General features: G+C 42.1%; 1 protein-coding gene across 3 annotated transcripts; it reads right to left on the reverse strand.

Moving 5' to 3' along the window:
* Positions 1-13841: 13841 nt before the first annotated feature.
* Positions 13842-94409, reverse strand: tsc22d2 (TSC22 domain family 2). Of its 3 annotated transcripts, XM_041180745.1 has the most exons (6): positions 92429-94409; positions 92217-92300; positions 57232-57303; positions 54381-54416; positions 18429-18480; positions 13842-14985 (listed from the first exon to the last, which is right to left on the reverse strand). In XM_041180745.1, exons 1-6 carry the CDS (start codon positions 94327-94329, stop codon positions 14710-14712), a joined length of 2421 nt encoding a protein of 806 aa, XP_041036679.1. In that variant the 5' UTR covers positions 94330-94409; the 3' UTR covers positions 13842-14709. The 3 variants fall into 3 exon arrangements, with proteins under 3 accessions (XP_041036679.1, XP_041036684.1, XP_041036690.1); XM_041180750.1 differs by lacking the exons at positions 54381-54416; positions 92217-92300; XM_041180756.1 differs by lacking the exons at positions 54381-54416; positions 57232-57303; positions 92217-92300.
* Positions 94410-144179: the final 49770 nt, after the last annotated feature.

Below are 144179 nucleotides of genomic sequence, written 5' to 3' on the forward strand. Positions count from 1 at the left end.
AGACTGTGTACATATCCTGCCATCTGGTGGACATTGCTGGTACTGCAACACATGTTGTGTTAGGTTTCAGAGGCTGGGCCCTCAAAAATTTTCCACTGATCTTAAAAGTTGCATTTTGTGGGGACAGTAGGCAGTTGACATCTACTTCTGTTCGCAGTTTGTATGTGGATTTTGTCCCTATTCTCAAGACTATGATTCCAAATATTTCCCCATTTTCATTAACAGCATTAATCTAAAACATTTTCTTTATATTCTTAATTTTGCTTTCTTGAAACTGCAACTTCACTCCAAAAATCTTACATATACACTGTGTGTATATCTGCCAAACTTTAATGAACATATAGAACTTCTAAAGGGAAAAGCAGTTGCCTCATGTCGAGTGGGTCAATAACCAGAGGGCATGGATTTAAAATCATTACCAAAAGATATAAAGGGGAGAAAGAGGAGATTATTTTTTCACTGAGTTGTCAGGTTCTGGAACACCATCTGAAACAGTGGTGGAAGCTGGCTCCATAAATAATTTTAAAAGGAAATTGGACAAGTACGTCAGGATGAGGAACTTAAGAGGGTTATGGATTAAAAAGTGAGGGTATGGGATTAAGCATGACTGCTCTTTGAAAGAGCCAGTATAGGCACAATGGGCCAATTGGCCTCTTCCTGTACTCTGATTCCATGGCTCAGCCAATCTGGTCGGTGGTGGTATTATTGAGTCTTTGGCGGCACACATTGTACTCTAGTTGGGGAGTCAGTAGAGAAAGAAAGAACTTGCATTTATATAGCACCTTTCAGAGCCTCAAGATAACCCCAAGGCTCTTTACGTCCAGTGAAGCATTTTTGAAGTGCAGCCACTGTCGTAATGCAAGAAACTCGACAGCCAATTTGTGCACAGCAAGTTACCACCACCAGCAATGAAAGAAAGCAGGTCATCTCTTTTTGAGGGTTAGACATCGACTGGGAGAACTCCCTATTCCTCTTACATTAGTGTTCCATCTGAGATGGATCAATCATTAATTTTAAATTCAAGGTTGCCAGATTTTTTTGTTAACCAAAGGTACTAAGAGATATATGAGGTAAAAATGGATGGATCAATCATTAATTTTAAATTCAAGGTTGCCAGATATTTTTGCTAACCAAAGGTATTAAGAGGTATATGAGGTAAAAATGAGTAAATGGAGTTAGTTCACGGATCAGCCATGATCTCATTGAACCGCAGAACAGGCTCAAGGGGCTGAATGGCCTCCCATTCCTAGAGTGGGCCCAGAAGCTGAGAAGGCCGGAGTATAAGACAAGAATGGGAATATTGCAGAATGACGGGTACGTATTCCTATCAATATAAATGATTAGATTGTTTCAATCATAAATGTTAACATTAAAAAAACTCGGGACAATAGAAAGTTAGGAGAGGAACTGCACATATGTAACAAACCACCGGATGATCTATGGTGTTGCCAACAGTGAGCAGCAACATATAGTCTCAAGGGAGGGTTTAAATGAGTTTGGCAGAGGGATGGGAATCCAAGTGTAGATTTAGAAGGGAGAGGAGCAAAGCTGAAACTGGAAGGTAGAGGAAACAATGGCTAGAAAATAAGACAACAAAGGAGCTGTTCAGTGATTAATGGTATTATATACTTCAATGCAAGGAGCCTAGAGAATAAGGCAAACAGCTGAGAGCACAGAGAGAGACACATGATAGCGTAGCTATTAATGAAACGCGGTTTGAAGGAGGGCAGGGATGGCAGCTCAACATTCCTGGCTGCAGGGTTTTCAGACAGGGTGGAGAGGGGACTTAAAAAAAAAAGGTTGGTTTGGGGCGGGGTGGGTGCTCGCAATCGGTTCAAGAAACAATCACAATTGTGAGGAGGAATGATATGAGAGAAAGATCTTCAAATGAGGTCACATGGGTTGAACGGAGGAACAAAAAAGGGGCAGTACAGCCAGAGGGAAATGGAGAAGGTGGAGGTGCCACAATGTGGCGGGGGGTGGTGTGCAGTGGCATTTGTAAATATAAATAGCTGATGAGCGTGTCAATAACCAGGGAAGTGCAGAAGCAATAGGGCAGGAACAGTCAGGGATTTTAACTACCCTAATATTAACTGGTATGGAGGTTGCAGGGTTCTTAAAAAAACAGCCAGGAGATTATTTTTAGCTGGTAAGTAGCAAGCCCAAGAGCAATGGCAGTTCTGGATTTAGATTTAAGGTGGGCAGCTGGAAGGGCTATCAGAGGAAGACCATTTTAGTGGCAGGGATCATAAATTTGGTTATTATTAGCATAGTTATGGAAAAAGACAAAAATAGACCAAGAGTAAAAGTTTTAAATTAGGGAGAGGCCTTTTTTTTAACTAAACTGGGATGTGATTTGACAGAAGTGGACTGGAAACAGCTGCTTGAATGTAAATCAGTGTCAGAGCAGTGGGAAGCATTCGGAGGCAGAGAAGGTTCAGAACAAATATATCCCCACAAAGAAAAAAGTGGGACTCTCACATCTCGACAGTCCTGGATGTATAAGAGCATGCAGGGTAGGATAAGGCAAAGAAGAGAAGCATATGTCTGATTCCAAGATCTCAATACTGCAGAAAGCCTAGAGGGGTATAGAAAGTACAGGAGTAAAATTTAAAGGAAAATGAGGATATTAAAAAGAGGGAATGAAAAACAGTCAAGTAAAATCAAGGAAAACCCAAAGGGATGTTATAAATACATAAATAGCAAGAGGACAACTAAAGATTAGGGCCTATTTGAGAGCGAAAAGTTAATGTGTGGGTGGTGGCAGGAAATGAGAGCGGTTCTTAATGAACACTTTGCATCTGTCTTCACAAATGATGGGGATGATGCAGAAGTTGGGAGTTTAAAATATTGGGTTGGAATAAACAGAGGGAGAGGAAATATTAACGGGTTTCCTCCTCCTTCAGATACCACTTCCTTAAGAGGGCGTTAGCGACCATGGACTTCCATTGGTCCATGATTATGCTTGGCAGAGTACTGCAGTGGTTTGCTGTTGCCTTCTGTAGTATGGCCGACCAGGAAACTCTCCTGCTCTTATCACCTGCCATCAGGGGTATTGGAAGGATCTACAGACTGATGATCAAGCTGTTTGACCACATTATGCACTCATCTTCCATGGCCATCAGGTCCTGAAGTGGGACGTGAACCAAGAGCATCTGGCCTAGAGGCAGGGTCTCCACCACTGTGCCACAAGGACGTTGAAGGGGTTTAAGCATCTTTGAAAATAGATAAGTCGCCAGGCCCTGATGAAACAAATCACCAGGTTGTTAAGAAAAGTGAGAGAAGGAAATAGCAGAGGCTCTGATCATCATCTTCCAATCCTCTCTGGCGACAGGCACAGTGCTAGAGGACTGGAGATCAGCTAACACTGTATTGTTGTTCAGAAATGGAGGAAGGGGTAGACTGAGTAATTACAAGCCAGTCAGCAATACTTTGGTGGTGGAAAAATTATTGGAAAAAAATTTTGAGGGACAGTATAAGTTGTCACAAGTTTGACACAGTACATGGATTTTAGCAAGGCTTTTGATAAGGTCCCACATGGTAGATTGTTCAGGTAAGTACAAACCCCTGGAACCCAAGGGCAAGTGACAATTTGGATCCAAAATTAGCTCAATGGGAAGAAGCAATGGGTAAGGGGTTGAAGGGTGTTTTGTGACTGAAAGGCTGTTCACATTGGATTCCACAGGGTTCAGTGCTCGTTGTGAATATATGTAAATATATATCAATGATTTAGACATAAATGTAGGGGATATGATTTAGAAGGTTGCAGATGACACAAAATATTGACTGTGTGGTTGAGAGTGGGGAAGGGAGTTGTTGACAGCAGGAAAACATCAATGGGCTGGTCAGATGGATAGAAAAGTGGCAAACGGAGTTCAGTCTGGAGAAATGTGAGGTGTTGCATTTGGGGAGGACAATCAAAGCAAGGGAATATGATAACAAATGGTATGATACCAACAAGTGTAGAGGAACAGAGGGACCTTGGAGTGCAAGTTCACCGATCCCTGAAGGAGAGGGTATAAGAGCAGGAAGGTTATGCTGGAACTGCATAAAACACGAGCTGGCCACAGCTGGAGTATTGCATGCAGTTGTGGTCACTGCGTTATCGAAAGGATGTGATTGCACTAGAGGGTATAGAAGATGTTCACAAGGATGTTCCCAGGAATGGAGAAGTTTAGCTATGATGAGTGATTGGACAAGCTGGGGTTGTTTTCTTTGGAAGAGAGGAGGCTGAAGGGAGATTTAATTGAAGTGCATAAAAATCATAAGAATGGATAAGGAGGACCTATAAGGGGTGGGGGGGGCGCGGTGGTATATATTTAAAATAATTGGCAGAAGTTTTAGAAGGAAGTTGAGATTCTTTTTTGGCCCAGAGGATGGTGGGGTCCAGAGCTCACTGCCTGAAGGAGTGGGAGGGAAAAAAATTCTCATAACATTTTTTCAAAAAGCACCATCTTGTGGACAGAGCCTGTAATTATAATTACACAGTGGTAGGAGTCATTGACATGACTAACACTGGATGGGGAATTTGGACATATAATAGATGTGCAAGCAAAAACGTGACACAGGAAGTGAAGTTATGATTGTAGACTTAAAATATGCACATATAAGATCTTTATTAAGATTTAGATTGATGATGCACAATATGGATGTCGCAAGGTGATATTCTTCTGTCACTTCGGATGGGACCCTTCACCAACATACAATGGTTATATTTTCTGTTCTTATTTCAGATTTCCAGCATTCATTTTCTTTTCTCTCTCAGCTTCCCTTTGCTTGATTTCCAAGTGAGGGGAAAATCAGAGTTTTGTTACGCTGTAATCACAGTTCTGATCATCTCTCAAACCACACCACGTCCAACAGCATAGTTCTGACTCATCCACTTGGGGCACAAGCAGAGGCAGGAAAAAGGATGTGGGCAGAATGTCTGAGAATTCAGCAAGATAGGCAGCAACAGATAAGTAGCCAAAATTTAAGTGAAAGGCGAAGATCTACATTAAACGATGCAAATAAAAATCAGGTTCTCCAGCCAGTGGTTGGTCCTGAACTGCAGGTGACAAGTTGAAAATCTATCCCATTATATTTGGGATCAAGTGAGGTTAATTATTCCTCTAATATAAAATAAAAACAGGACATGCTGTAAATACTTATCCCCTCTGCTCACCAATACGTAAGGTGATTCACAGAGGTTTTCCAGTAAAATTGTCAACTCAGCAGAGTAATACATACATGACGAACTAGAGAAAATATTACTTCAGCATTGGGATCAGCCATAGTTGGATTGCCTGTTGATATTCATGTAGTAACAGGTGGCGGCCATTTAGCCCCTCAGGCCTGTTCTGCTATTCAATGAGATGATGGCTAACGCAACCTATGCTCACACCTTGAGGGATTAACTTCAAGAGAGGTACCAGAGGCTGGTTGATGCCCAAAGAAAGCCTTCTGGGTGAGGGCAAGAAATGGAAGGACTCCTACAAATTATTATTTTCAAGCAAACATCCAATTCTCTTTTGGAAGTTATTACTGAATCTGTTTCCAACACCCTTTCAGGCAATGCATTTCAGATCATAACACATTGTGGAAAAAAAAATCTCACCTCCCCTCCAGTTCTTTTGCCAATTATCTCAAAAGTGCCCTTTAGTTAATGACCCTCCTCTCAGTGAAAACAGTTTATCCTTAAATACTCTGATCAAAAATTCTCATGAATAGAACACCTCCATTAAATGCCCCCTTCACTTCTTCTGGTCTAAGAATAATTTTTAAAATTTACTCTTTTATGGGATGTGGGTGTCGCTGGCTGGGCCAGCGTTTTTTGCCCATCCTAATTGCCTTTGAGAGGGTGGTGGTGAGCTGCCTTCTTGAACCGCTGCAATCCATGTGGTGTAGGTACACCCACAGTGCTGTTAAGGAGTTCCAAGCTTTTGACCTAGCGACAGTGAAGGGCAGCGATAGATCAGGATGGGGTGGGGCTTGAAGGGGAATTTGGAAGGTGGAGGTGTTCCCATGCATCTGCTGCCCTTGACCTTCAAGCTGGTGGAGGTCACAGGTTTGGACAGATTCTAGTTTCTTTCGTCTTTGCACATAACTGAAGCCCCTCACCCCCAGTATCATTCTAGTAAATCTCCTCTTCCCCATCCACCCATCCCCGAAGGCCTTCCTAAAGTGTGATGTTCAAAATTGGACACAATACTCTGGTGAAGGCCTAACCAGTCATTTATAAAGGTTTACATAACAAACCTGCCTTTGTATTCTATGTCTCTATTTATAAAGCAAAAGTCCCATATGCTTTATCAACAACCTGATCAACTCGCCCTGCCACCTTCAAAGATTTGAGTATATGAAACCCACGCCTCAGGTCTCTCTGCCCCTTCAACCTCCTTAAAATTTGTACCACTTACTTAATACTAATTATCCTCATTGTTCCTTCTAAAATGCATCACTGCACACTTAATTTCAATAGGCCTATTTCTCCGGCGGTTCAAGAAGACAGCTCACCATCACCTTCTCGAGGACAACGACGCTGACCATGTCAGCATTGCTCACACACCATGGACGAATTTTTAAAAAACTGTTCTTTGACCAGATAAGGTCCACCTGATGTCTGCACCTACCCTCCTTGCTACTTTTCAGTGGCAAGATGAGGGATTAGTTCAGGAAGCAGCAGGACTACTTTATGAAATGCAAGCATCCAGTTGGCTCTTCCCTCCTTCAACCGCACCCTGATCCTTCAGAGAGTCTTAATTCTCAAACTGTAGCTGCTTACCTTTGATCAGGAGGGTCCAAGCTACTTGCCCTTGTGAGCCACACAGGTGAATATGCATCGTCACTGGGCTGCACAGAAAATTAATGTTTCCATTAATTTTCAGCCATCTCAAACAATGGACGTTAACATATTTGGGAGCGCCAAAGAGGCTACAGCGCTAAAGGAAAACAGGAGCCCTTTCCACACCTTCAGTCCTACAACATTCAAACAGGACAGCTGGTAAGAAATACAAGCACAGGCAAAATGAACCTACATGGGCTTGGTGGGTCACAGTTCAGGGGTTTGGGCATTTCAGAAGAGATAACACGCCATCTTTCTTGGTTTTTGCCTGGATGGTTTGCACCCATCCTATATCAGGCATCTCACCACCAAGAAATTACTGGTAATATCAAATGCACTTCAGGTCATATTTCAGAATAAGCGAGTGCAGGACTTCTTTACCCTAAAGTGTGATTAGAATGTGGAATTCGCTACCACATGGAGTAGTTGAGGCAAATGGCGTAGATGCCTTTAAGGGGAAGGGAGGTGAGTACATGAGGGAGAAAGAAGTAGGATTGCCTGCTAGGGTTAGATGAAGTACAGTGAGAGGAGGCTTGTGTGCAGCATAAGCACCTGCACAGACCAGGTTGGGCCGGTTAGTCTGTTCCTGTGCTGTAATTTCTGATGAATGTCTAGCTACCTGGAGCAGCTTTGTGAAATTACGTCTGTACTTTCAAGATTTAGTGTTCAACTGCTTTGCAATTGCACGTAATTTCCATTAAATATAAAGGGGCTGTAATAAAACCTTTACTACCTACTGCTTTCCAGGTTTAATACTTGGTTACTTTAGTCTGTGCCTGTGAATATGAATGTTTCACAGCCATTATAAAGGCTCATGAGGCATTTCTTCAGTTGGCAGATGAATAGGTCAGCAGGAAGGATGTAAATTTGTACTTTTCCTGGCTAGATGCTGATCTCTAATCAGGATTGATTTTCTTTTGAATTGAGAAGCCAAACTGAAGGACTAGAACCCATAGTTCAGGGCACAAAAACGTTTGAAAAGCTGGGGAAAAAAGGCCAAGTAAATCAGGAAGTAGTGATTTGGCTAGTCTTAAGGTTGGAGGTGCAAACACTGGGGAGCGGTCAGGAGTGCCAGGATTTTGAGGTCTTGAAAAAGAACAAGCTACAACTGGAGGCTGCATGACAACACGAGGAGAATGTAGGGAGCAGAAAGTATCACATGGAACGTCTGGAGCTGAAAAAGAGGGAAGTTCAGAGCAGCACTGACCACAGTCGCACTAATAAAAGCGATAAAATTGCAAAAGAAACATTTCCTACAATATTTTGTTTTGCCCGACTGAGATAACAGGAGATAATGGGGAGGTGGTGGCATAGTGGTAATGTCACTAGACTAGTAATCCAGTAGTCCAGTTTAATGATCTGGGGACATGGGTTCAAATCCCACCACAGCAGCTGTGGAATTTAAATTCAATTAATAAAAATCAGGAACTAGATAGCTAGTCTCAGTAATGGTGACCATGAAACTATCAATTGTAAAAACCCATCCAATTCACTAATGCCTTTCAGGGAAGGAAATCTGCCATCCTTACCTGGTCTGGTCTACATGTGACCCCAGACACACAGTAACATGGTTGACACAACTACCCTCTGAAATGGCCACTCAGTTCAAGGGCAATTTGGGATGGGCAACAAACGCTGGCCTTTCCAGCGATGCCCACATCCCAAGAAAGAATAAAGGAAAAATAAACAGTAAGCTATGAGGAAAGACTCAAAGAGAAATCAGCCAATTAATTGACTGAGAAAGAAGGTGGCCCAAAATGTGGGGAAGTGTGAAATAATCCATTATGCTGGGAAGTACAGAAAAGCAGAACACTTTTTAAGAGGGGAGAAATATTAATATTCAGAGGGAATGTCCCTGTAGACACCCAAGTTAACATGCAGGTACAGCAAGCAATTAGGAAGGCAAATGATAGGTTAGCTTTCATTGCATGAGGGTTGGACTATTAAAGTAAGGAGTTCTTGCTGCAATTATAAATAGTTTTCGTGAGGCAGCATCTAGAATACTGCATATTTTGGTCTCCTTACTTAAGGAAGGATATACCTGCTTCAGGGATGGGTGCACTAGGTTGATTCGTGGGACGATCTGTGAGGAGAGGTTAAGTACAGTAAACCTATATTCTCTGGAGTTTAGGAAGAGGTGATTCCATTGAAATGTATAAAATTCTTAAGAGGGCTTGAAGGGTAGATTCCAAGAGACTACATGCCCTGGTTAGAGGGGTAAAACCAGGTGTCACAGTCTGAGAATTTAGGGTCAGCCATTCAGAACTGAGACGGGAAGAAATTTCTTCACTCAAAGGGTTGTGTAGCTTTGGAAACATCTGGCCAAGAGGGAATTGAATGCTCAGTCAATCAGCCTTTCTTGGGCACTAAGCAAATCAAGAGATATGAGGATACAGCAGGAAAATGAAGCTGATGTAGATGATCAGCCATGTCCTATTGAACAGTGGAGCAGATGCAAGGGGCCACATGTGCTACGCCTGTTTCTATTTCTTCTGTTGTTAACAGAAGAGGAACCCAAGGAAAAGGAGCAGGATTAAAAGTCTTGAATATACTTTGGCTTTATAGAGTTGAGTGCTCAAACAATGGCCATTAAGTGTTTGGCACAAGAGGAAATCAAGATTCCTGTTGCAAGTTTTAACATAGAAACTTGGAAAATAGGAGGTCATTCAGCACTTTGGGCCTGCTTCGCCATTCAATATGATCATGGCTGAGCTTCTATCTCAACACCATTCTCCTGCAGTCTCCCCATAGCCCTTGATGCCTTTAGAATCCAGGAATATATCTATTTCCTTCTTAAATATATTAACTGACTTGGCCTCCACAGCCTTTTGTGGTACAGAATTCCACAGGTTCACCACCCTTTAGGTGAAGAAGTTTCTCCTCATCTCAGTCCTAAATAGTCTACCCTGTATCCTGAGACTGTGACCCCTTATTCTAGACCACCCCCTCTCCCCCAGCCTGTATCTAGTCTGTCCTTCCCTGTCAGAATTTTATGTATCAATGGGATCCCCTCTTTCTTCTAAACTCCAGTGAATACAGGCCTAGTCAACCCAATCTCTCCTCATACGACAATCCTGCCATCTCAGGGATCAGTCTGGTGAACCTTCACTGCACTTCATCTCTGGCAAGGATATCCTTTCTTAGGTAAGGAGACCAAAACTACACACAATACTCCAGTTGTGGTCGCACCAAGGCCCTGAACAGCTACAGTAAGACATCCTTGCTCCTGTACTCAAGTCCTCTCACAATGAAGACCAACATACCATTTGCCTTAACTGCTTGCAGGTTACATTTGAGAATTAGGAGCAGTATGCCATTCGGCCCCTCAAGCCTGCTCCACCATTCGGTAAGATCATGGCTGATCTGATTGTGGCCTTAACTCCACATACCTGCCCTGCAATATCACTCCATTTAGATACTCTGCTTTTCTATTCTTCCTGCCAAATGGATAAGTTCACATTTTCCCACATTGTACTCCATCTGACAATTTTTTGCCTACTCACTTAACCCATCTAAATCCCTCTGTAGACTCTATGTCCTCTTGACAACTTACTTTCCTATCTTTGTGTCATCAACAAATTTAGCTACCATACCTTCAACCCTTTCATCCAAGTCATTGATATAGATTGTAAATAGTTGAGGCCCCAGCACTGATTTCTGTGGCACTCCAGTAGTTACAGCTCGTCAACCCAAAAGAGACTATTTATCCCTATGTTCTGCTTTCTGTTAGTCAATCGAAGAATGTCAACAGATGGAAGGTGCAGCAAAAGGTTTCCAAGTTCCTTTTATAAGGGGCAAGAAGAGACTAGTCTTTGAAGAATGAATTAAACATTCCTGATGTTATCTGTTGGGAAACATGGAGATCAAGATCTGATTCAGCCATTGCAAAACTGACAGTTGTGAGCACTACGGATTTGCAAGCAAAAAGAAGCTTATGAATGTAGAACTGAATCAGTAAGAGGGAATTAGGACTGGGCTGATGAGTTAAAGGAGATCTGAAGTAATAGCAAGTAGTGGATTAATTTTGTAAAGCAGCAATGGTTAAATTCTCACCTAAGTACTAATTCACGTCTTAACCTCCTTGACAATAATGACACACCTAAAAAAAAAGGATGAAGTGCTTTCAATGGAAAGTATTTCAACCTTGTGCACCTGATTAAAAGGCATCTCTCATTAAAACTCAAGTATATCAATACATCAAATTTCAATTACAAACAGGTCACCTCTGATCACTTCCTTGTATCACTCATCACACACATGCACCTTCCAGCCCCAACCCTACCTCCTTCTGTCTCCATCCCTAGAAAAGACTATCCCCAATTCACTTACAACTGCACTTCCAAAATCCCAAGCGTCTAGCTTTTCCATCCTCCGTTCACCACAACATTTCTGCAGCTACCGATTTGCTCAACTGCACCCTCATCCCCAACTTCTGATGCCCGAGTCCCCAGTAAAATCATTCGTGTCTCTCACCCTGGCTGGTCCCCTGGTACAGCCCCCATCTCCATTCCCTCAAGTCTAAAGAACACAGACTTGAAAGGATGTGGTAGACAACTGGTTCAGCTATCCACCGCCTGATTTGACTGGACCACAAAGTATTACTGGGTTCTGCTCTCATCTGCTAAACCCAATCGACATACCAGGCAAAGCTAACCCCCGGCATTGTTTCTTGACTGCTTAGGCTTCTTCTTAACCCCCTCTCCCCTGTTGCCTCCACCAATAAAAGTGAGAGCTCATGGACTTGTCACTCAGATCAGGACCATGCGATCAGTTGCCTTTGCCAGGTCCCTCTCTTCCATTAGCCCACCTGGCTGAACTTCTTATAATGGTTCCCCAATGCCTGAATCCTGAACTTGCATCTTTCTCTAGTTTCTCTCCTATCTCCCCTTCAAGCCCTCTCTGAACTCATCATACACAACACCCACCTCTTGATCCCTCAATCCTATTCCCACTAAACTGATCATCCAAATTCCTCTTCCTGATTCCCATGTAAACAATTCTCTTGTCAGGTGTTGACCCCTTCTCTTTTATATCTGCCGTCATTACCATTCTCCTGAAAAAAAAAACACCAACCCTTAACCCCACCTCCAAACTCACTCTCTTCTCCAAAGTTCTTGAGCATATCCAACCTATTCGCAGCCTTGATGTCACATCTGACCCCATGATGAACTTCCAACCTCATTCGTGCCATCGCTACACCTGCCTATTTCCATCTCTGTAACATTGCACAATTTCGTCTCTGTCTCAGTTCAGCAAACCGTCTTTCATGCCATGATTACCTTGAAACTTGACTATTCCAATGCACTCCTGGTCTCCCACACTCTAACCTCCGTAAACTAGAGGTCATCCAAAACTCTATGGCCTGCGTGTCCTCTTTCCCCCATCACCCCTGTGCTCGCTGACCTACATTGGCTCCCAGTCAAGCAACATCTTGATTTTAAAATTCTCATCCTGGTTTTCAAATTCCTCCCTAATTCCTCTCCAATGCACCTCTGCCCCTTGTGTATCCCCGATTTTAATCGCTCCACCATTGATGGCCGCACCTTCAGTTGCCTCAGTCCTAGGCTCTGGAATTCCCTCCCCAGAATTACTCGGCCTCTCCCTTGCATTTGTCCTTTAAGACACTCCTTAAAACTTACCTCTTAGATCAAGCTTTTGGTCATCTGGCCCAATATCTGTCTCTTTATATGGTTTGATGTCATACTTTGTTTTATAATGCTCCTGTGAAGCACCTTGCCAAGTTTTATTACATTAAAGGCGTTATATAAATAAAAGCTGTTTACATGTTGTTAAAAAATCTTTAAAGGCTGTTGAGAAAAACAGAAGCAAATAAGGGAAAACAAACAAAATGTCTGAATTGCTGACCAGCAAGCATGTGATTGCAGCAAATCGATCAGCTGCTAGGGTCTTGTGCTCCACACGTCACAGATATCGATAGCAAGCCTTTGTGTACAAAAGAGTTATACAACACAAGATGATTGAACTAAACAGCATCTGGATTAAATTAAACAATATTAGATTTAGATGGGATGTAATGGTTAATTTAAGTTGATACTGCAAGCTTCTTGTTTCTCCCCTGTCCCACCAAGAATAATCATAAATAATTCATCCCGCCTGTATGTGATGGTCTGGTAAGAGATGCTGTCAGTGTGTTGTCTTTTTCCCCACGGTGTTCCACCAAAGACATAGTCAAGCACCATCACGACTCTTATACTTTTCCTGCTCCCCCACAAACCAAAGCCAGTCTATGAGAATCTCCTGTGATCTTGAGGCCATGAATCAGGCACTGCTATTTCACTAGCTGAAAGTCTATTCCTATCACCATCAGTTTCAGCCCCTGCTACAAAAGTTAGACACAATGAGGGAGGAGGTTTATTTTAAACTACTATTGCGGTATCGCATGCTTTAATTCAAGCACTCAGAACAAACAGCACATCTGAATCGGCACGTTGCATTTATTAAATACAATAAAATCTGCAATGTAACAAAACTTTATGCATATGAAATTCAAAACACCATTTAAATGAACAAAAGATGGCTCACTCCATTTTTTTCTGACTAGCACTTAACACTAGCTTGAATCCAACAGCTGTTTTTAATAGTTTTAATTGGACATTGTTCACAGACTAAACTTGTTACAGTAAGAGTGCTCAGTAAAAACATGAGGTAAGAAACTGGTTTGATAAAGGGGTCCATGCAGAACATGCGAAGAGTGTAAAGGAAAAGAAAACTGCTTGTTAAAGCTTGAAAGAAAAAGGTAAACTAAAATAATGCCTACAGAACAGCCATAAAAAATAAATGAATTCAGATACACAGCTTAGCTTCTTTGGTTACAAAGTAGGTTGAACAATTTCACAGCTTTTTATTATGCCACCCACCCCCCCACCCACCCCTCCCCCCTCAACACACTTCTGAAGGAAAAAGTAAAAAAAAGAAAATGTAAAGAAAAATCATGGCAACTCTTTTTTTTTCCCAGATAAAGGAACTCAGTAACAGAAATGAGGACAGTTTCTTTTTCTTCATCAATAAAGCCCAAATATCCTTTCAAGGTGTTAGGTCACAATGTCCGGTGCCTACTTGTACATGTCTGCTATGTTCTTATAATACTTACACTCTATACAAAATTTACATTCAAACCAGGATTTGACTATTGCAGAAGAAAATCCCCATGGTAAAACTGCCATTAGTGTTAGAACTCTTAAGCCAGGATTTTTTTTTTTTTTGAATTTTATTATTGCCTGTATTTTTTTTAAACTAATATATGCAATCCCAACTATCGCTTGCTTTTACCAGTAATCTTATAATCTTTAATTTCAAACTTACAAAAAAAAAGATTCTATGACATTGTTCATTTACATATGAAAATAGCAGCCCTGTAATAAATAAAAACAAACAGTAAATGAAAATTCATGTATGCAAAAAGTTACTAGAATGGTGGCTCTTTTCAGACAGAGCTGCTAACTAGGTCTTAATGTTAGACAGGCGCAACGACCCAGAGATTCCTATTTTCCATATATGTGTGTATGTTTATGTGTAAATATATATATATATTTATATATATATATATATATATATATAAAACCTTGATAAGCCATAAAGATGTAGATACCCACTTGTCCATAAATCTGATGAAAATCAGCTTTCCTCCTACGAGATACAAATCCTTCAACCACTTTTCTTCGTGCAGTCACATACTTGCGGATGCCGACTGCGACATTGCACGTAGAAAGCTCTTGCGGATGATTGTCTAATACTGAGAAGGCCAAAGAGCAAAAAACACATTTAAGCACGGCTATCTGCTGTTCAATGTAGAGTGGTAAGAACACCAGTGGCACACAGATTTTATTTTTTTTGAAGATTTCTTTTCCTATGCAGGCGAGCAATTTTCATGCAGAAGGGACATTAGGCTGCAGTGGAGGCTGTGTCTGTTGTGCGCTGTGTTGAGGTTGTGCTACTGCTGTCGGCTGCTGTGTTTGTGAAGTGCTACTGGGATGGGTCACCTGGGTCTGAAGCTGAGACAGCTGCTCATTGTTCGCTAGTGACTTCAATAGTGAATTTTCTCGTTCTAGTATACAGTTCTTTTCAATCAGCTCTTTGATCTGCTCCTTCAAGACTTCCACTTCTTCTCTTACTGCATACATTAGATGACTTTTCACTAAATCCTGCATTTAAAAAACAAAACAATCAATGACTTGCACTTTCAAACAGATTTCACACTGGTCTGCAATCCTTCAACATGACAGAACCTGCTCTATTTTCTTAGTCTGTTAACAAGAGGAAGTGATGTGAAGCCTGGGATTCTTCTTGTTCAATGTACCTTGTATTGAACAAAGAAATGGGCTCAAAATATATATATTTTTTTAAATAGAAAATAATTAAATAGAATTTTCTTGCTAATAGTTGCTAGACACCTCTGGTAACCTGAGTTAAAGGAGCCGTTCCAGTGTAGAAAACAGGGACATGTTTTCAAACTGGCTGCCAGTCCACAAGGTAATTCTTTGCAGTTTGTAACCTTTTAAACCGCGAGAGCCAGAACTGACGGCTGCTAGTGATTGACATCAGATCAGCATAGCTGGGAGGTTGCTCTATTCAGGTGCCTCACTGTCAGGCAAATGAGTAACTTATGCAGGGACAATTTCCTATTACAAAACATCTTTCAAATGTGCAGCTTAATTCCAAAAATTTGCATATAGTAATAAACGAGATATTTATTCCAAGGCACTTCGAATTAAAAAACTGCAGCTAAATGCACAATTCCATTGGCAATGGCTGCACTTCAAAGCTATTTTACCAGATTTAGAGAGTATATAATAAAAAAGTGATAGTTGGAAATGTAAACTGGTGGGGTAAAGAGGGAATTGAACTGTTTTAGTTCTGAAAACTGGCACTTTAGTGTAGGATACTTGTACCTATTAAAACGTTATGGCAAACAACGTGCAATACATGTTTACGGCACACGGGGGGCCATTCATCATGCCTTGCCGTTCTCTTCGAGCAATCCTAAATTAATCTCACATCCCTGTGGACCTGTATCTTCCCCTGCATCAAATATGCACCCCCTTTTCCTTTAAAAAAGGTGCAATAGCCTCTGCTTCAATTGCTCCACAGGGCAAAGAATTCCATATATCTGTACCTACATTTAACAGAAAAGACGGACTGTTCTTGCTCTCTGAATAAAGAACTGCCCCATATCTGTACACAAAGGCAGCAGACCCAAAGTTGAAGCAACTACAATGTCTGTACCTGGAAGCATTTACAAAGATGTTCAAATTGCAGAGCTTGCAATTTTTTCTTTATTATTAATTCATGGGATGTGGGCTTCACTGGCTAGGTCAATATTTGTTGCCCATCCCTAATTGCTCGAGAAGGTGGTGCTGAGCTGCCTTCTTGAACCGGTACTGTCCATGTGGTGTAGGTGCACCCACAGTGCTGTCAGGGAGGAAGTTCCAAGATTTTGACCCAGCGACAGTGAAGGAACGACGATGTATTTACAAGTCAGGATGGTGAGTGGCTTGGAGGGGGAACTTCCAGGTGGTGGTGTTCCCATCTGTCTGCTGCCCTTGTTCTTCTATATGGTAGTGTTGTGGGTTTGGGAGGTGCTGTCTAAGGAGGCTTGGTGAGTTTCTGCAGTGCATTTTGCAGATGGTATACACTGCTGCTACTATGCATTGGTGGTGGAGGGAGTGAATGTTTGTGGATGGGGTGCCAATCAAGCGGGCTGCTTTGTCCTGGATGGTGTCAAACTTCTTGATTCCTGCTGGAGCTTCATGCATCCAGGCAAGTGGGGAGTATTCCATCACACCTGATTGTGCTTTGTAGATGGTGGACAGGCTTTGGGGAGTCAGGAGGCGAGTTACTCGCCACAAGATTCCTAGCCTCTGACCTGCTTTTGTAGCCACACTATTTATATGGCTAGTCTTGTTCAGTTTCTGGTCAATGGTAACCCCCAGGATATTGATAGTGGGGGATTCAGCAATGGTAATGCCTTTGAATGTAAAGAGGTGATGGTTAGGGTTCTCCCTTGTTGGAGATGATCTTTTCTTGGCACTTGTGTGGCGCAAATATTACTTGCCACTTGTCAGCCAAGCCTGGATATTGTCCAGGTCTTGCTGCAGTTGGACATTGATTGCTTCAGTTTTGAGGAGTTGCGATTGGTACTGAACATTGCGCAATCATCAGTGAACATTCCTACTTCTGACCTTATGATGGAAGGAAAGTCATAGATGAAGCACACTTTCCTATCCAGTCTTGCTTTAATCATAAAATATTTTGAGAAATAATTCAAAAGTTAGTTAAGTGCTTGAGTAAATCTACAATGGAGCTGCTTATGTTTGAAAAGCAGGATATAGTAGAACTCCAGGAAAGAATAAAACACCTTTCAGTGGGCAACTACCCAATTAAAAATCAGGAGTTAAAATCATTCACCACAAGAGCTCGTAATCAATTCATCCACATGGTCGACAAAATGCAGCCCTATAGAGATATGTACTTGACTACACAAGTAATGATTATTTTTTACTAGATTTAGATGGTCAAACTGGTTGAGTTTAGGATGTTGCTAATATTGTATAGAAGAGGGAGACCCAGGCTCTATATCCCTGGCAAATTGACTGTTGATTTTAGTTGGATTGGCAATAAGAGTGCAACAAATGACTGGCTACTAGGTGGGGAAAGAAGAGGGCGACAAAAGGCACTTGGATGAGGTGAAATTTTCTCTCAGAGGGTCACGAATCTTTGGAACTCTCTTCCGGAAAAGATGGTGGAAGCAGAGTCTTTGATTTTTTTTTAAGGCACAGGTGGATAGATTCTTGATAAACAAGGGGATGATAGGTTATTGGGGGTAGGCGGGATGTAGATTTGAGGTTACTATCAGATCAGCCATAACTTATTAAATGGCGGAGCAGGCTCGAGGGGCCGAATGGCCTACTGCTCCTTGTTCATATCTTATACCAGGGTGGAGAACTAAACTGGAGTCCATTTCAGGGCAGGCCCAAGATTTGGAAAGGTTTATTTTTTTTTTTAAATTACTATGTGGAGCAGAGAGCTGACGATAGACAGGGGAGGATTCATGACAACGTGCACTTTGGCAATCAACAAATTGTTTACTGATTTCCAATAATAAATTCCCAGATTTTTTTTCCAGGTGCTGAATCAGAAGGAAAAAATATCCCCATTGTTATTTTTCTGCATGTACATCATATCTACAACACGCACACCGTTATATACACAATGCCATCCCTCAATGCAAAGCATCCCTGGACCCAGTTTTCGACAGGAAAAAAGACTAAAGCTCTAAAATTTAGAATTTTAGTTTGGCTCATCCAAGCTATCACTTTTACTGCAGTTCAGCTAAATATTCTCAAATGCCCTCCATCAAATCTTACACATCATAACTCGCAACAAAACAGCCTTGGATTACCAATTGATATAGCAACTTGACTTGTTCCACCTTTTGACAAGTTAACCTTTCCTTAGCTGTGTAACAGATTGACCATGCACGTCAAATTTGCATACTTGCAAATAAATAATAGAGAATAACTGCGGGAGCTTTGCATCATTAACTTGGAGGAAACAAATTGAATATTAAAGGGATCATTTGACTTACCATTGCCTGTTCTATTTTGTTGTCGATTGCTACCACACTGGCTCCTGAAGCACTGTAACAGAAATAAGGAGCACCATGAATTACCAAGTACAGCATGTTCGGAAGTTTCTGAATGAAGACTCCAAAATCTTTACTGGGTGTAATGTATAAAAACTAGGTGCTAGTAAAACATATCACTTTACATCTCCTCAGACCTCAGTGGCAGCGCATACTGGGATGTAAAGCACAAGGCTGATCGTTCAACTAAAAGTGACGCAACCAGCATAGAACCATAGAAAAGTTACAGCACAGAAGGAGGCCATTCAGCCCATCTTGTCCATGCCAGTCTGAGGACACCCAGGTGCCCTTTCTGATCCCATCTTTCTGCAGCTTACAGCACTTAAGGTGCAGATCCAGGTACTTTTTAAAAGAGTTTAGAGTTTCTGCCTCTATCACCAACTTGGGCAGTGAATTCCAGACACCCACTACCCTCTGCGTAAAAAAGTTCTTCCTCATGTCCCCCCTACACCTTCTGCCACTTATCTTGAATCTATGTCCCCTGGTTCTAGAATTCTCCACCAAGGGAAACAGCATGTGGAGTAAAATAAGCACAACAGGATGAGAAAAATTGAGTTTTAATGCCAGTTTCCCCCAAAATGACAACTCCAGCTTTAATCAAACTCCCCCATATAAATGCAATCGAGTTATTCAATTCCTAAGAATTGACTTTCTTTTTTGTTTTTGTTTTCTTTTTGGGGGATGGAGCATAAAAGGAGGGAAATCTGGCTACAACTAAAAAGCATTGGTGAGACTGCACCTAGAATATTGAGTACAGTTTTGGTCTCCTTAAGCATTGCTGAAAAAAAGGAGACCTTTTTGTCGAAGCTTTTCGTCTTGTACTCATCAGGACAATTTGCAAGAATACCAATGTAAGGGAAAACAACAAATTTATACTGCATGGGAACAGAGTGCTGATTGGTTGGCAAGTGGGCTCTGATTGGTAGAGGTGTTGCCATGAAGAATGCACCAATTGATGCCCTGAGGAATGAACCAGCGAATGGCTGTCACTTATTTTGTTTAGCTGAACCAGGCAGAGTATGTGTACGTGTTCTTTTTGTCTGCAAAGAACAGGGCCCTATGTATTAATATATGTAGCTTCCAGTACACTCAAATGCGCCACACTGTGAGCCCTACTGACAATCTGAAATTGGTTGTCAGCGTAAATCTTATCACACTGAGGATTATTTAGCAAATGTTGTCCAATAGCAAAATCACATCAAATGTTGGACACTGTTTTGAGTTTTGCAAGCATGAGCTGGTTGGGTATGGTCTGCACCTTCCTGTTACGAACAACAGAAAGGGCATGCTGTTTGATATGATCTGCCAGTCTTTGGGACATACGGCCTGCATACCTAGCATCACACTGGCACTGAAATTCATATACCACATTACCCATTTGCGTCGTAGGCAGAACGATCTGAGGTAGACTGTACACTAGTCTTCTCATACAGTATAAATGTGCTGTTCTCCCTTACATTGGTATGCTTGCAAATTGTCCTGATGAGTGCAAGGAAAAAAGCTTCAACAAAAAAATGTCTCATTTTCAGCAACACTCAAGTTCTGTACCACCAATCTCCTTACTTGAGGGATATACTTGCATTGGAAGCATTCAGAGAAGGTTTACTAGGCTGATTCCTAGGATGAATGGGTTGTCCTATGAGGAAAGGTTGAGCAGGTTGGGCCTATACTCATTTGGAGTTAGAAGAGCGAGTGATGATCTATTGAAATAGATTCTGAGGGGGCTTGACAGGATAGATGCTGAAGGGACATTTTCTCTTGTGGGAGAAGCTCAAATTGAGGGCCACAGTTCAAAAATAATGGTGGAGATGAGGAATTTCTTCTCATACAGGGTTGTTAGCCTTTGGAATTCTCTTCAACAGAGCAGTGGCAGCTGTAAGATTGAATGTATTCAAGGCAGAGTTAGACAGATTTTCAATATACAAGGGAGTCAAGGGTTATGGGGAAGAGGCAGGAAAGTGGTGTTAAGGTCACAATCAGATCAGTTATGACCTTATTGAATGACTGAGCGTGCTCAAGGGGCCGAATAGCCTACTCCTGGCTCCTATTTCTTGTAACCTTACATTCCAGATACAAATTTCAACATAATGTTGAGTTGATATTGATGTGCAATACTGTCCAAAACCTGTATAGTCTGTATTTAGAAAGGCACAACAGACATTTTTTTTCTGTGGTGCAGCATTTAAGAAACAATAAACCTATTGTATTTGGTAACACAAACTTTTGCTGATTTGTTTTGAATTCATCAGAATCCAATGGTCTCTGGACTAGGCTAGACACATCTTTCCATACTTAGGTTATTGCACAGAAGACAGTTGCCAGTGATTTAATGGGAGCAACCTGTACTACACAGAGTAAAGCTAGAGCAGAATATCACAACAGAAAGACTGAATTAAATATCAGAGAATATCCTGATATTCATTTGCTTTAAAAAAACTGGGCAAAGTATCCAACAAGTTTGAACTGAAGAGAAAAATAATTGTTTTGTTTGGATCTTAGCACCACCGGCTCCTGACACGGTGCTCTCGTAACCCACGACATTCATGAGCTTATTTACCATACTGAGGAAGCTGATGGCTGGGAACACTATCGTTTTTTGGTTTTAAAAGCTTACTGAGTTGTCACCAGCTGTGCAGTTGCACGAGCAGCCCACCAAACATGGTTAAAGGCATCACTCCAGTGCTAATTTCTTCACCCCCCCACCCAACCACCGACTGAGCCCAAGACATGCAGAAATAGAATACATAGCAACATGTATTTCATGTAATTCACACATTTCAGTACAGCCTGCATATGGTATTCATAATCTTGTACATGAGCATTCTAGTTAAGCAGTACAATCAGAAACTCCCCAGTCTAAATCTAATGTATTGGGTCATCCTTAATACATTTTAAGTCTACTCAAGAGGAAGCTTATTGTTGCAATTATCTCTGGTTTTCTTACATTGCTAGATCATGATGCACCATATACCGTAGAGAAGGGAACTTTGGAAGGCATTAAGAACTTATTAAATGCCCCAGAGGTGTTCATATTACAGTAGACTATTCCAATTAGAAGCTGAAACATATAAGAACTTAAAACTCTTGAATGCACAGTTCGCCTCAATACAACATGTTACCAGTGTGGCTGGATAATATTTGCACTGTTAGCTTTATTTAATGGCTCACCGCCACCTTCCAGGGCAACTGGGGAAGGGCAATAAAAGCTGGCTCAGCCAGCGACACCCACATCCCGTGAAAGAATAAATATAAAAACAATTCTCCACCTCTCCCCGCATCATTCAAAACCTAGAATCAATGAGGACAGGTATAAAGAAAAGCGCAGTTGCTAAGGAATGGTCAAGCATGTCTTTAAAAGCTAGAATATTTTCAAAAAGGAACTTTTAAGATTATTAGTCATAGTGTACCAGATACCCTATGATAAATACCTGCATTTTATACAGAGACCATCACACAATCATCTCAAAAGTGCTTCATATAGTTATTAAGTGCACCGAGCGTCATGCAGGCAAATGCACCAAGCATTCTGTGCAGCATTTACAACTGATCAGCTGATTTGCAAAGAACTAGAAGTTACACAGTGAATAGATTCAACAACAACCTTCAAAAGGGATCAAATAAATAGTTGCAGAGGAAAATCTGCGGGATGTGGGGATAGAATTGGAGAGTGGGACTATCTGGATAGTACTTTCAAAAAGTTGACATAGGCATGATGGACAGAATGGCCTTGTTCTGTGTCCTTGTCATTCTATGATTTTACGACCAGATCTTACTGGTTGAGGGAAATGCTGGCTGGGGCACCGAGCTTCCTTAGATAATGCCATGGGATCTTTCAGCATCCACTTGAACCACAAAGGCAGTTAGGACCAAAGTAATAACATATCTCCAGCAGGAAGCGGGTCAGTTCCTTGATCGAGGAATGAGGAATGGCACAAAGCAGAACAGGGAAGCAAAAAACAAGCTATTGCATATATCATAGGACACCAAAACTATGGCAGCAACATTGAAAATGTTGGCAGTGATTTGCATTATTTTAAATTCAAACATTATATGCACATTAGGATGCTGAAAGTTGTATATTTTTAGAATCTATGAATTCTAATCTTTAAACTAATTTGCAGCTAATTCACCTAGGCTAACAGCTGCAAAACTCATTTCACTTTGCACTGAAAGTGAAATCAGAACTGCAAAGTGTTTTCTATTCATCCTTTACACTAAAAATAAAGCGCATCTGTCAAACAGCAGTTGCAACGTACTGAATTTGGCCGGTTCCTCTGGGCAAACTACTCCAGAGTTCACCAGAAACTCAATTCAATACACTGAACTGATTAAACAGTTATAAGTTTAACGCAGCAAAAGAGGAGCATTGACTGTGTTTGAATAAGAAAGAATGGAATTGATCAAGGAGCACCTGTATGTGCATAGTTCCCATTAATCTGTGCCACTGACACCCAGTGATAACACTTGTGAAAATTGTTTGCATAAAACTTGATCATAAACAGCTTTTTGTTCTTTCATGGGATGTGGGTGTCACTGGTTAGTTGAATATTTGCTGCCCACCCCTAATTGCCCTTGAGAAGGTGGCGGTGAGCTGCCTTCTTGAACCGCTGCAGTCTATGTGGTGTAGGTACACCCACAGTGCTGTTAGGAAGAAACATTCCAGGATTTTGACACAGCGACAATGAAGAAACAGTGATAATAGTTCCAAGTCAGGATGCTGTATGGCTTATAGGGGAACTTGTAGGTGGTGGTGCTCTCATGCATCTGCTGCCCTTGTCCTTCCAGGTGGCAGAGGTTGTGGGTTTGAAAGGTGCTGTTGAAGGGGGAATGAATGTTTAAGGTAGCAGATGGGGTGCCAATCAAGCAGGCTGCTTTGTCCTGGATGGTGTTGAGCGTCTTGAGTGTTGTTGGAGCTGTGCCCATCCAGGCAAGTGAAGAGTATTCCAACACACTCGTGACTTGTGCCTTGTAGACAGTGGACAGGCTTTGGGGAGTCAGGGGGTGAGTTACTCAGCGCAGGATACCCAATCTCTGACCTGCTCTTGTAGTTACAGCCTGGGAAAAGAAAACTGAAATATTTCAAAACAAAATATACCAAAATCATTTTAGATATAACCAGCTACCACAAGCCTGATGCAAGTTGAAGGACAACTCTCATGTGAAATGAAGGTCAGCATTATAAACTCTCTCAGTATTCACTCCTCAAATTGGCTTATGTCCACAAATACATTTCGCTCAGTTCTTTCTCATTTCAACCATCACATTCCTTTGTGTCACTACTACCTTCAGCATTTACCATGTGAATGACAACTCTCCTCTACTGCAATCTTTGCTCCCATTGCTAATTTTAAATCTGCTTTCCCTAGCTCATCTTACTCAGCTGTCTCTGGTTTGAGTCAGCAATAGGAACCTCGTCTGGAGTTGGAAGGACAAGTTGTTATTTAAACAATCGTTTGTATGATGCTCCTGCTGGACCTGGCCATCTTTGACAAAACTGCTTTGCTAGGAGGTAAACCAGCCAGGTAGGAAAAGCCAAGCAAGTCTTTGACCTGCATCTAAACCAACTGCCCTGCACTTCTTTGCCCTACACAAGAAATCACATTTTCCAACCTTGTACGCTAGTATACACAACATGCTACTTTTTTTCTACACTGGCTTGTCGTATTGAAACCAGCTCACAAGGTCGGATTGATAGTGAAGTAAATGTATAATGTAATTAACCTTTTCCTTCTAAGTTTAATGGTAGCAACAAATGGAACTTGTCACTCAATACTGAACACAAATACAACAAACCACTTTAAAACATCACTGGGAAAATTAATTTAAATTTTTTTTGTTCACATTCAAATCCTCTCCAAATCAGACAGAATTAACACAAGACATTACATCTTCTTAACCGTTTTCTATAAATTTTCCTTTGCCTAGTAAAACTTATATGTGCTCAGCTCTTAGAAAATTCCTCCTGAATCCTCCTTCTGTGGTCCAGTTCAAATGACAACAAAAGTGCAGCAAGTACTGAAACCTCGCTAAATTGGACTACTTTGCTAAACCTTAACTTTTTCAATGAAACGCTCCAGCGATCATAAACTGGATTCTCAAAACGTTTACCTAGAGTAATAGATGCTCAAGGGATCTTTATGTACAAGTCACACCAGACACCCCATTTAAAAAACTTACAAAACTTACCTTACAGTCCAATTTCTTATTCTGTGCGAATTACTTCTGTATGGCATTTTTATTGGTATGTGTAATGCTGATGTTCAAACTCCAACACAATATGAGAGAACAGCAAATGCCGTCTGTTAATATATACTACACACATCCTGTCGTTGAAGCCGGAAGCATCACAGTCAAAAATGGCACTGTCATAATCAGCAAGGGGCAAGTAGAGGCAAAGTCAGGCATTATATTTGCATTGGCACTGATGAAGAGGAGACATAAACCACTGTGCAGACTAAACTACCACATTGCAGCTGACAACACCTAGAACAACGTGCGAAAAGTGATACTTATCTACACACAAAAGTAATTTCCGTCACCTTCACAGAAAACAGGTCCAACTGGTTACCATTTAAAATGTTAAAAAAGTGTTTATGGTTATTTTAAGAGCAACTCCTTCTTAAAAAAAAAATCAATGGTTTCACATCCTCTGAAGTTTAATGTTTAAACTTACACCTAACACTTCCAGGTGACTCCAGTACCATAACTGACACGAACTGTTATACAATTATTGCTCAAGTGGTTGTACATGGTTGAAGTTTCCTGCAATGACCTTTATGAAAAGTATTGTTCTCTTTCCCTCCCCTTTTAGCACAGCAGCTTTACATTACTGCTTGCGTTGGACTCATTTGTCAGTAGGATGTTCACAATTATTGTCCACCCCCACCCGCTACAACCCCACCACTAATTATAATGTAATTAGCAAAATAAGTAAAATTGTGCTGCTGACCAAGTTTTAGGCCATAATCAGCCATGTGTAATTAGTACAGATAGATGAGTGCGTGAAATTAAAGTCAAATTTAAATTTTAAAAAAGAAAAAGCACTTGGATTTATATAGTACCTCTTACAGCCTCAAGATGCCCCAATGCCTCCCAGATGGTGAAGTATTTTTTGAAGTGTACCAGGAGCCAGTTTTTCACACAGCAAACTCCCACTAACGGCAATGAGGAAAAAATGACCAGATAGCCTGTAAGTGGTAGTGGATGACGGATAAATGTTGACAGGACAACACAAGAAATCCTTTCTTTGAATAGTCCGGCGACATTGTTTATGCCTGAGAAGCCAGATGAGACCATGTCTCAAAGTAAAAAATGGCACTGCCAACCATTCCTCAGTCCTTCGTGGGTGTGTCAGGCTAGGTACTCAAGTCTCTGGAGGGGGCTGGAGCCCACAACCTTCTGCCTTAGAGAGGAAAGTGCTACCATTGTGTCAAGGCTGCCACCGAGGTGGAAATTCCACAGCTGTACTCTAGCAGTTCAGTATCTTTCATTAACTCTTGTCATCACAGCAAGTAGCTTTCTGTAATATGACAGGATTGTCAACAACCTGTGAAATTTAGTGGAAAAAATAGGAGACTCTTATGTTGTAAGGAAGAGCTTAACTGGAAAATAAAACTATGCATGCACAGACCTCTCAGGAAGAAAAACTTCAGATCTGAGCCAGTACATGAAAAAGTGGTTTCTAAAGAGATTGGCCACTCATATTTTAAAGTACAGTAGTTCCATTTAGGCCATATGGGCTACTACCAATGGGATAACTTATTTTGGGGTGTCCATTCCCACTCTCACTCTCAACCCTTCCCCCAATCCCATGGAGATATCTTGTGCATTGCCTGACAGCCGTTTATCAACTATGGCTCAACTGGTAGCATCTTCACGTCAGAGTCATTTGTTTGTGGGTTCAAGACACACTGTAGCGAATGAAGCACAAAGATCAAGGCCGACACTCCAGTGCAGTGCTGAGGGAGTGCTCAAATTCAGAGGTGCTGTCTTTTGGATGAGGCATTAAATTGAAGCCCTGTCTGCCTTCTCAGTTAGATACAAAAGATCCAATTGCAGTGTTCTGAAGAAGAGCCGGGGACTTATCCCTGGTGTCCTGCCCAATATTAATTTCACAATCAACATCACACAAACAGATGACCTGGCCATCACATTGCTGTTAACTGGAGCTTCCTATGCACAAATTGGCTGTCATGCTTCCTACATCACAACAGTGACATAAGTAATTTGCTGATTGTAAAGCACTCTTGGATGTTTGGCGGCCATGAAAGGCGCTATAAAAGTGCAAGTTTTTCTTTTTCTATTACAATTGGTAAGGGTGACCTGAAACGTGCTGACTAGACCAAAGCAAATTATAATGCTCACCCTGCATTGAATAAAAAGTCTTGACTTTAAGAACAGTTTTCAGCCAATCAGGAACTATAAATATGGTTCTACACCATAACGTTGAGGCTGTAGCAGTGGAGACAGGAAAATAAAAGTGTGAAAGTTAAAACAGATGGGATAAACTCAAAATAAAAGAATAGATCAAAACAAATGGAATATTGCTTTAAAGTAATAATACAACTAAATCCAGCATTTATATTGTCATTAATATAGACAAACTTCCCAAAGCAGCTCACAGATGTGTACGGTTGCAGTCAACCTGAAGGAGGCAACAATCGTCTGGATTTTGCAGCTGTCAGCACTCACCATCATTACTCTGTGAAACTGACAGTAACTTCTGGTTAAATGCAGAAATCTAGAAGTTGCTGTTGATGGTCCTCACAGATGGAAATCAATTTGAAATCACTGATTTGATATGAACTTCGACTTTTTACACGAAGGTTATGCCTTGTCAAATGAGGTGCAACTGGGTTTTTAAATAGTGTACCCAAGACATAATTATGGCTGAATGACCTCTCTAGCACTGAAAAGCTAATTTTATATTTGTGGAACGTCAAATTTTTCTATTCCATCATAAAAATTCCATATATTTTCAAAATAATTGATTTTTAAGTTCAATGATTATATTTCATCTTCTACCTTAACCCCTTGTGTATGTCCCAATCTTTATTTTGCTTCCTGTAAAATTACAAAGGGTGAATGACAAAACATGCTTTTTACTTCTGGCATCTTGTCTGTGAGAATTTTTCAACATGGCTGGTTGCTTAGCATGTTTGATGACATTATTGCTATTAGATTCCAGAAATCCCCTATAGATGGCACCAGAATGAAATTAACATTGAGAAAATTTAAATTCAAGACCACAGGAACTTGACAGGCAGTTTTTCTTTCAGGTCAGTGGTGAGCACCGTCGCTGCTGCTAATCGCAAAATCCAGGCCATTGAGTGATTTGTAAAGATCACTGATAGATATTCAAAAGTCTTCAAATGAAATAGAACTTTTGCATTTATATAGTGCCTCTTACATCCTCAGGATTTCCTAATGTACTAGCAGCTAGTTTCCGATACATGCTCCCACAAACAGCAATGAGAAATTGACTAGATAATCTGTAAGTAGTATTGGAGGGGGGAATAAATAACAGGACAAACACAACAACCCCTGTCTTTGAATAGTGCCATGGCATCGTTTATCCCTGAGAAGCCAAATGAGACCTTGGTTTAATGTCTCAAAATAAAAGGTGGCACCTCCGACACTTACTCAGTAGCCTAGATTATGTACTCATGTCTCTGGAGGAGGCTCGAGCCCATAACCTTCTGACTTTGAGGGGAGAGTGCTACAACTGTGCTAAGGCAGATACAGAGGTGGAATTTCCCCAGCTATACTTTTACAGTTCAATATCTTCCATTAATCCAGGCAGCTTTCTGTAGTATGATAGGATTGTCAACAAACCTGTGAATTTTAGTGGAAAAAATAAGGTGCTCTTTTATGTGGCAAGAAAGGGTTTAACTGGAAAATAAACTATGTTAAAGCAGACTACTCAGAAAAAAAACGTTCAGAGCTGGGCCGAAAAGCTGGGTCAAAGAGGTGACTTCTAAGGACAGTCCTAAAGGATTGGAAGACAGAGAAATTAACGGGTTGAGAGAGTGAATTCTAGAGTGTGGGGCATAAAGGTTGATGGAAATGGCAAATCAACAACTTTATAAGTATCGTAGTGAATGAAGGGGCAAAAGCTAATTAGGAGTTCGAAAGAGTGGCTGAAAATAAAAATAATACACCAAAGTATATTTATACAGAACTTTTAACATAATGAAATGTCCCAAGGAGTTTCCCAGGAGCATTATAAAACAATATGCAATATTGAGTCATATAAAGGGATATTAAGTCAGACGACTAAAAGTTTGGTCAAAGAGGTAGATTTTAAGGAGTGTAATTTGCAGCATTTTATGCAAACTAAAAATGTAAAATGTCTTGCATACTATTAAAAATGATTGACCACAATACTATATTATTGAAGCCTGTATGTACACTGAGAAGGTAACATTTTGTGACTTATTCAATGGAGACCAACTACTGTTATGTGACAATCCTACTGCACCAACCCAGAAATCTCTTACTGATGCTTAATGATGCTTTCAACACACTGCATCTCCACCGTTTTTATTCCTATAACTTCCCAAACCTGAAAGTTACAGAACTCTGTGCTTCCTTGCAGTATCTATCTTATTTCCTCCGCAAACTAGGATTGTATATTTTGGAATTAGAACTTTACGGGATGATTTGTCCGAAGTTTTCAAGATATTAAAAAGGATGCGAAAGGTAAAGAGAGAAACAATTTCCGCTGGTTAGGAAGTCTAGGGCCATGGGATTATAGGTCTGTAACTAATTTATAGGCTTTTAGAAGTAAAGTTAGTTAACACTTTTACATGCAGAGGGTGGTAGAAGTTTGGAATGCTCTTCCGCAAATGGCAATTGATGCAAGGCCATTTGTTTATTTAATCTGACATTACTAGGTTTTTGTTAACCAAAGGTATTAAGGTTTATGGGGCAAAGACAAAACTATGAAATATGCTCATCCCATGCTCTCATTGAATGGCAGAACAGGCTTGAAGGACTAAATAGCCTCCTCCTGTCCCTATACGCACCTCCCATCATTGTATCCATACTCCTTGATTTTTTTTTTAGGAAGTTCCCTGTTCTTAATCATGCAATTACCTGTCATTAACTGTTCTAGTTCACTGGACTTCAACATTTTTTGGGATCGCATGTACACTGGTGATAATACACTGGAGAGCTGGTGGGAAAGTGGAGCTGAGGCAGAAGATGAGCCATCATTATATCGGATAGCAGAGCAGGCTGGTCTACTCCTGCCTGAACTCTCTTGTTCTTACTCTGTCTTCCATTAAGTCTTCAAATACAGTGCGTCTACACTGGATTGCCCATGACCTGACAGTTGAGTGCTTTCAATTAAAAAGTTTGACTACATAGACAGAAAGCTTGTTTGTAATTTACAGCACTGACCATATTATCAAGAGTTAGCATCAAAAATGCTAAACTGCAAGAAGCCTACAGATTTTTTTAACAAGGCCACAAAAAGTTCAACGGTTGGATTTAAGTTGTCCATTGGTTTGCTCGACTAGATTGATTTCTGGGAATGAGAGGGATATCCTATGAGGAAAGATCAAGACAATAATTCCTTGGAATTTAGAAGAATGAGAGGCGGTCTTGTTGAAACATATAAAATTCTTAGAGGGCTTCACAGGGTAGATTCCGAGAGGCTATTCCCCTGCCTGGAGAGTCTAGAACTAGGGATCTTATCTCAGGATAAGAGCTGGACCATTTAGGACTGAGATGAGAAGAAATTTCTTCACTCAGAGGGTTGCGAATCTTTGGATTTCTCTAGCCCAGAGAACTGTGGATGCTCAGTTGCTGTATGAGTTTGATAGACATTTGAGTACTAAGGGAATCGAGGAATATGGGGATAGAGTGAAAAAGCCAAGTTGATGCAGAAGTTCAGCTGTGATCTTATTGAATGGTGAAGCAGCCTCAAAGGGCCATATGGCCTACTTCCATTTCTTATGTTCTTGCGTTCCACTGAAAACAGACTGCAGTGAATAGGTTATGAGGAGCAGTAGCATGCGCACATCCATACTAATGTGTAGCTAGAACTTAAGAAACAGCACTCTCAAATTGATATCTTTTTCTTCAATGCAAAAGGCAGTCCAGTTTAAAATGAAGGCAAAATGCTGCGGATGCTGGATATCTGAAACAAAAATGAAAAATGCTGGAAAAACTCAGCAGGCCTGACAGCATCTGTGGAGAGAAAAACAGAGTAAATGTCTCGAATCCAGGCTCTGAAGAAGAGTCATACGGATTCGAAATGTTAACTCAGTCTTTCTCTCCACAGATGCTATCAGACCTGCTGAGTTTCTCCAGCAGTTTTTGTTTTTGTTTCAGTTTAAAATGACTTTGTTCTTCCAAGCAACTTAAGCGTATCAGACTCATCTTTACGTAAACAGCTCAGTCTTACTCAACAACTGCATTTTCCATGTTGTACACTTGATTTCTGTAAAGTTTACTTCTTCTAAACTGAGGTTTACCCACACCCAGGATTAGCATTTCTTTTGCACCATAAATCTCTCTGAGCTGCACAAGAAGCAACAGTGAATACAGTGTGCCTTAGGGAGTGAAAACAAAAAGACACTGTTTACAATGAACTACAATTAAAAATAAATTCAGTCAGGAACATGTTTTCTATGCACTTGCAAACCATGGACTGGAATTAGTACCATATACATGAACCAGAACCCGCAAGGTTGATGACTATCTGGCTGAAGAGTTACCAAGAATATGCTGAACCAAGTCATTAACTTTAATCAACTTAGATCAATAAGTTAATCACAAAGAAATCAAATAGGGAATTCAGAAGGAACAACTTTATTGAAATAATTGAGACTATGGAACTCACCACAATAAGAGTGGTTGAAGCAGACAGTATAGATGCATTTAAAGGGAGTCTAGACAAAAAAGGAGAAAGGAATAGAAGTTTACCTCGATAAAGTTAGATGAGGAAAGAAGAGGCTCAAATGAAGCATAAAAGCCTGCAAGGACTGTTTGGGCTGAATGCCCTGTTCTGTGCTGTAGATCCTGTGTAATCCCATGTATGTAAATCTACTAGTTTAACAGTATCTGATAAAGTAAAATATTGGGTGTTGCAGCATATTGGCGCTCATAACATGATATGTCACAGCTGGTGGAATTTAGGATCCTGCCAAACGCTAAACCATGAACTCGTGATTGCACCTATGGCATCAGGGGATCTGCCTTCAGGGGAGCTGCCATGCAGAGGCAATGTACTTTCCCATAAGGAGGGAAATGCTCAGCCACACAAACAACTATGTACCTCCTAGGGGTTGGATATGGTCCACCATCACCTCAAATTTAACATTCTTACCCTTACCAAATCCCTCCTCATCTTTATAAACTTCAGCTCAACAAAACTGACAAATCTGTGTTCTTCTAACTCTAGCCTCTTGTGCATTGCCACTTCCTTTGTCTCACCATTGCTGACCATACCTTCAAATGTCTAGGCCCCCAAATTCTGTACTTCCCACCTCAAATATCTTTGGCTTTCCACTTCTTTCTCCTCCTTTTAGACAATGCTTAAAACCTGTTTGACCAGCCATTTGGTCACCTGTCCCAATGTCTCTTTCCTTTGGCTTGGTGTCAATTTTTGTTTGATTACGTTCTACGAAGCATGTTGGGATGTTTTTCTAAGTTAAATGCCAGTTATAAAAATATGTTTTAATTGTACAGAGCATTCCAATAACAACCAATAAACATAAAACCTCCTGATGCATCACAGGAGCATTATAAAACAAAGTATGACACTGAGCTGGGGGTGGGGTGGTGAGGCCATGAAGGGATTTGAAAAGAAGAATGAGCATTTTAAAATCAAGATGTTGCTAGATCAGGAGCCGTTCTTGATCAGCGAGCAAAGGGCAGATAGGTGAACCGGACTTGGTGAGAGTTACGGCATGCGCAGTATCTTCGAGTTTAAAAAGTGTATAACGTGGGACACCAGCCAGGAGTGCATTGGAATAGTCAAGTCCAGAAGTAACAAATGCATCAATGAGAGTTTCAGCAGATGAGCAGAGACAGGGGTGATGTCAGGTAATCCTAGCGATGGCGAATATGGGGTCTGTTGCAAGCTTAATCTTAGACTGTTGCCAGGGTGAGGGATGGAATTGGTAGTTAGGGAATGGAGTTTGAAGCAAGGACTGAAAACAACTTCGCCTTCCCAATATTTAAATGGAGGAAATTTCTGCTCATCTGGTACTAGATGTCGGCTAACAAATCTGATCACATTTAGCAGCAGTTGAGGATTTGAGAGAGGATTTTTTAATTTATTCTTTCACGGGATCTGGGGGTAGCTGGCTAGGCCATCTCTAATTGTCCTGCAGAAGGTATTGGTGAACCACCTTCTTGAACCACTGCAGTCCATATGCTGTAAATGCACCCACAGTGCTGTTACAGAGTGAGTTCCAGGATTTTGACCCGGCGGCAGTGAAGGAACTGCGATATATTTCCAAGTCAGGATGGTGAGTGGCTTGGAGGGGAACTTCCAAGTCATGGTGTTCCCATGCATTTGCTGCCCTTGTCCTTCCAGAGGTAGAGGTTGTGAATTTGGAAGGTGCTGTCAAAAGAGGCTTAGTGAGTTGCTGCAGTTCATCTTGTAGATGGCACATACTGCCACCAGTGTGTATCAACAAGGGAGGAAGTGAATGTTTGTGGATGGGGTGCCAATCAAGAGGGCTGATTTGTCCTGGATGGTGTTGACCCTCTAGAGCTGTTGGAGCCGCACTCATCCAGGCAAGTGGAGAATATCCCATCATACCGTCTTGTGTCTTATAGATGGTGGACAGGTGGTGGTGAGGTAGAGCGGGGTGTCATCAGCATAAATGTGGCAAACTAATGTTGTGCATCCTGTTGATGTGGCCGAGGGGCAACAAGAAGATGAGTAATAGGAGGGGGAGGGGGGGTCAAGGGAAGATCCTTGGCGGACACCAGCGGTAATACTGCAGCAGCAGGAACAGAAGCCATTGCAAATGATACTTTGGCTACGATCAGATCGATAAGAATGGAAGCAGGTGAGAGCAGTCCCACCCAGCTAGAGGACAGTGAAGAAGATGGTGTAGTCAACTGTATCAAAGACAACAGGCAGGTAGAGAACGTTGAAGAGGGATAGTTTACCATTATCACAGTCACATAGGATATAAAGTAACTTGATAAGAAAGATTTCAATACCTCAGCAGGAGCAGAAGCCTGTTTGGAGGGATTCAAACATGGAGTTCTGGCAAACTTGGGCATGGATTTGGGAGGCAACATGTTCATGGACTTTGGAGAAAAAAGGAAGATTGGAGATAGGGCGTTAGTTTAATACGAGATCCAAGGCTAGTTTTTGAGGAGAGGGGTGATGAAGGAGTCCCAAATACTCCATGACCCAAAGATAGACCGAGAGGAGACTGGAGCACACATTTCTTTTAGGGGTAAAATTACCTACTCAATCACTATAAACATAGGTTTATGAGGTGTCAGTAGGACTCAGCAAAAGTTGACAATTAGTTGAATATTTTCTTTTGCAACACCTTGCCTTTCAACCACTCCCTAACGGCAACAACCAACTTTTCCACTTGAGAATAAAAGCAAAATACTGCGGATGCTGGAAATCTGAAATAAGAACAAAGTGCCGGACTTGAAACATTAATTCTGTTTCTCTCTCCACAGGTGCTGCCAGACCTGAGTTTTTCCAGCATTTCGTTTTTACTTCAACCGAGAATCTTGGAAACACCATGACAAGACTGCAGCAACCAAGGAGAAGATCCATCACCAACCTTCTTATGCAACTGTGGTTGGCTATAAATGAGGCCTTGACAGTGCCATCCCTATTCCAAGCCAATTGTGGGTTTTTTGTTTTCAGCTGGGCCACTAATCATCAATAAAACCAAAATTAGGTTATTCATGACACATGCAATAAAGGCCCCAGAACATTATTTTTCAAATTCAAGATTTGAGCAATAATAGCAAGGCCACGTTTGGTTGTCTTGAGATATTAGGCCTTCTCTTTTAATCACTGCAACGGTGCAAGTAGACAGGAAATTCCAGGATACTGATTCAGTGACAATGACAGAATGGTTACATATGCCCAAATCAGGATAGTGGCTGGAACGAAAACAGAAAATGCTGGAAAAACTCAGCAGGTCTAACAGCATCTGAGGAGAGAAAAACAGAGTTAACGTTTCGAGTCCGTGTGACTCTTCTTCAGGGCTAATAGGTGGCTGGATCATGCCTTGCTGTTATTAAGACTCAAATATATGGCACACAAACAAAATACTGATGCTGGAAATTTGAAATAAAAACAGAAAACATTGGAGGTGTCAGTGGATCTGGCACCCTGTGTGGAGAGAAACAAGAGTTCAGGTCAGTGACCTTTCATGAGAACCCCTTTTATAGGAGGGTGATCCTGCTTTCATTGCAGGGTGGCCTTCAGCCACAAGTATCCCGAAATATGACCTATTTTATGGAGCACAAAAAGCTTGAAAACTATTTTCCATGGCGATTTAAAAACCACACTGGTGAATTTTATTCTTCAACAGCTATTTTTGCTATATTTTCAGCTGTACAGCACAATATACCCAACTCCACTGAAATAAAAATCTAAAACGTGTTTAATTTATCAGATTTTAAAGTAACTGGTATGTGCAAATTTGCTGATTTACTGCCTCGGGATCTCAGAATCTTTAGAGCTTCTAGGTTTTAAGCAGCCTTGGTTTTCAATGTCAACCCCAAATAAATCTAAATGCAAATTAAACTATCCACACTTGCATACAGTCCTTCATAAAACCACATTATGAACTCCCAGTTTTCTAGAAAATTGCAGTGTAGTCCTATTTCAGGCTACGAAATGAATCTGATGCCTGTTTTGTAGCATTAGTTGAGAGCAACAATAATCATATTAGGTTAACATTTTAAATCTGTTTCATCTATTTTCTCCAACACTTGTCACCCTCTAGAACTGGGCTGCTTACAGATGCATGTAAGTAAGTGTGGGTATTCTAAAGTCCGTTCGAGGAGGGAATTGACAAATTCATGAAGGGCAAGGGTGTGGGTTAATTAGGTTAGTCCAAAGCTTTTCTTAAAAGTAGCCCAGCAGTTAGCATCACTAGTGGTTGCCACAAGCTTGCACCATTTCGCAGATTGCGGGGGGGGGTGCGGGGGGAGAAGAGAAGAATTACTGGACCAGACAGGCTTTTCCCAAGTTTGCCTCTATGTTTGCACAGAATCCCTTTAAACTTTCATATGTTGAAGATGAAGGCCGATTGTATCAATTGTAATCACAACAAAAAAAGTGGTACAATACCATGTTCTTGTCACAGGCAACAGCAAAACCCTGTAATAAAAAACACAATGCTCATTAATGCTGATTACCCAGGTTTACTGCCCATTGTGTGCTTGAGAGCTTGTTGTGGGGAGCAAGGGACAAAAATGTGAATACAGCCTGTTTGCAGTTATTGCTAGAAAGGTAGTTAGGATCCATGAGGTGAGGACAGTATAGACCAAGACAAAATGAACAGTCAGCTTGTCTGCATGGTTGATCAGCATAATTTATCCCACAGCTGCTGAGGCTGGACAGTGCAGGGTGGACAACATGACCATTGTTGAACAATGACAGTTCAGTAATCTGAAGCTAGGAGCTATATTTAGGCATGTTGCTTCATAATCAGCAAAGCATCACTATCAAATTGTAGTCAGCTGCGCACTTGGATACAGTGTTGTCTAGAATGCCACAGACGACAGAAGATCCGAAGAATCTGCCGAATTTTTGTCCTAACTACTTCTAGGTGGAGGCACTGCTAATAAATATAAATAAGTTAATCAATTAATCGCTAATAAATTATATGCATGCACGAAAAACAAATATAGCATGATTGAAACTAATCTTTGCAATGCAACTTTGCATCATCAGGAACCCTATGCAGCTTGTATTACACGCAGTTTCAGAAAATCAATATGCATGATCAGCCAGCACCACTTATACAGGAAAGGCTTTCTCATCACATGCACACTGCAGTATCTCTTCTGCACTGCAGAATGTGGCAAGCTCAGCACTGTTTGAACCATTTGCTCAGTCTCACCAGGCTGAATTAGGTAATAATAGCCAAAATCTGGAGAATTCCTCTTTCACTTCCCACCCCATCCCTTTCTCTCCTGCTTACACGATTCAGGAGGGGAGGTAGCATTGTGGTTATGTTGCCGGTCTGGTAATCCAGAGGCCAGGACTAATGATCTGGATACATGTTCAAATCTCACTATGACAGCTGGGGAACTTCTATTTGTTTAATTAAATAAAATCTGGAATAGCCTCAGTAATAGTGAGCATGAAACTAGCGGGTGGTTGAAAAAAAAAAATCTGGTCCACTAAAGTCCTTTAGGGAAGGAAATCTATGGACCTTACCTGGTCTGGCCTATGCAACTCCAGACCCACTGTCGTTGAGTCTTAAGTGGCCTCTGAAATGGTCCAACAAGCCATTCAGCTGTATTCAAGTAACAGCTCAGTACCACCTGCTCAAGGTTAACTGAGGATGAGCAGCAACACCCATATCCAGTGATGGGGCGTGGCCAGGGGGGAGAAAAATCAGTCAAATTAGTCAGTGCACGGCCTTCAAAGGCACTCTTGGCAGGATAATGGAGACAAACTTTCCATTTTGAGGAGTGGGGCAAAGTAAGAAAAGGGACAAAAAAGGAAGAAACAAAGCAAGAAGATAAAAGAAAGAACTGACAAGCTCGCACTACCCTTTATGAGCACATACACCATCAGTCAATTCTGGAGTTACAAAGATAGTAAAGAAAAAGACTTAAAGACTCGGGGGTGGCAAAGAGAGAGGTATCAGTTTAATGAGGGAGAGTACTTAGGGCCAATATTTTGCCTTTTTCTAATCCCTTTAGGTTAGAAGTTTAAATTGTTGATTATTTAGCAGTCGATGCTTAAATTGACTGAAAAAAAAACTAAAATCCCGAACAGTTTTTGAACACCATTTACATTTGTAGTAAAAACAAAAGGTCTAATGCTCTTAGCTTATCCTCTTAATTCTGACTGGGCAATTTTACAACTTACGATACTGTGGTGAGTGACTGCTGTAGTGCAAGAAGTGAATTACAAAAATAACTTATTAACCCATATTGTCAATCATACTATCCTATCACTAGCCTCAAAAATATCACACACAAATACTAACTGCAGATCAGAAGGATGCATATTGCACAATGCTGCACTACCAGACACTGATTCCAATGAGTGCTCTTTGTACCATATTAACTTTTCTCTCTTCTGCAATAGACAAACATAAGTTGTGCAAGGAAAGGCGATATTTTTGTGAGATGGTGTGCTAAATCAAACTGTGGCCTCCGAGCACTTCATCGCCCTGACTTGCAAGAGTTCAGCATTCCAGAACACTGCAAATTCCAATGGTACTTAGCCAACGACACTGCATAAGATAACGCACAGATGCTGCCTCACCCGAGTACTTCCAGCATTTTCTGTTTTTACTGCATAGGACAAGATTGGTGAAACATCAGCTGACTCAACAGCAGCAGCATCCTCTAGTGGATGTAGCTTGTAAACCTGGCTCTACACGAACATATGCAACAATTCTGAAGGGTAAAACTTCAACTGATAAATGGATTGTCTATCCTCAAACAAGCGCAGACATTAGCTCTCCTTTGTCACTTGGAAACAATACGGTTTATTCTACATTTAACACAAAAGATGCAGAGACGCCACTGTTGTGTAACTTCTAGAAACAGATTCCCTTCCACAAACAAGAAATAAAAACAAAAAATGCTGGAAATACTCAGATTTTGTCCCACAAAGACTACTTCGTTTCAATTTCTAATTTGTAACGTTAGACTACTATATATATTTGTGTGTGATATATATATATATATAAATATTTATATATCACATTCAAGTCTCTGTAGCAGTCTACCTGTAACAAATGAGCATTTTAAGTGTGCTTGAATGCTAATGAAATCTTATGGAACACTCACAACCACAAAAAAAAAACACAGCACATATGGAATGCACCTTGTCTTTTCCAAACGCTAACTGAGATAATAAATCTTCAATCTTTTCAAGTTTTTTTTAAATAGCCGGATTGGCTAAACAAATCACATCACAGCCGTTCAATTACATCCTGTCAGCATTCTCCAAATATGCACTACCGTGAATAAACATTAAACTAAATGTGGCACAATGTACAAGTTAATAAATAAAGTATTTAAAGGTTTCAGTGTGCCAATAGATGGTTTAGTGGTCAGAAAAGAGCTGAGAGTCGTTTTGTTGTCAAAAGACGATCCCAAACTTGGCATCAATTGTCATAGCAAGCAAAGCCATCTGTGCGATGCGAAGGATGGACCACCAAACGTTGTGGTTTAGGCCTGGTCCTTCTGCGTTCTGCGTCACATAGAGGCAGTGCCACCTGAACTAATGGCCAAAAGCTACGTCATTTAGTAGTGTACATGCTTTTGGCCCATGGGCAGCTTCATGCACTTTTAACAGTCAGCAAAGCAATTTTCCACTTGCTGTTCTGCATGGTCTCTTCCCCAGCCACTTGGGATGGTTAATATCCTTTCAGAAAAGATTGCAAAGAGCCAATGTTCTAATTTAACATAAAAACAAAGTGCTGGAAAAAACACTGGCAGCATCTGGGAAGAGAGAAAAAGAGTTAACATCGAGTTCACTATGACTGTTCTTCAGAACATCAAGTTGTTCCAACATTGCTATGTTGCTTTAGCCCATGATGTGAAGTGAAAAAGTTTCTACAGCAACAAGAAATGCAGAAGGCAGTTCAGCAATCCAAGTGAAGTTTCAAACTCATTTTAATTACAGTTTTAAAAAGGAACAATTGCAGGGATAGGTCCCTTGACCCATCAAGCCTATGTCACTTCTGATAGCAATGGTAACTCCAACTGTTTAAATAACAGATGTCATTACATTACATCATGCAGCAGGGTTAGGTTTGTGCTCATCTACAAAGGCCAATCCCACAGTAAGAAAAGTTTCAAAGACCAGATTCCATTAAAAACAAAAGGGGGGTTGGGGGGGGGGGGGGCGGTGGTGGAGGGAGGAAGAAGAAAACCTTGTCTTCCAATTGCATTTTCCAATGATGTGACAATTCTCAGCAGCTGCATCGTAACCAAATACAACAGCTCAGAAAGAACTTTGAAGGATTTTCACCAATACATTTTTTGAATTCCAGCACTGAATTTTTTTTCCCCAAAGTTGACTTACAGACCAAATAATGTGACAAATGTACTTCTATAAAAGCACAATCTTATACTAACATACCAACAAGAGTTGGCTCAGTGATAGAGCTTTCGCCTCAAAATTAGATGGTTGTGGGTTGAAGTCTAGAGACTTCAGTATAAGATCTTGACTGACACACCACTGTATCACAGAATCACAGTGCAGAAGAGGCCCTTCGGCCCATCAAGTCTGCACCAACACGTGAGAAACACCTGACCTACCTACCTAATCCCATTTACCAGCACTTGGCCCATAGCCTTGAATGTTATGACGTGCCAAATGCTCATCCAGGTGCTTTTTAAAGGATGTGAGGCAACCCGCCTCCACCACCCTCCCAGACAGTGCATTCCAGACTGTCACCACCTCCTGGGTAAAAACGTTTTTCCTCACATCCCCCCTAAACCTCCTGCCCCTCACCTTGAACATATGCCCCCTTGTGACTGACCCTTTAACCAAGGGGAACAGCTGCTCCCTATCCACCCTGTCCATGCCCCACAATCAAGTAATCCCTCAGTCTTTTCTGCTCCAGCGAAAACAACCCAAGTCTATCCAACCTCTCTTCATAACTTAAATGTTTCATCCCAGGCAACATCCTGGTGAATCTCCTCTGCACCCCCTCTCGAGCAATCACATCCTTCCTATAATGTGGCGACCAGAAATGCACACAGTACCCAGGCTGTGGCCTCACTAAGGTTCTATACAACTCCAACGTGACCACACTACTTTTGTAATCTATGCCTCGATTGATAAAGGCAAGTGTCCCATAAGCCTTTTTCACCACCCCACTAACATGCCCCTCCGCTTTCAGAGATCTACGGACACACATGCCAAGGTGCCTTCGTTCCTCAGAACTTCCTGGTGCCATGCCGTTCACTGAATACTTCCTTGTCAAATGACTCCTTCCAAAGTGTATCACCTCACACTTTTCAGGGTTAAATTCCATCTGCCACTTATCTGCCCATTTGACCATCCTGTCTATATCTTCCTGTAGCCCAAGACAGTAGTGTTCTCTGAGGTAGTGTTAGAGGGGGCTGTCCTTCATAAAAGATTTTAAACTCTCAGAAGGATGTAAAAAGGTCCCATTGGCATTATTTAAAAGAAGAGTAGAAGAGTTCTCCCTGGGCTCCAGACCACCATCTCTCAAGCAACATCACTAAAACAGATTATCTGGTCATATCACATTGTTGTTTGAGAGGTCTTGCAGCATGCAAGTTGACTGCAGCATTTACATTTCAAAAAGTACCTAATTGGATGTAAAGCACATTGAGATGTCCTGAGGTTATGAAAGGCCCTATATAAATGCAAGCCTTTCCTTCTTTTAAAAAAAGATAGAATTCTGTTTAACGCAAAGTACAAACTGATTCCAATTTCTACAAATTGGTTGCTTGTTACACTGAAACCTTTACCCTTGTCAGCAATGCAACAAGTCCAGAATGTTAAACTAGTAACAATTCTAGTTTTTTTTAAAAAAAATTAGTAACATTTCTAAATTAAAAACACCAAAATACTTCCCAGTTTTGCAACTGAACTGTGGTGGTTTATCATTTCTGGCCAGATTTATCTACGTAGCCCAAACTCGTATTTTGTTGATATCGCTTCGTTAGTTTCATTTTTCTTTCTCTACTAGAAAGTAAAAGCAACTTTTTGACTTTAAAAGCATGTGGGACATGCCAGAACAATATATCAGTTAATTTTCAGAGGAGACAGGAAAGCTGCATAAGCGCACATGCAATTCTACAAGTAAAATGTCATTACAAGTTCAATTTTGACCAAAGTTAGTTTCCTTCAGGCTGAGCAATAATACGCACAAACATATTTTAGATATGGAACTTCAGGGGGAAAAAAGGTGGGGCCCACGTGCGAGCATCTGGACACACGCCAATTTGGAATGGTTCTGGGAGAATGAATCTATGAAGGAAAAGAACAAAGAACAAAGAAAAGTACAGCACAGGAACAGGCCCTTCAGCCCTCCAAGCCTGCACCGATCATATTGCCCCTCAACTAAAACATTTTGCACTTCCAGGGTCCGTATCCCTCTATTCCCATCCTATCCACGTATTTGTCAAGCTGCCTGTTAAACACCACTATCGTACCTGCTTCCATCACCTCCTCTGGCAACGAATTCCAGACACTCACTACCCTCTGCATAAAAAACTTGCCCTGCACATCTCCTCTATAGTTTTCTCCTCTCACCTTAAATCTATGTCCCCTAATAATTGACTCTTCCACCCTGGGAAAAAGCTTCTGACTATCTACTCTGTCCATGCCACTCATAATTTTGTAAACTTCTATCAAGCGGCCCCTCAATCTCCGTCGCTCTACTGAGAACAATCTGAGTTTCTCCAACCTCTCCTCATAGCTAATAACCTCCAGACCAGGCAGCATCCTGGTAAACCAGTTCTAAAAAGACATATAAACTGACTAGTTTGAGCTATAGCTGCCAGCCTTGCCTCAGTGGCAGCATTTGCACTGCCAAGACAGAAGGTTGAGAGTTTAAACTCCATTCCAAAGACCTGAGCACATAACCTAGGGCAACAACCCCAACGCTGCACTAAGAGCATGCTACACTGTTGGAAGTGCTGTCTTTCAGACAGACATTAAAACAAGGAAACGTCTGCCCTCTCAACTGGATATAAAAGATCCATGGCATTATTCAAAGGAGAACAGGGGAGGCCTCCTGGTCAATAATTATCTCTCAATCAACTATCAATAAAACAGGTCTAACAGCATCTGTGGAGAGAAAGACAGAGTTAATGTTTTGAGTCCAGTTCTGAATAAGAGTCATATGGATTCGAAACGTTAACTCTGTCTTTCTCTCCATAGATACTGTCGGACCTGTTGAGCTTTTCCAGCAATTTTTGTTTTTGTTTCAGATTAACAGCAATCGCAATATTTTGCTTTTATCAATAAAACAGATTAATTGGTTATCACACTGCTATTTGTGGGGCCTTGTCATGTGCAAATTAGCTGCCCTGTTTCTTAAAATACAACAATGACCACAGTTTGAAAGTATTTCATTCATTGTGCTGTGAAATCTTGGAAATAGTTTGATAAATGAATGTACTGTACTTGTGATAATTCAGGTCTACAATCAAGCAACTAAATCGCTTTCCTTAATCTCTATGAAATTTGCACATTTATCACTTTGAGAATGTACTTTCCCAGATTCATTGACTCAATGATCAGTGTGAATGTATGATTCAAAGCCAACCATGACACCTTACAGGAAAAGGAGGGGTTAGAATGAGCCTATGTGCAATGAGTCAGCTCATAAACACTTGGGAAACCAACCTCCCTGCCTCCGAGTCCTTTAGGAGGCACAGTCATACATAGGAGAGAGAGAGATTAGTTTACCTCCTTTGTAGTAACAACCGGCCACAATACTTCCTTTTAATTTGCCATTTAAGGATATAATCCCGTTTGTTGGACAGTACCCAACAGAATCACTATTCCCGGAGGTGCATGGACTGACGTAAAATGCCTGCAAGAGGGCCCAAAATTGGTCCCCGCCTGACAATTCAGACAAGTTGTGTCAGAAGCTTGGAAACAACCTGTTGGCATCTTTGCCAGCAAGAGTTTCACGTCAAAAAGAACACTTGTACACAAATTGGCTGCCATGCTTCCTACATTATAACAGTGACTAAAATACTTAATTGGTAGTAAAGTGTTTTTGGACATCCTGAGGTCATGACAAGCATTGTTGCATAAATGAAAGTCTTTCTTTCTTTATCAATATCAACAAGTTTTGTGTATGATCTAAAATGCAAAAAGGAAAAAAAGACTAAGCATGTAACATTAAACATTCAAACCATACCTCATCTAATTATTCATCGAGGGAAAGCAGCTTTTACCTCTTAATTTTCTTTGGGACTTAATTATTAAAAAAAGTTTTAAACAATTTTTTTTTAATTCATTCATGTATGTGGGCTTTGCTGGCTGGGCCAGCATTTATTCCCCATCCCTAGTTGCCCTTGAGAAGGTGCTGTCTAAGGAGCCGTGGTGAATTTCTGAGGTGCATCTTGTAAATGGTACACACTGCTGCCACTGTGCGTCAGTGGTGGAGGGAGTGAATGTTTGTAGATGTGGTGCCAATCAAGTGGATTGCTTTGTCCCGGCAGTGTCCAGCTTCTTCAGTGTTGTAGGGGCTGCACTCATCCAGGCAAGTGGGGAGTATTCCATCACACTCCTGACTTGTGCCTTGTAGATGGTGGACAAGCTTTGGGGAGTCAAGTGGTGAGTTACTTGTTGCAGGGTTCCTTGCCTCTGACCTGCTCTTGTAGCCACAGTATTTATATGACTAGCCCAATTCTGTTTCTGGTCAATGGTAACTCCCAGGATGTTGACAGTGTGGGAGTGTAGAGGGGGGGGGGGGGTTCAGTGATCATGAAATCCACACATCTTGTGTAAATACATCTGGAAGTTAATCTTATTTTACTGTAATGGAGACTCCAAAAATATTACTTTAAACTATTGTCTGCAGAGAGACAAGAATCCAGAATCTAGAAAAAACACATTATCATATTGCTATTGAACATCAAGAGGCGATGGTTAGATTCTCTCTAGTTGGAGATGATCATTGCCTGGCACTTGTGTGGCACAAATGTTACTTGACATTTGTCAGCCCAAGCCTGGATATTGTCCAGGTCTTGCTGCATTTGGACATGGACTGTTTGGAAGCTTATAAACAGAAGAACCAGTCTTTTTATCATGTTGTATGCCAACCATGGAAAATCTTCACCTGGATTGGATATAAGTCAAGTCCAGAAATGCATTGAAGCAGTAGTGAGTGATACTTGCAGGCAAGTCAATTCACCAGAATCACTATAAAAAGAGACTGTTACTAGGAGTAGCCAAATAATGACAAGACAGATGCCCATGACAAAAGATCTCAATTATTTCAACACCATTTCAAATCAGATCAGTAAACTTTTGGTCTTCTCAGCAGCTGCTTTACAGAAAAGCGTTAATGCAACTAATTGAAAGCAAGTCAGCAAGTTAACTAAAATATACTGTCCAATTTAAAGAAAAATGATTCCTGATGCTGCATTTACCTTTAGCAGGCATGAGGGTGAATGAAGACAAAAGAGGTCTGAATTTTTTTTACAACAAGGAATCACGTACATATTATAGTGCAAAGAAGCAAAGTCACTGCAGCATGGGTACCAGAAAATTATAGCATCTTTTATGACCTGCAATGGAGTGCAAGTGTTTCTAGGCTGCTTCAAATGGGTGGAATTATTCAAATTCAGGTGGGTAGAAACATCAGTTTTCCCTTCGTTTACCTTTTGTTACCATCAAAACCATGGACCAACGCATTTGTATGAAATCACCAAGTCACCCCAGAATTTAGCATTCAATTTAGTTAGTGCATGCGACACAGGATGAAATCCATACTAATAAGGGAACATGACCTTGCTGGATTATGTACTTGTGAAGCAAAGCATAGGGCTATGGAGAGAGGGAGGCTGATGTCAGGACAACATTACAAAGGGCGGAATTCCATCATCGAAAAGCCGGAATTCTGCCATAGGACAAAAATTTTTATTCCTCCTTTAGGCACTGTACAAGAGGATGGGATAATGGTGAAAACATAAAGGTATAAACCATTGTCCTTGCATCCACTGCATTAGTCTGAGCCAACACCTATCCAGCAAAATCTCTATTTCTCTTCCTTAGCTTTATATCTTCAACCATATGGGTCCCATGCCATGAAATTTCTCTCCTAAAACCCTTCTACATCTTTACGTCTATATTCCTTTAAGACCCTTTTAAAGCCCATCTTTTTAACCAAGCGTTTTGATTGGGTGTGCATTTTAAACATTAGAGACACTATAAAAATGCATGTTATTGTAGCAAACAGAATTTGCAACAGGGGAGACACGCCTGGTAACAGTTTTATTGTCCTCACATAGTTCTATGTGCGAGAGGCATTATAGAGGATGGTCCAACTGCAGAATTCTCCTTTCCCTAATTGGCAATAACTTCATCAGGAATTCGTACAGCAGTCTAATCTCCAGTGTGCTGAGGTAGTTACAACTAGCGCCCTGGATTATTGTGTGGGTGGGGAAATGGGATATGCAGGGAAGTGGGGGTGGGAGAAGGAAAGGAAGAGGAGTCAGAACAAAGACAATTAGCTGCAATTCCCATTGCTAATTACTATAGATCAAGCTCTGCTGGAAATGTACATCCTTGAACATCAAGTTCAGTTTCCCCTCAGCCACCAAATAGCCTCTCGACACTTCACCAGTTTAAGTTTCACACACAAATTATAGCTACTTAGGCAAATTCAAAGGCTCCAGTGAAATCATGTCCAAGCAAAGTCGGTAACTTCAAGTGAATGGCATGGCAGTGAGCCGAACAACACAGTATAGAGAGAAAGTAGCAAAGACTTATGTAGGAATGCACATGTGGCACAGATGTGGGTTGGGGCGGAAGGAGGAATGAAAAATAGGTCAATGTAGGCCCAGAATAGAATTGGAAATGCAGCAAGTCCTTTCGTGCACCGAACAGGTTATTTGCTGCGAACAGGTGCTTAGAAGTGCATTTAAGTTGGAGGGAGTGTAACTGAGCATAACATAGTCAGGGTAAAATTAAACAGGGTGACATAACTAAGTTTTCATACAAATGAGAGAGAAACTTAAAGAAAGGTGGCGATGTAGGAAATTACAGATTGTTTAGAGCGGTCAATAGGTTATTTCATGAGAATATGCGAAGGTATAAAATTAGGTAGGAAATCAGGTATAGCTAGCTGCATGCTATTCCAATCCAAGTTTTGAAATGATTGATATGCAAATTTCTGCCACTTCAAAAAAAAACTCATTTTCTGGTTCCCTAGTTACAAAGTAACCTCAGGATGTGCCCAGAATGAATAGGCCTCCAAAAGACCTCCGATTGCAAATGAATACATCAAGACATTGTGGCCTTAAATGTACAGGTGGCCAAATCTCTCCCAGTTCCACCTTAGTGACCGGATATGCTGTATGCTCTACAGTGCAATGCTCTCAAAGTTATAAAGACACTGAATCTACTATTTTTAATACAAATACTTAAACATAATTAAGTTTTTTAAAATTTACTCAAAGCTGAACCACCTCTCCACTCCCACATTGTTAGACACATTCACTCTGAAGATGACTATACTAGAAATTTCGGTTTCTCATCTTACCATGTCCTGTCTTGCAGCACTTTAAATCTGTTCCTCCCACCACCAAACCGCCTCTGCAGAGAAAGAGCTACATCTAACTGCTGTGCTAACTTATCAATAATTCTGCCTTCACTACTCTCTTTCTCCTCAGCCTTACATTCTGCAACTTTTTCCATTAAACCAGTTATGTATCTTGAGTAAATCAACTATACCAGTTTGGAGGCAACACACAGACAGTTTCAGTTAAAAAGTGTCCTTTCATTTAATTAACCTCAATTCAGATAATAGGATGGCAATAACTGTGATTTAACTGAATAAAGAGGCCGAGCAATAGAGTTGGACATATCGAAACAAGGGGATTAGAAACAATGCTGCATTACTCATTGCTTGAAACATGTGAGTCTTTGGCAAAGAATGCTCCTATCCATTTCTATTCTGTAACACCAGGATGACTCACTGATTTCAATTTGTTTGTTCTCATAATATTACACTTTAAATGAGCACAAAACCACATGTTTATTGTTTAAGGGAAATGAAAAGACATACACTATGAATTAAAAAAAAGATGAAGGCCAGTGATCTCTCCATATTCAGGCTATTTGAAAGAAAGGGTCACAAATACACAATTAACATAACAGAATTGTAATTATTTAAAATTAGGGCGTGCAAAGACAATCCATAAAGAAATGCAAACAAGCGGCCTACTACAGATTTCAATACAGACTTGTGAAACAGGATTCAGCAAAATTCATCTTTCTGTATTAAAGCAACTTAATAAGGGCTTGAGCGCTTTTTAAATTAATACAATGCCTTAGCAACAGGGCAAGAGATGTCTGCATAATTTACTGGAATGTCAGTAACTTACTATTTTCTGTCCTTGAAGCAGAAGCAGCTTGGGTCAGCAATGGCCACCTAAACAAATTAATAAAATCCCCTTTCCATAATAAAAGTTGCCTCTCTCATCACTTTCCAGGGCAGCTAGTTCTGCTGACCTACATTTCCCTTGGCCAAACTGCAGTGCTGCTTTGAAGTGCCTACATTTATTAGTAAAGAAAATGTAAATATTGCCAGAACAACGGTTTCAACTGAAAAGGAAATTTGAAGACAATTGTTAAAATGTAGCTTGGGATCATATTGGAAGTGAATGCCATAGAGAGGCATTAAAACACTCTTTGTCGATACATCGTCGGAACTTTGCCAACACTTTTTTAAAATCCTACTTAATGCCCAGTTATGATCGTAAGGGTCTCCCATTTCAATTCTCATCTTTCCCCACCCCCTCAGCAAGTTTCTCCCATGTGAGTTACCTCAGATTTTTCCAGAATAAGAGAGTTAGGGATAATAATCAGCAATGTTAAAAAAAGTGAAGCCTCATCAATGAAGCTCTTATTCAAATATTAAGCAAAATCTGGTTGAACTCCCTCTCGAGCAGGAAAGGGCACTATTTAAGATATCAAAAACGATGCTGGAGTTTAGTGTTGGTCCATTCTTTTTTAATACAAGTCCTATTTGGTAATAAGTATGTAATTGGCAGAGCTCACTCATGTGAACAAATAGAATTACTCGAGCTATTGCAGTTCCCAACAATTCTTTTCAAATTTCAATCATATGCTTATATTAAGTGATGCAATAAATTGGAACTCAGTGCAGACAAAAATTTTAAAAACTAAGTTTAAAAAACACCCACATGCTGATGGAATAAATTACAGCCCAACACCTCACCCCATACATAAAGCAGGTTTTGCTGCACTGTTCTAGCCCTCTACACACCTGCAAATGGAGGCAAGGTGGAAGTGAGAATGCTCAATGCACCCAATGAAACTGTTGTTGATGTGGGCAGGAGCTGAGATGCACACTTCTGAAAACTTCTAGCATCATTGTCTTTGCAGCAGAGACATCACTGTTGCATAGCCAAGTAGCTGCAAAGTTGGACTGTGTTCCTCCAACCCTGGCCACTCGTGTACACCCAACTTCCTTTGTCCCATCACTGGCACTTCTGCCCCAAGCTCCAGGATCCTCTCTGTAAACCTCACCATCTCAGTCTTCTTCATTAGGCCTGCTTTAATTCCCACCTCACTGACCAAATGAACATTGCAAAACAAATAACTATGGTGATGGGTATGGCTGTAAGCTAATATGGAAAGAAAAGGTTCAGGTAAGGGGAAATAATTCTGAATTCAAAAATCAAGGCCATACAGCAGAGTTGCAGTTTAGGTAATATTAAGCAGGCTGTCAGAAAGAGACATAATAGAGCATTAATGGCTAGTGCCACATTTGGGTAAAATAGAAAAAGGTTAAAATTAAAAGCACTATATATGGATGTACAAAGCAGACTGACCAAGATTAAGAACCAGATATTCCAGGGTATATAATTTCTAGAAGATAAGCAAAATGGAAAAGCAGGTGAGGTAGCCCTGATAATAAAAGGATTAGATAGAGGCAGTAGGGAGAAAGGACCTTAACGCAGAAACTCAGGATATAGAATCAGTATGGGTGGAGCTAAGAAATAACAAAGAACAGAAAACACTGGAGAGAGTAATTTATAAGCCACATAACAGAAATCAAAGTGTTGGATTTAGTATAAATCAGATAATTTGAGGAGCATATAGCAAAAGCAATGCAACAATCTTCAATCTTCATAGAAACTGCACAAACCAAAATGACAAAAGTGCCTTGGAGGATGAGTTCATGGAATGCATTCCAAACAGATTTCTAGAACAATGTGTCGAGGAACCAAATAAGGAACAACTATTTCAGATCGAATATTAAGCAATGAAACAGTACATTGATTTAATTATCAATTAAACTCAATAAATAATCTTATAGTGAAGGATTCTCTGGGGAAGAGTGACATAATATTAACTTCATATTAAATTTGAAAGTGAAATCTGAATTTAGGATCTTAGATTTAAACAAAACCAATTCCAGAGGCATGAGGCATGAGTTAGCTAAAGTAGATTAAGAAATTAGATTAAAAGATACAACACTAGATAGTTAATGGCAAACATTTAAAAACTGAAGTGGAAAATTGGTACAGTCATGGATAACTAGAGAAGTTAAGGATAGTAATAGAAATTTGAAAATTAAAAGGACTTACAATATTGCCAAAGATAGCAAGCCTGGGGATTGGGAGAGCTTTAAAAATCAAAGGATGGCCAAAACATTGATAAAAGAATAAAGGGAGAAAACAGAATGAGAGCAAACTAACAATATAAAAACAGACTGCAAGAGCTTTTACATGTAAAAAAGCTAGAGATCAGCCAAAGTAAATGTGGGTTCCTTAGAAGCAGAGACAGGAGGGATTACACTAGGTAATAAGGAAATAGAAAGAGATGGAAAAAATGTATTTTTCATTTATCTTCTGATACCAGAAATCAAGGGTCTAGTGAGGTTGAAGAACAAAGTAATTAATATTAGCAAAGAAAAAATACTGGAGAAAGTAATAAAACCAATAACAAACAATCCTCTGGATCTGGTGGCTTATACTCCAAAGTTCTAAAAGAAGTGGTTACATAAATAGTATATTAGTAATGTTTTGGCTTTGATCTTCCAAAATTTCCTAGATTCTAAGATGGTTCCAATGGATTAGAAGACAGCAGATGTAGCCCCACTGTTCAAGAAAGGAGGCAGAGAGAAAACCAGCAACTATAGGCCAATTAACCTGGCATCAGTAGTAGAGAAAATGTGGCAACAGGGTGCTTGGAAAATCATCAGAATCAACATAGCTTTATGAAAGGGAATACGAGTTTGACAAATCTATAGTTTTATTTTACTGGGTGTAACTAGCAGACTAGTGTGGGAAATCAGTGGATATAGTATATTTGGATTTTCAGAAGGCATTCTATAAGGCATCACATAAGATATAGAAGATTAGGGCTAATGGCATTGGGGATAATATATTAGCTTAGATTGATTAACAAACACAAAACAATTATGTAGAAGTTCATGCAATAACCTTAAGACCTTACTGAATGGCAAAGCAGGTTCAAGGGACCATATGGCCTACACTTGCTCCCGATTCTTGTGTTATGTCCAAATGTTTGGCCACTAGTCCTAATGTCTCCTTCTTTGGCTTGGTGAATATTTGTCCAATTACACTTCTGTGAAAAGCCTTGTGACGTTTTACTAAATTAAGGATGCTATATAAATGCCAGCCGTGGTTGTTGGCTCCCTTTGCTCATCTGGGTTCCTATCAATCAGAACCTGAACTCAGAAACAGATGTTCAATCCAACAAAATGGATAGCACGTTTCCCCTTCTGTTAGCAGTAGACATCTCTACTCATACAGTGAGGAATTTCAGAGTAATTGTAGGGTACGAAAGCTTTGAAATAATTTGAGAAAACTTTCACATATCCTGCAATGACTTCAACTTTTTGGAACACTGAACCAGCTCACAGTGGTTACCAATTCTCAAATGACATTCCTATTTCCCACTACTCTAAACTGAAAAGGATATCTGGCAGGCAATGACGTAGCTTTTCCACCTCAATGTAAAATAAACTGCAGTTCTGAAATCTGTACAAAATATTCCTAAGAATGAAAACTTAAGCAGGCTCCTGCAGGAATGCCTGTTTCAACTGGGAAGCCCATCACTCAGGGCAAATACTTTAGCCAAATTAGTGAGTTCCATAAGATTGCAAGATAACTAATTTCTTTCCCCCACCACTAATGTGGTCAGTGAGTAACAGTTTGAGAATGCAACAGTAAGCAGTGAAATATGGAATTAACTGCCTTACTTTGCCTCTGCATGACAAGTAGCAGGAATGTTGCGCATCATTGCAAACATTTTATAGAGTTCTTCTGTTTGGGTTATTAACCCTTTGGGAACAACTGACAGCTTTTTTATATCATTTCCATTTTTAATTTAAGCATATAAAATTGTGTGGGAGGGAAGGGGAGGAGAAAAACAGATGTTTAGATATAAACTACTTTGTTTACAGTAGACGTAATGAGAAATATGAAGGGCCATATTGTTTGACTTATGTGAATTATATTAATAACTTTCTTATTCAGCATCTTTACAAAGCTAGATGGGAGGCACAGTAAGATTCTCAATGGCCTTAATGAACAGCAATTTCAATGCTTACTCATACATTCACTGCTGCTAATTGAACTGATAGGAGTATGGGGGGGTGGGGAGGACTGGGGGTAAAAGCATTTTAAATTACCGCAATATTGCAAAATTTGCTCAGGGCACTTTACACTGTTTGCCCAAGTATTTGATGACCACCACAGGTTTTTAATCACATAAGTCAGCAGAAACCTACTTTAGAAGGCACATCTAAAGTGTGGTTCATTCATAAGTTAGGAGGAAAGATTTGAAAAACGAAAACACCACAGTTTAGAGAGAGTGGGATAAAGAGATGAGAACATTGAGTTATATAAATGATTTAAAAGCATAGGTATGGTTAATGATATTACTTTATAGAAAGCCAAATAAAACAAGGCAAACTGTATTTCTGGAAAGTAAATCTTTGGAACAAAATGCTAGCTCAAAAGGTGATAAATACTTGGGATGCTCTAATATGTAATGTAGGGGAAATCAAAAACCAATAGTGAAGTTCAAGATGCAAGGCTGGGTGAGCAAAATCACTAAAGGCATAAGCTCAGTACCCTGAATGGCCCTTTCTCATGTATGTGTGACTTTATACTGACAGCAAATCTTTTACATTTAAAGCAACCAAGTATTTGATTACCAGGCTGCAAAAGCCCTAATAAGTTGTGATGCATGGTTAGTAACAATGATCATTGCACCATTCTGCTGAGCAGCGAAAAGGAAATCTAAATTTCAATACAGACAGGGAAAGTATTTTGGAAGCATTAACTGAAAATGTTACCAATCCAATTCAATGGAATTACCATTGCTGAATCCCCCACTATCATCATCCTGGGGTTACCATTGACCAGAAACTAAACTGGACTAGCTATATAAATACTGTGGCTACAAGAGCAGGTCAAAGGCTAGGAATCCTGTGACCTCCTGACTCCTCAAAGCCTGTCCACCATCTATAAAGGCACAGGTCAGGAGTGTGATGGAATACTCTCCACTTGCCTGCATGAGTGCAGCTCCAACAACAGTCAAAAAGCTTGACACCATCCAGGACAAAACAGCCCGCTTGACTGGCACCTCATCTACAAACCTTCACGCCCTCTACGCACGGTGGCAGCAGTGTGTACCATTTACAAGATACACTGCAGGAACTCACCAAGGCTCCTTAGACAACACCTTCCAAACCCACAACCAGTACCATCTAGAAGGGCAAGGGCAACAGATGGATGGGAACACCATCACCTGGAAGTTCCCCTCCAAGCCACTCACCATCCTGACTTGGAAATATATTGTTGTTCCTTCACTGTCGCTGGGTCAAAATCCAAGAAATCCCTCCCTAACAGCGCTGTGGGTGTACCTACGCCACATGGACTGCAGCGGCTCCAGAAGATAGCTCACCACCACCTTCTCAAGGGCAATTAGGGATGGACAATAAATGCTGGCCTAACCAGTGACACCCACATTCCGTGAATAAATATATTTTTAAAAATTGCAGCTTGCAACTTTTTTTCTTACTGAGGAGTCATTGTCTTGGTATTTAGTACACAGGAGCTTGGAAACATGTGTGCCTACACGTCGCGACAGTGCCACATAAACCACAGTGTACTAAAAGTTTTTTTTAAATGTTAATGATTTACAATTAATCACCATTTAATTTAGTTACACCCCGTCCACCTTAAAAGTTAAAAATTGGCAGAAGTTCTACAAACTGAAGAAAGGTTACATAGATCAAACTTTGGTTAGACCACATGTGGAGTACCATGTACAGTTCTGGTCACCATATTTTAAAAATATTATAAAGGCACTGGACAGGGTACCAAATAGATTTACAAGGATGATATCGGAATTGGCAGGTTACGCCTATCAGGAAGGGAAGAACAGGCAAGGGTTGCCTTTCTGTGGAAAAAGATTGGTATGTGATCCAATATAGGTTGAAAAAGGTTTTGATGTAGTAGACACAGTATGTTTCAACGTGGAGAAGAGCAAGACCAGAGGCCATCGATATAAGATAGTCATCAAGAAATTAAATAGGGAATTTAGAAGAAACTTCTTTATGCACAGTAGTGAGAATGTGGAACTTTCTACCATACGATTGGTTGAGGCAAATTGCATAGATGCACTTATGGGGAAGCTAAATAAATGTAAGGGGCAGAAGGGAATAAAGGATTATGCTGACAGATTCAAATCAGAAGGGTCGAATGGAACGTGAATCCTGGCATGGGCTGAATGGCCTGTTTTTGAACTGTATGTTCTATGAATTACATCCTTATGAAGCATGGAAAATCATTCAAATTATTTAGATTATTTAGAAGAGTGGTACAAATATCAAAACTTTACTGAAAATTATTGATTTAAACATCTGATTTAAAAGCTTTTAAGAACGTTAGCAAATAAGGATACTGTAGCCACTGAAGGAAAAGCAAATATTGCACATTTGAAGAAACAGGTCTTACAAGTAAGAGTTGTAGTGAAAGGCTCCACGTGGCTGGCTGCACACACAAGGAAATAATGGTTAAATGTAATTAAAGTTTCTTTCAGTTACTTCCTTCTCAAAACATAAAAGGTCAACTACCAGAGTGGACTCCACCTGTATTTTGAGTTGGTATTTTAATTACAACACAATTTACATCTTCAATGTTGTTAGATGCACCCAAAGAGAGAATGGTTTCAAAGTGAGCACAACTTTTAGAAGTTATCAAATTAACTGAAAACCAGGCACCCATGAATCATATGTTGCACCATCCACAATTTTTTATTTTGTCCTTTGTTAGTAACTTATCATTTTAGGAATTTAAGATTCCCTCCTTTTTGTTCATTCTTGGTACCCCTTTTCTTTCCAACAGCACAGTGAGATCAGCAAAATTAAGAGATAAAGCAAGAGTGATGGTGACTAAATTCAGGTTTAATGATCGGACCCCAGTAAAGTTTAGTTGCCCTGGTCTTCTAGAATCAGACACTAGGTGGTTTGCGCATGGCAAAAAATCTCAAATGTTCTGAAAAACTTACAGTCAAATGGGTTATATTGGCATCTAATCACATACAGTACAATTAACAGAACTGCTGAAATTGCAATGAAAAAACTACTGTAAGCGGTGATCTTAAATTAGCTGGGAAGATACTGTATTCCCATATAACCAAGTAGTAATACAGCTGTTATGGTTCAATTCAAATCATCAATTAATCAACAGAACATTCATTCACCTAGGTCAACTTCTAAAGGCATATCTATTGAATAATGGAAGATAGAAATAAACAGGCAAAATATAAAACTCATGATTTGAAAATTATTGAAGAGGCAACATTGATGTTTAAAAGCAGCAATGGAGACCATGCTTCTATAAAATGACTCTTAGCAAAGGGATTTTAAAGCTGATTACAATCACCCCATCCCAGACTGCTAAATTTAATGAATCTTTTAAAGTATATAATAAACATTTTCCCCTTTTCAACAGGGGTATGCTTTCCTACGTTCAAAGATGTTATATAAACGGGAATTGATGTTTTGTCAGTTAAATAGAATGATAACTGAATATAGTATTTATGAGCTAACAGTTATTATGTTCTACAACTCCTGTCTGAAATTAGGTAATTATGTTTTTCCCTTTCCCACGCCTCAAGTGGTTACCCTAATTGTAACTCAAACTTGCTGAGTTCTTGTTTCTGAACACCATCATGGAACTTGGTAATATTCGTCAATCACACACTTAACTGTTGTACCCATTCTTGCGATCTGACTTTTTCTGGCCTCTGTGTTTGTATACAAATCAAAAAGGAAGATGAAAATTATTCACTCCTGAAGTAAATCTTGAAAAATAACAATCAGGACAGTTTCATTTACTGTAATTGCATTCAGAAAACAGGATGCAGCTACCCATTTACAAATCAAAGTTAAATCTAGGGGGGGAAAAATGACGACTGTAAATACACAAGTGGAATGCACATAATCTGCTTAAAAGGACACAGTCAAATAGCTCAAGCAGAACAACTTTTTTCAAAGAAGTGACCTTTAAAAAAGATTTAACAAATGGTGCTGACTTTAGAAACCAAGATAAAACATTGCGGTGTTGTAGCAGGCTTCTAGTGGCAGTTCAAGTATATGCAGTATTCTGTGCCCCACACAAGCATTACCAGGCAGTGAAGAAAGCAACATTTGCAGAGGCACACTCAAAGTTACTTCTTATGGTGTAGCTTAGAGGCTGAACAAGTACTGAACAAAGCAAGAGAAGGAAGCTACAATGGAAGAATTAGTAATGCAACTTGTCAATGGCCGTCTCAAACATCTGATTAGCTCATGTGAAAATAACACTCGTTAAGAATGTTTCTCGCCAATCTTTTTTTTAAAAAAAACAAGATGACAAATTCGTAACTTTTGGGATTGAGGAGAGTAAAAAAGCCCAAAATGCTGGCATTACTCCAACTGCAGGATCAGTGCTAACAAAGCTACAACACAGAGCAGCAACACCAGGTATCCTAGCATTGCTTCATCATATAGCATGTAAGAAAACATCTATTATAATCAGCAGATATCTGCATTCTCTCTAGACTGGGCAACCAAAAAACCCTACTATCTGGACTGTATTTTTGCTCATGTCATTGCCTTTGAAGTTCAAGAGTAATATTAAAGTTCTTATATGGACACATATGGTCCTTGTGCACGTATGGCAGGTTTCTGCAGTCTGCCAATATACCAATGCAGTGAACCATAGAATAATGATACGAGTTTCTGGTCAATTTTTCACATGGAAGCATTTTTTAATGGGTCCTTAAAGGGATAAAACCTTCCTTATGGGGAAGGGAGAAAAAAATATAGCATGCTCAAACACTTTCAAATGCTCAACTTCTTGATGTGGAAACTGAACTTGACATAAGTGAGAAAACAGAAACCACAGCTGTACCTCGTGCCATAGAGAGTGATCCACCATTATTTTTGATATCAATATTGATTTTAAAGAGTGCCCCGATGGCAAAACTTCATTATATTTGTAACCTCTAAGGAGCAGAGAACTTAGAGAGCAAGAGCATGTTTTCTCTTTTTTCCTCCCATCCAAATTATTTTTTGTTTCATCCAGAGGCAAATAACCTTGCCTGAACAGCTTACTAAATAAGACAATGGTTAGGATTAACTTCTGATGGTATTTTGAGGGCCCTTGCTGTATACCAGGGCCCTGTAGGTATTTGAAATGACTGCATGTGTGGGTCAAACTGCACTTATTTTTGCAACTAAGTAGTTGACGAGAAACCAGAACAGTGCAAAGCAAATACATGCATACTACTGCCTGTATGCATTTTCACGTACAGTCATACCTATCGTAGAGGTTCTTTGCATCCCGAGACTTGTTTACAGGGAAAGCTCGGTAGAAAGCAGCAGATGGATTCCTGTATGTTTCAAGAATCAAAGATGGAGACAAAAGAATAGTAAATAAAACAAAAATAATCAGAATATAGATCAGATAAATCTTATCCAGAATTAAACTGAATAGCATATTTGACAGAGCAGAAAGCATTACTAGGAGTTGACAGCACAAATGGTCGGGGTAAGAGGGTGGGAGCAGTGAGAAGTTATCATTAAAATTCTAGATCCAGACTGTTACCCAAACATTAAATTATTTTAGTAATAGGACATCAGAACATTGTGCCATACAAGTGTTTCAATAGTTATTCATGTGTCACGAATGTCAGTAGCAATCTATTTCACATTTGAGTATGATTCTTAATTCATAGCATCAAAATTCTAAGTGCAGCTAATAAGTACATAAACAACCATTGATGTTATGTTGCCTGAGAGAATATAAGATGCAACCTTTCAGCAAGTGCTAGAGCCAAGTTCTAACTGAAGATTTTCAGCTGGCATGATTGAACGACATCTTTTAGTATAACATACAATGCTTATCCAGGCATTTCCTTTCCATGCCCCGCCACACACAAGCAGAGTACTTCTTACAATCATATGCCCCACTAGTTTTCAAAACTTTACAGGGTGGTCTCCAAACAAAAGCTGGAAGCAAACTTGTGTGAACTAACGCAAATGAAATCACATACAATAGTAACCACCCTTGCGCACCAAACCACCAGAATTATGGATATCAACATTCATGTTCATTTCAAGACAATTTTTGCTGTGGACTTTTCCTAAGCTGCATTCGCTGTTGATGCATCTGCCAAGAAGAGAATAAATTGGCTCTGCAGTAAAGGACTGACTTCAACAGTTACATCCATTTCTCCTCACCCTGCTTGCCTAGCCAGAACATGGTAAAAATGCCACACAAGAGTTCGCAAAGTTAAGAGCACTTCAGTTAGAAACATCTCTTAATGGTTCTCATTCTGCAAATCATGCCATACAACTGGGGTAGGCACTTTGGCCACCAACAAGGAAATGGTGGCCAAGACACATCAGAAAATGCACTGTTAAGTGTTTGAAAATGGGAAGTCATTGTTGACATTAGGGTCGCTTTGGCTCTGCACGAAACTACAGCACTTCTGCCTTTTGGAACTAGTTCATACACCAAGTTATCTTCAGTCCAGCCTACTGAAATGTGTAATAGCCCAGTATCATTTTAACATTAAAATAGTTAGGATTGCATGAATCACAAATGAAGCAATTGTTCAAACTCAAATATGTGCCAAGTCTCTCATACACAGTTTAGAATAATTTACTAATGTTATTGCCAAGCTAATATGCTGTAGTGCAGACTTATTGTGGTAGGCTTGGGGAGTTCTACAAGTTCTATACATAAAGGCTAGACGTTATCTCAAAAGTCTTTGAACAGGTTTAAACTACTATGGTAAATGGCATCCATGAATGATTAAGGTTATATTATAAGATGAGAATTGCTATGAGGACAAGTAAAGGAAACCTGCTGTTATCGACGTATAGCTACCATTACTTTCTGCATTTGATACTTCCTATAACTTTCAAAACTTAAGCTGGAATATCAGCTCAAAACTTAAAACCATAACACATACTGCCCAAAACACAATTTGAAGAAAAAGACCAAAATATTGCTCACATGAACGCAATAGGGTCTTGACCTGATTGTGCATGATGAGTCACTCACCTAAATTATGAAATCTATCAGGAAGGAAAGGCAGTCAATTCAAGCGCTTTCAACTTGGCAAATGGATTGGTTATTTTGGACAACTTCAGTACCTTGTAGACTTGGTCAAACATCCTTACTCTACAAAAAGGTTTTAAAAACTAGAATTTTTAGTTTTAATCAGTATAGCAATATCATTACCATATACAATGGCATTGATTATCATGGGATGGTTAACATATGGATGATTTTTTGAACTCTTCTTTCACAATAGAACACTAGATTTTAATAATAAATTAGATGTACACCATTACAGCCAAAGAGAGTATTTAATGCATAAAAACGTGGCTCCAAATTACATCTCTTCAATAAACAAGTCATTTACCATTTGAAAGTCACAGATACTGATACATTACAGATTAGGCTGAGAAACATCACAAACATATTGAAGCATTGAAAAAACACAAAATAAACATGCTATGAGGTCCCTTAACTCAACTGTGAAGAAACGGAAATGAAAACTGCATTGATAAAGGCCAATCTTCTAAAACTCAGTTCAAATTAGTAATTTAATTGAAAGATTATTTTTCAGTCAAATATTTTGGTTACCAGGGCGTTGTCGATTGTTTTTCTTAAAACACACTGATTGCTTACTCAAACCAGATGCTGCACGCATTGATACAGAATCATTCAAATCACATACATCAGTTCCCTTCCAGAAAGAACGCTTCAGGACAAAAATTGGAAAACTCGGAATAAGTATTCAGGAGCTGAGGTTTGGCTAAGACAGCAAATAGAAAGCATGGAATAATTTACATCATGGTCGGTTCACTTATCTTGGGAGGTGAAGGTAGACACACTTCGTTCTCCATTTTTTGCCCAGTAATTTCAAAGTATGCTTTGGGCAGGATGCACTGCCAAACAGCTCTTATCTCCTCCTCACCCTTCCCAAGGCCACTGTTGCATGGTGTTAAGTCAAACGACATCTGATCAAACTGAATTCACAGATTTTCACTCACAATTTAGGTACTGAACATCATGTTTCTATTCCATAGACTTACTCATAGTCTACTCCCAAGTCAAAGTTAGTATTGTGGAAGAAACACATTTTGTTGAAGCTTTTATTCTTGCACTCATCAGGACAATCGCAAGAATATGAATGTCAGGGGAAGCAACAAATTTATACTGTATGAGAAGAGAATGCTGATTGATTGGCAAGTGGACTCTGATTGGTAGAGACGTTGCCATGGAGAATGCACCAGTTAATGGTGACTGACATGATGCCAAGCATCATTTGAAATTTTACACCAGGCAGCTTTACTCTCATTGGTCAAAGCATTACCCTGAGGAATGAACCAGCAAATAGTTCATTTATTTTGATTAGCTGAAACAGGCACAATGTGTGTACATGTTCGTTTTGTTTGCAAAGAACAGGGCCCTGTGTATTAATATAAGTAGCTTCCAGTACATGCAAACGCGCTACACTGCGAGCCTGACTGACGATCTTAAATTGGTTGTGAATGTAATTTTTTGCACACTGGACAACATTTGCTAAATAATCCTCAAATCACGGAATAACATCTAATGTTGGACACTGTTTTGAGTCTTGCAAGCACAGGCTGGTTGGGTACGGTAAGATTGTGTGTGTCTTAGGCAGCCCATACAAACGCAGACACAGTGAGCCATGAGGATGAACCCTGTCATATATATCAAGTGGCAGCACATCGCTCTGACATAAGTCCAGCAAGTGTTTTTTTTTTAAGCTCACTTTTGAGCAAGGCACCCTATTTTATCTATGAGCAGTTCTGCACAGCACGAATTGGCCAAATGGTTGACTGAGTTGTTACAATCAGTTTTGAACAAGTTTTCCAGATGCACAATGAAGGGTTCCTTCACATTTACGAAGACCATTCAGGACTTGTATATTGATAGCAATGCTGTGTCCACGTGCTCATTTGACAATGCTAGCCTATTCACCATTGTTCCACTTAAGGAAATAATAGCTATTTGCATTGCAGTGCTATATCATGGTGATCTAGACCTGCCACCATTGTGTGAATCAGTATTCATTGAGCTTTTAAACTCGCGCAATTGAGTTCAGTTTTAATGACACCATGTATGTGCAAATAGATGATGTTGCCATGGGATCCTCTCTAGGCCCAGGTCTCGCATCTTTGTTGGGTTCCATGAGAAACGTGTCTTCGATGGAATGACACCTAACCACCTACCACTTGCATATTTCCATTATGTGGATAATACATTTGCTATATTTAAATCTGCAGCAGAATGTAATAATTTTCTTGCTTATCTTAAAGGGTTCCATCCTGCACTCAAATTCACCTTTGAAATGGAGCACTCAAATGAACTCCCCTTCCTTGACGTACTAATTGAGACAGCTGACAGGGGGTTCGCTGCCATGGTCTACTGCAAGCCTATCTTCACTGGTCAATACACGTGTTGGGATTCTCACAGTTCCACTCGCTAAGATTGGCCCTATCGGCAACCTCATAAATAGGGCCCGAGCCATTTGCTCACCATGCAAGCTTGATGCTGAAATAGTGCGCATCAAAGACATCCTGTGGGATAATGGCCATCCCGATCAGATCATTTTGCATGGTATATTGCGCAAAATCGTGAACAGGCCTAAGGCCATCACTTTCGACCCTGAAAAGAGCCCAGTCTACTTCACATTATCCTGGAAGGGCAAGGTATCACAAAAATTTGAGGAACAGGTGAAGCTAGCTGTTTCACGCTGCTACCATGCAGTAGCAACACGAGTGGTATTCACCGCTAACAGGATTTTGCAATCACGCCAAAAAGACATTCTGCTTATCACATAAATCAGTATTGTAGGATATGAATTTCAATGCCATTGTGATGCTAGGTATGTAGGCTGTATGTCCCAAAGGCTGGCACATCGTATCAAACAGCATGTCCCTTCTGCTGTTCGCAACGGGCAAGGTACAGACTGTACTCAACCAGCCCGCATGTGCAAACAGTGTCCACATTAGATGTGATACCGTGATTGGACAACATTTGCTAAATAAGAATTACGCTGACAATCAATTTAAGATTGTCAGTCAGGCTCACAGTGTGATGCATTTGCATGTACTGGAAGGAACATCTATTAATACACAGCTTTCTTTGCAGACAGAAAGAACATATACACACACTACAAAAACAGAATTACCTGGAAAAACTCAGCAGGTCTGGCAGCATTGGCGGAGAAGAAAAGAGTTGACGTTTCGAGTCCTCATGACCCTTCAACAGAACTGATCTTTATTTACAAGGAGAGGGAAATATAAGCTGGTTTAAGGTATATGTGTGTGTGTGTGTGTGTGTGTGTGTGTGTGGGGTGGGGGGGAGAAGTGGAGGGGGGAGTGGTGTTAGGATAGGAGCAGATCAGCAAAAGATGTCACAGACAAAAGAACAAAAGAACACAGAGGTGTTGGTGTTCTCCGCCAATGCTGCCAGACCTGCTGCGTTTTTCCAGGTAATTCTGTTTTTGTTTTGGATTTCCAGCATCCGCAGTTTTTTGTTTTTATATACACACACTACGCCTGTTTCAGCTAAATAAAGTAAGTGATAACCATTTGCTGGTTCATTCCTAAAGGCAATGCCTTGACCAGAGTCAAGCTGCCTGGTATAAAATTTCAAATGATGCTTGGCAGCTAACTGTCAGTCACCATTAACTGGTGCATTCTCCATGGCAATGCCTCTGCCAAAGTCTACTTGCCAACCAATCAGCATTCTCTCCTCATACAGTACAAAGTTGTTGCTTCTCCTGACATTCATATTCTTGCGATTGCCCTGATGAGTGCAAAACGAAAAGCTTTGGCAAAATTGTCTTTTATCTGCAATACTTAAATTCAAAGTTGCTTAATTCCAAATGATTTGATAAATCAATTTCCTTAAGCACTTTCACTTGGCTATTTAACATTGCTTAGCTCAAAATTATTGGAAATAATTCAAATTCGTTTAGTACTAAAAGCTGTGTTATCAGGAGTAAATGATTGAAAAGGAGCTGCTCTTCACTATAACTAACAGAGATCAGCAAAACATCTGTGCTCAAATTAGCATCTTTAACCAATTCCATCTTCACATCCACCCCTCCCCATGCCATTCCATCCTTCCCATGCCACAAGTCCAATGACATCTGCTCCCTCCTACTCCTCCCATGCCATCCCATTCCATCCTTCCTGCAAAACATTTACGGTCAAATTAGTATAAACCAATTCCATCATCTCATCTACCCCTCCCATGCCATCCCCTCCCTCCCTTGAGATTAGCCTTATGGTGCCCAGATTATTCTAACTGCCCTTTCAAAAAGCAGTAATTAAAGTTGTTCTTTTACTGCTACTCATTCAGGCTGGATTCCAAAGGAATATCCTGGAGCCACGTCCCAGTGTTTTTCATTGTAATGGCAGAATTGTGTGGTCTCAAAGAATGGGTTGACAATTCTGCAGCCTCAATATGGGTGGCAGATTTTGTGACATGAGTATCAGGAGCTGGCATACAAGATGGTCACCCAGAAGTGGACCTAAAGAACGAGCAGTTAAAAGTACCTGAAGATCACCTCATGTGCTAATTTCAAAGTGCTGTGTATTTCAATAGGAACTGGAGAAGATTCTCAAATTCAGAATGGAAAATTTTACTGACAACTCCAAATTCACTTTGAAGAAAAAATATTTCACCTTTCTAGCACACTAACAATTAATTCCCATCATCAGAGTCACAAGTTATATTCAGATATCATCTTTTGATAAGCAGGCTGCTGAGCTGTGCAATCATAAAGTAGGTCACCAGGACAATCCTAGGTACTCACCGGCAACCAATATATTTCTACACAATTACATCAGTAACTATCACAAAGGACATCTATCTTTTGTTGATTCATTCATGAAAGACAAAAACCAGTTCTTATGTAGCTCCCAGTAGGCAATAAATACAGATTTTCTTCATCCCACCGATCAAATGGAAAATTGACAAGAAAGGAAAATTGTTGTGATAACTACCAACCAGACCACCCTGCTGCATTCCTCGGGTCCCAATTGTTTATGGCTATCGCCAGTGAAAAGTAATAGCTATACAGGGTTATAATAAAACCTGATCTAAGCTATTCAACCCATGATAACTTCTAAAATTGCCAAGTTTACTGCCTTTGTGGCATTCTGAATCAACTGCAAAAAGGAAAAGCTACTGTGCTGGGGAGACACCAAAGGAGAACATTTATTTCTAGCACCATTTTATTACGCTTATTAACTACAGCAAATTAACTCAAAAGCTTTACACCCTTCCCCAACAACACACAATTCTACTACTGAGGCAAAGTTTGGAATCAAAGCAGATAATTCCAACAATTGCTCATTGCCCTGTAAACAGGTTTCAGGTCAGAAATAGCTACCTTATTAGCTTCAGTGGCCTTCATCACTCCCTTAAGGTTCAAGTGTTACACTGTCTGATATCTGCTTGCACAATAATGTAACATGGGGGGGGTGGGGGGAAGGTGGGTTGCAAAGGGGAACAGCAGCACCCCTTTGTGATTGGATATTAGTGTTATTTGCACATCTATTTCTTCAATCTGAGGACAGACCTAGTGAACACTTGGTGAGATAAGACAAAAAATGATAAACTGCTTATGTGAGGTGGGCGAATAGAGGTTATGATGTAACGCATGCATTTTTCAACCATACACTTATACATGTAATAAGACAAAAATAATGAACACACCGTACCTCACAATCATAGAATAGTTACAGCACAGGTGGCCACTAGTTGGCTCTTCGTGTCCAGACTGTCTCTAGCTTCAAGAGCAGCCCAGCCAATCAAACACCCCTGCCCTTTCCCAGCAGCCCTGCAAACCTTTTCTCTTCAGACAATTATCCAATTTCCTTTTCGAAACTAGGATTGAATCTGCCTCCACCACACGGTCAGGAAGTGCTTTCCAGATTCTAACCACTCACTGCAGTCGTATTGCTTCTTTTGCTAATCCCTCAAATCAGTGTCCTGTGTTCTCAACCAAAGGGAACAGTTTCTCACTATCTACTCTGACGGGACCTCTCATGATTTTGAATACCTTTATCGAATTTCCTCTCTACCTTCTCTTCTCTAAGGCAAACAACCCCAGTTTTGCCAATCTTTGCACGCAATCTTTCCATGTAACTGAAGTACCTCATCCTTGGATCCATTCCCTCAAAAACTTTTCTGCACCCTCTGTAATGCCTTCTTATCCTTCCTAAGGCGTGATACCCAGAATTGAACATGATAGTCCAGTTGAGGCTGAACCAGTGTTTTATAAAGGTCCACCAGAACTTCCCTTTTGTGCTCTATGCCTCTATTTATTAAGTCCAGGATCCTGTGATCCTTATTAACTATTTTCCCAAACTGCCCTGCCACCTTCAATGATTTGTGTACGGATACCCTCAGGTCCCTCTGTTCCGACACCGCTTTTAGAATTGTACCCTTTATTTTATATCACCTCTCTTTGTTCTTCCTACCAAAATTAATCATTTCACACTTCTCTGTTCGGCTACATTAAATTTTAACTGCTACCTATTGACCCATTCCACTAGCCTAAGTCCTACTGAATTCTATCACTATCCTCGCAGTTCACAATACTTCCAAATTTGTTATCACCAAATTTAGGAATTGTGCCCTGCACACACACCCAGGTCATTAATATAGATCAAGAAAATCAGAGGCCCAAATACCCCCACCTGGACAACCCTGCTGTATATCTTCCTCCAGTCCACACCACTTAAAATCAGGTTTTCCAGTGTTCCCTTCAATACTCCATCTTTCTCACAGCCTTTTTCTACTTAACAAGCATGCCATTTCCAAAAGTCAAACTGCTGTCTATTTCTAACTCTTCATGCCCAGAAAGACATCAAAAACCTTCCAACAGAATGGACGTAAATAGTTTATAAATTAAGGAACAAGAAAAGCTCAGATAGCAGCCTCAGGTATGCTAAGAGCAATCCAATTTTCCTGGCAAATTCCTACCTAGTTGCTGGTAAACTAATATCGTAACCATAGCAGTGACTTTAGGCAAAGCCTGGAAAGAGAAGACATTTCCAGCATATGTTTTGGACATGAGAGGCTGAAGAACTGTGTCACATCAGACTTTAATTTTGAATGGGAGGTGGGGGCAGGGCTTTAAAAAGAGCTAGAATCTACATCTTTTTCCTATTAATTTTTCACCTCTTTAGTAATATGCCCCATCAAATCCCTACCCCTTAATCATTATTACCTCAATACCTTCCAATTCTCCTGGCACCATTCGGGCTTGAATACCCTTGGATGGCCATAGTTGTGTCTACTCCCATCGCTGCTTCCTTGCCGGGAGCAAGCCCAACTGCTCCATCTGTCTCATTCCCAACCTTCCCACCCAGTACAGCTACTGGGGGCAAACCTAGTCATTGTCCTTCCAATCCCACTCACTACCTACCATTACTGCCTTGGGCTCTGCCTTTAATTGTCCTTCTTGCCATTTCCTTCCAGAACACCCATCCGCTCACAAACAAAGCCCATGCCAAGTACAACCTTACTGGCCAACAGCATTAACATGCTAGCTTTGACCAATATTTAGCTCATGTGTGGCAACATCTCCCCCCAGAAACTGCTGTGGTGGATGTGGCGATCTTTAAGAGGAAATCCTCCCCTGGTCTCTCCCTACTCCTTTGGTAGCATATTCTCCACTCAATACATCACCTTGTTCTACGCCTCTTGCATGTCCTTTAAAATCTTCATTCTCCACCACCAAATGCAGATTTTCAGCCTGCTTTCCTCCTTCAGCTTCTGCACTAATTATTCCTCAGCATGGTGATCTCAAGCTGCTTAAAAACACATTGTGACCCCTCCTCTGATTTCCCAAATCTCTGCTTCCATATAAAACTCTCCTACCCATTTTCAAGGCCTTCCCCTTGACCTTGCCGCCTTGTCATCTCTCTACTCTAAGGCCTCAATCTTATAAAATGTTATCTAGAGCCACTTCCTTACCACCCACATTTCCTGCAAATGAAACATCTGACTTTCATTCCAACAATTCATTCTACATGCAGCATGGACAAGATAAAGAACCCAACATATGCAGGAACCTAGGTGAAGCTGCATTCCAATGCAACACAATAGTAAGCATTAAAATACTGACTGTAATTTTACTTCAACTTTAGTGAAACGATGACCTCAATCTACAAGTTTCAAATTTAATTTATTTCTAAATGTATTTCAAAATGTGACCACAATCTCATTTCAAGGTTTTTTGATGCCATTTTTCTTCACAGAAAGGATCTTGGAATTCAATCATGCTTAAATGCTGTTTTCAGACAAAGTGTTACACAGGTTTAAAAAACTGAAGGAAGTGAATATGCTTTAAAACCAGACAGACTAGTTTGTGGAGTGTTATAGCCCACAGTTTGTCCCAAGCTATCAAGATGAGTCCATTCAATTCATTTTGAGAACAGGGGATGTTGCCTTTGTCCTCCGACTTTGGGCTGTAGGGACTAGATTGCCATTTCAATTTTACAATCCAGTTGGACTATCTAGCAGGAAGGGAATAGCTTCACAGTCCTTCCTTTTGATGGAAACCCTAAAAAAAGAGCACAAAGGGATAGAGGTGCCATTGGGTTTTAGACAACAGACTGAGATGCAGCCCTGAGGTCTAGGGTTCAAAGCTGAAGTGCAGGTAGTCAGTTTTTGTAATTAAGAAAAGCTGTTCCCATTAGCTGATGGTACAAGGACAAGGGGACACAGATTTAAGGTTTTAGTGAGTCTACAAGGAGGCAACCTGATCGAAACATAAAAGATTCTTAGGGGGCTTGACAGGGTAGATGCTGAGAGGTTGTTTCCCCTTGAGGGAGAGTCTAGGACCAGAGGGCATAATCTCAGAGTAAGGGGTCCCCCCTTTAAGACAGAGACGAGGAGGAATTTCTTCTCTCGGAGGGTAGTGAATCTGTGGAACTTTTTACCACAGAGGGCTGTAGAGGCTGGGTCGTTAAGTATGTACAAGGCTGAGATAGACAGGTTTTTAATCAGTAAGGAAATCATGGGTTATGGGGGAAAAGCATGAAATTGGAGTTGAGGATTATCAGATCAGCCATGATCTCACTGAATGGCAGAGGAGACTCGATGGGCCAAATGGCCTACTTCTGTTCCTACATCTTATGGTCTTATGGATTGTCTACAAGGGTAGTGGAAACAGAGACAATGATTTCAAAGGAAATTGGATGGGCATTTGAGGGACGTAAACTTGCAGGGTTACAACAATAGAGCAGGGGAATGGGACAGACAGGATTGCTCAACAGAGAGTCACCATAGACCTAATAGGCTGAATGGCCTACGGTGCTTCTAAATAAAGTTTGCCTTGAACATTGCTTTATGTTTACTTGCTGGTTGTGAAATAAGTAACTTAACAATCACATTTCAGTCTAAGTTCAGAACGATTGGAAAAACATATGCAGAGGACATATAGGAAAGAAACATCTATATCGAATCATATGGGGATCCTATTGTTACACCTCTGCATTACACTGTTCTTTAGATACTGGCCGGTATGGATATACCTGAAACAAAATCCTCAGACAACTTATAGGAGCGTCCAGCACCACTGTTATCGGACAGAATATCCAAAGCTGACCTAAAATTGTTTTGTCTGATGATTGTTAAAAAGTTCTAAAATGCTACCCCATTATAACCATCCCATTTCCTCATTACAACTTTCATTATGGTCAGGAGCATTTTCCTCATGTAGCTTGGTCGGAAATGTTCTACTCTGCGTGTTCAAACTGTGAAGCTTTAGCAAGCAGAAGTCAAAACTGAACTGGGAAAAATTCTACTCGAAGTCTATATATGGTCATTTTGGTTGATATAATGCACCAAACAAAAAAAAGAGCTGCACGGATTGAATAGCAGACAGGAAACTACAGGCACCTTGTAATTTATCAGTCAAAAAACGTGGCCGTCAGTTCTCAACATAAAGGTAATAAAACCAATGAACCCTCTTCCCCAGGAAATCATTCAAAAATGAGCAAGTGCTGTCATTTCCTCTCATCAACTGAATTACTTTTCATAATTGCTATATATAAAATGAAGTACTTTAATTAAGCGATTCAAAAGACAAAAAATAAAAATGGCAAACTTTAGAAATGTGAAATGCAAACACAAAATGCTGAAAACCCTCAAGCAGCTCAGGCAGTGCCTAAAGAGCCAATAGATTAGCTCATATGTCAGGTCTATAATCCTATTTGAAACATTTTGATTCAGTTTTTCAAAGCACTGAATTTTAGTCTGAACTATCTTTCTTATTCTGTGCATAATTTTTCTTTTAAAAATAGAAGTGATTGCACAATAAACCAGTGACCTAAGTTTGTCAGTGAAGAACACAAGGGCCCATATTTTGTAGCTGTAATGATAGCAAAATTGTCAATATTTGCCATCATTACTTTATGAAACTAACAGCAACTTCTGGCATCCACAGATGAGCAATTAATGTGGAAATCCAGATGTTAATTCCATATCTATATCCCAATCTTTTTGTAAAATTTTAAAAACGCTAGATAAATCCTGCTGATCACTTCCTGGTTTGCTGAGAATTCTTCAATGTGATTGGATGCTTAGCCTGCTTGATGACATCACTGTTGTTGGACGCACAGACCCCTTATAACCAGTGCCAACATGAAATTAACATCGAGAAAAGTGAAATCCACACAACAGAACTCGCTAAATATTTGAGGTCAGTGGCAAGCTATTATTCCATCGCTCATCACGAAACTTGGGGCAAGATGTACACTAGGCCTACAGACCAGGCTTAAGTTATTTTACTTTGTCATGCCACAGATAACACTTGCAATGAGTATGCTCAAATGTCAATTGAAACCATCCAGTTACCTAATGTAAAATCTTTGAAAAGCATGTATGCCAGGTTCACATAGAATCAAATGGTTGGGATATGTAAGAAATACAAGTTAAGCATAGAAGTTAGTCAACTGCAGCACGTAATGCTGCCGTTATTAGGAATACCTTACAGGTAATTAGCTCGGGATTTTGGCACAAATGACAATTATGCCAATTTCACAATTTTTTGAAAAAAGCCAAGTGCCAAAACTAATAATCCAAAAAGGATTTTATACACACACTATTCCTCAATGTATGATCTGTACAACCTGGTTTAAGATACTGTACACTACACAATTTCTTCAGGATTTACTTGGTTTTGTATAATGGATTCAAGAATCAGAGAAAATAACAGGTACGTTTACATAGTTGCAAACTTGACCTTATCAAGAGCTGCAGATGTCAAACTGCAACTGACACTCAGCTTTATAAATGCGATCTGAATGTCAAAAATAGAAAGATTTTTACAGTTCAAGAAACTATTAAAAGAGCAAGTCGTTTTCTATGCACTACAGCCTGCGACAATCTTAACATGTTGATAAAATTCACATATTATTAAAATTTCCACATTGGGTTACTGCCTTGTATTCCACACCAATTTAATGGTTGATGCAGATTGACCGTGTTCTCTTTGTGAGCTGCAAGCATCTTCTCATGGTCCTCAACAATATCCTTTGTAACATAAATTCTAAACAATTTCACAAACCCACATGGCAAATTGGGTATGAATGAAAGTGATGCCTCTTTAATGAATAACTCACACAAAGCTTCATTCTGAATTGATATCCTCTTTGGAATATAATCACAAGGGGATCGGTTAGCTCAGTTGGTTAGAGGGCTAGAGTGTGGCACAGGATGATGCCAACAGCACAAGTTCAATTCCTGTAGTGGCTATGGTAGTTCATGGCTCATACATGATGTGGAGTGGTGTCCCTCAAGCTATATAACCAATTGTCTCTCTCTAATGGAGAGTTGTGCCCATGGTTTTTTGTGGATTATGGCTAAGTACCAGGATTGCACTTCTTAATGGTATATTTATTTTTCCAATAGAATTATATCAGGGCTTTAAGCGTTAAATTATGAGGACAGGCTGCAGAAACTTGATTTGTAGCCCCTGAAGTTTGGAAAGTGGAGGGGTGCGGACTGTGAGAAATGGAGGTTATTTTTTTAAATATATTTGGGGAATATTGTGTGTATGTGAGTGTGTGTAAATGATTTAAATGAAATAAGCTGGACCAAGGTTACTAGGAGACGGGTTGTCTGAGCGGTTTAAAACATGAAAGGATAGAGGTGTTAGGTTTGAGGTACAAGTAAATAGGTTAGATCTAACATTTACATTTTTAGATAAGTTGAGAGTTTGTTTGAATATCAAAGGGAAGTCAAAGGCAACAAGAAATACATTTGCATCTTGCAGGAGTTCCACAGGTAAACAGAACAGGGTATATTACATTTTACTGACCCGAAAACAGAGGAGAAAATAGAAACATGAAAGATATGTTTGGAAGGATTCGAGTTTCAAAGAGGTATGAAAACAATGGAATCTGAGATGGGGTAGGGGGAAGGTATTTTAGAATTACTGTGAAAGGCTTAAGGTAGCTGTTGAACTGTTAACTGAAGCTTTAGGCTGGGAGAAGATGCTGTTTGATTCAGTCAAGCCAGAGAAATCTTGGGCTGCAACAAGCAGTTTTGCTCTGAAGCCTTGGATTTCCACAGCAGAGGGAAAGAGAGTTAGAAGTTGTGTGGTATGCCTTTATTAAATCTACAGCAATTTGCCTTGGGTAATATTACTGGATTTTTATTGTTAAACATCTATAAGGGAGTGTTGCCTGGAAGGTATTTACTTGGGGGTCTGGCCAAGTGGGGAGTCTTTTGGTGGGAATGTTTTGTAAGACTAATTTTTAATTGTGTAACTGTAATCTTATGTGCTTTTTCTTTTATTCTTGTTAATAAAACTTTTACTTTAAACTTTTAAAATCCCAGAAGTGTTACTGGGCTTCTTGCTGCTGAGATCAGTGCACTTTCTTCTCATTTTCAGAATATGATAAAAAGGTATGGCCTGTAAGCCAAGCTTCCCTCTGGGACTTGGTTTCTGCAGAAATTAATATCGGCTGTGATCGTAACAGGGTGAAGGGTGATCGAGTGAAAACACTTAAAAAGATCAAGGGATTCGTTAGGGGCGACATGGAGAAACTACAGTAAAATCCCAATGAGTCAAATCCCAGGGGATCTGCTCACAAATTAGTGTTAACTGGAGCTTTGTGATAGCCGAGGAGGCCCCATTCACAATTGAATGCATCTCTATTTAGCTCTATGTGAAACAGTAAATGTGTGAAAAAGTCTTTGTTCAATTTGTTCACACTTTATAAAGGCCTGACCTTGTAAGAGGCCGGAACTTTGCACTGAAAAAAGGTCAGGGAATAGCTGTGGAAAAACTAATCTTTTTCTGCTCTGAAACGTGCGAGATATATTCTACCATGTCATCAATGCAGTCAAACAACTCTTTTCTTCTCCGCCGATGCTGCCAGACCTGCTGAGTTTTTCCAGGTAATTCTGTTTTTGTTATGGTTTCATGCTGCAGTGCAAAATCCTGGAGCATGGCTCCATGGTTTTTCACTTGCTGTATCAACTTCACCTTCTCTCTGATCTACAACACTTAACTTTCTCTCAGATTTAGCCTTACTCGCAGGCGTCGCATGTCCTTTCACAGGGAGACTGCGATGTCAAATGATGGCTTGTTAGGTGCTCCATGATTTTACTCCTGTGTGGTCTAGTTAGTGTGGCCCTCTGATTGGTCGACGTGGTCATAAGACAAGCATAGACAAATTCGGCTGATCTGGAGTTACCAATGCAGCATTTTGGCATATCACAGGCATCGTTCCATGGGTTTTGCTATTCTGCTGGTGGGCATGGTTGACAACTTCAACATAACTGGAATTTTGTGTCATCTGAGTTTGACTAATGGTGATTTTACTGCATTTCCTCTGGTGGGTGAACCCAGAACATGGGGGTACAATCTTAGCTTTTAAAGGACTGAAACACATTATTTTCTCACACAAAAGATAGCAGAAATCAGCTCTCCCTTCAGAGGCTGGGTCACCAGAAATGTTAGATTGAGATCAATAGATTTTTGTTAGACAAGGGCTTCAAGGTATATGTAGCAACACTAGGCAAATGAAGTAGAGATACTGATCATCCACCCATCCATGACCTGATTAAATAGCAAAATAGGCTCGAGGGGCTGAATAGCCTAATCCTGTTCCTATGTAATGAGAACCATTTGTTTCTTCCTTCAAAGGATATTCAATGTTCATAATTTGTAAACAAAGTTTTTAAGTATTTCTTTGCCTAGAACCAGATCTTTCAATAGGGAATGAATCATGCCTTCAGCATACCAAGGATTCATTGAGGAAAACATTCAATAAATCTAAATATGACTTCAAATGTAATAGCTAGAACTGCTGCTCAGTTATTTTAAAAGACTTAAATATTTTAAAAATAGATTGGTTCCACATATACACATTTAACTGTACAGAAAACATTTCACCTAAGTAAAGTAAAGATAAACTTAAATCCTACAATCTTTAGTAGGAATAAAAGAAACATATAATTAGTGGATTAGAATTTTAGAAGTATTACAGGTCAGTAACACAAGTGAGGGATCAAAATAAGGTTAGAAACCACAAGGCTGCACAAGTGGTATCTAAAAACATAATTTGGACTCAAAAGTTAACTCTTTTTTAGAAAAAGTAAAACTCAATGGTGAACTTAATTACATTTGGCTCCCATCCGCTCCAGAAGCACCAAATGGACTAGCATATATTTCTGCTAATATGTGGAAGGGGAAGGGGAAGAGAAAGAGAGAGATAACTGGCCTTCTACCCACTAATTACTAGGAAGAACATGTATTCTGTAAGCAGAAAACTCCCAGCAGAAAAGATCTTTATGTTCACATTATGTACTACTGTTGAGTAAAACGTTTCATATTCTTGGATTTGCTATGGTCAAGTATTAAACGTCAACCCTACAGCAACAAACCCTCTCAACAGAATACAAAAATGAAATCCATATATACCAAACTTGTCTGGAGTCATCATTTCACAGCTTTGGCAATAAATAATCCCTGTAGGTCTGCATGCAGTGCACAATTGTACAAGATACCAAGCATTTTTATGCTGTGACCTAATGCTGTAACGTGGATGCAGCAACTGATGTGTGCATCCAGATTAGAGGATGTAAAACCCCCAACTCGGAGGAAGATCTGCTTTACACTAGGGCAGAGTCAAAACTTATGGGTTAGACCGCTTTACAATTGTGAAAGGCCCACAAATTTAAGATAGATTTAACAGCTTCTCACCATAAATCAGGACATTAGATAAGGTCAAGGCTCACTCACTCTTCAAGCACATTATTCCTTCTGTGCAGCAAGTCAAATTTTAGGAACATGGCCTCAGGAGAATGGGCTGAGCTCAAAATTAATTTACAGAATAGTTACTCTGTAAGATTAAATGATGCATTTCAACAGCAAATGTAAGCTTGACATCACTTACTCTTTTAGCAATGTGAGCAACCAGTACAGTTATCCCACACCATTTAAGCCCCTGTCCATCAATAAAAAGTGCCAACTTGTGCGCTGAATCAGATGTAGAAATCAGGCTCACCCCCCCCCGGCCCCCCACTAGCCACTGATTTATTTTGCTAGAAGAAGCCAACTAGCTGTCAGCTTTTATTTTTGCCAAATTTGACTCTCACCACCTGAAGGCGTTAACTCCTCACTATAACTTGGTTGCAGTGGTACCCTCTGGTACCTCACTCAAGCCATATCAGCCATATGAGAGGCTGAACACCAGGGTGCCAGCAGCCTGATGACACCATGGGCATACCCAACCTGTCCTCAGCATGCATGTTCACACAAATCTAGAAGGGATGGGGATGAAATGGATAACAAATCAGGAGCGGAAACTGTGGCTATTTTTCGTCCTCAGCCATAGGGAGCTAAATCCAATCGCAACATCTTTCCATAGTTTCATACAGCACAGAAAGCAGTTACTCGGCCCATCGTATCTGTGCCGGCTCCTAGGTAAAACTAGCCAATTAGTGCCACCACTTCATCATACTAAAAATAATGCAAAGATAAAGCACTGTATGATTATCCCTTGTAGGTAACCGACAGCTTTATTTTTGCTCTAGTTTGGGTATAATTCGGGACAAAGAAATAGAAATACAATCACTTTAAAATACAGAGCCTTCAAAATGAAGCCATTTGCTTTGTTATTCAGAGTCCAACTGAGTTTTATCTCAACTTACCTTGCTTTCTGAACCAATTGTCTCAGTCTCTCACCTGAAAGAGGTGACTTCTGCAAGGACAGTTCTACGGGGGTGTGTGTGTGTGTGTGACTGAGAGAGAAAGAGATGGGGAGAGGTGCACCATGGATGAGACCAACACATCTACTTACAACTGGACTCTCTGAATAGCAAGTACCAGCTGGAAATCCGGTCAACTTGTCAACTAAGGGTGAGCAGGGGATGACTGAGGCATCCTGTCATTACCCTGACTGAGATCAGCCAATACAGGATAAACAAAGTAGCCTCGCTTAGTTCACAAGGATCTTTACAGTGCAGGAGGAGGACGTTTGGCCCATCGAGTCTGCATTGGCTCGCTGAAAGAGCAATCTACCTAATCCCACTCCCTCAATGTATCTCCACAACCTTGCACATTCTTTCTCAGTTACTTACTAGCTTTACTATCTGATCAACCAAGGGAAGCTTATGTGAAATATTCAAGGTATGCCAAACTCAATTTAACATCTGATATCAAGATTAAGAAAGGAAAGCTCACCATGTGGCATTTCATGAGTGCCTGTGTGTAGGAAATCTACACACAGTTGTAGAATCCAGGCAGTGTTATTTAGGCATAAAAAGCACAAAATCCAATTTTAAAAAAAAAATTGCAAGAAAAGACAACAAAACCATTTGGTAGCACAGAACTTGAGAGTTGCTGAAAAAAGAGACACGTCTAAGCTTTTTGTTTGGCACTCATCAGGACACTCTCAAGAATGTCAATGTAAGGAGAAGACGACAATTTATACTGTACGTGAAGAGAGTGCTGATTGGTTGGCAAGTGTTGCTGCCATGGAGAAGGCACCACTGCAGGATAATGGCTACCCTGATCAGATCACTTCACGCTGTATATCACGCAAGCTCATGAATGGGCCTAAGACTATCATTTTTGGCCATGAAAAGTGCCCAGTCTACCTCAGATTACTCTGGAAGGGCAAGGTACCTCAAAAACTTGTGCAACAGGTGAAGCTAGCTGTTTCATGCTGCTACTATGCAGTAGCAACACGCGTGGTATTTGCCACTAACAGAATACTGCTGTCAAGCCTAAAAGACGTTGGGCCTATCACACAAATGAGTAAGGGTATATGAATTTCAGTGCCAGTGTGATGCTTGGTTATGTAGGCTATACGTCCCAAAGGCTGACGGATCGTATCAAATAGCATGTCCCAGCCGCTGTTTGCAATGGACAGGGTACAGACCGTACACAACCAGCCCGTTTCAAAATTCAAAACACAGTGTCCAATGTTAGATGTGATTCTATGATTGGAAATTTGCTTAATAATCCTCAGTGCTATGAATTACGCTGACAATCAACTTAAGATCGTTAGTTGGGCTCGCAGTGTGGCGCATTTGCGTGTACTGGAAGCTACATATATTAATACAGAGAGCCCTGTGCTTTGCAGATAGAAAGAACGTGTACATACATTGCGCCTCTGACAGCTAAACAAAATAAGTGACAGCCATTTGCTGACTCATTGCTCAGATAAATGCCTTGGCCAATCAGGGTCAAGCCACCTGATTTAAATTTCAAACAATGCTTGGCAGTTAACTGTCAGTCACCATCAGTGGTGCACTCCACAGGGCAACGCTACTTGCCAATCAATCATCACTCTTCATATATAAAAACAAAAAAACTGCGGATGCTGGAAATCCAAAACAAAAACAGAATTACCTGGAAAAACTCAGCAGGTCTGGCAGCATCGGCGGAGAAGAAAAGAGTTGACGTTTCGAGTCCTCATGACCCTTCGACAGAACTTGAGTTCGAGTCCAAGAAAGCATTCAACTCTTTCTTGGACTCAAACTCAAGTTCTGTCGAAGGGTCATGAGGACTCGAAACGTCAACTCTTTTCTTCTCCGCCGATGCTGCCAGACCTGCTGAGTTTTTCCAGGTAATTCTATCACTCTTCATATACCGTATAAATTGTTGCTTTCCCCTTATATTGGTGTTCTTGCGAGTGTCCTAATGAGTGTAGGATGAAAAGCTTAGACATGTCTCCTTTTATCAGCAATACAAAACCCTTTCTTTTCTTTCCCCACCAACCCTTGCTTTGCCCCTCTAACTCCACTTTCAACCCTACAGATATGCCAAAAATGCTCACTGAGTAGGTTCTTAGTCAGAGTTCAGAGGGGGGAGGAAGTACCGGAGGAAATTTCTAGTGTGGTGAAGCCCAATGAGTAATTCAAATTCTGCCTATGTACTTAAAATATAAACACAGTGCTTTGATTGCTGGGAGGCCCAGGGAAATGAAAGTTTTCCTGGGTCAGACATTATTGTAGATTTTCAGTTCATGCAGTATGAAACACCAAACTATTTGCATCAAATTGACTTTATTACTGTAATTAACCCTAAGCAGCAATATATTTAAAAGCTACATTAATTCTGCTCATCCCATTAACTATTTCCCTCATACCTTCATGTCTTTTAAGTTTCAATTTTATTTCTTATACCCAACTTCCTTTTTCTATCCTATATATTTCTCATAGGTTCTTTTGTTTCTCCCAAGTTTATGATCTATAAATCAGTAAGACATTTTTTGTCTCCATCCGCATCAATAAGAGTCTTCAAAAGTTTTAGATTTGTCCAAAAGGTTTCTTATAATGTACGCTATTGCTTACTTTGCAGCGACATAAAGCTTTAGTGTTGGAATTACTGTATAGAACAGAGGAACAAGAGAAAATGAAATAGAACTTTCTATCCATTCCATCTAGCAATGGAACTTTTTTAAAAATTCATTCACGGGATGTGGGCTTCGCTGTCTGGTCCAGCATTTATTGCCCATCCCTAGTTGCCATTGAGAAGGTGGTGGTGAGCTGCCTTTTTGAACCGCTGCAATCCCTATGTGGTGTAGGGAGGGAGTTACAGAAATGTTGACCCAGTGACAGTGAAGGAACGACGATATATTTCCAAGTCAGGACTGTGAGTGACTTGGGGTGGTGGGGGGAGAGACTTCCAGGTGGTGGTGTTCCCAATTATTTGCTGTCCTGTCCTTCTAGATGGTACTGGTTGTGAGTTTGGAAGGTGCTATCCAAGAAGCCTTGGTGAATTCCTGCAGTGCATCTTGTAAATGATACACACTGCTGCTACTGTGTGTCGGTGATGGAGGGTGTGAATGTTTGTGGATGTGGTGCCAATCAAGGGGGCTGCTTTGTCCTGGATAGTGTCAAACTTCTTGAGTGTTATGGGAGCTGCACTCAACCAGGCAAGTTGGGGGTATTCCATCACACTCCTGACTTGTGCCTTGTAGATGGTGGACAGGGTCCTGGTATTGACCCCATAACATTGACACTGGAATGGCTCTCTTCTACACCCGACTCCCAAAATTACAACAATGTCCTAGCCAAAATGTACGTCACAGTTCAAAAACCTCACTGAATTTTAGTTTGGCTTTTGTAGAACATGTTATTGCTATTCTGGTACATTAAAGTTCATAGCTCTGAAGAAGAGTCATACGGATTCGAAACGTTAGCTCTGTCTTTCTCTCCACAGATGATGTAGACCTGCTGAGTTTTTCTAGCATTTTCTGTTTTTGTTTCACATTAAAGTTTAATGTTTATTTGGTAAATGACAACAGCATATCCCCTCCCATTATTTTCCAAAAGAACACAAAACATCCCGGTTAAAATCCAATTTATAAAAGGAATTGGGCAAACAGAGCAACTTTAAAAGGAAATAAAAGACTTGAATTTGCATAGCGCCTTTCATAGCCAAAGTGTTTTACAGCCAATTAAGTACTTTAATTGGCGTGTTGTCACTATTGTAATATAGGATATGCAGCAGCCAGTTTGCACACAGCTAGCTTCCATAAACAGCAAAAGGATAATGGCCAGATAATCTGTTTTTGTGATTCTGATTGAGAGATAAACATTAGTCAGGACACCAGTGATAACTTCCCCTCCTCCACTTCAAAATAGTTCCATGGAATCATTTACATCCACCTGAGGGGGCCTTGCCTTAAAGTCTCATCCGAAAGACACCATCTCTGACAGTGCAGCACTCCCTCAGTACGACGCTGGAGTGTCAGCCTTGATTTTTGATCCTGGAGTGGAACTTGAACCCACAACTTTCTGATTCAGAGGCACATGAAGATTAGTTTAAATACAGAGAGCAATACATATTTCAATGTAAAATGCACAAAGGATATTCTTAAAAGAAAATAGTTAGTTTTCCCAATGTTCAGTTGGAGGAGCTTTTAGCTCATTCATAACTTAATGTCCGACAGATAGGGAAAAGCATGCAAGTGTCTGAAGGTGGTGATGGAGAGCGAGAGGTGGTTGTCAACAGCATGTAATAGAAACACATATCTATTGAGTAATGTCACCAAGTATTAGCAGCATGTAGACAAGAAAGACTGGGGTGGGGTAAAGACAAGAACAAATCCCTGAGGAACTTGAGTGGGTGGTACGGGCCTGATGTGAAAAGTTATGTTTATGCATTGGCTACATACAGGCAGGTGTGAGCAGTTCCACAGAGCTGGACAAAGGAAGAGCAAAAATGGAGGAAGAATGGAAAATCAACTGGATCAAATTCTACAGTGGAGTCAAAAAGGACAAGAGATAATGCAGTGCAGCTACAGTTACAATTATGTTCTTGAGATTTTGGATGTCATTTATGACTTTGGTCAAGGCAATCTTAGTGTTATAAGAAAGGTGGAAGACAGACCAAAGTGATTCAAACAGAAATTAAAACATTAAACAGAGCTCCTGTCTACCCATTCAAGTGGATGTAATGGCACTTATTTAGAAGTTAAAGCTAAACATTTATTCAAGAGCGAGGAGTTCTCTCGAAGCTAACATTATCCTCTCAATAAACAACATGAAAATAGATTGGTCATTTATCTCAATGTAAAGCAATTCACTGTATGCAAAGTGACTTGAGAAATTTGAGCAATGTGAGAAGCCATTATATAAATGCAAGGGCTTCTTTTAAAATTTCTACAGCATTCCACCTAGAGAAGTTGGTGCACTAATTAAACTCGAACTACTCAGCTAAATCAAACTGAGAAAGCACAGTTACACAAAAGGATGTAAAGATGTCCTAGGCCCAACCATCTTCAGCTGCTTCATCCATGGCCTTCCTTCTATCATAAGGTCAGAAGTGCAGAGGTTTGCTGATGATTGCACAGTGTTCAGCACCATTTGCGACTCCTCAGATACTGAAGCAGCAAGACATGGACAATATCCAGGTTTAGGCTGACAAGTAGCATTCGCACCACACAAGTGGCGATGACCATCTCCAACAAGAGAGAACCTCACCATTGCCTCTTGACATTCAATGGCATTACCATCATTGATTTCCCCGCTATCAAATTCCTGGGGGGTTACCATTGACCAGATACTGAACTGGACTAGCTATATAAATACTGTGGCTACAAGAGCAGGTCAGAGGCTAGGAGTCCTCTGCAGCAAGTAACCCACCTCCCGACTCCCCAAAGCTCGTCCACCATCTACAAGGCACAAGTCAGGAGTGTGATGGAATACTCTCCACTTGTCTCCATAGGTATAGTTCCAAAAATACTTGAGAAACTCAACACCATCCAGGACAAAGCAGCCCACTTGATTGGCATCCCATCCACAAAAATATACTCCCTCCACCACTGATGCACAGCGGCAGCAGTGTGTACTATCTACAAGGTTCACTGCAGGAACTCACCAAAGGCTCCTTAGACAGCACCTTCAAAACTGGCGACCACTACTATCTAGAAGGACAAGGGCAGCAGACACATGGGAACACCATCACCTGGAACTTCCCCTCTAAGCCACACACCACCCTGACTTGGAAATATATTACCGTTCCTTCATTGTCGCTGGGTCAAAATCCTGGAACTTCCTCTCTAGCAGTACTGTGGCTGTACTTACACCACATGGGCTGCAATGGTTCAAGAAGGCAGCTCACCACCACCTGCTCAAGGGCAATTAAGGATGGGCAATAATAAATGCTAGCCTAGCCAGCGATGCCCACATCCCATGAATGAATAAAAAAAACAAGTCCACTTTAAATCACCATTAATAACTGACTTGAGAAACAAACCGCTCACGGATCTAAAGATTCAGAGAAAAACAAATGTACAGATTCGGTAGGAAATATCTGGGTTAAAAACAAAATATACCGAACCTGTTAGATACCACATAACAAAATTTTTCTATTAATAGAAATAAACTGTGTTTTAATACAATGGGGTTCAAACAATGACACAGAAGGATAAAGTGCATATTTGTGCCCAACATTCCTACCAGTTTGAATTCATGGTCTTAGCTACAGCATCTGAGTAGGTCCATCGAAAGATCAAAAAACTGAACAGCAACCTCTCAGGGCCTGTTTTCTGCATCTCTAAAGGGCCTCCGATCTTTGTGTGTTATTTTATTTCCCCTTGTGGGAGTAAAACAAGGTGGTGCAGGGAAGAGAGAAAGAAATGCACCAGACTATGGAGGTTTCCTGTATAATTAATCAAGCTTTTGTTGAATATATTTTCAATTAAAGTGGAATACATCATCTTTTGTCAAATATTGGTGACTTAATTTGGGAGTGGGGTGGAACAAAGATTTGCTGTGACGCATTGTGAAATAAGGGTGAATCAATGTCCAGAGGTAGTCATCAATCCAGACTTACATACATCAATTCAACTAGATACATCAATCCTGATTTTTCGCACTGCTGGGCTCAAATTGCACTTCATTCAATGCAACCAAAACATTTAAATGGGTGATGGAAACAAAGGTAATGTTAAAATATGTTCCTTTTTTATGCAAATGTTTGATATGTCATTGGTGGCAAGAATACTCTTTAAGAATCATCCCTGTACTGGAATACACATGTGCAAGATTGGGAAAAAAAAACCATGAGTCCCTTTAGTAAAACAGTGTACAACCAATATCAAAAACTAAATCGAGTCCTATTTTAAAAAGAAGGCTACCAGCTTTAAACAACAACAAAAGTACAGCCAAAAACAGAGTTTGAGCTGCATTGCAGATGAAACTGGGAGGCTGAGGACAGCAAGTACTGCAGAGCATGAGAAAACCTTGAATCAACTGATTAATCTCCCACTCAGACATTATCACAAAGTTCCACAAGATAACAATGGATAAGAGAGGCTTTAGAAAATCCTAGTCCCTCAAATCATTGCATCCAAATTGACTTCGTTACCTAAAATTGAGTCAATTCCAAGCGTGAATTACCCTTTTCAAGAACAACACCACCAGCCGGAAATCTGCCTTTAATCTCAAACGTGCCTTTAAAAACTAGCCACCCACTTTCATATATTAAACATGCAAAGCTTTTGCCATATTTTTTATAAAATCATATGACTAGGAATCATGTGCAGGGTTCTCCTCTGTACAACCTCTAGGCCTGAAATGCTTTGCTTGGATCTTGTTGGCCAATGCTGGGCCCTGCCCTCAGGTATGATATTATCAAATAACTACAGTTGCAGCACAATATCCATTTAAAAATATTTTTTGAAAAATCATATTGCAATGATACATCTTGCCAACTACTCAACCCTACCATGGCTCCGGTGCCCAGCGGGTTATACAAACATCTCTCAAGCTCTTTTATATTTTTCAATTTAACCCAAGTGGGAAATAAAGAACATTTAACAATTTGTTTTTACCTTTGGAAACTAGGAGCATTTGCAATTGTTAAGACATCTAGCATCTGCAAACCCACAATTCCAGTAAAGCAACTTCATCTCAAACTAAGCTATTTTACTCTTTCCACAGCAACCATCAAAAAGCTGTATCAAGTAATAATTACTAAATGAGAAAGGAAAATAAGAGCCTGTTAAAATCTAGTCAACTGACAACATGCTTACATTCAATTGAGGGTGAAAAAAAAACTCAAATATACTTCAAAATCAAACCTTCTGACAAATGCTGCAGTTCATTTGATTTAAATTCTGCACTTTGATTCTTCTAAATTGTATATTGATGGATGATCCAATTCCCAGCAACATTTCACTCATAAAAGTCTTTAATACAGAAGATAAAAGTTTAAAAAAAATCAAACAATTGTCAGATTGATTCTTCTATACATAGATGGTTAGGATACCACAGTGAAGAATCACAAAAATATTTATAGATCTTGAAGAAAATACCCACAGGAAAAAAAAGGCAGTCAGTCCGTAAACATGTCAATGATTTTAAAAGTTCAATAAAACAAACTGCATAGTTGTTCAATCGGATATTTCCTTTCAACTTGAAGAAATCCAAACTCATAAGCTCATTCAAACTGCTCTCACACAATGAAACCTTGCTGTTTTCCTAGGATCTGGGCAATTCTGAAAATAAATACTTCCAAGAAGCCAACTTAGAAGCAAATGCATTTTTCTTACACAACTTGATACAAAAATTGTCCTGCAGATAATTCTGCACTATACTTTCCATGCACTCATTTTGCAGAGCTCAGAAGTGACAGTGGTCAACCAGACTCAAACTAATTATTTAAGTGCAACTGGTCATCTAGACAATTGAATGTTTCGATGTTAGCCCATGGGACTGTACATATGATAAGCTGCCTCAATAGACATCTTTTATTTTGAACGTCTATTGCATTGGCAGCCCAATAATGATGCTAAATTCTAAGGTTGCGATTCTGTTGAAATGCTCCATCAAATGTGGCTTCATTAAATACCCTGATGGCTGAATGGGTAAGTGAACAAGACACTATGGTACACTACCAAGTTACAAAGATCAGGGAAGTACTAGGTTCAATCACTATCCTATAAGGACCAAGCTGACTACACCTGATCTCAATCTCTGGGCGAAGGGACAATTGCTTAGGACTTATTGAGCCCTAAATTACAAAAAATACTGTATTATGCAGGATCAATGTTTCAAACAAAACTTGAAGCAAAATGGAGGCACTCCATTCTGCTAGAAGGTCAGTTTCAGGTTTTCCTGACACAGAAGATTTCTTTAGCGGCAAATATCAAAACTTGCAGCTAGATACAATCTTGGAAGTTGCATGAAGCAAGCATCCCCAAGAACTGATCTGATGAAAGGTCATGGACCTGAAAGATGAGCTATTTCTTTCTCCACAGATGCTACCTGACCTGCTGAGTATTTCCAGCATTTTCTGGTTTTAATCAGATGCCCATCATCTGCAGTACTTTGCTTCTGTATTGGTGTTTGATTCACTGCCAATTCTCTTCCAGGAATGCCCAACTTGAAGAAGTTCTGCCTTTCTCCCTGACAGGATTTACATTTGTCTCTTCTACCTTATTCACTTATATTGCTGTCTATTTCCTTTCTTGTGTTTGACCAGCTTATCTATCAAAGATTCCTTTCACGGCCACATCTCCTCCCTTATTAACTGTCTCTGTTCTGAAGAAAGGTCACAGACTTGAAATATTAACTCTGTTTTTCTCTCCACAGATGCTGCCAGACCTGCTGAGTATTTCCAGCATACTTATACGCTGGAACTGCTGTTTTTAATGAACAAACCAAAATAGATCAATTGGCAACCAAAACAACTTTTGGCAATTGTCTTTAGCTAAAAGCTTAAGGGTTTCATTCAGTACAGTTAGTTTAAAACACACTCAATTCATTTACCAAAGGCAGGAACAAAATAATTTACATTAAGATTGCTTTAATGTCTTATACACTGCAGGAGTTAATGCAGAAGTTTAATTTATCTTCTTCCACATACAAAATCAGTATGACTGGTGCAACCTGTCTGAAAGCTGATCATGCTGGCCAGATTCAGGTGTAAGCAGCATTGTACAAACATGAGCGTTGTACAATCTTATCCTTTTTTATAAAAGGAGAATGAAGTGCTCCCAAATATAATGGGTTTGGTGAACCCAATAAGGGTGCAATGTGGGAGTGCTTTTTAAAGCATTGTTCCAAGTTTAGACCATCTCAATCCCAAAATATGCAATTAAGTTGTGAATAATTTGTGAATTTAGAACAGAAAAGTTGATGCCAATGTTTCAGATTGTTCCACTGTCCCCAACTCCCCCATGTACAGTGCAGCCATAATTTATTTAAGCCAGTTTCTGTTACCAATCAGTTCTGGAAAGGAGCAGTTTTCAATGGTTATTGTCAAGGTTTAAAAGATCAGCAAAATCCCTGCTCTGCCATGGAGGTAATGGAAGCAATCCGCTGACATCCTGTCTAGCACTGGTACGTCCTCATTCATATATGTTTGGATGCAGCACAGTCAGCTTAAATAGTACATTTTACTCCAGCAGTGATTCTCTAAAAATACACAAAATCCTTTGCTGCAGTTATTCTTAACTTGCCCACACCACCCCTCCCCTCACTGACCTACAATGGCATAAAGTTTCTGCACTGAATTTGAACTCTTTGCCTTCAAATCTCTCAATGGATTTGAACCACCCCATCTCTGGAACCCTCCTACAGTCTTAAAGCCTATCCCATGCCCTTCTGTGCCAATTCTAGCTTTTTGTGCATTCCATCTTCACTTCATCCAACCATTAGTGGAAGAGCTCTCATCCCTACTGTCTGGAATCCCCTCCCGAAAGCCACCTGCCTCTCTCCAAATCTTAAAATCCTACTTAAAGCCAACTTTTGAATCACCTCGCCTAAGCAACCTTTTGCAGCTTGACATTGTTCTTTTGTATATTTAATGATTTTATTTTCTGCAGCCATGTGTGCCAGATGCCTCCTAGACAGAGGGATGAAATACACCTGGGTGAAATCTCCAGAGCCCCAAAAAGTGCTTTACAAGCAAAGCATAAAATTTGTTATCTCCCCTTCACAGGCTCTCAGTTCGCCAAAAGGGCTCCAATACCCATTTAATCTGATGAGCAACCAAACAGCTGCAAGACTTGGGGAAAAAAGCCATGTTGGCATCATAGGAGATACATCCAAACTGCCCATGCTCAATGCCACAGGAGATCTACTAGTACACATTGGGACAGAACAAAATTCGACTGCTTTAAATCAAAACCGCAGTCCTACAAGAATAGCTCTGTTCCCATGCCGTTCTCTCTAAAAGCAGCTTTATATTCAGTCACTTGGTAGTACAGAACTTGAATATTGCTGAAAAGAGAGACATGTTTCCAAAAGCTTTCATCTTAAACTCAGCAGGACAAATGCAAGAATGTCAAAATATCAAACAATCACAACTTATAACATAGGAGAAAAGGGGACTGACGATTGGCGAGTCAACTGGGATTGGCCTCAAACAACATAGTCCTCTAGGTATTCGTAATATGCAGAGTACACACCGTCCTCAACCAGCCGTACAAAACATCTGTTAGACGTGATTTTACAACTGGACAGTACTTGTTGAAAAATCCCAAGTGTGCTAATAGCTACACTAACAACTATTGTGAGGTAACCAGTTGAGCTTATAATGTGGTTCATTTATGCTTGCTAGAAGCTGCATACATTTCATATGTAGGGACCCATTCTCTGCAAACAAAAGGAATATGTTCAAACCTTGCATGCCATTTTTGAATTCTCCAGAAGCATGGGAAGCCTATAGCTCCCTGCTGCTGGCTGCATGACAACGCCTCGGCCAGAGTCAGCTTGACAGCATTTTTCACCTGTAATATAAATTGTTGTGTTCATTTGAAATATGACTTTCTTGTATTTGTCCTGACGAGTGCAAAGTGAAGAGCTTTAGCAACATGTCTCTCTTCTCAGCTTTATATTCCTTTCAAAGTCAGTTTTTTTGGTACACTTGGAAGCATTGTGAGACTTTTGAAGAAAGGTATCATTTCTTAACAGAGAACTGATGTGATCAGGGGAGTTAAAAAAAGGAACTGCAAACAAGTGAACTTTTTTTTTTAAGTGTGCTCAGCAGTCACACCATAGACTGATACATAGGGCAATTATATGTCATGCCATTTTTTTAGTGCAAAAATACATTTTCTGTATTAACTGACAATATGAAGTAGGCAGAAAAACACTTCTATTGATCAAAGTGATACCCGTCAACATACATTTCTAAAAATCCAATGCCATTATTATCTGTAAAGAACAATCTATCGTTCTTGGCTTGAGATGTAATGGAGGGACACAATATTAGTCAATTCTAAGAGAAAATAATACATTCTGAAGAAACAATTAATTGGTCAATTCATTGATGAAATTTAGCTACACAAATTATAAAGATTTCTATATCCTTCACAGAATGTTGTACATACACATTTCACAGGATATGCTCCACATTTTTCTTGATTTTGCTATCCAAGATCTAGTCAAACACTGAAGGCAGCTCGACCTGCAGAACCAGACAACACTTAAGTTGCCTAAAGTATCAAGTTGAACTGAGCCAATCAATTATGAAACTGTTGTCTGGAAACTTTCAACGCTGAAATAAAATAGACTGGCTGTTTGACAAGGGTGGATCAGACTCATGTATGATGCTACTTGTAGAACAGCCAACCAACATCCACCAGCTAGGAGAGATATCTCTGGACTAATACTACAACAGCACGAGTTTGGACCTTGGGGGTGGATTGTTGGCAGGGGAAGCAGAGGAGAAAACTGGGCAACAGGGCAGGGGGGGTGCAGACAGACTGAGAAAGGAGTGATTCCAAGATTTCCATATAAAATTGCCAGCATATTGACCAAAAGCTGTTTAAAAGTGAGATATATTGTCAAAGCTTTTGGTCTTCCACTCACCAGAGCAAACGCAAGAATCCTAAATGTCCCAATGAGTTGCAAGACGAAAAGCTTCGGCGGCAAGTCTCTCTTCAAGTTCTGTACTACCAAGTAACTGACCATAAGGTATGATCAAACAAGACACAACCAAAAGCAGCACGTACAACCATGAGACTTCCGTTGCAATAGGCGGAGAAAAAGGAAGGCACAAAGTGAAATGGACAAAACTTCCTGGGGCACCCAAGCTTAACTGCAGATTATTTGCAGAGGAGTTACACACTATTGTTTACATTCCTTCTGAAGACTCCTAACTACCAGATATCAGGTTACAACACTAGCAACTCATCTACTCATAAAAAAGAATTATAAACATCCTCTTCGCTATTAGAGATGGTCAGCAACTATATTGGCAATGTATTCTGCGCTTTATTAGTGGCAATAAATACAAGCTACTCCCCTCAATTACATTTAACTGAAGGATATGCATAGGGCACAGGGCTCCAGTGCTCCGTTTGCTGCAGTGCAGGGTTCACAATTGCAATCATTCACTGTGCTTCTGGAATGCAGCCCAGAGAGTTCACAGGGGTTAGCTATCTCTGGAAAATTATCTGTACTATGTCTTCATTCCCATATGGCTAGCTGCTGCTATCAGTTGGCACTTAAAAGAAGAGTCCAAACATTCACAATTGAAATACACAGTTCACATGCAGTGAAATGCAGTACACATAACTGGACATCTACATAGAATTATGACCTTTTAATGCAATGAATTATATTTGACTACAAATTTTGAAAGCTTCCCTTTAAAATTAGCATATCTTCCATTCCCCCCACCCAAAAAAGTAACAGTGACATTCTACACAAACCTCACCCCCCACCTCCCATCCACCCACTTAAAGCATAGCCAATACCTAACTTCCCCATAATTTCGACTCTATTGTACACAGGTTATGTAGTTGGCCCTACTTCAGAAACAGGAGGGTTGAGAAATATTTAGCCAAGACATGGTGTTACTTCCTGCCTTGGAGACTAGCACAACACAATCTCTGTTCTTCACAAAACAGAAACATAGCATCTTATCCAAAAATGCTGTCCCACAACAGCATAGCAAAGCAATCCCACAATCAGTAAATTACATATGAGCTCAAGTTCCTCTCTCCCCTCCATCACCTACCTCACACATAAAAATAATCTATGGTAACACACTAAGAGATCTAAAAATACCCTTTTACCACTATCATTCATCCAAATTCAGTTGCATTACACAAGTCTATTACTAATCAACCCAAAGGTCTGTAGATTGTTTCAATAAATTGGACATTTGTAGATTTGATGTAGCTTGAGCATTAAACTACTTAACTATATGAAGCTATACAGTCAGGTAAGTTATTTAAAACAATCTAGCATATACATCCAAAGTCTCCACTTTACCTAGAGATATCAGATGAAGGGGTCAAAAATTCCACTGGTCAAAGTTCTGGAACATGCTTGGTATCTAATTTCAAAGTATCCCACCGATCTGTGAAAGTTCTCGAATATTGGGCTCATCTATTATTTAATAGACTAGGCCCATGTTTCCTAGCCTTAAGAAGAGTTACAGGTGATCTCATTGAGAACGTATGAAATTCTTTTGGCTTGACAAGGTAGATGTCAAGAGGATGTTTCCCAGGACTGGGGAGCCCAGAACTAGGTGTCAGAGTCTCAGAATAAGCCACTTAGGACTAAGATAAGCAGATATTTCTTCACTCAAAGGGCTGTGAACCTTTGGAATTTTCTACAACAGAAAGCTGCAAATAACAGTCGTTGAGTATATTCAAGTCAGAGATCCACAGATTTTTAGGTACTAAGAGTTTCAAGGGGTATGGGGATCATGCAGGAAGACGTAGCTGAGATAGATCAGCCATGATCTTGTTTAATGGTGGAGTAGGCTCGAGGAGTTGAATGGCTTAACACTATCTCTGATGTTCCTATGTACTGGGGGTTCTTTGAACAACAGAATACAAGTACTGGCACAATTTCTATTGGAATAACTAGCAAAAACTCTACTGCAGCATAAATACCAAACTGGCACAATTGAATTAGGAGTCCTGGGACAACGCTGCAATCAACTCACACCCATGTGAACACAGAACACAATACTGGTCTTGAGGTATATTTTTAAGGAGTCTGAATAATCAACAAGTTAATTGGAGAGCTCTTTTGCAGTTAGCTAGTGGTTTTTCAGCTTTAAAGTAGCAGTTGCACTTAAGTAGCACTAAATTGGTTGAAGATTTAAAATGAAATGGTTACTGAAAGGAGTTAAAAACAGCACAAGTTGCACCCTAATCAGAAAAGATGCTTCAGTTATTTTCTTCCAATACACGTAAGCATACAATTGAGCAAAATTAAGTTGACTGCAACACTGACTGCTTTTTCAATGACAGCAGTATGTGATCATAGACCAATTAACAATTCTTTTCATTTACCATATTCAATACCCGTAACTTATTTTGGCATGCTAGGAGGCTGCTCCAACTAAAATCAGCTGTTCTCTGGTTCACTCTGCTCTGAATCAGATCTAGTACTTGGGATACAATTTTATTCAGTGGAAATAATACTGTTGCTAACCCACGCAGTATGCTGGTTACACTTTGGGGAGACCTGTTAAAATCATGCCACATTTCTCTACACATACACCACCAGTGGTGCAAAAAGTGAATAACTCATTTGAATGCACAAAGAATAACCACAGCTGTTAACCCAACAAACTGGCAGTCCATTAATGGCTAGAAAAAATGAAATATTATACTCTTTGCATACTGTGGTCAAAGAAAACCCCACAGCAACGATAACTCTAAATATGCAAAATTCCATTCAATTCTGATTTTCCACTTATGCTGGTCAAAGTGTCTTCTTGCTAAAAATCTATCTTATTAATTTAATCTTTAAAAGCCACAAATTGTATTTCTGGGCCATAACTAAATTAGGAACGATTACTACCAAGTAGCAATTAATTGAAATATCACCACTTACATACCTTGTTATAATGTACCTTAGAGCACAAATATGGAGCTTATAGGTATATGCCCTTGGGCCTAAAGCTCAAGGAGAACAAAAAACCTTACTTGAAAACACCAACATAGTCTTGTGTAAATTGGTCATATAAAAATCATCTGATCTTCTACACATTGTGAACTTTTATGTAGTAGACAATGAATCAAATGTAAGCAATGAAAAAGGAATACCATTCAACTCCTTATTTCTTGGTATTACAAAGGTTTCTAGAATAATCAATGGTTATATCATGTCAAAAACCACCTAACCATCTGCATTTTTGCCATTCCATAATGAAGGAACCTTTTTAATAAAGTGAGCTTCCCCTCGCAATAAAAAGGAAATTTCTCAAGTCTAATTTTACATGATAGTTATACCAACAAAAACCCTACAGCATTAATCTTAAAATCATAACATTTGGATAATTACTGTGGATTTAGTATTTTCCTGCAGCAAATCTGCAGAGAAAATTAATAGACACTGACATCCAATAAGAGGCCTAAAGGAAAAATTCCAAATATACCAAAATCAATATATTGTGACTCCTCAAGTTCAGCTGAGTATAAAGGAATTAAAATATCAGATTGTGAATTAAATTTCTGGGCTGTTAAATTAGTTGGAAAAAGCACTTCATAGGTGCTGTTAGGGCTGACTTAAAAAAAATGTTTCTAAACTGTTTGGAGATTTGGTAACTGGTTAGTTTGATACTGGGCAGTTCAATTAGCTGGACATATTACTGTATATATACACAACAATTAGGGCTGGGAAAACTTTAACTTAGATTTAATTATGAAATGTAACAATATGAACATAATCTAAAGGAAGCAATAAGATTGAATTTTTGTTGCTCTGCCTTAATTATATTAATACTGGTAATAAAAAAGTTATCATTTTTCTCAAAATCTAAACATAATATATTAATCCACAATGCAAACATATGGATTAATTGTGCATTTTTATTACAATTGATGCTTTTTCCAGTAAAACAAGCTTTTAAAAAGGGAGGTAATGCACCTACTAAATACTCAAATGCAATTTCAAACCATAAATGGAAGATTTCACCATGGCTCTTGTAAAAGGCTACCACCTGCTCATACAGGCCATCTGATGTCAGTCCCAAAAGGTGGGTCATTAGGCAAGGTTCGTTGTCATAATCAATTTCCTGGATGTCTCTTCAATTAACACATACACAAAAGCTGTTAGTTCATTTCAAATTAGTTATCTTTGATCCCTTGTCTTTGCTGTGTCAATAGGGTGGCAGCAAAGAAGTTAGTAAATTTGCTCCAGTCCCCCACCATGGGGGAAAATATTGTTCCCACTTCTGCATGCTATTTAGTGATCCATGCTGGAAAGTACACACAGAGACATGATTAGGCTCAGCTGTGATGGCTCCTAGTGTCCAATAAGCCCACCTACACTTACTGTTCAAGGTCACGTGAACTCCTGCTTAGTAAGGTAACAGAGGGTGCTGGTACCTGTGAAACCACATCCCAGCACAAGCTGCCACTTTTGAGAAAGGAGTAAGAAATGAAAAGTTAGAAATCGCATACCATTTTCAATACCAGATGGCTAGTATATGCACAGAATTTATCAAGGCAAAAGTCTATTTAAACAGTAGGTTAAAAAATACATACCTGTCTTCATCTCCATCGATTTGTATAGGTATAGAGAACACAGAATTTGAGAGGCTGTTCATTGGGCTAGACACTTGCAAATGCAGAGGGTTACCAAGAATTTCTGGAATAAGAGGCTTCATAGAGGGTTTGCCGTCACTGGACTGAGATGTCTGAGGTATAAACTGCTCCGAATTCCGTCTCTCCTCTAGCTGGCCTGTACCTTGCTGTATCTGGAAGAGGCTGGTCTGCGACACGTTTGAAGATAAGTTGACTGAACCTTGCATCAGACTCCCAGTTATCGGTGCCTGGGTACTTAACTGTGATTGAACCATGGTTACTGGAGCACTTGGCATTGTAACAGAAGTGGCAGATGCACTAGGCCCTACCGCAGACACACCAGTTAGAACACTTGAAACACCAGTACTCGGCAGATTTTGGATGCCAGCAGCCACACTGAGAGATCCACTGGGCAACCCAGGCACCTGACTAACCATTCCAGACTGGAGACCAGAAGCTTGGTGCTGTTGGTTTAAATGCTGTTGAACACCTGATGACCCCAAACTTTGTTGCTGCAAAATCAGACCCTGTGTAGGGCCTGGCTGAGTATTCTGTATCCCTTGTCCACCCTGATTGACCAAATCACAGCTCTGGGCTGGCACTTGTGCTCCACTGGCAGAAGGTTGCATCACCATTGAAGGACCATGACTTGTTGCTTGACTGGCAGATAGGCTAGTATTCTGAACTACTTTAACCGGTGAAGGCTGAATAACTCCTGGACCCTGCATGACCGGCAGATGTTGCATATATTCTGTGTGACTGTTTGCAATAGTGGACTGAGATGGCAGTAAATGTGGAATCTGGGTCTGAGAAAACTGAAATTGCTGAGGCTGGGGAGTAGGGATGTTAGCAGTCTGTTGAGAATTGGCCTGGGGCACAGATGCACCGGGTGTATGAATGGCCTTGCCATTGATCTGTAGAAGGCTGAGCTGCCCCAAGCTACTCTGCAAGTTTACCTGCGACTGATGTTGCTGACCAGCTGCCGCCGACGCGGTGTATATCTGATTCGAGGATGCAGCTTGAGACACTGGCAGGCCGCCTGCCGGCTGCTGCCCCTTGGCGAAACTTTGGTGCTGGCTGGTCACGTCGGTCGGGGCCAACTGCGCGATGGTGGCGCCGAGGGCAGCGTCCGCCAGGGACTCGGTGCCATGCACGGGGGGCAGGATGACCGAGCTGTTGGTGGCCCCGAGGCCGCTGTCCCGGTCCCCGCACTGTTGCTGTTGCTGCTGCTCCAGGGTGCTGCTGCTGCTGTGCCGGATGCTGTCGGCGGACCGGGCCAGGATGGTGCCGTCCGAATCGCGGTCGTAAAACTCGGTGCAGGTCCACCGGCCTCTGCGGAAGGGCTCGCCGGAGCCGTGGTCCAGCTTGATGACCCTGAAGCGGGAGGTGCAAGCCACCGCCGGCTGCATGGCGAGCGGGGCGGCGCCCCCGCCCCCGCCGGTGGAAGTGCCGCTGCCAGAGGTGGACGGGGGCGGCGTGGCTCCCGGCGCCGGCCCGCTGTTGCTGCTGCTGCTGGCAGGGGGGGTGGCCGTCCCTCCGCCGGCTGCGGGCAGCCCCCTGCCCCCGAAAGCCTGCCCGACCGCGTCCCGGTCGTGAGGTATGTTGGGCGAGGTGGCCCCGGGGGTGTCCGCCTCGCCCACGTTGTTGAGGGTCTCGTCCGAGGAGCTGCGCTCACACACCTCGGCGCCGTGCTCGTAGTCCGTGGCCCGGGAGGAGACGTCGAAGATCTCCGAGGAGATGTCCTCGGTGCGGGACTCGTCCGGATCATCCAGGCTCTCGGTGTCCTCGGTGATGCTGCTGGCCGCCACCTGAGCCGTGGTCACGCTGGTGATCTGGAAACCGCTCTTCTTTTTAACCGGCATTTTGAACACTTCTCCCTCTGTCTCTGTGTCTCTGTCTGACACACACACACGCCAAAATATGAGAGACTTTTTTTTTAAGTGTCGAGCCTTTTTTCAACCTTCTCGTCTTTTCCTCTTCCCTCCACCGCCACGGGGAAAATAAAAATAATCAAGTCTGTAGTTTGCAATTCAGTTCACAAGTGTGCGTGTGTCTGTCTTTTTTTTAAAAAAAAAACACACCAGCTACAATCCTTTTCCCGTTTTATAATAATTCACAGCAGTTGAGAGAGACCATCTTCTCCTCCTCCTCCTCGTTGCGGTGGAAATATCCAGCCAGAGAGGAAAAAGAATAAAAAGTTATCTTTTGAATTGGGGAAATAAAAGTCAATCTTCAGAGTTTGTAGATTGTTCTGTAAAGGGTTTTTTTTTTCCCTTCTTCCAAACCCCGTCTCTCTTATATACACACCCCCAAAAGAGATGAATTAACACAGTTGGGAACAATGTCTGAAGCAAATCATCTCTGCTGCTCCTCTTGGGTCACAACCGAAACATCCTTGGAAAAGGGAGATATGAAGACGATTTGTTCCTCTTTCTCTCTCTCCCCCCCACCCTCCCCAACACCACCCCCTCCTCCTCCTCTCGCACTTCAATCTTTATCCTGGCGTTACTTTTCCTCCTTCAGCAGGGAACGGTCGCACTTTAGCAACGTGTGGATGACTCCAAGCTCCCTTCTCATTAGTCACCGCGACACACCATCATCTTCTTTCAGTTACAAGCACTGCAGGCAGCTCACTCAGGTCCTCTTTCTCATCAGAAGAAAAAAGGAACCCTCCCTCCCCCCCACCCACAACTCAAAAAAAAAACTCAACTCCCAATTATATCCTTCAGATTCTTTTCTTCTGACTCTTTGCTCACAGGTCGATGAAATGCAGAGAGAGAGAGAGAGTGTGTGTGAGTGAGTGAGAGAGAGAGAGAGAGGGGGGGAGGAGGAGAGAGGAGCTTGGCTCTGGTCGAATGGAGAAAGCAAAGCTAAAGCCCCGGGGTTTTGAAAGCCAGTCCCCGGAATAAGCAGCAGCCGCTCTTGCCTTTTTTTTCCTCCTCTTCCTTCCTGCCTCTCTTCTCGTTCTTGTTTCCCCCCCACCTCCTCCTCCCAGAGAGAGAGAAAATAAAATCAAATTTAAGCAGCAAGGAGGTGGCCGGCTCCCCGGGATTAAAGCAAGGCCGGTGTCGCAGATCCGATGGTGAGTGTCTGATCCCTGAACTATTACCCCACCTTCCTCCCCTTCCCCTGCTGCTGCTGCTGGCTGCTGCTGCTGCTGCTGGCTGTACCTCCTAAGGGGTAGGACAGGGGGAGGGGAGCTTGGGGGGGGGGGGGGGATGAGCCTTCCCCCCCCTCCTCACTGCCCGGGGAGGGAGGGAGAAGAGAAAAGGGAGGGAATGTGCGTTCACTAGCCGGAGCCGCCGAGCTCTGCCATCCGCCTTCTTCCCGTCGGAGGGGCTGGGGCAGGGGAGGGAAGGGGCTGCCTTTGGAGCCGGGGCCTTCAGCACAACAGGCAGGCAGGCAGCGAGCGGGCCTCTTCCCTCCCCCAGCACACAGGGCAGAGAGAAACAGGGAGTCAGTTATTTCTCTTTTATTGCTCTATTTATTATTGGGTCGGGTCACGGTTTTCCCCCCACCCCCCGCCTCGCTCTCTCTCTCGCTCTCTCTCTCTCTCTCTCTCTCACATACTCGGAGCCCCAGCTTCTCTCTCTCTCCCCCTCACTGCACTCAAACCAAGATGGCGGCCGCACGGCACTCTGGGAACGTGCCCACGCACGCACGTCCCGCTGACGTCACCGCGCTCTTTCCTCCTCTCTGCGCCCCCCCCCCCCCCCCCCCCCCCCCCCCCCGGCCTTTCCTCTTTGTCATTGTGTCAACTTTGGGGAAGGCGCAGATTTTGATACATTCATTCCGGCCCATATGGCCCAGTGGGGTTGGGCATTGTGCGTTCGATGCCCATGACAAAGCCAATGACAACTGTCAACATCAAAGCAATCGACAAGGCACAAGCCAGGAGTGTGATGGCATAGGAACATAGAAGCAGGAGTAGGCCATTCAGCCCATCAAGCCTGCACCACTCATTCAAACAGATCATTGCGGATCCTCTACCCCTACGCTGTTTTTCCCCACCAGCCCCATATCCCTTGGTGCCATTGGTATCCAGAAATCTATCGCTATGAAATATGAATACTATCCACTTACCTGGACAAGTGCAGCACCACCTTCTCGGGGACAATTAGGGAATGGGCAATAAATGCTGGCCCAGCCAGTGACTCCTGCATCCCGTGAAGAAAATAAAACAACTCAACAAGAATTGCTCATTGATCAACCACCATGCACACCCATGTGCATTCATCACATTCTTCACAGAATTCACACACATTGTGAAATTTTGCACCTACTCAGAAAAAGAGACTTGCATTTCTATAGCGCCTTTCACAACCACAAAGCACCAGACAGCCAATGAAGTACTTTTGAAGTGTAGTTACTGTTTTACTGTTGGAAATGCAACAACCAATTTGCATGCAGGTGTTTATGTATAGGCAATGTGCATATATACACATACTGATTCATTCATAAATGTAATTATACATAACATCATCCTTATACATAGGTTTCCACACACACACAGGTGCATATATATACATACATCGACACATAGCATATACCTATACCTACACATATACAAGCATCTATATTCATATCCATATATACATATCAATAGGCATTCATATACATGTCTAACCATCTGCACATAGATTGCTATACATAGGATTACATAGGACATAAGGATAGAAACAGGCATTTTGGCCCAACCAATTCATGCTGGCATTTATGCTGGATCCTCCTCCCATCTTTCATCATCCAACTCAATCATCGTAACCTTTGATTTCTTTCTCCTTCATATGGTTGTCTAGCTTTGCCTTAAATGCCTCTATACTATTCACTTCAACCACTCCCTGTGGTAGCAAGATCCATTATCTCACTCTACTTTTTGGATGAGACAGAGGCACTAAATGTATACACAAATATTAGCTACTCAGCACTAAAATTTATTGCAGCTTTTACATTGAAACATTTTTCTGAAGTCCAGTGACAAGCTGTTATTGTAGTTTAAAGGACAGAACTCATACAATGCAGGACTTTCTCTATTATATTGTCTGACAACCTAAATCAGGTGGCCACAACTGTCTAATGCAATGGTAGGTGTTACTGTCACAGAATTGTTACAGCACAGAAGGAAGCCATTCAGCCCATTGTGTCTGCACGTAGTGTCTGAATAAACAATTCGCCTAGTGCCATTCCCAATAGTAATAATAATATTAATAATAATCAAGCTTACACTGACATTCACAGATGTAACTTTCATAGTCCATATACCATTCTGTGTAGATTCATATTCACACAGAAGCTCCTGACAGGGCAGGAATCTTCTATTGCAAAGTTTGACACATGCTGCCCATACTTTTGGTTCCTTTTAATGGATGAAAAATTGTGAGCTCTTTGTACCCAATCCTGCAACCAAAACTTTCATTCTACCAGCTTTTATATCCCAATACTGAAGAGGAAAATCTATGCCTTACATTCATTTTTACACATATATTGATTAATCAGAATATAACCTACTATTTACAAATCCATTCAGACTCTTTCTGATCAGCCCATACTTGTTTATGTTCTCGGCCACCATGTCCCTGATGATAGATTATAATAACTGCCCACAACTGACAGGACTGTAATTTTTGGGGTTCTCCTTCCTTTCCTTCTTAAATAATGGAGTTATTTTTCAATCCAAAGACACGACTCCCAAAACTATAAAGCTTTGGTAAATTATGACTAACGCATTTGTTATTTAATTTAATAATCTGGGATGGAAACCATCAGTTCTTGGGAATTTGTCTGTCTTAAGTCCCATTACTTTCTCCATCACCTTTTGCTGACAGATTGAATCCAATAAATTCCTCCTCTTGAATTATTTTTAAATTTCCTTGTATCTATTTTTGAAAATTTTGTATTCAACAAAGGACATCAATACAGGAAAATCACAGAATTATTCCATTTTTGCTATCCAGTGCCAGCCTCAAGTATTTGAAGACTGCTGACAGCATAGCAAGGTCAAATTAAACCTCTGTCTATATTCCAGCAACCATTTCCTGTAAAGCCAAGTTCAGAAAACTCAACCCTTTATTGTAGTAGTCTGAATGTGTGTACATCCCACATCAATCGTCCTTATGGCCTCTCTGAGTAAGACTGTCAATTTGTGCTACACTTGTGCTGCAGATCCACACCCATTGAGAACTGGGTTGTCAGCGCCAGAGCTTATTTTATATTTTTATCCTGCAGAGAGGAGACTTTCATCCTGTCAGTTTTGCCTGGAATTTGGGACAGGGAAAGACAGTAAAACAGTTCTAAACCACAAAATTTAAAATAAGCAGAATATATTTAGGATACTTAATATAATGTAGTGAGAAAGAAAATAAAAGTTATTAAGTAAAAGTGAAAAAACAAGAATGAGGATTCAGATTATTGCTGAAGGGTAACTCAGAGATCCAAGAACCACAGCTACCATCACAAAATATAATTTTTTTTAACAAGATTTAATTTCAGTTTGTACATTAGATTCCAATTGCTCCTTCAGTTGTCTGAACTTTTCAAACTCTGGAATGCTTTAACTAATTTTACCCTAAGAACTCAGACTTGGAGAAATATGTACATCCATCATCAAAGCTTGGAATTGCAAGTTTAGAAATTCTAAATTGGTTTCAGTGTAGAATTAGTGTAATCCTGGAGGAAGTTGGGCTGGAGGCCAATTCTGCCCATTTCTGGCCCAACTGATAAATTCTGATGAAAGAGGTTGTGGCATCTACCACTCACTACCTTGACCCCTCACTTGGCAAGACTGGTAGCATACCGGGATCCTACAGAAATTCAGCTAGTTCCATGCAGCAGACAGCAAACAACAAGTACAACTGTATGAAGCAGGTGTACTTGCCATACGGGTGCTCTATGTGGACCCCATAATGTTATGTCCAGTTGATAAATGACAATGAAGGTTGATTGCCATTTGAACTGAGGCATAATAATGAGGAACCCATGAGGAGACATTTCAGTATGCCAATTAGCCAGGATTGCAGCAGTGCCACTGGCAGAAGTGTGTAATTGTAACGTGACAAGTTTACATGACAATTTCTATTGTAGAGGGAGGCACAGGAATTTACAATGCAAATTTATAAAAATAAGTGCTGAATTACACCTGCATGCAGGGTTCGATTAATGATTGACCTCTGATTCCTCACCTGAAGCTTAAGCTTGGTTGGCATTACCCTCCACGATTCTACCTGAAATGAAAGAAAATTTTGGTTTGAGAGTGGTGACTTTCAAAACAGTCAAAAGATTTTGTGGGTCGGGGGGGGCGGGGGGCGGGTGGTGGGGCGGGGGGTTGGGGGGGGTACTCCCATCCCAAATTTTGATTACTTGCACTAGAGATATGACTGTCGTAGCCTATCAGAAATTCCATTTGTGAGCAGCTCCACTATAGCTTCTCCTCCCCACAATGGGGAGAGCTACAATTCACAGAATTGTTTCAGTGCAGAAGGAGGCCACTGGGCCCATTTTGTCTGCACTGACTCTCTGAGCATTTTAACTTAGTACCAATCTCCTGCCTTTTCCCTGTAACCCTGCACGTTGTTTCTATTTAGATAATCATCCAATGCTCTTTTGGATGCCTCAATTGAACCTACCTCCACCACAATTCTAGACACAAGAAGAGGACTGAGCTGGTTAAATAGGGAATGCCGACTTACCTGCTCCAAAGACCAACCTGGAAACTACACAGAGTTTCAAACTGAACCTGGAGGCCAAAGATAGAGGTTTCTTGGGAGCAAATGGGTAGGTGGCAGACCAATCACAGCAGAACACCACCTCAAAGAGGAGAATCTTGACCTTGGTCTTGACTCCCGATGCACAACAGCAGGAGAGATCGACTGATATATATGACAGCTGTTGCAGTAGGTTCTCATTACACTGCTGTATCTGTCTTTCAAGCCATTTTATTTCAATCAGCAGGCTGTGGTAAGCTGGAAATAAAGTCATTAAATAACAATGGTTCATTGATTTTTCTGCCAATGTCTCATTAAGGACCTGCCAGGACCGGTATGATAAATTCAACATTGTAGTTCTACCTCATCCAAAACTATATTAATTTTGGAGAGGCGAGGTTGTGCTTTCATTCTGCTGAAGTGGCATTATCTTAATAATGCTGGAGTGCTGCTTTGTTGGAGATGCAGACATTTAAAGGCAGGGTTCCTTGTACTTCTGCAAGTAAAACACCGAGGCAATTTTTGAAGAAGCACAAGAGTTTTCCTAGTGTTCTGGCTAATTTTTTCCCAATAACCACACCATGGAGACAAATGCGCAGGTCATTCATTTAATTGCTGTTTGTGGGACCTTGCAATGTGCAAAATGGTTGCTTTTCTATGCCTACAAAAATGACAGTGACTGGAATTCATCAAGTACTTCATTAGCTGTAAAACATTTTGGGACAGGAAAATGCTATATCAACCCAGGCTCTTTCTTCTTAACGCTAACATTAAGAAAATATCTTTCAATAGCTCTATATTCTATATTTCTCTACTTCCTTCCTGAAAACTAATGGGAGGGATAAGGCCAGCTGGTCTGTCAAGACTGCCCACACTTCGATGGCTGGAGCATCATGGTTAAATACCTCTTCCCTCCCAGCCAACAGGTTCCCCCTCCCCTCCCCACCCCACCCCCATTACCCCCACCCACCAACCACGTAATGTGGGAAAGGCAAAAATCTGGCAAGAACTCCAGGGCCAGTTAGGGAAAAAGTACTCTGAAAAATTCTTCTCTGAACATCTCACATGATTATAACCAGTCCAGGAGATAACATGGGCCACGTATTAACTTCTCAATAATCCGACCTCTGCCCTAGCCAATATCCTATCCACCTTCCTCTTGAAGGCATACAGATAGCACCCACTACTCCAGACCATTGGGCACCATATTTCAGAGGCTCACTGACCTCTGTGAAAAGGGAAACCACCTCACAGCCAGTCAATTCCTGCTCTTACATAGTTTAAACACATGTCCCACAGGCCTCCCTATTAAACTGAACAATCTATCAATAGGCACACTATTCAAACCTTCAATTATAATATAATAACACTTGTTGGAGTGTGGTTTCAGATGTACCAGTAACCCCCAATGCCTCACCCAACAGTCAGTTATTCATGTACAGACAATGCATAGCTAATGTGGGCAGGCTATTCAACTGTACAAGCATCACAGTCAAGTCCTATCCTGTCCTCATCCATCAGTTTTACCTGCACACTTTCAACAGGCGTAACTGGATAAAGATCAAGAGTGAGAACACTGGCTTATTGTTCCTCTTTCTAATGTAGAGGCACAGAAGCCAATTATGGCTTCCCTACTGCAGTGCTGGCTGAGTAGCTCTCTCAGCAATGGCCAGCAGTCAAACCTGTAACCTCTAAATCAAAATGGTTCTGCTACTCATTTTATAAACTTACTTGTATATCAAGCAAGCTCCTACTCAGGCTCCGACACTGCAGTCTTGAAATTACTCCATGCATTTCCTTTAAAAGGGTTAAAGTCTCAATTTAAATAACAAAAGCAGGAATTTCAGATGACTACGTTAAATGCTGACATGTTCACTTGCCAGGGTGTAATTTTGTGGCCTGGGTTTTTATTCGCACCAGATGTGATTTTCTGAGGTTTAGCCAGCTAAGACAGGAACTTAGCTTTCATTAGCTGATTAACAACGTTTATTGTTACTAATAGGGAGGGAGATCCTGTGGAATGGGCGGGTAGTGTCTCTGCCTCTGAGCCAGAATCACCATGTTCAAGTCCCACTCCAGGACTTGATGAGCAGGAAGGTATGTTCATATCCCGACCAAACAGGTTAAGTATCAACTTTTAAATCCTTCCAACATATGCCAATGGCAGGTGGTACGAATGGGAGAGACCCCTGGCAATCCATGTGATGGAAAGAAATTGGGGCCTCTACCCTCACTATCTGAAGGTCCAGAACTACAATACGCATGTAAAAGTGTTACCGCAGCAACTTGGGCTTCTTCCGGGACTGGTTGGCTGGACTGCTGATGTGGATCAAATGGGTGCCCACTGCATGGAGGTGCATTCTGGACTTGCTACCTTGCCCTGCTCATGGTGGAGGTCATGGCGCTGTGGGTTGGAACTGAAGGAGATTGTTACCGATGTTAATACAATTATAATTAGGTAATGCTAACAATTCCTATGTGGGTCAAAATTTGTGATAAAGACAAGGCTTCAAACATTTGAGACCTTTATTGAACAGGCCAGGGCTCTTATCTCCAGATCAGATAAGGTTGAATTCTTTACTATGATTCTTTAAGATTATGAAAGGATTTTATAGCGTAGACACAGAGAAGATTTGTGCACTCCTGGGGGCAAAACCAAAACTAGGCACCATAAATATAAGATGAACACTGATAAATACAATAAAGAACTTGGGAGAAACAGAGTGTTTATAATGTGGAGCTTGCTTTCACAGGGAGGAGTTGAAGCAAATAACATAGGTGCACCTAAGAGGAAGTTACAAACAACATTAGTATTGCTTGCATAAAATTATGTTTTTCATTATTCTAAGGAAGGTGATAACACAAAAACGTTAATAATAAAGAGCAGTGCAATTTTCGTCCGTTAGATGAGCAAAGACACGCAAACTGTGGGCAGAATTTTAAGGCTGACGTGTGGCTGGTGGAGGCCGCACATTAGCGCTTAAAATGTCGCGCGCTGACATTGTGCAAGTGTCCCGACCTCAGTGCGCGGCATCGCGACATTTAGGTGGGCGGGCATGCTATGAAGCGAAACACGTGCCCGCCATTAATTAAAGGCTCTGTTAAGGCCCTTAACTTGGCAATTGAAGCCGATTTTGAGGGGCCCGTGTGATCTTCGGCTTGGCGCACAGGCCCAATGGGCAGGCAGGTAACTGATTTTTTTGACAAACCTCATCCACGGGCAGGATACGTCGGCTCAGAGGGGTTGTTCATGTTTTTTCTGAAGTGTTTAATGCAGAAGGTGTTTTAAACTTGCCTGTGTGATTGTTAGCAGTTCAGATTGATTTCCAAACGCTTTCTCTGTACTTTGAAGCTTCAGCCCAGCAGTCTGCAGACAGTAATCTTTATCGGGCCTGCAGCTTTCTGGAGGCCTCCATTTAGCCTGGGTATGGGTTCTGACATCTGCACTAGAGGCAGCTCCTCTAAGGAGGAAGGGAGGGATAGAATAAGGAGGTGGCCAGGAGTGGACAATCAGCCTCCAGGGGAGCCACCTTTGGGAGGCCAGGCGCAGGCACAAGGGGTGCAGGGCCAAGAGGTTGTCCAAGGTGGAAAGGGGCTGCAGAAGACGCCACTATCCTGCTGCGAGGGTATACAGGCGGCGAAGCAGCTACCTCAATATGACTGAGGTGCAGTGCCGAAGGAGGCTCTGACTGTCATGGGAAACAGTCAACTATACCTGTCAGATGATTGGCCCTGAGATCTCTCCTAACTGTGTGGGTGGGCACCCCATGCCAGCGACTTTGAAGGTCACAGTTGCCCTCAACTTCTATGCCTCTGGCTCCTTCCAGGGCTCGGTGGCTGACCTTTGCGGTGTCTCCCAATCAGCTGTCCACACTTGTATCAAGCAGGTTACAGACTCTCTGTTCAGATGTGCATTGACCTTCATCCATTCCCCCGCATCCAGGGTCCAATAGACTGCACACATGTGGCCATCAAGGTGTCAACAGGTGAGCCTAGGGCCTTCGCCAACAGGAAAGGCTTCCACTCCATGAACGTGCAGATAGTGTGTGATCACAGGATGCAGATTCTGCAAGTTTGTGCAAGGTACCCAGGCAGCTCCCACGACGCCTACGTCTTCAGACACTCCCAGGTGCTGGCGCTCTTCGGTGCTCCAGCCCGGCTCAATGGTTGGCTGGTGTGATAAGGGCTATCCCCTCAGAAGGTGGCTCATGATGCCTCTCCACCATCCAAGAACAGAAGCTGAGCAGCGGTACAATAGGAGCCACGGCACCACAAGGGCTGTGGTGAAGAGAGCCATCGGTCTTCTCAAGATGCGCTTCCGTTGCCTGGACCGATCAGGGGGTGCACTCCAGTACCCCCCAGATGGCATCTCTGTGATAGTGGTAGCATGCTGCACTCTGCACAATCTTGCGCTGGAAAGGGGGGATGCAGTTGACGATGAAGACCTTGACGCAGTGGATGAGGCTGCACATGATGAATCCAACAGTGGCTCAGAGGATGAGGAAGCACAGGGCAATGATGAGGGGCAGCATGCCAACCTGCTACTACACCAAGGAGGCAGGGACACCAACGAACCTTCAGCTAGCTCCACACACATGGATCAGCAGGACCAGCATTGCCTGGCACTTCCACACGTGGCACTTAGGTGCTACATCTTCCACCTTATCAGCTGCAACTAAGGGCTTAGTACAGAAACATCAATGTCCACTCAAACACTCATGATATGTCTGTGAAATATACAAATGCAGCACAAAGGAAACACCCTCAGCCATGGTCAGAAAAGTGGACTTTATTCCCACCAAAATAAAGCACAAACATTGCTCTAACGTACATAATGATACATTCCCTAATCTAGAGCCAACACAAAATCACCAATGACAAACCCGTGGAGTGCCCAACGTGCCTTATGCTTACGTTTGCGGGTGCTATGTCTAGGTGCCGCCCCATCGCTCGGAGTGGCTTGTGAGACAGCCTGCTGACTCTGCTGTCCTGTTGGCCTCGATGACCTTGGCGGCCGTCGTCTGATCCATGGAGCCTGTGATGGTCCTGCCTGGGAGGGAGCGGTCAGTTCCAGAATCGGCACCTCCCCAGTTGTCGCAGCCTCAACCGATGCAACGGTCACTGGCAAGGGGGGGGCAGATGAGCTGCTGCCCTCATCCAGAGCGCCCTGAGAGGAGCTTGCAGCGATGACAGGCAGCTGCTGCGCCGACATGAGGTCACATTGGACCTCTCTGCTCACCGCAGATGGATGGGCACCAAGCTCGGACACTTGGTGACCAGAACATCTCCCACATGACTGTGGTCATTGGCACTGTGAGGGCTTGCAGGTCAGAGCGTAACCCAATCAGAAGATTCTCAATCTGACGGAAGCCCCTCTCCATGAGAGTTGCCCATCTCTCAGCGGAAGAAGTCTGAAGCTCTGCTCTGAGGTTCATGCCTTCACTGACGCTCTGCCTGGATTCCTCCACCACAGAGACCAACTGAAGCACCCCCTCATGCAACCCTGCCAGATGCTCCCGCGCACCCAGCCGCTTGTCCTGCAGCTGCTGCATGGCTGACATCTCCAGAGGCACATCATCACTGCCCGACTCAACATGTGCCTGGTCCCCTGCAGTCCTTCGGCTGCTGGCACCATTGGCACTCTCTGTCCATGCCATCTCCTCCAGCAATTGTGAAGTGCCCTCTCCACTGTGCCCCGGGACACTAGCCGACATCATAATACCGAACTGTTTGTCGCTGCGCTGGTGCCTGGCTCGCTGAAAGGATGTGACACTAGTTGCAAGTCTTGACCCTCAGGTGTGGAGGGGGAGGCTCTGGACATGTTGGGGGCGGCCATGTGGTGGGGATGCTGAAATTAACAACAAGGACAGTGCATCAGTTAGCGTTCAGTCAGTAACTCCTTTCATCTCTTTCCCCACCAGCCTCATATGTCGCTCACCCTTCAAGAACCTAAGGAGATGAACATTGGTGGGGTGGTAAAAAGTCAAGAGGAGGCCCAAACATTACACGCGCATACAGACAGGCTGGTCAGATGGCCTAAGGAATGCCACATGGAATGATAAGTGGATAAGTGCTCAGGTAAGCATTTGGACAAGACAAGCAAGGTATGGGAATACATGAGCAACGGTAGGACCGTGGGAAGTCACGACGATTACAGGGACCTTGCTGGGCAGACCAGTTAAGGTAGCAGAACAGGAACATAAGACATTTAACAAGGTGGAAGCCAGACTTGCCTCTAATAGCCGAGGAATAGATTGCAGGAAAAGGGAGGTCATGTTGCAAGTGCAGAAAACACTGTTGAGGCCACAGCTACACTTCTGCGTCCAGTTGTGACCTGTGCTTCATGGGAGGAATGGGATTGGAGTGGGGAGAGTGCAGAGGTACCTGACCTGGATGCATGCTGGCCTGGAGAGTTGGAGTGATGAGGAAACATTGCAAATACTTGCGACATTTGCCATGGAGCACAGGAGATTGACAGGTCACATTATTGACCTTTAAACCGTTATGAGGGGCACAGAACGGGTGGACACAAAGCAACATTTCTCCTTGGCGCAGGGATGACTAATGTGGTGGCATTTATTTAAGTTGAGTTCCATGAGGTTGACAGGTGAGGTGCTGAGGACCTTTTGGACAGAGTAATGTGGGACGCACTGGCTGAAAGGGTGGTGGAGGTACAAACCCTCCTAAGATGCAATAAGTCTTTGGATGTGTAGCAGCGATGCCATGGCATGTTAGGCCATGGGGACAGCGGTCACAAATGGGATAAGGCGACTTTGGAACGTGCTAGAGACATGCATCCTCAATGGGCCGAGGGACCTTTGTGTATGACCCACACGTCTGACTGTATCAGTCTGTGAATGAGCAGTGTCGCTGCATTAACGATTGCAGCAGCCATCAGTGGTTTGGATGGTGGGGAGACAGAGTGGATAGGACTGTGGCCCTCAATTACCCCAGCCTCGCCGACAAATGCCACCCTGGCTGCCTGCCTCCTCCCCAGCTCCACGGCCTGCTCCTCATACATGGTGAGATGCTGCAGCATGGTGTGCCCACCACCAGTCCGCTGACACTCCCGGATATTGCTCTCAGTTTTTGCCTGCAGAACATAGAAGAGGATTTATTGGGGCTGATTGCTCATGTACTCTGCACACACATGCCGCACCCCAACCACAGTGGCCCATCTGAGGCCTCCAGCGGCTCCTGTCCACACTACTGGTGATCAGTCCCCAGAAAATAGTACGGCTGGTCCCAACCCCCTCCCCCAACCTTAGACACATTTGGCTTCCATCACTTTGAATAACACACGGGTCTTAGCGCCCATGGCAAGGAGGAGCAACTAGGTGCGGCACCAAGGCCAGCAGATGGCTCTTGGCCATGACACCTTGAGGGTCCCCTTCCACCATCTCATCACCATCAATAAGACATGTGTTGGAGTTCTGAGTATGTGTCTAGCTGCCTCTCCTGCAGGTTGCCCCCAGACTACTCAAATGCAACAAACATCAACATATGCTGAAGGGAGAACCCATCTTCTCCTCAGCCACTAAGGCTGATGTAAACATGGTCACTATCTGTTTGCCCACCCAGCATGTGCCCAATGCCCAATGCAGTAACAACACTAAGATGGGGGCGGGGGGGGGGGGGGGGGGGGGGGGGGTGGTGGGGTGGGGGGGAGCCTCAAAGGCTAAGGCTACCTGCTGGGTAAAATGGCCAAGACAGATATAGTACTCACCCTTCCAGAGCACAACAAATCATTGAAGCGCTTGCAGCACTGCGTTACAGTGCGCCACACAGCATCATGAAAGCTAACAGCCTCTGCCACCTCCTGCCACGCCTGCCTGTTCATGTGGGGGGTCCTCCTCCTCCCATCCTCCGGAAACCAGACCTCCCGATGGTCGGACATCTCTTGGAGGAGGAGAGCAAGGCAGGCATCTAAGAACTGAAGGGCACAGTGCCCCCCACCCCCCGGCTGGCCTATGCTGCAGCCTGCCCCCATCCTCCTCCTCCTCTGCCCTCACCTCTTGTGCTGCCCAGTGACTGGCCATGGTCAACAGCCTAAAGGAGGCTGCCTGGCGGGTCTCTATACAGACTGCCGTTTCCCCATTGGAACCGGCGGTCTGAACATGCCCGCTGCCGATTTAATTTTCCTGATGAAATGGGAGTCGGAAGCCCCGCTGGGTGGGCCTTAATTGGCCCAGCCGTGCAAAATGGCGGAGCGGCCCATTTTGGCGATGGGGGTTGGCTGCCTGCCCGCTACTGAGTCGGTCGGGCCCACCCACCGGTCAAGGGCAAAATTCTGCCCTGTAAGCTTGTGATGATGAGTCCCATCTAAAGTGTTAACCTGCCTTCCCCTTTCAGGTGCTGATGACTTGCCAGAACTTTTGGTCTTGATTTCAGATTCTCTACTTTTGTGATTTTTTTTCTCATCCTTGTGCATTCTCACCATATAGTTGCCTGCAGGTTTTATGGGTGCATTATACTGATGCATGAATATCAATGTGAATCCATTGTTCATTTTATTTCTTTTTTTGCATTTATAATGAGGAGAGTTAAATTCTAACTTCTGATTACAATCCTAATTTTAACAGAGCTGTGAGAGATGGATCAACTGAAAGGGAAGAGTGAATCTATCGACATTTTGCAACAGAGGAATAGAGCACAGACAGAGAAAAAATGTGCTAGTTGCTCTTAAGAGAGGAGCCAAAGGCTTTAACTGGATGAGTTATGACGGTTCTTGAATTCTTTCAACATGTAGACATAGCAAGTAATGAGAGCTTTGCTTATGTATGCAAAATGCAGACATTATCTTCACTAAATGCTGTTTTCTAAATTAAAGCATCATTGTAAAATATATGAGGGAAAATAGATTTTAAAATAGCTTTTTTGTTAATATTAGTGATGCAACTGCTGCTAAGACCATGCCTTGTGTCACATGATGTCCACACTAGTACACCTTTCAACCAAAGTTGCTGAGTTGTTGTCAGGGGGGAGTTCACTCCCTCCCAAATTCTACGGTAGCACATGCATTGCACTGAACCCAGGACCGAAGATCTGTTTCTATGGAAACTGATGCATCAGAGGAGCTAAAATAGGCCTTCTTGAGAATTAATGAATCATAGCTCTGCTGTTTCCAATGATCATACTAATATTGGCAACTAATTTGTTTCTTTCAGGGACCATGATGTTTACTATCTGCTTGTTAAGGCGCCAATCATCTCACTTCCAGTTTCGTTTGCTAAGCTTGGCAAAAAGAGGGTATCATGGGTGTGATCAGACTTTATTCAATGTTCCGTGTGTTCACTGATGACTCATCTTGCATGTCAATTTCCTTCGTGAAAGATCTGAATGGCAGGCAGAAAGTTGGCCCCATTGTGACTAGGAGATTATGCTGATTGTCATGTTGCTGGCCAACAATCAACACCGAGCGCACCTGGCAGTATTTACTAAACAGAGTGAACAAAGTGGTGAATATTGACTGCAAAAAAAAAAAATCAACTTTCCATCTTGGATTTAAGTATTTTCTTACAACTGAAAAGAGTAGTGAGTTTGAAGAACTTCAAAATATCAACAGGTCATCTAGATGGCAGAATGGCGACAGACAAATTTGAATAAAAATCACCTATCGCCTGATTATTTGGGAATAAAAAGGAAAAAATCTACAGATGTTGGAAAATGGTAGTATAAAGGTTAAAATGTGGTAGTACATACAGTATGTAATGAAGGTCTGAAGAATAAAGGTAGTTTAATGTTCCAGGAAGAACCCTTCATCAGAACTCAAGGCCTATAACCCATATGAATATAAAACACATAAGAAAGGTGAACAGGAGGAGGTCATTTGGCCTCCTGAATTTGTTCTGCCATTCAACAAGATCATGACTGATCCACTATTTCAACTCTACTCTCTCGTACTATCCCCTATTAACAAATCCATTGCAATACATGTTACTGCACTTCAAAAGAACTTCATCGGGTATAAAACACTTTGGAAGGTTCTGAGGTTGTGAAAATTTCTATACAAATGTAACTCTTCCTTTCATTCTGAAATGTTACTCTACTTATGCATTTTACAACGTGGAGACCAGAACTGTGCACAATGCTCCAAGTGTGAACTAAGCAAGCTTCTATACAAGTTTAAACATAATTTTTCTGCTTTTTCATTGTATCCCTCCAAAATGAACCTCTTTGTTTTGTTTGCTTTTATTACGGCCTTATTAACTTATGCTGCTTTTTTTTAATGATTTGTGTATCTGTCCTCCTAGAACCCTCTGCTTTTGCACCCCATTTAGACTCTTGGGGCTGGATTTTACCTCCAGGTGTGGGAACTGAGGTCAGGACTGTTTCTGGCTTTCAAGATCACCCCCAGGGAGAAACAGTCGCTCATTGGGATTTTCATAAGGGCTACCCCTTAATTGGCATGGAGACAGATTCTCTGTCCAATTAAGGGTGGTGAGAGGGCTCTCAAAGCTGGAGGACCAATCAGAGGCCTTCCAGCTTGAGCGGAGCATCAGGGTTTAATAGAAGATAAGTGACAGATAGGGCGCTTCAATATGGAGTTCTTTCATTGCGCCTTCACACAACAGAAGGGCACACAAGAGGAAAAATACAATTGGAAACCTTGCTGCATTCATATCTTCCAAAGGACTGAAAGCATTAGAACACAATATGGTTACTTAGTGATAGTCAGTAGGAGCTTCTGATAGGGCACATGGAAGCCACCAGCCCTTCTTTCCTCCCACCCCTAATGCTGCCACCCACTCCCCCCACCCTCAGCTTTTCATCTTTTATACCAATGACTTGGGTGAAGGAGTAGAGATACAGGATTCCAAGTTTGGAGATGAAACTAAGTTAGGAAATAAAGTAAGTTGTGTGAATGGGACCATGAAATTATAAAGGGATGCGGATAGATTTAAGTAAATGGGCCAAATGGGGAAGTGTAAAGGATATTCGCTTTAAACCCAAGGAAGACAATTCAGAATATTTTCTTACATATGAATGATTAAGAACAATGGAGAAGAAAAATTATGGTAATGAGACCCAGCTGCTAAGATTAGCCTGGTCTCCTTGTTCCCAGACTCCCTGGTTTGCCACATGCTTCATAGATCACACACCATACACTCTACTGATATATAAAACAAGGGCTATAGTGATTGCCTCATGGGGATCCTGTAGCGTGATTGGTGCGATCCATCAACCACACTTAACATATTTGCTGCTGTTTTAAAAAAAGAGTAAAATTGCACCCATGAGTTCCAAAGTACACAATTTAAAAAGCAACAGTTGCATGGGAATGATTTAAAGCTATAATCACTGTAAACTCAGTTTCTGATGCAATCTGACCACTGCAGAGATTACAGCATTGTAATCAATACTGGGTACTTTTTTTATATTCATTCATGGGATGCAGGTATTGCTAGCTAGGCCAACATTTATTGCCCATCCCTAATTACCTTTGAGAGGGTGGTGGTGAGCTGCTTTCTTGGACCGTTGCAGTCCATGTGTTCTAGGTACACCAACAGTGCTGTTCGGAAGGGATTACCAGGATTTTGACCCAGCGACAGTGAAGGAATGGCAATATAGTTCCAAGTCAGGATGGTGTGTGACTTGGAGGGGAACTTACAGGTGCTGGTGATCCCATGCATCTGCCGCTCTTGTCCTTCTAGATGGTAGGGTTCGAGGGTTTGGAAGGTGCTGTCGAATTCATTATTTTATATTTGTTCTTTGGTGTCTCATCAGTAATTGCGCTGGTCAAACAATCAATATTTCATAGCTGTCAAGCTCCCAAATAATGCATAGCATAACTCAGTGTTAGATGATAAAATTGAGAAGAAGAGAATTCAATGAAAGAATCCAACAGGTGTTCAAGTTCATCATAGTATTTACCAGGCATGATGTTCACTGCTCATATTGGACAATCAATGTCTCCCAGCAAAATTTTCGCTATTGCATTGCATCCTCTCCAATTAGACAATTAATATTATTTAATATCAATAATATTTAGCCTATTAAACCAATATGCTACATACTTGAGTCAGCAAGACAGGTTCCCATAAATTTGATGCAGAGAAAATGCTTCTAGTACATCCTTTGCTAATGCAATCCTCAAGAAAGGGGTAAAGGTTGCACCTATCTTAAATGGCAAATTTGTAGAAAAAGTGAGCGTGAACATAACCATGATGTATACCTGATCTGCATTCAGTTCACTTCATTATTTCCACACACTGACAAAATTCAAAGCTATCCTCAAGCTCATCTTCCTTATGGAATCCACATTATTTTTTATTCATTCATGGAATGTAGACGTCACTGGCTAGGCCAGCATTTATTGTCTATCCCTAATTGTCCTTCTTCAGAGGGCAACTAAAAGTCAACCACATTGCTGTGGGTCTGGAGTTCACATGTAGGCCACACCAGGCAAGGACAGTGGATTTCCTTCCCTAAAGGACATTGGTGAACCAGATGGGTTTTTACAACAATCAGTAATGATTTTGTAGCTCATCAGGCCAGGCCTTTAATTCCAGATTTTTACTGAATTCCAATTTCACCATCAGCCATGGCAGGATTTGAAACCAGATCCCTAGAGTATTACCCTGGGTCTCTGAAATACTAGGCCAGTGACAATACCACCATGCCACTATTTGCCCAGCTTTGGGATTATTCTGCACCATTCCAGTCACCTTCTATAAATCAAGTTAGAAAGATGTAACTTTGACATGATTCTAGTTTACTTCCGCATTCCGGTTGATTATTTTTAATAAAATGTTTAAAAAATGGGGATGAAATGGTTTATGTCAGTAATGTGAAATAGACACATTGCCAATCAGTTGACCTTTTCCTCATTGCGTCTGGTTTTCTAGGGCAGCATGTGAAACACTCCAGGACTCCCATAGACCCAATCTCAATCCCAATGAGAAGTCACTGGAGGTGGACAATTTGGAGGAGATACTAAGCCAACGGTCTGAGGAAGTTGAAATAACATACACACAGCTGAGGCTAAAAGACCTTGTGTTGGTGATGGTGCGCAGCGTAACTCAGTGTTCAGTAATAATATTGAGAAAAACAGGATTTGATGAAAGAGTTGAACAGGTGTTCAAGTTCATCATAACAGCTTGAAAGAGGTTTTGATGGTGGGACTCTCTTAAAACACCAGCAGAGTGAAAAGAGGGATAAAAAGTGGATGGTCGATGGTTCATATGAGCAAGTATTTCCATGGATTCCACAGTACACCTCTCTTTATAGCATTTACTGTGGAATCCATAGATACGACTAACCACTTTGCTGGCAATTTGTACACTCAGTGCAGTTTGAGGGTGATTGGCTGAAACTGGAGACTTTAGAGCAGAATTTTAGTCAAAAATTTTGATGTGGGTCTAACCACCTTATTGGATATTTGAACCCGGCAGAGAATAAAACAGTAAGTAAAGTCGTTTAAGTCATAGAACTGTTAAAATAGAGTAATCAGTTGGAAATGATGTAAAAGGAAAGTTAACATTTTCCGAACGGAACGACAGAAAGACTTGCATTTTTATAGTACCTTTTACAACCTCAGGGCATTCCAACATGCTTCACAGGTAATGAAGTACTTTTGAAGCGTAGTCACTATTGCAGTGTAGGAAATGAGGCAGCTGATTTATGCACAGCAAGATCCCACAAACATCAGTGATGCAAATGCAATCTGTAATTGAGGGATAAATATTGGCCAGGACAACGGAACAACTACTCTACTCTTCTTCAAAATAGTGTCCTGGGATTTTTTTTTACATCCATGTGAGAGGGAAGATGAGGGACAGGATTTTCTCTGTGGGCTTCTGGGCCCCATTGTCAGGGCAAAATGTGGATCAGAGCCTGCACTGTGTGGGAAGCAATCACTCACTGTGATTTTCCCCAGAGGGATCAATTAATGGCCAGTGTACAGGCTCACCATCTTATTATAGATGGCAGGTGGGCTCTTGAAGCTGACGGGGCAATCAGAGGAGGCTTTTCAACTTGAAAGGAGCAGCAGGCTGCAATGCAAGGTAAGTAAGGGAGAGGGCTGTTCAAAATGGAGGTGGCTTCTCGCTCCAACATATAATCATTGAGTCATTTATGGCATGGAAGGAGGCCATTCGGCCCATCAAGTCTATGCCAGCTATCCATAGAGAAAACCAGTCAGTCCCTTGGGCCATCTTTATCTCCATAACCCCTCTCTCCAGGTCATATCCTTCAAGTGCCCATCTAATTTTCTTTGAAAATCAATGATTCTCTCTGCTTCCACCATCCTGGTGGGTAATAAGTTCCAGTTCATTACTACTTGCTGCATCTCTTGGCCATAATCTCACATCGGCATCCCTGAGTCCTTGTACCAGAGCTAATGGGAACAGATTTTCTTTGTCCATCTGATAATCTTGAACACCTCTTTCAAATCTTCCCTCCATCTCCTTTGCTCCAAGGTGAACAACCCCAGCTTCTCCAGCCTAACCTTGTAGCTAAATCCTTCATCCCCTGGAAGCGTTCTCGTAAATCTCTCATGGATGCTCATCCTTCCTAATGTGTGGCGACCAGAATTGGATGTGGTACTCTAGTTGTGGCCTAACCCGCAGAGCTTTATAAAGTTTTAATTAAAAAAAAAATTTAAACTAAAAAGTAGTTTTTGCAGTCAGGCTATCATTGTGGGGGAGTTGGGGGGGGTGTGGTGGGTGAGTGCTGGTGATTGCCCATCTACAGGGCAGCCTGCAGCTGCTGCAGTCCCTAGACAAAGCAGGAAGGGCCTCCAGGCCTCTCTGGAGTTCTGCCCCCACCCCCCCCCCCCCCCATCTGCCTCTGTGTGTCTGCCTCCAGGCAGTTAAACTGGTACCCACGGCGTGGGGGAACCTGGAGACTGACTGGAAAATCCCAGCTAACTGGCTGTAAGTGGCCTTCATTACCTGGACCGACTACCTGCCAAGTGTGAATGGGTAGAACTGCCAACCCCCTCCATTCTTCCTCCCATCCCTAATTGCCCTTGAACTGAGAGGCTTGCTAGGCCATTTCAGAGGGCAGTTAAGAGTCAACCACATTGCTGTGGGTCTGCCTGGAGTCACATGTAGGCCAGGCCAGGTAGGGATGGTAGATTTCCTTCCCCGAAGGACTTTGGTGAATCAGATGGGTTTTATAACAATCAAAGATAGTTTCAGGGTCACCGTTACTGAGACTAGCTTTCAATTCCAGATTTATTAATTGAACTTAAACTCCACCAGCTGCCATGATGAGATTTGATCCCGTGTCCCCAGAGCATTAGCCTGGGCCTCTGGAGTACTAGTCCAGTGGCATTAACACTACACCACCATCTCCCCCTAAATAGTGCTAATATCCTGGAAATGTCAAGGCAACCTGGTTGCATTGCATTCATTATGGTCCTCCTTGGTTGTTCAAGTCGGGTAAGGGCAGTACCCTGAATGTTACAGAGTTATTAAAGCACCTACATCTCTGATTCAGTAATTAATAGTTGAGCGGTGGTGTTCGAAGCCCTACAATTGGCTTTAGTGTCCTCAGGCTAGGGAGGGTAGAAATCAGAAATCAGCTACAGATCCGGCTCTTGATAGCTCTCCAGTCAATCCTGCTGGAAAATGCGCATTTGTCGTCAAAGGAGAAGCATTGGGTTTGTTTACGATACCCTGCCCCCTCCTCTCCCAGGGTCAATCAGCTTGTCAACATTCATTCTCATTGACAAATAGTGGCCTCAGGAGGTACTGAAAGGACCAAGACACAGGATGGAATTTTAGTTAAACATATATGCGTGGCTTCAGGAGGGAAGGGGAGCAAATAGGTTGGAAAATAAAAAAAGGTGGGAAAACCCACAGTCCTTGAGTGAAATTATGAAATTATTTAGAATAATATGAGAACTCTGGTTGGAAGCATATAGGTGTAATCTGTGAAACTGCACCTATATTCTTTTAAGTACTTTTAACTAATGTTGTAAGGTATGTTATGAAATAACAGTTAGAAGAACTACATGATTACTTCAGTCACTTCATAAGTTTTTGTTCAATGCCTTCGAAGAACAACAACTTGGGATTTATATAATGTCTTTAACATAATAAACCATCTTAAGGAGCTTCACAGAGGTATTTAGTATGTCAGCTGTGGGTCAGTTGGTAGCATTGCCATCTCTGAGTTACAAGATTCAAGTTTCACTCCTGGACTTAAGCACAAATACCTACAGTGATACTCTAGTGCAGTACTGAAGGAGTGCTGCACTGTTGGAAATGCGTCTTTTGGATGAAGTGTTAAACCAAATCCTTGTCTGTCCTCTCAAGTGGGCATAAAAATTCCTGTGGTACTATTCTGAAGAAGATCAGGAGAGTTATCCCTGTGTCCTGGGCAATATTTATCCCTCAACCAACACCACAAAAAACAGATTATCTGGTCATTATTACATTTCTGCTTGTGGGAGTTTGCTGTGTGAAAATTGGCTGCGTTTCCTACATTACAATGAATACATTTCGGAAATACTTCATTGGCAGTAAAGCATTATGCCTCCAGTAGCTGTGAGAGGTGATGTATAAATGCAAGTCTCTCTTACTTTAAACCAAAATGTGGCACCAAGATACACCAGGAAATATTAGGACAGGTGATCCAAAAGCATGGCCAAAGAGGTAGGTTTTAAGGAGTGTAGTAAAGGAGGAAAGTGAGGTGGACAGGTTTAGGGAGGGAATTCAGAATTTAGGGCCTAAAACAAAAATGAACACAAAACTTAATGAGGTTAAATACACTTTTGTGGAGGAGAATGGCTCTGAGAGTAAACCTTTTAAGAATGAAAAGCATATTTATGCTAATAAGGCACAAATTAGTGGAGCAATTAACAATGTTGTTTATAAGCTGTCTCGGCTCAAAACTCAAATTCCTTCCCTAACCCTCTCCGCCTCGCTACACCTCTCTCTTCTTTTGAAGATGTTCCTTAAAATCTACCTCTTTGACAAAGCTTTTGGTCACCTCATGTGTTCTCATGTGGCTTGGTGTGATGGCAATGAAGTGCCTGGAATGGTTTACTCCTTTAAAGGCACTATATAAATGCAGGTATGTGCTGCTGTAAAGAAACACTAAAACCATACCATTATTAAAAACCTTTTCAGAATTATACAGTAGATAAGAAGTTGTCAGAGGCCCATGTGGGCATTCTGACTGTAATGATGCCAGCCCACAGAAAAATTTCAGTCACTTCAACAGAATCACTTGAAAGAAATCAAAGCAGGAAGCAAGGGAAGTTTACATTGAGATTGCACATGTTGAAAATGAGTCACAGAACGAATAAACCGAGCAAAAAAAAGGACACTTATGTTGAACACACAAGGAAAAGGGAAACAGAAAGACATGTGCTGTTGCAGAGTCCAGGATATGTATACACAAAAAGAACATGTGAAACTATGACACATCAGCTGGCAGGGAGAGGTAATGAGATCATCATCATGAGGAGAGTTTAAAGGAGCCGTGTACCTTATTTAAATTTCTGTGAGAGTAAACCTTAATCCATCCAGGGTCTTTATTCTTTTATATTTGACACACTGGCTTTTGTAATGCACCTCCACAGCTCCTTGTCACACTGGAATGCCTGGAAGCGCTTCCCACGATCAATTAGTTCTGAAGAGCGGTTACATCATGAAGGAAAATGCAGCAGCCATTCTAAACTAGAAGCAATACACAGGCTGCAATGAATAGGACAACTATTTAGTCTGTACTTTTTCAACCAAGAACAAGGCTCACTGATTATGTTCATTTAGAGCCTTGGGATTTTTGACATTGACCTGGACTTGCAGGCAGGATCTCTCCCACAGCAGCATTTCCGATATGTCTTTCCTTATCCTCATCTGAGGATTCCCTTCCACCACGGTTGGCAGGGCCCTTGGCCGTGTCCTTCCATTTCCTGCACTTCTGCCCTCATCTTTCCTTTCCCTACCAGAACAACATTAGAATTCACCTTGTCCTTATTCGTTTCTTCACTTGACCTCAACATTCAATGGATCATTCTCCACCTACTCCAGTGTGATGCCACCACCAAACACATCTTCCCCTCCACTTTCAGCATTCCAAAGGGACTGTTCTCTCCCTGACACCCAGGTCCACTTCTCAGTAACACCAAACATTTGCTCTTCTTCTAATGGCACCTTTTCATGCAAGCGCAGGAGGTGCAACACCTGTCCTTTCACTTCCCTTCTCAGCAGCCAGGGTCCAAATACTCATTCGAAGTAAAACAGCAATTTACTTGGACTTCTTTCAATTTAGCATATGTTTTCCCAGCTTGTGATGTGGTCTCCTCCACATTGGGCTGATTTGCTTTGCTAAGCGTCTTCATTCAGTCTGCAAGCATGGCCTTTTAATTCTCCATTCCACACCCACCATGAAGTTGGGGGAGATGGTAGTGTTGTGGTAATTTCGCTGGACTAGTAATCCAGAGGCCCAGGCTGATGCCCTGGGGACATGGGTTTGATCCCCTCATGGCAGCCGGTGGAATTTATGTTTAATCAATACACCTGTAGTACAAAGCTAGTCTCAGTAATGATGACCCTGACAACTATCATGGATCGTTGTAAAAACTCATTTGGTTCATCAATGTCCTGTACAGAAGGAAATCTACCATTACCTTACCTGGTCTGGCCTACACATGACTCCAGACCCACAGCAATGTGGTTGATTCTTAACTACTCTCTAAATGGCCTAGCAAGCCACTCTGTTCAAGGGCAATTAGGGATGGGCAACAAATGTTGGCCTTGCCAGTGCCACCCACACCCCATCAAAGAATAAAGAGAAGAAAGCTCAATGTCAATTCGAGGACCAGCACCTCATCTTTCGATTCGGCATTTTACAGCCTTCCAGACTCAACATTGAGTTCAACAATTTCAGACCATAACCTCTGCCCCCATTTTTTTTCAGATAGCAGCCACTGGTAATGATTCCACTCTTGCTATTTGCATCACTCCTGGACCTTTCTTTTATATCTTTACTTGTGCCACCACCTTTCCCTTTTGCCTTGCACCGACGTCCCTTAATCATTGAATCACTCCTTTCAGACCTTTTGATTTTTTCTTTCTGCATCGTCCCCTTTTCCTACTTTCTAGTAGAGTCTCTCTACTCACTTAAACCTGTTGCATCACTAACCTTTGCCAATTATAATATAAGATCAATGACCTTTCACCAATGGACCTTAATGCTGTTTCACTCTGCACAGATGCTGCGTGGTCTGTTGAGTGTTTTCAGCAAATTTTGTCTTTGTTAAAAGCAGGATCTATGTTTAATATTTCATCCAAAGGGCATGATTGTCTATTCATGTTTTAAAAATAAATTTGCTATAAGCATTTTATTTTATTCATATTTTATCAGTTGATCTGCATGAAACACTCAATATAAGTAGTAAGAAGCTTTCTGGCTTAGAAATGGTGTTAGGTGTGGAGGAGGTGATAGTTATGTTTTTTTTTCCCTATCTGCCAGTTTTGAAAATTGCTCATGGATCACACCAACTGATTTTCACAGCCGGCAGGAAAACAGATGTCATATTTGAATGTAAAATTGACTATCTATTTCTAATACCATCCATTGTGATTGAATCAGGTGGTAAAGGAAATAGGGTTGCCAACTGTAGCTAAATGTATTCCTGGAAGTTTCATTCCATGATTTGCCCCCACACTCCAGCCATTAGTTGGCCAACACATCTATCCTTGTGACGCACTGCATTCCTACACGCCAACTGGAAAACAAAAAACTTATTGCCCTATTGGATGATGCTTGATTGTCAGTCAGACAGCCTTTATTTCCCACTTTCAGTACTTTTATAGCCGGGAAAGAGAAATGTTCAAAGAAAGTGACAAAAATATAATATTTTTTAACGTCCCGGTGATTTTTCTCCAAAGTTGCAGACAGGAGTACCCTGGAGATTGATGTAGGCCAATCCTGGAGGGTTGGCAAACCTAAAAATTTGCAGGACCATGGGGAGAGAGCTGGGGAATGGGACGATATAGCTTTTTCAAAGAGCCAGCATAAATACAAGGAACTGAATGGCCACCTTCTGTGCTGTATGATCCTATGATAGAGTTCAAGCTTCCCGCACCACCCCGATCATGTTCCACATATACTCGATTTGCTCATGTAGAAAATTCCATAAGCACAACGAGTCTACAACAAGATATAGGCAAAATACTACGGATGCTGTAAATCTGAAACAAAAACAGAAATTGCTGGAAAAGCTCAGCAGGTCTGACAGCATCTGTGGAGAGAAAGACAGAGTTAACATTTCAAGTCCGATAGGGACTCAAAACGTTAACTCTGTCTTTCTCTCCACAGATGCTGTCAGACCTGCTGAGTTCTTCCAGCACTTTTTGTTTTCAAGTCTACAACAACTTGCAGTGATTTAACATCTTTAACATAGAAAAATGTTTCCAGTTGCTTCACAGCAGAATTATCAAATAAAATTTGACACCGAATCACATAGGGAGATATCAGGTTAGCTGACCAAAAGCTTAAGCCAAAGAGGTAGGTTTTAAGGAGCATCTTAAAGGAGGAGAGAGAGGTAGAGAGGCAGAGAGGTTCAGGAAGGAAATTCCGGAGGTTAAGGCCTCGGCAGCTGAAAGCATGATCAGCAATGGGGAGCAATTAAACCGGGGGTGCACAAGAGGCCAGAATCTAGTAACTGAAACCTTTATCTTTACTGTCCACAGTTATGGGGATTAGGACAGCTCGTGTCTAATAAATAACCCCGGTGGCAGTGAATTGCTTCTGGGAAAGCCAATGTGTTTCCTATTATAATGAATGGTGAAAAATGCCATGCCTGTGGGTCACCTAATATGGGCTAAGCAACTGTGGCAGATTTATTTGCAAACAATTATTGGGGGCAAAAGGAAATGGGCAAAATGTTATACTTCGCTAACATGTCCTTTGGAAAAGTGTGTTGTTATTTGGGCTTCTCTTGTCAAGATTTTAGTAAGGCATAGGTCTTGAAATGCCTGGACCCCGGCAAAGCAAAGCCGCTATTATCCGGGGCAGAAATATGTGGTGCACCCCGTTCACTTGGGTAGCTAGTGATCTTTCATTGGCCAATTTAAAATCCTACTTGAAACTGGGGTGGGATCTTGTTGCATTTATTTCCTTCTCTGTGGGCATCACAGATTGGCATTAAGTAGCAAATTTAAAATTAAATTACTTTAGAAAATGTTTGTAAAGATCTTTGCTCAGAAAAGTGACTCGCCCTACACAGAAAGAAAGGGCTGCAGCAATTTCTCTCCCCACTCCCACGACCAATGATGAAACCCCAATTGCATTGGAAATTGTATGGATGACCAGCCTCAATATTCAAGCGGCCCTGATCTCCAGGGATTTTGGGCAGGGTCATGAGCCATAAGACATAAGACATAGGAGCAGAAATTAGTCCATTCGGCCCATCGAGTCTGCTCTGCCATTCAATCATGCCTGATAAGTTTCTCACCCCATTCTCCCACCTTCTCCCCATAACCTTTGATCCCCTTACCAATCAAGAACCTATCTATCTCGGTCTTAAATACAATCAATGAGGTCAGGAATACATTCATGCAGCAGGCAGAAATTCTGCTTCTACCTTCCTAATCCTCCAGGAAGCTGCCTCAGGACTTTCCCAGCTGTTGTTTCCAGGGTGACACAGAAAGGGCCTGATTTTAACGCTGTGCGGATGGGTGGGTTTTGACTGGGTTAAAATCTTGCCCGTGTGTCTTGCTTAGGGAGATCCATGAGCCTCTATCCCATATAGCAGCACAAGGAACAGATAAGTGAAGAGCATGAGAAGGGCCATGAGTTATAAAGATGTGTTTCCTGTGCAGCTGGAGCAAATTCCTCTTATTGGCACAAAAACAGAAAATGCTGGAAAAACTCTAAGAGCTCTGAAGAAGGGACCTAGGGGCTCAAAACGTTAACTCTGTTTCTCTTTCCACAGAGGTTGCTAGACCTGCTGAGTTTTTGCAGCATTTTCTGTTTTGTTTCAGATTTCCAGCATCCGCGGTATTTTGCTTTAATCCTCTAATTGGCAGTCAGCTTGGTCACATTAAATCCATCAAAGCAACAAGCTTGTAACAATGACGTCAGTTCTAAACTACAGTTTACAATGGATTGCCAGCAATTATATATGTAAAGGGTCATGTGTACCTAGTAGTTAATTTAGAGATGGTGGGGAAGTCAGTAACATTATTGACACACCAGTTGCAAACAAAGTTCTCATCTGGAATGTTGGTTGCGAAATTAGCAGTTAAAGTGCCCCTCCCTTCCAAGATAACCTTTAACTTCGCTAATCCTTGATCAAAGCTCCCTAGGCTTTGATGTGGCAAACTATCCGAGCATTTCCAGTCCATCTTATAGTTATCACAACTTTAAAATTATTCTTATATAAGATAGGCACATCTTACAGGCCAAAAGAATTCCACTTTCAACACAGGCTAATTCAGAATGCTCTCCATTTATACTTTTATGGATTGGGTCATACTTTGAACAATGTTTAATGGCTAGTTAGGTAAATAGGAGCTACAGAAACTGTAGAATCTCTGTAAAAACTGGACAAAAGAGTCTAACGGATGTTTACTGAACAAAGAACGTGAGTACATGGGAACATTATCTTGATACAATTAACCAGGATTGGCAAGTATTGTGGTAATAGCCTTTATTTTAAAATCCTTCAATTTTAAAACGATCACCTTTGTTTTCAAATCACTCCATGGTCTCACCCCAACCTATCTTTGTAGCCTCCTCCAACACTAGTTGTAGGAGATTTCAACTACCTTAGTATTAACTGGGATAAAATAAATGTAAAAGATATAGAGGTTGCAGAATTCTTGAAATGCATTCAAGAAAGCTTTTTATCCCAGTAAGCAGAAAGTCCAACAAGACTAAGGCCAATTCTAGATTTAGTTTTAGGAAATCTTTATGGCATCAGGTCAAACACAGGCTAGGAAACCTGCTGATTTCCACCTACTGCCCTCCCTCAGTCCCCTCCATTGATGAAAGCTTCATGTTGAACATCACTTGGAGGAAGCACTGAAGGTAGCAAGGGCACAGAATGTACTCTGTGTGGGGAGCTTCAATATTCTTCACCAAGAGTACCACTACTGGCAAGATGCTGAGTCCTGAAGGATATATCTGGCAGACTGAGCCTGCAGCAGATGGTGAGAGAACAAACAAGAGGAAATACCTACTTGACTTGGTCCTCACCAGCCTATATGTTGCAGATACACCTTTTCATGACAGTATTGGTAGGAGTGATCACCGCACAGTTATTGTGGAGACGAAGTTCCATCTTCACAATGAGGACACCCTCCATCATGTTGTGTGGCACTACCACCACGTAAAACGTGATAGATGAAGAACAGATCTAGCAGATCAGAAATAAGCATTCATGAGGTGCTGTGGATCATCATCAGCAGCAGATTTGCATTCAATCATAATCAACCTCAGGGCCCAGCATTTTTATAATTCTTCCATGGGATGTGAACATTGCTGGCAAGGCCAGCTTTTGTTCCTCATCCCTAATTGTCTTTGAGAAGATGGTGAGTTACTTTCTTGAACCACGGTAATCCAGCAGGTGTAGGTACACCTCAGTGCTGTCAGGAATGGAGTTCCAGGATTTTGACCCAGTGCATATTCCTCACTCCACCATTATAATCCAAACAGGGGTCCAACCTGAGGAGTGAGGAGTTTAGGAGGGCATGCCAGGATCATCACCAGGTATATCTAAAAATGAGGTCCAACCTGGTGAAGTTACAGCACAGGACTACATGCATGCTAAACAGCAGGAGCAAAATGTTATACACAGAGCTAAGCAATCCCACAACCAACAGATCAGATCAAAGCTCTGCAGTCCTGCCACATCAAGTTGTGAATGGTGGTGGACAATTAAACAACTAACTGGAGGAGGAAGCTCCACAAACATCGCTATCCCCAATGATATCCTCAGCGCAACAGGCAGGCTGAAGCTTTTGCAATCATCTTCAGCCAGAAAAACTGAGTGGATAATGCATCTCATCCTGTTCCTGAGCTCCCCAGCATCACAGGTGTCAGTCTTCAGCCAATTCAATTCACTCCACATGATATCATATCAAGAAATGGCTGGAGACACAGGCTATAGCAAAGGCTACACACCCTGGCAACATCCTGGCTGTTGCTCCAGACTGGTGCTCCAGCAACAGCAGTGCCCTTAACCAAGCTGTTCCACTATAGCAACAACACTGGCCTCTACCTGACAATGTTGAAAATTGCCCGATATGTCCAGTCCACAAAAAACAGGACTAATCCAATCCAGCCAATTACTGCTCCATTGGTCTCAATCATCATTGAAGTAATGTCATAGACAGTGCTATCAAGTGGTAAGTGGTATTGAATCAGCAATAACCTAGTCACCGATGCTCTGTTTGGGTTCCGCTAGGGGCATTTCTCTTCCGACCTCATTACAGCCTTGGTTCAAACATGGACGAAAGAGTTGAATTCCAAAGGTGAGGTGAGAGTGACCACCTTTGACATCAAAGCAGCATTTGACCTAGTGTGGCATCAAGGAGCCCTAGCAAATTGAGAATGATGGGAATCAGGGAAATCTCTCCACTGGTTGAAGTCAAACCTAACACAAAGGAAGTGTTTGTGGTTGTTTGAGACTAATCGTCTCAGCCCAAGGACAGTGATGCAGGAGTTCCTCATGTAGTGTCCTAGGCCCAGCCATCTTCAGCTGCATCATCACTGACCTTCCCTTCAACAAAATCCAAATGAGAATGTTTCCTGATGAATGCACAATGATCAATACCATCTGCAACTCCGCAGACACTGAAGCAGTGCATGTCCACATGCAGCAAGATCTGGACAATATAAGTACCAGGACATGAGCATGAGAATCCAACCATCTCCCCTTGACATTCAACAGCATTACCATCACTAAATTCCCCCACCATCAAACCTGAGGGTTACCATTGACCAGAAACTGAACTGGACCAGTCAAATAAATACTGTGTGGCAAGAGCAGAGCAGAGGCTGGGAATTCTGCTGATTCCCCAAAGCCTGTCCACCAGGCACAAGTCGGGAGTGTGATGGGATACTCTCCATTTGCTTGGATAGTTGCCACTCCAACCCTTAAGAAGCTCAACACCATCTAAGACAAAGCAACCTGCGTGATTGGCACCCCATCCACCACTTTAAGCATTCACATCCTCCACTGCCAATGCACAGCGGCAGAGGTGTGTACTGTCTACAAGATGCACTTTAGCAACATGCCATGCTTCCTGTGACAGCACCTTCCAAACCCGCAACCTCTACCATCTAGAAGAACAAGAGCATTTGCACGGAACACCACCACCTGCAGGTTCCCCTCCAAGTCACTCTCCCAATGTGACTTGAACCTATATCGCCAATTCTTCATTGTCGCTGGGTCAAAATCCTGGAACTCCCTCCCTAACAACACTGTGGGTGGACTGCCCATCATCATCTTCTCAAGGGCAGTTACGAATGACAGTAAGTGCTGGCCTCACCAGTGACACTCACATCCCAAGAACAAATATAAAAAGAGCACTTTGGGACATCTTGAGGATGTGAAAGGTGTCATACAAATTCAAAGTCTCTTTTTATTAATATTACATTCCACAGTGTACTCCATCAATAACATTTTCAGGGTTATACAGGAAGGCTGGAATGATAGTGTTCCATTGATAGTGTCTATATTTATCCTCATTTCTTTCAATCCCAGGCCCTATTTTCATCCATGGCTTTACCAGTGGAGTTGATTAGTATAGGACATTAACTGCTTTAAATGGCTTCTTCACATATTCCTGTCCCATTTTGAGATCTGTTCGTGTAGTGTGTGGGGAAAAAAGTGCTGTTTTTAAGCTGGCTTTTCTCTGCTAATGTACAATTTTATTTATTGCTTGGAGAGGACAACTTCACAGATGCAACTTCAGCTGCAAGACTCCAAGCAACAGGTCACTGGGTCTGTGCTTGCCTTGAAGCATTTTCAGATGAGAATGTATCCACCTGGTTCTGCAAGTTTGAATTATGCACAGCTGTCGCCCATTGTTAGTACATGTATCTTATTTAAGTTGTTATGCTATTGAGTGAGAGTGTCTGAGCAGACTATGAAGGAGTGCTTGAAAAAGAGGGAAAGGACTGGCTGCATAAAGGAGAAGGCACTTGAGCAAGCATTTTCTCACAGGAAGCCTCATCAAGTATGGATGCTTTTGTATCTGCAGAGACAGTTCAAACCCAATTGAGGCATTAATATGTATACTTCTTACTCAATGCACTCTCTGCATATTAAAAGTAGCATTCATGGCTGGGATACAGTATGACAACATCAGTTTATTCAGGCTATGCAATCTTGGTCCCTGAAGGTCGAGTTGAATTTGTCAAGTACCTCACCAGGGGTTACTGAATTTGCAAGCGCTGCATAGCTCGCTGAAAGGTTGTGTCCCATTGAACATGACACGCAAGCCGTAGGAGTTTTATCTGTTACCCTGAGATACAGGTAATGATCTCCCACCACTCCCACTCTTCAGAACTGTTGTGGCAGGTAACAGCCAGCCAGAAATTCTTACCATTCTGAATGCTAAGAGCAACATTTTCTTAATAGTTCTAGACAGAAAAGAAAAATGCTACATTTGCGGTAAGCTGGGACTTTCCACACCGTAAATGCTACAAAAGATATTTTATCTAGCCCCAGCAGAAGACCTTGCAGTGTCTGTATCGGTGGCTACAAGCCACCTCACAGACCTTTGACATTGAGGCCATTTGCATTGATAAATTTTCATCAACTGCTGTCATTCTGAAAGCATCAGTCAATAAATTTAAACAGTCTTTGTTTAGGTCAGCTATTTCTCTGGTTGCTGAGGACTCTATTAGTGATGTTAAGAATTACTGGTCCTTTTTGGGAGTAAGAGATGGAAGACAGGAGGTCATTATAAAAGGGACCAGAGAGACCCCTGGAAAGAAATAAACAACCTCTTGTCAGTCCGTGGTTGCCTTTTGTCTGGTAAGATGATGGTTGGCCCGTTTTGGTCAATTCCGTGATAAGAATCGCCTGGTGTGGCTCAGGAGCTCTGGTCTGGCGTGGCAGTCTCTGCCACATTTCCTACAGAGTAAGACAGTGGACTGAGAAAGTGTATGATTCACTGGCCTCTGTTTTCTCTGTGCCCTCTTCTGGGCCAGCTAAGCTTTATTTTTCACTCGTCCCTTCCAATGCCCCTCAAAACAGTCATCCTCGAGAGCTCACGGCTGTCAGCAACTGTCTTCCAATTGTCAGTGTTAATACCCACCACCTTCATAAATCATTTTCAGCTGCTATCATTATAATGGCAGTATGCACGCCCAGAAAGTTGTGACCCAATGACCAGTTCATCGTACAGAAGGTCTTTGGGTATACGGCCAACATCCATCCCATGAATGTGGCTGAGCCAACGCAGAGGTTATTGGCTTAGCATTGAGTATATGCTGATGGAATTAGCACGCTCCAGGACCTCTGAGTCCTTGTCCTGCCAAGAGATGCCGGGGAAACGTCTGAGACAGTGAAGATGGAAACTGTTCAGCCTTTTCTCCTGCCTAGTGTATGTTGTCCAGCTATTTACCATTGTAGAAGAGTGTGCGGAGGACGCAGGCTTGGCAAACTCACAGTTTGGTGTTCTCAGTCAGGTTGCTGTTGTTCCGCACTCTCCCCCTCAGCTTGGACATAACAGCTGTAGCTTTTGTGATGCATGTATTGATTTCAGCATCAAGTGACAGCTTGCTGCTGATTGTGGAGCCTAGATATGTGAAGCTATCGACAACCTCCAGTGTCGCATTGTCAATGTTGATAGATGGCAGTACAACCTGATGCTGATGGTTAAACCAAACTCTTTACAGGGGTGCGAGAATCTGTCCATTTGCAGCTGAAGTTTTTTCCTTGATATGGAATGCAAGTACAGCATTGTCAGCATAGAACAACACTCTGATGAAGTCTTGGTGCACCTTTGCCCTGGATCTCAGGCAAGCTAGGCTGAACAGCTTTCCACCAGTTCTGGCCTGTAAATAGACACCCTCTGTAGATGGCCTGAAGGCATATGACAATAGCAAAGAGAAGAATATGCCAAGGAGTGTTGGTGCCAGAACACAACCCTGTTTGGTCCAGCTGTGGTTCTCAAAGGGTTCCAATGTTGCTTTGTCACAGCTGATCCTACCCATCATGTTGTCATGGAGAGAAGAGGTCGCATTGATCAGTTTCAGCGGTCAGCAAATTTTCTCCAGCGGCTTAACTAGACCACCTCTGCCCACATGCTCGAATGCCTTGGTGAGATCGATGAAGGCAATTTATAGTGATCTCTTTTGTTCACAGTATTTTTCTTGCAGCTACTGGACTAAGAAGATCATGTCAATTGTAGATTTTCCAGTTCTGGAACCACACTGGGATTCAGGATAGATGCGTTCAGCCAGGATCACAGTCTGACAGAGGCAACACCAGGCAAGTACCTTTCCCACAGTGGTCAGCAGGGAGATGCCTCAATAGTTGTTGCGATTGCTATGGCCACCCTTGTTCTTGTACAGGGTCATGCATAACCTGGGGCAATGTCTCCTCCCTGCAGCAGAGACAGAGAAGTTCATGCAGATCCTACAGGACTACCAATTTCCTCTGCTCGAAGAGTTCAGGTGGTATAGCATCAGCACCTCGAATTTTGCCCATGGCAAATAAGTTTATAGCTTTGCTAAGCTCCTCCACTGTGGGTTCAAGATCCAGCTTTGCCATGACAGGCAGGTTTTCTATGGTGCCTAGAGATTCCTCAGTCACAGTGTTCTGCCTAGAGTACAACTCAAGCTTGTGTTCCACCCAACTGTCCAGCTGTTTATTGCAGTTGGTGATGACCTGCCTTTGTTTTCAAATGGAGCCGTTTCCTTCGCCCTTGCCTTTTCGATCCCTTCATACATGCTTCTAGCATTCCCTGTGTCAAAGGACATCAGGATATTTTGGCAAAGTTGTAACCAAGGGTCACTGGTGCACCGCCTAGCTGTCTGTTGGACTTTACTTTGAGCAGATCTTAGTGCATTCAGAGTTTTCTTGTTCAGATCTCTCTTGTAATTAATGACAGCAGACTGCTTGTCTTCAGTGGTTGGTTCCATCACCGTGACGTTAGTCTTTAAACAGTCAGCATTTTTCTGTTCTTGCTTCCCGTATGTAGAGAATGCAACACCGTAGATGTATGTTCCATTTCGCTTCTGCACTCTGTGTGGGGATGCCTGACAGCGCCTGTTCAATCGAGTCAAGGAACTGTTGGTTTTTATCTGGGTAGGCAATATGACTGACATTGGCACAAGGGCTTTGGATGAAAAAGTTCAAGGGTTGCGTCCTAACCCCAGTACACACCAGGGAGCGATCTGTATTACAGTCAGGACTGTGGTAGCTGAGTGTGTTGAGAATGCTGTTCAGAGAATCTTGTCTGGTGATAATCAGATTCAGGTGGTGCCAGTGGCATTGATCTTGGATGTCTCCTGGACATCTTGTGGCATAATTTGTTCTGAAAGAAGGTGTTAGTTACACAAAACTCATGTTAGCAGCAAAGCTTAAGTAGTTTCTGTCTGTTCTCATTTACCTTTCCCAGGTCATGATGTCCTAGGCAGGAGAACTATGCCTCAATGTCCATACCTGCTCTTGCATTAAAAGCCCCCAGTGGGTAAAGGTGTTCTGACTTAGGGATAGCAATGACAAGGTCTTCATAGAACTGGTCTCTCACCTCTGTAATGGAGCACTGTGTTGGAGCATAGATATTCATGATGGTAACTGACCTGTTAATGTTGAGAGGTGGATGGCGAGAACAAGTTCTGAACCATTTGTTGGGGGCAGGGGAGTCCTATCATTGAGAGTAGTGAGTCCCTTACTGTGAAGCCAATACCTTGCTCACACATTTCCTCTGAACTCATCCCCCGCCAGATGAACATTTTTCTTGCAGTGATTCGCTCTCGGCAAGCCTGGTCTCTTGTAGGGAGGCTATGCCAATGTTCAGCCCACCAAATTCCATGTTGAACATGCCTGTCTTGCATGTGTCATCGACCATCTGCAAGTCAGCTGTCAGTCTATGCACTCTCCCCTTGTAGGACAGTCTAGGACCAGAGGGCATAATCTCAGAGTAAGGGGTCACCCACTTAAGACAAATATGAGGAGGAATTTCTTCTCTCAGAGGGCAGTGAATCTGTGGAATTGTTTACTGCAGAGGGCTGTAGAGGCTGGGTCATTAAGTATATTCAGGGCTGAGTTAGACAGATTTTTAATCAGTAAGGGAATCAAGGGTTATGAGGAAGAGGCAGGCAAGTGGAATTGATAATTATCAGATCAGCCATGATCTCATTGAATGGCGGAGCAGACTCGATGGGCTGAATGGCCTACTTCTGCTACATCGTATGGTCTTATGGTCACATGGTCCTGACATTTCAGCTTGCCAGTTGAAGAGTTGGCATCTTCCTTTTTTTTTATTTGTTCACCTGGTGCAATGGTTTCTGTTGACTTTTGAGCAGAAACTCTAAGCTCCAAGCATCCATTGAAGAAGATGGCGGGTCACCACCTCACTAGTTGGGGTGCATGATGGCCCCTCTCAATGTTGGAAACAGCCCATTGCACCCATCCTCTGTGCCAATCAAGTTAGGCTGTTAACTCTTAACTGTTCTCTCCCATGTTGCGTTAACGCCCTGCAGAAATACTGAAGAGACCTCTCCAGGGTGCAAGCCTGAACAAAATTTATGGAGACGATGGGCTTCCCAAATGTCAGGGTGCCCCTCTCAAACAGTTGAGCCCAAAGGAATGCAAAACACTGTGGGCGGGATCATCCGGTCCCATTGGCGTCAGGCACCATGGCGAGCGGGGTGGAGGGCTAATTCAGCGTGAAGGGCAGAAATTGGTTTCACGCTGGTGTGAAAGCACAACGGGATCATCCACCATGCCGGATCCCACTGGAGGCCGGCGTGGACTGGATTTACATCCCGGTAATGGGATGCAAAGTGAGGCCCGACTGGAATCGTTCCCCCACCTCCGATTTACCATCGCGCCAGTGGGAAAACGTGCCGACCCAGAATACATCTGGACAAGTGTGACATTCAGAAGTCAGAGCTCACCATTAGGGCCTTGCTCAGATCACGGACATCTGAGGAGAAGAAGATGCTGGAGCTCTCCAGCTACCGGACTCTGGAGGAACATATGCATCAAATGCTGGGTGGATTCTCACGGACATGGCTCCACCACAAAACAGCTCTTGGAAGATCGGAGGCCTCCATTGATACTTCGGGACATCATGATCTTGGCCATGGGTTGCATTGGATGATTGGCTGGAGGTTAGGAGAGGAAGATCCAGCTGTGAGTGGGAGAGGAAGGTGTACCAGGTGGGGGGGCGGTGGAGGTTGGGCGGGAGAGGAAGGCCTAAGTGTGACTGGGAGAGGAAGGTGTATCGGGGTTGATGAGGCTGGTGAGGTTGGTGGGTGGGCAACAAAGTTGTTGGTGAGGGGGGAAACTAAGGTGTCTGGGGGTTGAGGTTGGGAGGTGGGAAGATGGAGTATGGCGGGGGGGAGGTGTCGGTGGGTGAGGAAGGTGTCCAAGGGAAGAGGGAGTTTGGAGGGGGCAGGAGGGAAGGCATCCATTGGAGAGGAGGGAATAAGCGTGGAGGAGGAAATAAGGCGAAGGGGGATGTCCAGCTGAATGTGCAAGGGAGGGGTCTGAGGAGTCAGTAACTGCCTCCTGGTGAATGCACTGAAGGTGGGCATGGTAGGATGGAATGAGTGTAAGAGGAGGCAGTGTGAGAGAGCTGGAAGAGTGGGAGGGTGAGGGTGCGTCAGTAGTCGTAGAAGGGACAGTGAGGGTGGTTGATGGGGACTAGGAGGCAGACATGGACACTGGGGGAGAGGGATGGGAGGCAGGAGGCCGGGGAGGTTGATGTGGATGGAGGTGGGATTCCCAGGAAGGTAGAGAATGTGAACGTTCACCTGGACATCCTGGAAAGATAAGGGTTTGTGTTGGTAGGTGACAGTGGGGTGATGGAAGGTGATGCCTGGGGTTGACAGTGATGCAGGAAAGGACATGGGTGACTCCGCTGAAACTTCCTCCTCCTGCTGTGGACATGTGTCCTTGTCATGACCGTCAGATTGTGAATCCAAGCTTACTTTAGACCTAGGATCTTAGGTGTGTGTCTCTGCACTGGTGCAGGGTGTGGGTAAGCGCTGTGACGGGTCTTCCAGGCTGCTTATTTCCGGCTCTTCAATGGAGGTGAGGACCTGGATGGAGCTGGAGCTGAGGGACTGGCTGGCTGAGGGTGTCGGTCGCTTGGCAGATCTCCCTGTGAACCAAAGTAGAGATGATTAGTGCATGGCAGCAGAGTCAAAAACAGGGCAGAGCACTCCCAGTTGAGTTGAGAGATGGGTGATGTGGTGCAGAATCTGCACATTTGTGTTGGATGCCAACCTCAACGTTGCCACAGGCACAGTCCATGTCCTCACCAGTCAGCCCGATGGCACGCCCCTCAAAGTGAGTGAAGGGCCTAATGTGGGCCACTCCACTCCCAGTCTGGGACCTCTCCCTGCTGCTGTAAGCCAGCTCCTCCTGCATGAAAACAGATGGAGAGAGTGTGAGCAGGACGCTTGACACTGTGTGGAATGCTTGTGTGGTGAGCGGAGCCATGGACAGGATGAGGACGTGAGCTCCAGAGGATATGAGCCTGATGGAGATGTGAGGGTTTATGTGAGAGCTAATGATCTTGTCCCTTGAGGTGTGAGATCCCTGTAGATGTGTGATGTGTTTGTGAGTTGAGAGTCATGAGGTGGGTTGACTTACCCTGATGGCACGGATGAGAGCATTCATCCTCTTCCTGCACTGGATGGCTGACCTCCTCTGTGATCCAGTGGTGCTAACTGGCTGCTGCCACTGTCTCCCAGGCCGGATTGGTGACTTTGGTGGACCTCCTGTGGCCAGAGCAGGGGTAGAGGACATTGCGGTGGCCTTTCAATGCATCCAGCAAGTGCCCCAGAGAGGTGTCACTAAACTTGGGGGCTGCCATCTTCCTGACTTTCTGGGCCATCTGTCACCTGGAGCAGCCCTGGTCTGAAGACACAAAGTAGGCTGCACTCTGGTGCACTTTAAATATGGCACCCGGAGCGAGGAAGTGCTGAGGTCACAGCGTGGTGGGCAAATCCGAGTCTGCCCGTCAGCGATCCAGAGTGCTTCCTGTCAATGCACTATTACTGAGGCGGAATGCGCTGGGAAGGGGACGATATGGTGTGAAAACCCACCATTTTGACTGGCTGGTAAAATGACTGTTTGTATGCCCGCTATCACACTTAATGCAAATCTGGGATGATTCCGCCGTATGTCTTGGTTGCAGGAGTTGCTGGATATGTTTAGATGTCAGTCTGTCTTTGGGATCCACTCCAGATATTTTCTCAGAGTTTACCCCCTTAGCCTTCAACTCAACCTCGGCACCCGGAACAACAATGGCACATCCAGCCCTGTCGACCCTGTGAAATGCTCCTTGCTAACATTTGGGGGCTTGTGCCAATATTGGGAGAGCTGTCCCACAGACTAGTCAAGCCACAGCCTGATACAGTCATACTCATGGAATCACATCCTGACAGATAATGTCCCAGACGTCACCATCACAATCCCTGGGTATGTCCTGTTCCACCAGCAGGAGAAACCCACCAAAGGTGAGGACACAGTGGTATACAGTCGTGAAGGGGTTGCCCTGGCAGTCTTCAACATTTACTCCAGACCGCATAGAGTCTCATGGCTTCAGGAGAGCCATGGGCAAGGAAACCTCCTGCTGATTACCACTCTATTGCCCCCCTCACCTGGTGAATTAATACTCCTCCGTGTTGAATACCAATAGGAAGCAGCACTGAGGATGGCAAGAGTACAGAATGTACTCTGGTGGGGGACTTCAATGTCCATCTCGAAGAGTGGCTTGACAGTATCACGACGGATCGAGCTGTCCGAGTCTTAGAAACATAAGAACATGGGAACAGGAGAAAGTCATTCAGCCCGTGGAGCCTGATCCATCATTCAATACGATCACTTTAATCGATCGAGCACTTTAATGCCTTTTCCCCACACTATCCCCATAGCCCTTTATGTTCCTGAAGGATATAGCTGCTACACTGGGTCTGCAGCTGGTGTTTAGGGAACCAAAAGAAGAGAAAAACCTATTTGACCTCGTCCTCACCAATCTACCTGTCACTGACGTCCATGACAGTGTTCTTAGGAGTGACCACCACACAGTCCTTGTGCAGACGAAATCCTATCTTTACACTGAGCATCCGCTCCTTCATGTTGTGTGGCACTACCACCATGGTAAATGGGATAAATTTAGAACAGATTTAGCAACTCAAAAACTGGGCATCCATGAGGCGCTGTGGGTAATCAGCTGAGCTGAACTATATTCAACCACAATCTGAAACATCATGGCCCGGCATATCCCTCAATCTACCATTACTATCCAGCCAGGGGATTAATGCTTATTCAGTGAAGAGTGCAGGAGGGCATGCCAGGAGCAGCACCAGGCATACCTAAAAATGAGGTGTCAACCTGATGAGGCTACAGCACAGAACTACTTGCATGCCGAACAGCAGAAGAAGCATATGATAAACAGAGATAGATATGATAGATGTGACAGATAGACAGAGCTAAGCATCCTACAGCCAATGGATCAGACCACATTTCTGCAATCCTGACACTTGCAGTCTTGAATGGTAGTGGACAATTAAACAACTAAATGGAGGAGGAGGCTATGATGGGGGAGTCCAGCACATCAGTGCAAAAGACAAGGCTGAAGCATTTGCAGCCATCTTCAGCCAGAAGTGCCCAGTGGATGATCCATCTCTGCCTCCTCCTGAAGTCCCCAGTATCACACCTCTCATCTCACCTCTTGAGTTCAGCTCTTTTGTCCATGTTTGGATCAAGGCTATAATGAGGTCAGTATCTGAGTGGCCCTGGCAGAACCCAAACTAAGTGTCAGTAGGAACGTTATTGTTGTGTAACTGTTGCTTCATAGCACTGTCGACCATCCTTTCCATCACTTTGCTGATAACCGAGAGTAGACTGATGGGGTAGTAATTGGCTTGGTTGGATTTGTCCTGGGTTTTGTGCACAAGACATACCTGGGCAATTTTCCATATTTTCAGTCTCCAGCCAATTGAACTCACTCTACGTGATATCAAGAAACTGCTGAAGGCACTGCATATTGCAAAAGCTATGGGCCTGACAACATTCCAGCAGTGGTACTGAAGACTTGTGCTCCAAAACTAACTGCTCTCCTAACCAAACTGTTCCAGTACAGCTACAACACTGGCATCTACCTGAAAGTATGGAAAATTGTCCAGGCATATTGTGTGCACAAAACCCAGGACAAATCCAACCCAGCCCCATCAGAATGCTCTCGATCATCAGCAAAGTGATGGAAGGGGTTGTTGACAGTGCTATGAAGCAGCAGTTACACAACACTAACCTTCTTACTGACAGTTAGTTTGGGTTCTACCAGGGCCACTCAGATACTGACCTCATTACAGCCTTGGTCCAAACATGGACAAAACAGCTGAACGCAAGAGGTGAGATGACAGTCACCTCCCTTGACATCAAGACAGTGTTTATCAGAGTGATGCATCAAGGAGCCCTAGCAAAACTGAAGTCAATGGAAATTAGGGGGAAAACTCTCAACTCATGTGAAACTCAAAGGAAGGTGATTGTTGGAGGTCAATCATCTCAACTCAGGACATCACTGAAGGAGTTCCTCAGAGTAGTGTCCTCGGCCCAACCATCCTCAGCTGCTTCATCAATGACATTCCTTCCATCATAAGGTCAGAAGTGGGGATGTTTGCTGAAGATTACATAATGTTCAGTACCATTTGCAATTTCTCAGACACTGAAGCAGTCCGTATTCATATTCAGCAAGATCTGGATAATATTGAGGCATGGGCTGATAGTAGCCAAAAACATTTGTGCTATGCAAGTGCCAAGCAATGACCATCTCCAACTACCTTCCCTTGACATTCAATGGCATTACCAAAGCCTGTCCACCATCTAAAAGGCACAAGGAATATTCTCCACTTGCCTGGATGAGTGCAGCTCCAACAACGTTCAAGACTATCCAGGACAAAGCAGCTCACTTGATAGGGACCCCAATCACCAACTTAAGCATTCATACCCTCCACCACCGACATACAGCAGCAGCAGCATGTACCTTCTACAAAATGCACTGCTGCAACTCTTCCAAATCCGTGACTTCTATCACCTAGAAGGACAAGGGCAGCAGACACATGGGAACACCACCACCTGCAAGTTCTCCTCCAAGCCACTCACCACCCTGATTTGGAAATACATTGCTGTTCCTTCACTGTCACTGAATAAAAATCCTGAAACTCCCTCTGTAACAGCACTGTGGGTGCACCCACATCAGGTGGACTGCGGTGGTTCAAGAACGACACTCACCACCACATTCTCAAGGGCTGGGTCACAAATTCTGGTCTAGCCAGCGAAGCTCACATTCCATGATAAAATTAAAAAAATTCTCTCCTGAGGCATCCATAGGCATTGGAGCTATTTACCTATAGCTGGGTCTTTGGTTCATGTTTGCCAGGGTGTGTCCGCATGCCAGTGGGCACACCTTCTGTCTGGAGACGAAACCTCCTCTGAAGCCTTAACCTGGGATCGCGAGGGACCCAGTTTCAGTGTGTTACCTGGAGGAGGCACAGCTGATGGAGAAGCTGTGTCCCGACAGGGAGAGAATTACACATTTGGCTGTCTTCTTCACATTGCTGCCAGCCAGTGGTGTGGGCTGAAAATGAGAAGCTAACTAGCAGACAAATGCAGATAGCATGCTAACTGTCTTCACCCACATAGACACATCACATCGACCTGTTGGACACACAGGTCGATGTGGTGCAATGTCAGAAGTATTCGAGAATCAGATTCTATTCTAACAGACTTAGGTGAGAGGAATAGGAAGCTAGACTGTTGTGAAAACACAAGAGGACCAGTATGCTTTGATTAGTGCCTGTGATCACAGTGTCAGATGTACACACCGGAGATGACAGTATCAACAACAACACCAATATGCATTTATATAGTGTCTTTAACATAGTAAAGCCTCTCGAGATGCTTCACAGGAATGTTATCAAACAAAATTTGACATCAAAGCCACACAAGGAGACATTAGGACATGTGGCCAAAAGCTTGATCAATGAGGTAGATTTCAAGGAGTGATTCAAAGGAGGAAAGAAAAGCAGAGAGTTAGAGAAGGTTAGGGAGGGAACTTCAGAGCTCAGGGCCTCGACAGCTGAAGGCAGGGCTGCCAGTGGTGGGGCAAAGGAAATCAGGGATGTGCAAGAGGGAAGAATTGAAGATATGCAGAGGTCTCAGGGGACAGAATTTTATGGCCCAGTTGCTGAGGGGGTGGAAAATACGGCCAGCCTTTCAAGAAGTCCATCGACTTTGGTGGGACTAGAAAATCCCGCTGGTGGGAGGGGGCATAAGATTCTGCCCAGAGTGTTGTAAGACTGGAGGTGCTAACAGAAATAGGGAGGGGTGAGGCATCGGGGAGATTGAAAACATGGTTGAGAATTTTAAAATTGAGCTGTTGTTTAACTGGGAGCCAATGAATGTCAGCAAGCACAGTGGTAATGGGTCTTCTGGGACAATACCAAGAGGTAAATGGGCCATTACTGGCAATGCCTCAATTTTAAAGTTCTCATCACGTTTTCAAATCCTTCCTTCACCCCGCCTCCCTACAGCCACCCCACTGTCCCTATCTCCGTAGCCTCCTCCAGCCCTATGGGCCTTTGAGATCTTTGTGCTCCTCCAATCCTGGCCTCTTGCAAGCTGACAATTTTAATCGCTCCACCATTGGTGGCCATGCCTTTCAGCTGTCTGGGCCCTAAGCTCTGAAATTCCTTCCCTAAACCTTTGCGCCTCTCCAAATACCTCTCCTCCTTTGAGGTGCTTGTTAAAACCTATCTCTTTGTCCAATCTTTTGGCTACCTGTCTTAACAGCTGCTTATGTTTCTTATTGTCAAATTTTGTTTGATAATGTTCTTGTGATGTGCCTTGGTACCTTAAAGGCACCAATGCAAGTTGTAGTCGTTGGATGTAAAGACAGTGTTATTTTCCATTACTCACAAGAAATGTGAGATCAGCTCTTTTCATCAGTGCTGACACTGAAGATGCATAACCAGTTGAACATATTTGTACGTACATGAGGCCCACTGATCGAGACACTGGTTCCGCCTCTATTAAATAAAGGTATAACTTGACCATCCCAGAGCCCCTGGCTAGAGTCAAGATTGCTAAGAAGGATGGGACATGCTGGGTTTGTTCAGTCTTGCGATTTAATAATGTCAGAAAAAAATGAAGCCTAACAGGTCCCAAGGATGAGGTTGAGTGAGAGAAGCCATGCCAATCATTTTATAGCTTATTGGTGATTGCAGCCATTGTGAGCAAAGCATTCTTTCGCTGCTGAAATGTCACCACAATTAAATATGTTGGAGCAGCTAATGAACATGACACCTGGAACAAATTGAATTCATGCACATTACCCAAGCTTCTACCCATTTTATATAGAAAAGAGTCCTTGGCCTCTAGAATCAAACAAAGTATAAAAGCGAGAAAGTTATGAGAAAGAAAGATGTGCATTTATGCAGTGCCTTTCATGACCTCAGGGTGTCCAAAAATGCTTTACAGCCAATGAGGTGCTTTTGAAATGTCGTCACCGTATGTGGGAAATGCAGCAGCCAATTTGCACACGGCAAGGTCCAAGTCAGCAACGAGATAATGACCAGATAATTCTTTATTTAGTGATGTTGGCTGGGAGGTAAATATTATCCAGGGCATTATTTACACAATAAATCATTGGTTAGGCTTCAGCAAATGTATTGTGTCCAATTCTGGATGACACACTTCAGGAAGAAAGCTAAGGCCTTGGTTTGGGTGTAGAGGAGATTTATTAGAATGATAGCAGGTATCAGGACTTTTTTATTATGAGAGACCAGAGAGGCTGGGATTATCCTCCTAAAAGCAAATATAGTTCAGAGGAGATTTAATAGGGGTGTTTAAAATGATGACCTGTTTCGATAGAGTAGTTAAGGTGAAACTGTTCCTTCTGGCAGGAAAGCCAGTTGCCAGAGGGCATGGATTTAAGATAATTGGCAAAAGAACCAGAACGGATATGTGGAGAATTATTTTTACACAACGCATAGCAATAATTGGGAACACCAAGTGGAATCAATACTAACTTTAAAAGCGGAATTGGATATAGAATTGAAAAGAAAATTTTGAAGGCTATGGGGAAGAGAGGAGTGTGACTAATTGGATAACTTTCAAAGAGACAGCACATGCATGATGGGCCAAATGACATTCTGTAACGTATGATTTGTCTAAGGTTCTTCTCTGAAATGACCTGCTGTAGCTCCCAGAATGACTGTTTCTTGGTGTATCACAATCGTCGGTTGGGGGTTGTGGAGCGATCTAAGGGTTGAAGATATGTCGGGGGTGGGCAAAGACATGGCAGTGGGGTGGCTATAGACAAAAGGGTGTGAGAGACATGGGGAAAAGCATTCGATGCCAGAGGAAGGGAGGGAAGTCAGTGAGAAGATTGGAAGCTTTGTTGGTGGGGTGGAGAAGAAATCAGTGATGTTGGGGGCAGGGGGGTGGTGAGATTGGAAGGATTGGTTTGGTGGGCATCATGGCTGTTCGAACACAGTGGGGTGTGGGAGGGAATGGATAAACTGGATTAGGTGGACAGGTTTTGGAAAGACACTTACTACATCTAGGTCTGGAAACTCAAGGTGAAATTTAAAATGATGATTATATCTGAGGCTTGCTGCCTCATTATAAATGACCAACCTGTCTCCTGGAAGCAGAATCATTGTTTGTTCCTTGTCCCACTCTGGAAGTGTGTGCATTGGGGTCAGGTCTAAGAGTTTTACACCCTACCCAACATAAAAACCATCCGTTTTTAGGTTGGCTGGGCAGTGGGTGTGGGGGAGGGGGGTGGAGTTTGGTGAGGAGGGGTTAAAATCCTGTTCCCCCATTCAAAGTTTTCATCTTTCAATTATCAAAGTTTTATGAATAGATTTTTCTCTTATGCTTTTATATCTTTTGTGAACTGTTATACTTACTGACATGAGGGATGTAAGTGCTGGGGAAATGATTCTATGATTCTATGAAATGGAATTTTTTTCCATTGTTGGTGCCCTGTACCAACAGGAAAATACAGCATGTGTGACAAATATTGGAAATGTGTTGTAAACTGACTGTTAAAATTTAAGATGTGACACAGTGCACAGTTCCAAAACAACATTGTTTGGAAATGCTAATGTTTCTGATTGATATAGGTGTAAATATTTCTGAATGTTAAGAGAGTTACTTGCTCAGCATTGCATATCTTTTATTAACACTCTAAATTATATTCCCTACAAACATATAAAAATTGTAACAACTGTGCAAAGGAAAATGCTTGATTTTTATAGAGATTCAAATTTGTATGCATTCTGTTAGATGTGTGGCTGGTATGGTCAGAAATGTGTTGGAAGGGCTGTGGAAGATTCAAGCCAACCTTACCTTATTTCAACTTAACTTCAGTCCCTTCTCAGAAAGAAGAAAATAATAAGCAACACCAGGCTGCCCCAGTTAATGAGCTAAGCAACATTTTCCTTTGGTCATCACTGAATCAGGGATTGGTCCAGTCTATTTTAAGGTCAACTGAGCAAGATCCAACCCACATCTGTCATAAGAATGTACCAACTGACTTTGAACATATATTTCCTTTGCCATGTCGCTGGTATGGAATTTTAGCAGTTTGACCCTTAACCCCTTCCCTGTCTAGTGACTGACCAATAGAACTGCCAGTTATTCTTACTACTGTCCATTCTGGATGTAGACTCCTTGAAGCTTACTCCTGCTATTTTCAGACTGAGTAGCAGTATCCCAACATAAGCAGCCAGGATAGTTAAAGAGGAAAGGTATAATGAGCATTTAACGCATTCATATGTACTCTACTTGAAGGCAGATCCTTGGCTCATTGTCTATTGATGCTTCAGCTTGAGTCACTCTCGGCTGTTTTTAATCAGTGGTGGTTTGTTCTTGCCAACCACTCACAGGGCAGGGCAAGGAGGCAGGTCCCGAGTCTGCTCAGCTAGAATGGGAATTGCACTCTTGCTGTTGGCACTATCCTGAACTACGTGCTAGCCACTGAGCCAACTGAGCTAACCAGCCCCCACAAAATAACCCTCCATTGCCCTCCAGAAGGCAGACAGCATCCCAACAGCTGGTCAATCTGGCTGGAATACGCTCCCAATCTTCCAACTCTGGCAGCAATCAGGATTCTAAACCTTTTGACCTCACTTCTGTTCATGCGTAACAATTGTACGTGGATCATATCTTCCACGGTGGAATGATTAAAAATCCCAAATTGTGATGCCTATTATTGCCGAATACAGCTGGGCCTGGTCAGGTGCAATACAATTTGGTTACGTTGACTCCGAGTAGAGGACAGCCAGGAAAATTAGTCACGGGTTTTTTTTATTTTTTCATGGAATGTGGGTGTCACAGGCAATGTCATCATTTGTTGCCACTGCTTAATTGCCCTTGAGAAGATGATGGTGAGCTGCCTTTTTGAAACTCTGGACTTCATGTTGGTGTTGCTACACCACAGTGCTATTAGGAAGGTAGTTCCAGGATTTTGATTCAGAGACAGTGGAGGAATGGCAATATAGTTCCAAGTCAGGATGGTGTGTGGCTTGGAGGGGAAGCTGCAGGTGGTGGTGTTCCCAGGTGTCTGCTGCCCTTGTCCTTCTAGATGGCAGAGGTGATGGATTTGGAAGATGCTGTTGGTGAGTTGCTGCAATTCATATTGTATGTCATACAGACTGCTGACAGTATGTGTCTGTGGTGGTGGGTGTGAATGTTTAAGGTGGTAGATGGGGTGCTAATCCAGTGGCCTGCTCTGTTCTGGATGGTGTTGAGCTTCTTGAGTGTTGTGGGAGCTGTACTCACACAGGAAAATGGACAGTATTCCATCAAACTCCTGACTTGTGCTTTGTCGATGGCGGACAAGCTTTGGGGAGTCGGGAGGTGAGTTACTCATTACAGACTTTCCAGCCTCTGACCTGCTCTTGCAACCACTGTATTTATATGATTAGTTCAGTTCACTTCTGGTCATATGATTAGTTCAGTTCAACTTCTGGTCAATGATAACCTTCAGTCTGTTGGTAGTGGGGGTTTCAGCAATCGTAATGCCATTGAATGTCAAGGGGAAATGGTTGGATTCTTGTTCGAGATGGCCATTGCCTGGCGCTTGTGTGGAGCCAATGTTCTTGCCAGTTATTAGCCCCACCTGAATATTTCCTAGAACTTACTGCATGTGGGCACAGATTGCTTCAGTGAGGAGTCGTGAATGGTGCAATCATCAGTGAACATCCCACTTCTGACCTTATGATGGAGGGAAAGTCATTGATGAAGCAGCTGAAGATGGCTGGGCCTACGTGGAAAGGCAACCTATTAGAGGTGCAAATAGGGGCTTCACGCCAAATCTGGAGTCTTGACTAGGACATCATGTGGCAGAGGAGTTATACCATGAACAGGAAGCCTGTCATGGCTACAAAATCATGAGGGGGATAGATAAAATATATAGGGAGAAACTGTTCCCGTTCATAAAAGGATTGAGAATGAGAGGGCACAGTATTATTGGCAGTTTGCAAAAGAAGCAAATGTGATGTGAGAAAAAACTTTTTCACACAGCGAGTGATTCGGCTCTGGGTAGCACCGACTGGAAGTGTGGTGGAGGCAGGTTCATTCGAGGCATTCAAGAGGGCATTAGATGATTATTTTAATAGTAACCATGTGCAGGGTTATGGGGAAAAGGCAGGTGAATGGCACTAAGTCACAATGCTCAATTTGTGAGCTGGTGCAGACACAATGGGCCAAATGGCCTCCTTCTGGATCGTAACAATTCTGTGATTCTGTGAAAGTTAGAGGCCCCCATGCTCTTTCCTCCTCTCTATATTTCTTATTGGAGGCTCCAAAAATGCGAATTAATGATGTCAATGAACATGCAGGCACTGCCACTGCACCAATAGAAGAAGCTGCTACATGCAGCCATGATCCTAGTATCAGGCCTTTTCTTCTGCCCTTGTACCACTTCATCATACTCGCCGTGAAGCACTCCCAAACACTTTCCAATCCAACGCCCAAGTAATGCAACGTAAATACAGTTGGCTTTTTAACAAGCGCAATAGCTTGTTAATTGATGATTTAAAAATGTTGGTTGGCTTCCGATTTACACGCCTGCTCACCTTATGTAATACTTAAGACTGGCGTGATGAATTCATATTGCCAATCCAAAGTCATCATGTCATATTGGACGTTGGCGTTGAGGGGGAGGTGCAGGGGCGGTGTCGGAGTTGTTGGGGGGATCATTCCAGCCGATTTGCGGCCGTAAAATCCAGCCCATTGTTACTCGGCGGATGGCTGCTGTGTGAAGGTGAATGTGTCACATTTGGATATATATTCATATAACAATTAGTTCCTAGGTCTTTACAGATAATATGATATTACAATAACTTTGACTGATGGTTTCATTCAGCGTATGCACTCCGTGGAAGTTGCTTTGTTGTGACAGGAAACCAGAGAAAAAGTCCATATGATACATCTCAGAGCTGTTAACACTCCTGGGCGGTGTAAGAGATGACATTTAGGATTAGTAGGAATGGAATAGATTGCCAATGCCAGGTGAACACCACCACCTGCAAGTTCCCCTCCAAGTTTCACACCATCTGATTTTGACATACACTTACCTGTTGCTTCACTGTTGCAGGGTCATCACCTTGGAACTCCTTAACTAACAATATTGTGAGAGCAGCGTCATCACTAGGTTCGAGGAAGAATCCCAGCATCTGCTCAGGGCAGCTGAGAATGGATAATACATGCGACCCTGCCCTCACGTAGAAAGAGTTCAGACTGTTACATCCACAGAAGGTGACCAAAATTTAGCTCCCTGTACCCGTACTTGCAAACGGCATTTTTATCTAGCTAAGTTTTAAGTGATTAC

Source organism: Carcharodon carcharias, chromosome 2 (assembly GCF_017639515.1).
Source record: "Carcharodon carcharias isolate sCarCar2 chromosome 2, sCarCar2.pri, whole genome shotgun sequence".
In the NCBI taxonomy this organism is placed as follows: Eukaryota; Metazoa; Chordata; class Chondrichthyes; order Lamniformes; family Lamnidae; genus Carcharodon; species Carcharodon carcharias.

Bases quoted from the DNA above. Each gene is read 5' to 3' on its own strand.
- tsc22d2 (XM_041180745.1), bottom strand. From the start codon at position 94,329: ATGCCGGTTAAAAAGAAGAGCGGTTTCCAGATCACCAGCGTGACCACG. The intron at 57,304-92,216 runs GTAAGTGTAGGT...TGAAACATACAG, and splicing joins AGTTCACGTGACCTTGAACA to GAATCCATCTGCTGCTTTCT. The intron at 54,417-57,231 runs GTATGACTGTAC...TTGTGTGTGCAG, and splicing joins GCAAAGAACCTCTACGATAG to CCAGCCACGTGGAGCCTTTC.